Genomic DNA, 139683 nt, shown 5'->3' on the forward strand with positions numbered 1-139683 from the left:
ATTGAGGGAAAGGAAATAAAATTTATCTGGTATGAAAACAACAGTAAATAAAATGTCTTTACAGATGTAGTGTGTGTGTGTGTGTGTTTCTGTGTGTATGGTGGAACTATGTGGGCGACTCTGGGCACATTTACATAATGACAATTTCCTGAAAACACTCTGTTACATTTTACTGGTCCACATTTCATTACACTTTAGAAGTCCATACATTTTATACTGATATTTAGACAGAACAACATGTTATTCCAAATAGTAAAGCTTTTAAAAAGACTGAAACATAATGAAAATTGGTTAGTTAAGAACCAAATTGTCATGATTCCGCTATCATGTCATGTTTATTCTTGGTCTTGCAGCGGAGTCATGGCATAGCCTTAGGTTTTGTGTGAGAAAGACATGGCTTTGTTTTGATTCTGACTTGCCATGTGCTTTCTCGTGTCTCGTCAGTGTTTCCCGCCCTTTTGTCTCGTTAACCTTCCCTGAGTGTTTCAGTACCCGCACCTGCCCATTGTTAATTATCCTTTGTCTGTCTCCCTTTAAAGCATCCTCGTGTTCATTGTCCTGTGCTCGTTCATTGTATTTTGTACCTTGTACGTTAATGCTGGTTTCCTTGAAAGCAGGGTTAAGTCTTGCATCGTGTTTTTGGTGAGTTAGTTTAGTCTTGTCCTTAGTGTTTATGTTCCTAGGTTAGTTAGTCCGTGTCCTGTTTGTAACTATTGTTTATCCTGTCTTGTTTTACCCCCCTCGTGGGTTTTTGTTTTCTGGTTTATCATATAATAAATTATTGTTAACCCCGTCATCCCCGTGTCTGCCTGCACTTGGGTTCTTCCACCACGTCCACCCTCCACGTTCACGACACAAATTAAATAAATTTTGAAAAATGTCATCTAAAGCAAGTACAGTAACTGTATTCCAATAGAGCCCTCTCAAACAAGATCTTCAATGTCTCAATTCAACTGACTAAAATGTTAAAGTATAGAAAGTCAATGAAAATTCTTGATTTGCCATCTCAACTGTTCCACAGTAGGTTATGTACAGTACATGCTCATGACATATAAATGCTTAGTCTCACCACCACCCACTTCGTGTTTACACTCCACAATTACAAATGAAAGCAAATATCCCAGAAAAAATAAACACCTTTCATGGACCTAATGTGGAACGATGACAATTTACTCTTACAGAGGGCTGCTTTGTTCAAAGCTTTCTGTATGTTTCAGCCTGATGCTTCAAACACAACAGTTTTTTGTTTTCAAAACCTGGTCATAAATAATAATAAAATGAGGCCAATAATTCAGAAAAGCATGAATAACAACAACAGAATCTTCAGTTTGTAGAGCCAGGAAAATCACCTACGTCTCACCCACTCAACACTCACCCAGTCTATCTTTCCCTCTTCCTCAGATGCATGGGTGGCAAGGCAGATGGCTGTATTGAATGATGATGAAAGAAGGCTAAATTATGTAACTTACAGCCAAAGGTCTAAGAGTCAGATTTAGACATATTTTTCAAAGGTTTAGGATCAGAACACTTTACAGACCTGTGAAACTAGAACATGTTTTGTAGCATTTAATTTCCCTTTCTTGGACTGTTGACGTGTCTTAAAGGAATTGTTCACCCCCCCACATAATCTATGTCATTATACTCACCCTCAAGTTTTTTCCAGTCTATATGCCAAACAGTTTTGGACAAATATCCTTACCACTTGTTTTTTTATAATGAAAGTAAATTAGAACAAGGGCTATCAAGCTTAACGACAAAATATTACTTTAGAAGACTTAAAATATGGCCATATGGATCATTTTTAAACACACCTGTATGGTGCTTTTTCACTAGACAGCACCAGTCCCCATGAAAATACATGGCCAGGATTATCTTAAAAAAGTCACTGTGGTTTTCACAGGAAAAAAGTTAAACAGGTTTGGAAAGAAACGAGTGTGGGTAAATTATGACAGAATTTTTATTTATAGTCAAACAAATTCTTTAATAAATCACACCTCCACATCAAACACAATCTGTTAAAACCACACTTGGAATGCTTTGAAAGTCAAAGTGTGTTTATCGCTCTATATAAAGGAACAGACAAACCTGATGTCTGGTGAAGCATCATTGGAAAGAAATGCATCACATTTGTGTATGGCACAAGGTGTTGAGTCACAGAATCAATGTTTCAGGGGCTCACACAAGGTCTCTTACAGATAGCACTGTTTTCTGGCTGTAAAGGAAATAGATAACACACATTGGATTCAATCGTACAATGATTAAAACCTTAAAAAGCCGTGAATACATAGCAGGCAAATGTGTTTTGTGTGAGCGTCAGAAAATGGTTTACGAAGATTACTGAGACCATATTTACAGGGAAAGCACAGAAGCACATGTAATAAAGTACAGTCTATGGTATCATAGACAAGGCTTAGCCTAAGCCAGGACCATGCATTAGTTAATTTAGGTCATCCAAGTTGCCTTAGAACAAACAATGATGTGCATTTTGAGACAAAACAATGGCACTGACATATTTTAAAGGGGTCATATGACACGGCTAAAACAAATATTATCGTTTGTTTTAGATGTAATGCAATGTGTATACACGATAAAGGTTAAATGCTGTATTTTACAAGTTTGTATCTCTTCATTGCCCCGCCTCTCTGAAACACGCAGATTTTTTACAAATCTCCTCGCTCTGAAAAGCGAGGTGTGCTATGATTGGCCAGTTAAGCTGTGTGTAGTGATTGGTCGAATACTGCAAGCATGTGACGGAAATGTAATGCCCTGTACTGACTGGTACGCCCACCTTCCTTGCATATAAAATTGGGCGACCTTAGTCAAATCATACCACGAACTGATGTAGATTTGTGGGGGTGTTTACACAAGGCGTTTCAGCCAGGTCTGGGTGAGCATTCGCTTTTAGATAGAATGCATCTTTTGTTCTGACACTTAAATTTTTGCAATTTTACGTGTCTAATACATACATGAGCAACTTATAACCCACCTTAAGACTCATAAAAATGCGTATTCTCGCCATATGTCAGGGCAAGTTATTTTCAGTTAAGTATACTGTAGCTAAAAACTCATTTTTAGTCTGGGACTGAGTCTTCTGTGAAACCGGGGCTTTATTTTCTGCTGAAATGGGATTTCAATTTTTCAGAATTGAAAAACTGAATCTTCCACTGAATCTTCTTCTGTAATTCCACAGAGGATGAAAAATTAATCAGCAAATATGATGCAAGTGTTTGAAAGTGACTGACGGAAAGAAAAAGGGGTTGAGCAGATCATAATGCAGGAGTCTGGAGCAAATTTGATTTCGTTGGAGCCAAAGTTCTCATTTAGGTTATTCAACAGCGTATAGCACAAGTGGAATGGTATCATAGCAACAAGAATCGAAAATATAAAAAATAAGACAAGGATTTTAGGGGATCTTACAGGTTCATCAAATCACACATATTAACAAACACACGTCAAGCGTTACGCAGTGAGGAGACTCTCCTCTAATGACATCTTTATATGTGCAGCCATGAGAAAGCTTTGAATTGTTCAATGCATTTTTAATGACGTCTGCATTTTTTATATGAAAGACACGTTGAGATTGTTTCTTGTCTTCTGTGCCCATTACAACTCAGGGCAGATTCACAGTCATTATAGACCTCTTCACCGCAACAGCATTCAATCCCCTCTGTTACTAAGGAAATGGTTTTAGTGCGCCCCTGCATTCAAACTCAAATTTATATGAGTTTCTGTGTCGCAGATATGTTTTAATAGGAACCTGAATCACCAGCTCATTACGTAAGGAAACTGCAACAAATGAGAGCGCTTTAGTCACAAACTACTCATATGACGGATAAAATATAATCAAATTCATCAGGATTTTTCTTGGGAAAAACGTAGGAGAAAAAAAAGCTTTGTTTGATGTATTCCTCATCAGATCGGCAGGTTGATATAGTGATGTATTTTTTGGTCCAACATCTAAATATGAATTTTATTCACATTGACAACTTTTGCTAACACGTAACTTTAATAACCGCATTAACTCATCCACTGCACTGTTACTTCAACAACTGCATTAACTAAATTGCAACTTTAATAGCTAATGTCAATAATCTATGCACACTTTAATCACTTGCACTATTGTTTAGTCTAAATTATTATCTGCTCATATCCACCTGTACATTAATGTTCATAGTGTTTATGTTCATAGTATATAGTCATCTCTATATATTGTTCATAGTACATACCTACTGTCATATTTTCATAGAACATACCTACTGTAAAATATTTTCATAACTGTATAATATTTTATCAATATTGTATTCTGTATTTATTCTAACTGTATATCCTGCACTTGCTAATTGCACTTCTGGTTAGACCTAAACTACATTTCGTTACACTGTACTTGTATATGTGTAATGACAATAAAGTTGAATCTAATCTAATCTAATCTAAAAAAAAAATTGCAATTTTTTTACTATTATTTTTTTTACCGATTTTTAGGTATAATGTCCAAAAACCTGTAATATTTTTTAATATGGTCAAAGCCATCAAAAATGTAGATGAAAAACACCTGAAAGACACCCCTTTTTACAGGGAAAAACTGTTATTTGTACCGTTTATGTCTGGGGCCACGTACCATACTGTAGCTGCCGGAAATGTTCTGTTTTTTTACAGGACTTTTATACGGTATATATGTTCGAAATAGGTTTAAAAACCTTAAAATTACAGAAAGATACTTGCAATTTGTTACAGTGTGGACATACTGTAACAGGATAAAGATTATACTGGATTGCTCTGATGAAGAGCATTATAATCTGTCCAACTATGATTTAATCTTTAGACTCAAAATTCAGCCAAGGTCAATTCCCCAGAAAACCCAGTGGTTTTTCAGTTATGAGAGCTTATTTACAAACGTATTTACTGTGGAAACTGTAATAAATGAAGAACATCTAACATTGGCCACTATGTTTGCAGATGGAAGTTGTAAAACTTCTAAGCAACAGGATAAATTAACGTCACGTGTCACGAAGGTCAATATTTCTCAAACAATGACAGTGGGCTCTATTAAACATAATCTCTATAGATGTCTAAAAATCTCCGATCTAAAATAGACAAAATCTGCTTTCCAGAGGTGAGGCGTGATAAAGTAGGCCAAGGACTCCCACAGAAAATAGACCGAACATTGAAACTGGCCTGGATCAAATCAGGTCTTTGAGAAAAAATTAAAAAAGGAGGTTAACTAATCTTCGAAGTCACAGGCCTCCCAGGGGGTGAATGTGTGGAAGCGGATCCACTCAGTGTGGGGACGACCGACCTCATCATTATTTGTAACCGGTGGAGACAAAAGACAAATGTCAGTTTCCATAACAATACAGCTCCTTTAAAATAATACATTCTCTGGTGCAAACAGAACCAAAATGTTTAAGTAACTTAAAATGAAACCCTGAAAATCCCTTAACCATAAATATCACTTTCTATTGCAGAAATTATTTTCCTTTCTCCAGAGTTCCACAGTTTATCACTGTTTCAGCCCAAAACTAATTTCTGTATTTGGCAGATACTTTTATCTTAAGAGACTTACAGAGACGTACAATTTTCTGTTTGTTCCCTGGGATTTATATGACCTTACCTTTGCTTTACCACATCAGCTACAGGAACACCAAAACACATCTGCTAAATGATCATGGGAAGGTTTCTCAGGCAGGGCTTAAGCACAGTCTGTGACTAAAATGCATGTTTAAGGTGACTTCATTGAAAACAATTAGCTCTGATATATCAAAATAAACCACTGCTATTGTTTTCTCAAAACAAACAGCAGTAAAGTTTTTTGTAAGGCATGTGCTATGTAAAAACTGTCTACATGTCCTATTTTATCTGGTTTAATCTAAGCCCTGTCTAGGATCTGCCACTAAATGTAATGTAACACTTTTGAAACAGGTCTGATCCTTTGAGATTTGACGCTCATGCATGGCATGAACATTAATCTATTTTTAGGAATCCACAGTTAAGTTGCAAACCAAATGATGGAAAACAGCTGAGATTAAAACATTACAATACCTGCGTAAAAAAATCATATTGAGTTTTAGTAGCATTGGTGTCAGCAGTATAAACAGTAATGCTACCCCCATGTGGCTGCTGAACAAAATACATGATAAATTTAGCCTATAAACCATTTATTTCTGCTGGACTCAGAAACATTGGCAGTTATTGCCTTGTTTAACATAAAAAGCAAATGCACAGTATACAAGTATCTGATTAAAAAAAATCCACAAACTGCAGGATTGAACAAGTGTGCAGCTCTCACTATAGATGAAACCCAGCAGTCATGGTCTGGCATCTGGCAGGTACTGAAACATGTCACCATATTCAGTGCATACACTTTATATTACAGCTCTAATTGCCAATTAGCTTTGATGAAATATTATTTTAGGAACATAATAATATATGTACTGTTAATTGTCTATTAAACAGTCTCAGGAAATAAACCTAGCTATGTCTTTAAATTCGATTGTGAAGTTATCGACAAGTATCTTCTTTTCTTAGAGTATTGTAGGCTCTGAAAAAAAGAATCTGACACTACTGCAACTAATAATTATGTAATGTACATGTCGGACACATTGAAAAGCTGCAAGCATGAGAAATGACCAAAATGTGAAACACATTTTTAAAAAAGGTTGTGTTTGGTACCACGTGAGGGTTGATAGCACGCAGGCAGCATATGCACTTAAACAGCTTCTCGTTACACTTAGCAAAACAAAAAACGCACTCATCATTATGCAAAATATGAGGGGTCCTCAAATGCAACATCACACATGCTATTTCAGAAACATTTACAATGTGGTGGACACGCAAAACACCCAAAGAGTTTTCTTTTTTCACACACCTCCTGAAGATAAACCACCTTATGAATACAAACATATTTTACACAATTCTCTTAACCACACCAGTCTTGTCGTAAAATACCCACTTCAAAAGTCCATAAGAAGAGAGGGAACATCACAAAGCACTAATTACAAGAGAATGTGCACATGCGCACGCACGCACACCCCCTTTGAATAGAAGAATGTCCTTGCTTGTTTATTTCCTAAATGGAGACAGATGTAGCTGCATGTATTGCAGCATCAGATCGCTCATCAAAAACAGCTTCAAGTATTACAGGGTTGTATGAGGGAAAGTGTAAGGCAAGATATACAATTCTGTCATCTCCAAACCAAAGATTGACAAACTAAAAACTGGGCTCTTCCAGGAACCTCCTGTGGTTTGATGGCTTGAATAATATATTGGAAAAAATGGGAACTTTCTAAGCAGATGTTACCTTAAATGTGAATGAAACAGGAAGTAGATTTCGAAATTTTTACCGTAACAATAAAGGGAACCGTGATCACCGATCTGCTGAGTAAAAAGACCACCCATATGGACCCTTATGTATACACAAACACAGGCATTACAAAAGCATGTACACGGCCCATTTGACAGCTTGGTGCCATCTGGAGTGTCTGTGTATGTGTGTTGATGAAAGCTGCTCCTCTGTCTTTCAGCCATGTCACAGCAGTACAGCATTGTGGGAGCACTAAGGAGCGCAGCAGATCTCCATTTGAAATATTCAGATTATGGGGTTTCCATGGCAACCGTCCACAGGCCTATCAAGCCAGCAAAAGAAAAAGTAGTTAAAATTCCACACCCATGTTTTATTCACTAGATTTTTGTCTCTAGTTCAAACTTTGGACCGAAGAGAAACATGACGATTTCAGCCTTACATTGAGAGTGTGCGGAGATGACATTATTTCCTGACGCTAATATCATCGTCCTTCAGAACGAATTTCTTCCTCAAGGCTTCAGATATAAGAGAGGTGGAGTCTTCCTCCCTCAATGAGGTGCAACCACGGTTGTATCTAAATAAAACACAAATACCCACAATTGTTTTTTGCAATATTTATGAGCATTATCAACAGCTGTGCTCTCAAAACCATTATTGCTGTTGATTTGTCATATTGTTAATATGTCATACTTTTAGCCCTTCACACTTTCGGACGCAAATACTATTAGATGAATAAATCAACCAATTCATGACCCAAGCCAAATTTAAAAGGTCTATGTCGGCACCTCACCACATTTTTTCATTTATTCTGTTCCAGGAATAATTAGTACTCACCTCTCCTTGCTCATCTTCATGCGGTTCATGTCTTTCAGAATGTCCATGACATCAGCAAAGCTTGTTGACTTTGACAGAGACACCGTGTCTTCCTCTGGCTCTCGGAAGTCCATAGTTGGGTGATCAAGCTCAAAAGTTGCCGATGCCGTCATGGAGACTGGTGGCATGGGATCCGGCACCAGCTCTGAAACGTCTTCCTCCTCATCCTCCTCTTCTACTTCCTCTTCCTCTGTGACATCACTGATGACAAAGGAGGCTGCTGTTGCAGGCTGGTAAGCGGCAGTCTCAAACGGAGCCAGGGAGAAGCCCATACTAGTGTCATCAGGGGACAGCAGGTCAGGAGTGATGGGATTCGAATCTGAGCCGGATGAAGATTTAGAGAAGGATATATAACATAAATTTGAGTAAGTTATTTAAAGGAAGTTAATAAGTTAATCAAAATACTTTTAAGGCTAATAAAGCTTAGCTCAGATCAGAACTTGTTACTATACCCCCAAAAATCAAAAAAATTCAAAGAACAAAACAGAAACCTCAAATTTAAGACTATTCAACCTGAATCCGAAGCAACTATCTTGGCAATTTGGGCTCGGAGTCGACTCAGCTCATCCTGTAAAGCTGTTGTGCGGTTCAGAGCAGTTACACCTGGTTTCTTCAGACCCTCGACCCGTCTGCCTTCTCGTCTAAAGTTGGGTACAGAAGAGTTTCTGTGCATAACCAGCAGGGGTGTCGGCCTCCACTCATGCCTTAGCGGACGTGTGTCACTCCTAAAAAACAGCATAAAACCACTGGTTAAAGACAAATGTTTTCAATTGCTGTCACTCAACTGTTCATCGGAGGGAATGTACTGTAATAAATTAAAACAGTCAGCATTGACATTGTTATATATTTAGGTTTGAACCCAAATCAGCAGCATAGTAGTAAAGGGCCCCATGATGAGAAAAATAACAAAAATCTATTATAGTGTATAGTTAAGTATCACACATTGAATACCTTATTGGCATGATCATGTTGGCACATGTTAAACACCCTCAAGGATCAACAAAACGTATCTATATATTTATAGGTTGTGACTGTTTTTCTAAGTTCAGACAGCTTTCTCAGTGTAAGCCACCAAAATGTAGATTCTAATCTATACCTTGCAAAACAGCTTAAAGGGATACTTCACCCAAAAATAAAAAGTTCTGTCATCATTCTCACCTCGGAGTTGTTATAAATCTATATAAATGTCGTTGTTCTGATGAACAGAGAGAAAGATATTTGGAAGAATGCTAATAACCAGACAGATTTTCCCCACATTGACTACCATAGTAGTCCATATTTTTGGATGATTTATCCCTTTAAACACAAAATGTAAGTTCCAAACTTATGTTGTAACCCTAAGCAGTATACTACAGGAAGTTAAATGTACATGGGGGTGGATTTACCTGACTCTGGCATATGTTTCCTCTTCATCATCTGCAATCCAGGCAATATCTGCCAGCGTAGGCACCAGTGGACCATCCTTGGAGTGCACTGAAGGAAGGCCTGGGAGCTCCTGTGGAAAAAAAGAAGCAAACAACCATTTCTTAAGCTTTAACTTACAACACAAACAGCATCACTCAGCATACAGATCCTGACATTCTAAAACGAATTAACTATACTACTTCAGTTGTTAAGGTTTTGAAACCTGAAATCTAAAAACAGGCAAGTCCCGCCGTATATTTATGACAGCGTATGTGTGTTTATGATCAGTGTATATAAAGCATTTTCCATCCCATACCTGGAAACTTGCCCTGGGACAGGGTTTAAGAGGTAGCGTAGAGCCGATTCGTCTCACCACACTACGAGTTGAGCCATGTGGTTTATTTTGCCAAATAGGGATTACCTCCTGAAGAACAAGTACACAAAACCCTTGGTACAACATAAACTACACAATGACTTTACATAAATACACAGAGCATAAATACAAGTTGCATTAGATGTTTAATACTTACTGCCTCTGTTTCCATTTTGCTGGGATGGTGGAATGAAGTCAGTGCCGCCTTGGATTGTATGCTGATGATTTGTGATTACAGCACACTGAACATATTTGACTGTGTTTCTTTGCCTATAAAGAAAGAAAAAAAACAGGTTATGTGCTATGCTTAGTCAAGAGAAAAGCGTATCATGATTTATTGTTTAAGAACAAGCACATGATGATATTTATATCAGGCGAGTCTTCAGGTTGTGTACATAAAGTAAATAAATCAAACGAAAGCACACCTGCGCTTATCTGCACTATTCAATTAAGGGAGCAAACAGATCATTCATTTATTGAAGTAATTACTGGATACACAAATTACCATAGAAATAAACAAACTTGCGATAAACGTCAATGTAATGCATGAATAAAAGAAATAGTAAAAACGTGAACGCTGGAAGTCTGGAAACACACAAAGACAATAAATCAAAGTGTTAAAGTAAATAAACCAAATGCGTCCTGTGACCCTTCTATATTTAGCATCTTAGCTAACAAACGACCTCACTGATATGCAGCTTCGAATCATGCATTTCGAAGAAATGTAGCACACAATGTGTGTCATAAAATTATACCGGTTTCTTTGTGCAGATTAGTTTGTTTTCCTGTGTGTTGTGAATTGTACAATGATCTTTTCTCTGCGTTTCTTTAGCTGTTTAGCCGTTTCTGCTAAGCGCGTCCCCGGCTACTTTACATAGAGTAAATGAGTCGGAAGTACGTCTAGTCACAGCGCCCTGTGATTGGTTTAAATTCTGCATATGTTACCTTACAGACCAATCGAGTTGGACATTCCAAAGACAACAACACGCGCCCCCGAGATACAAAATAAAAGTCACCGAATATCAAAATTTATAATGAATATGCCCGCAGTTCCATACTGCAGCGAAACAAATCTGTAAATTAAAAATCTAAACATGTCGATTTATATTTAAGATAGGGGCGCCTGCTGATGATTTTGAATTAAATAGAAAGTATCAGTTGTGGATTCTGTGCTCTTATCTACTGACTGTTGACTGACAGATTCACTGCAGTAGCATCAAAACACATGACAGCGCATCATGCGGAACGGCCCTATCATCTGGTCATTACACGGGATTATTAAAGACCGAGGTAAGTTATATGATGCTGGGAATATTGTGATGTAAGGTTGTCATATCTCTCATGTATAGATGCCCATACAACACCACCAGCCACCATGGGTGATCCATTTTCAGAGAAACTGCAGAAGATTGCTAATGTGGGAAGATAGTAATGATCCGTCGCAGTTTCCGCAGATACAACATTGATTTGACATAAGATATCAAAGCGTTTTTCTTTTTATTAACATATACATTCGTTAAGTGTGGCTGCCTGGCACAGATGTGCGACATTGTGATTCATTTCGGGCCTGGAAGGAATCATCTGTTATTAGCAGAACATGAGGCACTATCAACCATCACATGCTGTGTTTTGGGTTTGGTTTAACTTTAAAAGACTGTATTCTTAAAGCAGCTATGAGCACAAGAATTTGTCATTTTAAGCTTATCTTGAGTTTGTGGTTGTAAAGTAAAGCAATTACTGAATTGGACATTTGGGCACAAGTAGGCGTATTTGCATGTCTGTTTGTATTTCTGTACATGATGTATATTTGTAATCTCTATCCTCTTCCTCCATTTCTCTCTCCTCACTGATATTGCAGTTGTTGTGTAGAGTTCTGGGTACACTGATGAGGATGGTGAGGAGAAAGAGGAAGATTTCCAGGTGGGGACACTGATTTATGCACTCGTAAGGTGAAGATCTCTGGCCAGTTCTCAGTCTCAGCAGAGAAACCCCATGGACCACACAGCTCAGAGAGATAAGAGCAGATCCAGATACTTTGGCAATGTTCAAAACAGGTAAGATTTGGAGACAATATAGACATATATGGGTCATGCTTTGATTAAAAAACAGATCAGAAATTGGAATGTGTACACCAAGCCAATAGACAGTCCTGTCATATTTTTCTTTAGACTGGGATCAAAGCTACCGGCTGGAATTTCGCAGCCCCCTGGCTTCGTTACTGCTCCATGTTCCATTGGTGCTCAGGGTGTGTTGGGGAAGAGTGTTGGGCAGGAGCATGTCAAAGGACATCACCAAATCCGAAACCACAAACTGAGACAGTACTATCTAAAGGGTATGGCATCAGAATTTTATTTTGTATAAGCTGCGCTGTTGAGTTTACTGCTTGCCAGATGAGTTCAGTGTTGTTTACACAGCTGTGTCGCAAAAGCCTAATCATCCTCTGAGTCTATAAATGCACTTTTTGTTTATTAACAGAAAGCAAACAGATCTGCTTTGTCTGTAGTGTTTTGTGACAGCAAGACTACAAATAACTTGCCTTCTGTGCTTATAGAGGCAGCATTTCCTCCTGAAGTTCCGACAACTAAGACTTTGGAGTCATGCGCAAACAATAAACATGGGGTGGGTAAAGTTTCATATTCACAGGCTGCCACCATCATAAAGAACTGCAGCCCAGGGGTGTGACTAAGCCATGACTATTAGGCTCGAAGACTGACTGTTTAAGCTTTGGTTAACATTTTATGCCTTTTTAAACAAAATAGCAAATTTATTGTTGAGTTTCTATTCTTAATGTTTACTTAAAGATGAAGGATTTTTTCATGAGCATCTTTCCTGACAATATTAGTACACATTTACGTGTTTAAGGTGTATCAGGGTAATAATTCTTATTATTTACATTTTAAGAATTAGCAGACACTTAATATAACGGCATATTGTGTTTAACAAACTGAACAAAGCAAAAAATATGCAGAATTAATTTGGCATGATGTAGATGGGTGTTTCTCTGTGTAGAATAAACCATGGGCTCAGCCACTGGTGTCACCAGGGTGTAGTCAAACCCCTGCTGCGGTCTCCATAAATATGCTACAACATTATTTACTGTAATCATGATAAGTTTGGAACAAAGGTTATTGAAACACCCCTTTCTGTCAAGTCAAGTTTTTAGACTTTTGTAATGATACAGCTGGATCCTCATATGAATGGATATTTGAAGAAGAATACAGAAACTTTACAGCAAATATAAGGGGAGAATATTGACTGCCAAGGTTTGGGTAACTAATATTTCATTAATATGTAAATAAGATTAAAAGTTGTAAACTCTCACTGTCGACTTTTACACAATGGGGTTTGTCCATACAACACAACCAGAATGAATTTCTTTGTAAATATGTAGATTCATGCTTGTGTAAATTGTCCCATTCATTTGAATGTGACATAAATGCAGTTATTTGTCTCTTAACAAACATACTGAGCTGATTTGATAAGTTATGCTAGTTTAATGAGCCAGCTAAATAATATTTACTCCGTATGCATCTTTTAAAGGGTTGTCAAAAAGCTAGATTGGAGATTTACTAATGTGATATAATAGGAATAAGAAATATCCCAAAGCTGGTAAATTTCTCAGCCTCATTTTGTTCTTGTCTAGGGCTCATCTTTTTCTCGCCCACACACACAGGCATGGTGTTTATATCTGCAGTTAAAGTACAATTTAGGTCACTGGATGTATCTGTCTATGTCTCAGTACTGTTTCTCTTAAATAAGGTGTAACTCAGGGTCTGTCACAAAGTGTAAAACAATCCTCAGCTCTGGAGATTCTCAATTTGACTTGTCTTTTAAACTGACTTCTATTTGTGTGTTGTGCTAAGCATGCTGAGGTTGAACCATTTCAGGTCTAGAAACGAATAGTTTTTTCTCTTTTACTTTCTATTTACAGCTAAATGTCTGTGGTATAGGTTTATGGTGTAACTTTAAAGATTATAGGCTAAATAAATGCAAATCATTTGACTGAACAAAAGATTTGCATTACTAACCAATATTTGCATGTGCAAGGAAATGAAAAATTCATTTAGAAGGACAGATATTACAATTTGTGCAGTGTGCATTGTGTAATATTTATGACACAAAAAGGAATTTGACCTTTCAGCTTATGGAAAGAAAAATTAGATCACAAAGGTGTTTGTATGTAAAGTATATAAAAGATGTATATAAAATTAATAGTAAGGAATTAAAAAAAAAAAGTGACAGATTTTATTTCTTAAAAAGATTAATCCAGATGCAGCAGTGAATAGTGAGTCTCCTATCCTCAACCTCACAGGCCCAAAGGTAAATATTACTGTACCACGAATATACAGCATCTATTTTCTAGTAAAGATCTGTTAAATCCACGTTCATTGGTCCACATATAAAATATCACAGCCAATAATCGATTTAGCTAGTTCTTCAACTTACTCCGTACTATGATTCCATTTGCCTGAATTAGGTATCCGTTTCATTTGTTCTGTTTGTGGCGGCTCTTGCTTCATCCAATCAGCGGATGTCACGGGGCTATAAATAAGGAAATGAGGGGCTGTACAGCAGTGTGGGTGGAAGAGAAGTGAAACAATTTGTGACTATGTCTCTCCTTATGAACCTTTTCACACAGTTCCCCAAGAACAAGGCTTCACCGCCAACTGCAAGTCAAGAACAAAGCCTTGATCCTGAAGTTGACAGCATCGGGGTAACCTCGGCACTCGTGTCCCCGTCAACAGATGCGGAATATGACAAGCTGATGGTGAGAGAGTGTGTCAGAGGGGATGTCTGTTTACAAACCATTGTTGCTAATGCATGGGTGTGTAACAGTAGTGAACAGGCTGACAAAAGCTCAGTTAAGATGAAGCATAGCATCAATTGACAAGCTTTTGTGGTTAAGGAAATTGAACTGATATGTATTATGTAGTAGAGAGCATTGTGAAACATAATTCTGCTGCTTTGTGTAACTTTTATCCGTCTCTCAAAGGATGTGGAGGCGGTGCCTTTACCTGATGGGAAGGTGTGTCTTTTGGCTCTGCCTTCTGAATGTTCTCAAGGGCAGGGGCCAGCAGGCATGTCTTGCCTCAAACTGTTCTCTCGGTATATTACAGATAGAAAGGTGAGAATAACTGTATATGTCTTATGTCTGAAGCATTCATTTGGAGGATATTTTACTAGCTTTTGTTTCTTTCTCAATAGGGTGTGGTGTCTGGAATATTGCTTGTGACGTCCAGTAAGATCTTCTTCGACCCTCAGAAAAGTCACCCGCTCGTGCAGGAAAATGGCTGTGAAGATTATGTGTTCTCCTGCTCTGTGGATGATCTCGCCTCTGTGTCTTTCTACACAGACATCTCTCACATTCACTTCAACAAGACCACACACAAGTGCTTCCTGTTTTACTCATCATCTAAACATATTACATTGGCAGAGCAATGAAACAGACACAGATCTCTTCACTCCATTAATGATGTCTTAACCCTTCTTCCAGATGTAACAGTTGTAAGACATCCACCCAAAACCAAGCCAAGTGCAGCTTCTGTCTGCCTGCGATAAATGACGTTCCCACTCCCGAGCCCTCCACTTCACACAATCTGCCTGTGACTCTGGGTATGAAGGCAGAGAAAGAGGATGAGGAAGGTATGGAGACTGGCGACATGGCTGAAGTTGAGAGACAGCTTACTTTGGAGTCTGGAAGAATTCTGACGGCTGCTGCCACCTTTTGTTGTGGAGGACCTGACAGTGAATATGAACACAGAAGCAGGATGGAACAGAAGTCGTGTTTGGATAAAAAGCTGTTAGGTAATCTGTTACTTGTTGTCAGGAATTTGGAGTGAAAGTAATCTGAATTATTTGTTGTTGTTGAGGAAATACGCCTTCTTTTTCTCTGACTGAATTTCTCTCTTGGCTGATCAGGTTCCTGTACTGCTACTTCAAGTACCTGTACAGTTGGATCTCTAATGTTTGTGAGAATTCGACAAAAACAGCAGCAGGGGAAGAGAAAGGCTTTGTTTAAACCTAAAATCACCTCCAGAGACTCCTGGTTCACAATGCAGCAGGAAAGGTCCTGTGCCTCACCTTTTAGACTTGTTTAATGTGCTGATAATGTGGTTGTATAACTTTGACACATTGTAACCCGCAGCCATAAAATACTAAAACCATACTGACAGTCACAGAGTGAAAACTGTAATAATCTTTTTTTAATAGCCTCCCCCTCTTTCCATCACTTGTACCATATTTTCATATGGTACAAGTGCTGTCAAGTGTCATTCTGTGCTGTAGTTCAGACAAGCTGTACGCGTACCTGAGCCAGCATCGGCCAGACCTGTGCATCCTGGAGGGAGGTGAGGAGGAAGCAGATAAAGATGATGAAGATTTTGTGCTCCTGGATGAGGAGGGACAGGAGGAAGAATCGCCAAGAGAAGGACGGGCAGGGGAGGACTGGGAGGTCAGTCATTTAATTAAATTATATATACTAAACTACAATTTGTCCCTTGCACTCTTATCAGAAAATTGTGTATAGGTGTATACCTTACTTTTCTGGACCCTTATTTTTCTGGGCAGATAGTGACAGTGGAGGAAAGTGCACCGAAAGCCTCTTTTTCCACTGAACCAGAAGGTCTAAGTCACATATTGAAGCAGAGTGTCATACTGGATCCTCAGCAAGTTAGAGAGGTCTGCACACACTCAATTATATAAGCTAACTAAATAAGTAACTAAACTCTGGACTTTATAGGAAATATGGTATGTCCAAAGTGTTTAGCCTGTGTCTTTTCTTAGATCTCGAAAGAACTGCCTCCACGTACAATTGGACACACGTGGCATCTGTCTTATAGCACAGACAAACACGGAGCCAGTCTGAAGACTCTCTACAGAAAACTTAGCACCACAGACTCACCTGTGCTTATTCTCATCAAAGACCGCAACCACCAGGTCATACATTATTACGTATTATTTTTATCTAGAGCACTAGTCAGGAAAGTATAAAGGTTGAGGTTCATGAATGCATGTAAATGCTGGCACTACATGTAAACACAATATTCATGTAATAACCCGGACTTAAGTCAGATTTTGCATATGTTTAAAAATGTGTTTTTTCAGGTTTTTGGGAGCTTCCTCTCACATCCACTGCATCCCAGTGACACTTTTTATGGCACCGGAGAGACTTTCCTGTTTCTGTCACATCCTCGCTTTAAGGTACATTTGAAAAAAGTGGAACTTTTTCCTAGTTGTGAAATCATGACAATAGAGTTCTTCATGGGATTTCTGGTCTGTTTCTTTTAAGTGTTTCCGCTGGACTGGAGAGAACTCTTTCTTCATCAAAGGAGATTTGGACTCTTTTGCCATTGGTGGAGGAAGGTACAAGAAGGGTTTGCATGTTCAGATACAGTATTGATCTGGAGTTTTATATTTAGTTAAATATAGTTTTTTTGAAAGCTTTATTTTTCTCATTCTCTTTGTCCCAGCGGTCACTTTGGTCTGTGGGTGGATGAGAGGTTGTATTTTGGCAGAAGCAGCCCCTGTTTCACCTTTAATAACTGCAGTCTCTCTGAGACCAACGACTTTACCATTCTCGAGCTGGAGGCCTGGACATTTGGCTGATTTAACATGCTGTACAAACCCACAGTGTCACGATTTAATGGAAAATATGGCCATTAAGAAAAAAGACAACTCTTTAAAACTTGTAAATGAAGACACAGAAACAGGAACTTCAGGTTACAGACTACGTGAAGAGGGAATATTCTGCCTGAAGGTTTATCAAAGAGAGATGGATGAATGCTCAATGTACTTATCATCTCACCGCCATAATACAGAAGAAAACCTATTTCATCTTGTGATTAAGATGCGGTGGGTTTTAGTCCAGTGTTTTAGGCAACATTCACAATCAACAGCTGTATGAATTCACCTTTCATCACTGTACTAGAAATAATATCTAAATTCTAGGACAGCTTGCCGAATGAGCTGTCGAAATTCATGGTACTAGTGAGGTTGTCCGTGGCACCGAAGTGCCATCTGCTGGTAGGCATTGTTACTAAAAATAGGTTTACAGTATGAACATCATTATGAGGTCCATCCTTGAATAGAACATAGGACTTGAAAATAAGTGACACCCTGTAACTAGTGTTGATGAAAGCCTCTTTGCTGTTTACAAGCAAACGATAGGCTATATTTGTTGTCATAAACAATGTTTTTGCATAATTCTGGGCCAACGGCAGCACTTTTACACATGGAAAAGGTTTCTCATGAGTTAAACCACAACTGAAATTACTCTGGATGGAAAACAACACAAAAACTCGCAAACACACAATCCCAGAATCGCATGTTTCATGTCTGACAAACTTATTTGGCATCATCTTAGAAATATACAATCCTTTGTGGATGAGTCCCTGTAGAATAACATACATTCTGTAAATAACTTTATACATTAGTGATAACATTACACAGTTTATCAAAATAATGGTTCTAAAACCTCAAAAGTTCAAATTATAGTCATACAAGACTAATGCAATATTTTGTGCTGTCACTGTAAAATCTTTCTTAACTCCTAAAAGTGTTTACTCTTGTTGCCTATTCAAATATCAGATGAATAAAAACAATTAATAATTACAAAAGCGTCCTTTATTTACTTTAAACAAGTACAGAATGAATTTGTCACAAATAGGATGTTATTTCATACATACTGCAACAAATTTTAGATTTCAGTCACAAACCTATTGCACCATTACAACAGAGTGTAATACTACAGCCACTTATTTCAACAAATGTGGTGTTCCTGTTTCTAATATTTTGAGAGCGTAAATAGAATGTATCAGACAAAAAGTATGACTCTGCCCTTACACAAAAGTGGATTTTAATAATGATGAGTTGCCCATGGCAACTTCGCTGCAGTCAAAATCCATTATTATGTTTATTTTAGCATGGTGCCAGTATTCTGTTAAGAGACAGAAAAGGCGGCATTGCTTTCTAGACTTAAACAATAACATCAGGTCTGGCCTCACCCATGCTGGGCTTTAAGATCAGACCATCACAAACTGCCAAAACCAGGAAACCATAGCCAGCACAGTTCCATCTCCCACAGAACCATACAGAAAATAAAGCTGGGAGTGTATGAAATCAAAAATATGAAGTGATCAAAATAACAATAGTTGAAATGATCTGGATGACAAATTATAAACAACCTTTGTTTATGAATCTTAAATTTACACAAATGACATTTCTTCCACTACAAAATATAGGACTGCATTTAAATTGTGTATAGATTACACAGAGTCTTCAGAGGAATGACAAGCAGCACTATTAAATGTCCCTAATGATAAAATATTATAATAATTTGTGCAAAGTGTTGTATATTGGGAGGGTACCAAAGGCTTTAAACAGGTGAAATGTCACACTAAGGAACAAAAAATGCAGTCACAAGCTGCCTTTTAAATGAAGAAAAATCTGTCATTTGTGGTGTGTACCGACTCTCTTAAATGCCTCCTCCACATAATGTTTCTCAAAGCACTTGAAGATCGAGTTTGTCATTTCCTCTTTCATATAATCCCCCACATTTCCCCCTGATGTGCACTGATTGTCTGGAGAAACTTTTTTTTATTCCAAATAAGGTTTGGCCTTTTCGAGTCCTTCCTGCAGAAAGTGGATATATGTGGAGGTTGAGGGATCCTCAAAGCCAGCTGAGAAACTGAGACCTGGTCCATCTTCTTCTGGTTTCATGGATGTCTGGTCGAGAAAGTTGTTAGCGTTGATGTGATGGACCTGCAGAAAATGTAAAAAATTGTAAAGTGATAGACACGTATTTCCAGTTTACTTGTGTGTTTATTAGTAAAATTAAAAGTCAGCCTTACCACAGTGCCATTGGGCAGTGCCACCATCATCTGCACTGGAAAGGTGTACTTTTCCAAATGTAAACGAGCCTTTTCGCTCAAATCCGGATTCTTTTCATTAGTCTAATTTAAAAAAAGTAAAACATTAAGTATTTAAATAGGTCTAAATAGTTACTAAAAGCAGTTCTTTAAAACTCTTGAGGTCACATTGTACAGTACATGTACCATCACAGTGTTTATGCAAATTTTTTAAGTATTGCTTCAGAAACACAAAGTTTAGAAAATAATCCTTTAATTCACAAACGCTATTAAGATTGCCAAAGACAGTCTAAATCTGACATAACGTGACTAATCGGACGTTTCAGCGAATTACGTCTTTCTGGTTTCCGGGTCTTGTTTTATTTACTGTTGATTACTAGGTTACAAAGAACTCCACCATCCGCTTAAACACACAGATTTCGCATTTGTTGTTTGGATAGAAACCCAGCCATTCAAAAGAGATGCATGATCAGATTTGTGCCTGAAACATTAACATTATTTTGATGTTGCTTGTTTCAGTAAAGCTTAACAATCGAACACAAAATAACCCAAACCTGTAGATCTTCTAGTTCTTTGACTAGAGACCAGCTGCTGATGAAGCTCTGGTTGAGCAAGGCCAAAACGGGCGAACTCTCGAGAACCGTCTCCCGAAGAGTCCGCCCCGAACCTGCAGGAGATAAGAGTGCAGGACACAAATCAATAATATTCTTATTTGACATAGCTCTATATTTGATACAGCTCTAAGAAATGTATTGATATGAATTATCCGGAAATATCTGAACCACATACACAGTTACATATGATAACCCTTTGTGGGTGACTGACCTCAGCATGACTGGTCATCCAAGGCTCCCCAGAGAAGGATGGAGTGAACCAGCTTCTTCTCTGCATCAGCCCTGCTAAAGGCCTCACTGAATGGCAGGTATGGCACCTACCAAAGAGAAATAAACTCTGATGAGACCAATGACATTCAAAAACACTTCAATCTGCACTCAGATCTAAACAACAGAACAACAGGATTGAGCCTTATTCACCACAATCACAGATTAGCTCCATCACCTTCCTCTCAGTATGTAATCTAAGAGATGCTCATAGTAACTTTATTATACATTGGACAGTTAATTCACAATAACAGGTGAAGAATTGCAGTAAGTGACAAACCTTTGTAAACGGGTACATTGTGACCTCCAATCGTCTGGCTGCTTCTTCTCTGCTGATCTCTGCACTCCAGACAATCTCCTCGAACACAAACTGAATGGGTTCTCCTCCCTCCCCTCGGCTGTCAATCACGTTCCCCTGCTCATCATAGATTACAGAGGGAGTGGAAGGCCCAGCCGCTCTGAGCTCCATCTGTTAACATGCAGCACAGATTTATTTATCTTGTTTTAGCCCAAAACAAGTCCATTGTGACGGAGCAGGATGTCAGTGGAAACAAAAACCAACCTGGGGCAGGTATCCGATATCCACCTCCATGTTACTGGTCTCACTGGCTCCATACAGCCACTCCATGTCCACGTTTAAAGATCTGACATGTAAAAACACACATTTCGGAAAATGACTGAAAATGAAATATCATCCTTTAACACACGGTTCTCAACCTATGGAAATCGACATTACTTGAAAATCATTGAAGAGAGCCCACTTACTTGTCATTTGGCACGTATAGGTGAAAGCTTCTGACGTGAGAAGCATCTTTGGACAGGATGATGTTACCTGCAAACTGACCAGGAGTGAACCAGAATGGAAAATCCGGCACATCATTTAGCTGGAACTCAGCGTGAACTCTGGAACACAAGACCATCCTACTTAATAGATCATGTCTGGTTTGGAAGCATAGTTACAACACAAATCCTAAACAATTGTTGAAAATTATGTGAAAATCAGGTAGAGATTGAGATTTACAGTATTTTTATACTGTTAAAAAATAACTGTAGTCTGTTCAATATCCAATATGCTGTTTTCTATCCCACATGTACCACCCTAAGCCAGTATCCAACCCTGAAACTGGACATTTACAATGATATTATCTCACCTAAAAATAATGTCGTAATAAAAGTCACTTGTAGCCCGTACACAGGCCGAAACTCCCTGTGGAGCAAAGCGGGATTTCACAAAGGGCCTCGCGTGGAACATACTCAGTAGAGAGTGGATAAGCACCTGGCAAGACAAACGAAATTAAATCATCATCAAATAAATCAGGGATCAAATCTATAGACTTGAAGAAAAAAAAAATCCTTCAACTGAAAGTGAGAACATTCTAAGTAACAGTTAAACCTCTTTTCCACGTGGTGTGGGAGGATGGTAACGGTTATTGGGAAGGTAGCCAGTAAAGATGTTGAGTTCGCTGGGAACGACCCACCAGGTGTCGCCCAGGGCAGATTTACCGCTGGGTGGCAGGAAGACCTTGAACTGACTGGCATAATATGTGAAAGAAGGAACAGCCGGGCGCTTCCATGACCGCAAGCCACTAAGAGAACTATGAGACACCTAATAGGACAAAGATAGAACATGATCCCATCTGCCTGTATTTTATATTTTGTTAATTGTAAATTAAGTGTAGATTACCCCTAGGAAGCCATCTTTGCTCTTAGTCATGCTTTCCAACCGTAATGGCTGCATGGTAGCACGTAGGGTCAACGTCTCTCCATTTGGATCAGGTGGTATCTCCTCCTCAAACTCTGAGGGAGGTGCCACACCTTCAGGCAACAGAGATGGATCATAAGAACTTTTGGGTGGTATTCTGTCTTTCGACAATACTGGTGACTGTGGCTTTTAAACAATCCAAACGTCAACGTCTACCAAGTAAAGGTTTATAACTGTTACCTGTGAGTTTTTCTGCAATAGGCTTAAATTCTTCTGGGCTAAGATAGTGGTCATGATCAGTGTCCAAAGATGAGAAGAAAAAGAGCCCGTCTGCTCCCAACGCCTTCAGTCCGGCCTCCTACAACACATCTGCCCTCAGTTGAAAAAGAAGTACAGCACACTTGCCCCAGGGGCAACACACAATAATAACAGAGTGCAGTCTACTAATTCCTGAAGCCAGACAGAGATGACAGCCTGATGTGACTAAAAAGTAACACTGAGATGAAGGGGGGGATGGTGTCCAAAGAATCTTGCCCCAGCTGTGGCAATTATCACACCCTTATAAAAACAACATAGGTCTGGGACAACAAATGAAGCATTACGTGGCAAAAACCGGAGTGTAATCCAGTGAATTTACTATTTAACTGTTGAATAGATAAATGAAAACAAAATAAACAAACTATTCAATACACAACAGACAAGACAATAGCTAGCTTGACATTATTGTACAGGCTAATAACCGTACATTTCTTCCCTGATAACACAAAGTATGAGAAGAAAATCACTCTCTTTGACTGCTTTAAGAAGCATCCACTCCTTACGCCTTCGACTGCAATAAAAGACTCTAGTTAACTTACATGTCGTTTGAGCAGCTGGGTATCCTGGTAGTATTTTATGCAAAAGCCAATAAAAGGAACAGCAGCGATCATGAATAGAGCGGAAAGAGTCTGCTTGAGACGTGATCGGGAGACCCTGTTGGATGGAGACGCGCGCGCCTCATGGTCATCCTTCGGATCTCCAGCAGTAGTTTGATCCACATCAGCGGCCATAATCTAAGATTCTCGGTATCAATACAGAGACACAAAAATAGACCACGGTGGTTTAAAACTCCCGTTTAGTCAAACTACAGCCATGAGTGCGTTGCCAGCGTACGTGCAATGAGCAGTTACATTGTAGCGGGTCAGAGAGGAAATGCTCCCGACTCTCCTTCTGCGAATGGATGAGTTTTCGCTTTCTTAAAGGGCCAGTACACACTTATTATTTAACCTCCGGCTGCGTCTGCAGACCCAGTGAGATGCCGATGATGCAGAAAGCTGTCGAGTTTTATTAGATTAAAAACACGGCCTATTATGTGTGACCATAATTACACTATTTAAGGCCAAAGAATGTAATGCTTCTGTGTATTTTGGATTGGCGTTCTTCGTGGTAGAAGTCAAACATGCAAACAGTTATTCTTGACATAAAATACAATGAACACAGAAAATCTTGTATTACATGTAAACAGTAATATTTAGAGGAATATAACTATAATATCAAACACATGCGTAACCTCAAGGTAAAATCGTCGGTTTGCTGTTGTACCAGATTTATGAAGCTGATTACCAAATAAATCAACTAAAATAAAATAACTGTTGACCTGTTGCAGTCCTCTATTATACATTAGAGGTTTGCTTTTAAATCTGTTCATGGTCAAGCCCCAGCTTACATAGATGATCTACTGAAGACGCATACTCCCCTGAGGTCATTAAGGTCTGCTGACCAACTATTCTTATTTTTCCCTAGAACACGACTTAAAAATAGGGGAGATCGAGCATTTTCAATCGTTGGAGCAGCTCCCAGCCTTCACATTTTTAAATCACGACTCAAAACTCACTTTTATTCAATGGTTTTTAAACCAGCCTGAGTTTATATTCTGCATTTTAATCTTGTAACTTGTCACTTCTTTAACTTGTGTTTTGTACTCATGTCACGTTATAATTTGTCTTAAATTATGTCAGTGTCCAGCACTTTGGCTAACCTCTTTGGTTGTTTTAAATGTGCTTTACAAATAAAATTGTATTGTATTGTAATGTAATTATTATAACATAAGAATGTAAAACATGGAAAGGTTTTCAGTTACACGTGATTGTTCTCCATTTTTATTATGTCATAATTTCAAATCAGTTAACAGCTTTGCATGTACATGACAGCGGGAGCAGGTGTTCTATGACATAGACATTATGTCTACTTTTTGTTTACATAGAAAATCCCCAAAACTGGTCTAAATTTGGGATTTTGCACATCATTTCATGGATTCATTTTAACAGTGAAACAGGTTAAATCGTTAGTCTGAAACCAGACCAAATGTAAAAAGTAAACAAGAGCCCACAGAAAGTCAGAGCCAAATACTCTTTCAGTCCATATTCTCCTCGACTTGCTGTGTGTGAACCTCTGCGGTTTTGTGTGGGATGTAGGAGCCCATTCCTGCTGCCCGTTCTGCTTCTGCCTGTGTGTACGGCTCTTCTCTCAGCTGCTTCAAACTAAAATATAAAAAAACATATTTCAGAAATCCTGGACAACCAGAGATGTTACTGGCCTTTAAACAACTTCATGAAAATCATGGGTTTTTTCATGGGAAAATTGGGTTCTCAAAAAAATCAATTTAATTTCACTTTGGAGATACATTTCTTAATTTAAAATCCAAGGAATGGACATCAATTATTATTGAGCAATGAATGAGAGATAATAATGGTTTACCGTTTTTTATGATTTTTAGTTCTAAAATGGTCCTTCAGGGTTTTCAAATCAACAAAGTGTCTCCTGGAGAAAAAATATGATAAAGTTAAAACTAATGACAAGTAAATAGAGAAACATTAGCTGGCCCGGAGTTGTTGTAAGAAGTGACTTACGCGCAGTGGAGGCAGTAATTTTGGGCACAGCCTGTGACATCATAGTCAACCTCTTGCTTTAGTAACTTGACAGCATTGGTGGGGATCATATCAACGTGTATCTGGTCAATGTCCTTTGTCCTGCGCTTAGTTTTCCATTGCTTGGCAATGTTCTTCTTACTACCGTTTTTGTGGTTTCCCACCTGTTTGGATTTACCCATGGTCTCTCTTTCCTAAAGTGCCAGACAGAAAATAATTATGTTTTCAAATGTCCGCGTGACACACTGTAACATTGAAAACATAAGCTACATCTAAATATATTATCAGGAAGTGAATTGAGAATCTCGTTTTCATAGTTACCAAAAGTGCTTATAAATATACTCACGTTAACAAGCAGCTGCCTCGCCAAAAACACGCTGAAATGCCCCACTAGAACAACTTCCGGGTCGCGCATGTAATTCGTTCACCTCTAGGTGGTAGTAATGCGACATATCGCTCAAAGCCCATCAGACGAAGCAGAGTTGATGCGTCGTTGTCATGGAGATTCAAAGCTACGTTACATAAGTCAGCAAGTAGGCCTACAGCATCATGTCTGGTAAATATAAAACAATATAAATAAATACAAATTGTACTGTGCTCTAATGTTGAATATCCGATAAAGAGAAAATATGGTTTCATAGCTTAATCTACTTGCCAATATTTGACTCTTAAGAAATGTTATAATATGTATCTTGACGGATCTATACATTATACCCGGTTTTTGTTACAGAGAAAATGTGTTACATTTTCCCAAATGGTGACAAATATGGTAAGTAAGCAGTCACTTTTTGGCATGTCCGTGAATGTTCATGACGTATGCACTTGTGTACAGTCTCATGTGTTTGTTTGTGTTTAGAAGGAGAGTGCTATCGCACGTCAAATGGCGTGGTGATGAGAAAAGGGTTTGGCACACAAACCTCAGTCTCTGGAGTGACATACACAGGGGAATGGGACAATGATACGGTCTGTTTTATGGGAGATCATCCTTTGATATAAAAAAATAATCACATCTGGACCAAAGCACTGTGCTGACCTGAGGGTCAATAGTTTACCAATGTAGCCTTTTTTTTGTGTTTTATTCATATGTTACAAGTAAATATTTACATTTAATATTTATTTATTTACCTTGTGCAGATGAATGGCAGTGGAACTCTTACGCATCCATCAGGAACAATTTACACTGGCCTGTTTAGAGATAACAAGTATCATGGAAAAGGCATTTACACATTTCCAGATGGGACAGAATACAACGGAACCTTTAACAATAATAGGTGTTGTGTTTTTAAATGTGTCTATGGTCTCAGATTTGTGTGTTAACGAATACTAATACTGAATAAATGTCAACATCTTTTTTAATGTGATTTCAGATTAGAGGGGGATGGAGAGTTCACAGATTTACAAGGACTTGTATGGACTGGAACGTTCCACAATAAAGCAGCACTGGGACTGAAACTTAAAGTCAACATATAATATGCACTGATATACACAAACACACAGTATTTCAATGACTAGAGTAAATTGCTGCATTCTGAAATGGATTCCATATGTACATCATGTCCTATCATTTTTGCAAAAGGACAAACTGCAAATTAAAAACAGATTAATACTCTGTTCTACATAATACACATTCAATCTTTTTACAAACAAAATCATTAAAGCACCTACTCAATGGGGTGACTGTTTGCATCAATTTAAGAATTACAGGCAATATAACCATGGATAGTGATCTAGTCATGAACATAATGTTACACTAACACACCCAGCAGTCCCGCGGCATTGACGTGATCTCTAACAGGGATGAGAAGTCTAAGCTCCACACACTAAACAACAAGAACACATGTTCATGCACACAACACCTCAGAAAGAATCAGGACTTTGTTTTGTGGCTGTAGTGGAGAGGAATGTGATCTTCTGTGACCTGCACATTTCCCCTTCATTCATTGCTGGGGTGTATCTCCAAAATACACGAACATGTGCAAGCGGCTTAGCTCATGACCGCAGTGAGAAGTCAGGAGTTGGGACCGTGAAGATCTATTTGAGGTGAGAACGTGTTTTATGTGGATCAGCCCTGCTCGTGAAGATCTGCCGCCTAAAAGTTTGGTTATAACAACTTCAGGACAAAGGTTGAGCAAAAGTTCTGCGGTTATGCTCTACTTTTATTAAAACTTTGTAAATTCAATAAAACCTCTTGTTTGTGTTTTAATTGTTTCATAAATTGTCACCTCAATAACAGTTTGAATGACTCAATGTCCTCTCTATGACAATCATTTGTGGGAGTTTTTGTTCATATGTCAAAATTGGTCTTGTAAAGGTTAAAGAGGAAATTTTATCGTCTGATTAAATCAGACAGATGGCTCTGTCTTATTCTCCCCCCCCCCTTTATCCATCCACTTATTGTAAAACAAGGCATCTTTTTGTCCTCCACTTCATCAGACTCACATGTTTGAAAGAGGAGGGGAAAAAGAGACGAGAATGAGAGAAAAAGAGATGAGAAGCTGAAGAAAAGTGAAGTGATAGAAAGAAAGATTTCATCTGCCAAGAAACTTTACTATAAAGGATTTAAACCTGCAATCGTGGATTTTATACCGGAAGACAATCGGATCATGGAGAATGGAGAAAAAGAGGGTAAACAACAACATTGATAACCAGTAAACTACACATATCAGTCTTTAGAAATTAATTTACTGATGGATATTTCATTTTCCATTTTTATTACAATAATTTCATTTGTATTACAGTCTAATTAATTATAATGTTCCTTCTTGGTTATTGTTTTTGTGTTACTATATTTTCTGTACAAATATTGTACAAAATACTGTACAAAAATCTTTTATTTCTAGATAAAGTGTATGTTTGTTTGTTCTTGCAGACTCAGGTGATGACATGGATGCAATAGACCTCCTTCAGGTACAACACAGAAACACACACACATGAATGAAAAAAGGGCTGTATCACACTGCTCTTTGTCTTTCTTTCTGTCTCATTCCTTCCCTGTGATAGCTTTCACATGATTTTGTACGCTCTGGTGTGTGGTGAAATAAGTACATCGCTTCATAAAGTGAATCTATTTTTAACACACATAAACACACACAGTACTGTTGTTAATAAAATGCTGTACTCATGTAGACAAAATTACTAATAAAAACCTAGGACTGAGCTCTGGCCATTTTGACTCTCCCCTAATGTTCCTGAGGGACTAATCTGAAGTTGCTTTTCTCTCTTTATGTGAGATGAATCTTTATCTTTATCATCCTCATTTTCCTTTTCCTTTTCTTTTTTCCGGGTTTTGTCTCTCATTGAGCCTTGAACTCTTAACACTTGAATTAGTTTCAGGCATTGTGGCTGGAGCTGAAGTCAGGATTTGGTATCATGGCTGAAGATGTTGCCACCCAACGGCAAAGCTGCAGCCAACTGGAGGAGACAGTCTCCACCCATCAACAAGAAACCAGCGACAAGATCCTGTCTCTCAGAAACACCCTCAACACGTTACAGGTCTTGAAAGTGTGAAGTGTATGAATGTATAACAGAGAAAAATGAAGAATGTATCACCAATATCATAAAAAATTTAAGCATATAATTTATTACGTAGTATTATGCAGCCACATTAGAAGTCTCACACATTATAATAATGACATTTAACTTGTAGATATTGATCATTGTTGTATTGTTTGTTTTGAAATATAAAATGTTTTTATTACAAGATTAGTTACATTAAGCCATGGCAATCATTCAGTTTTTTCTGTGCAGGAGGACATAAGCACTGCTTTTGCACAACTGGCTGAGGTCAAAAGCAACCAGAAAGACCTACAGAGAGACCTCGACCGCATACAGGTTACATATCACAGGTACACTGAAGCATTTTAAATCACTGCCTTTGCATATTTGTCACAACACAAATATCTGCTTTGGTTTTTAAACTGCAATTGTACTACTTAAATGTTTTGTTTTAAATATATTAACATATGTTGTATCATTGACAGAAAAGGATCAAGAGGGGAGGGATCAGTGGATGGCCACGCCTCTCTGTCTAGCCAAACAGACCTTGGACGCATTCAACATTACATCAGCAGCCTTTCAGCCAATCAGAGTGAGTGTTACATTTGAGCGATGTACATTTTGGAAATAAATATGTTTGTACTATAAACACACTAGTGTCTAATAATAACTAAAGATTATGTTTGTATGGTTAGACTCTTATCTTGAGCATGACAGTGTTGACCAAAAGAAGTCTCCCGTGTGGAGCGAAAGAAAAAACAGCAGAGATTTGACCGAGCAGAACAACTCAAGTTTAAGTATGTGACAGTTGGATCCAAATGTCTTGAAATGATTATTGAAAACACTTATGTTTAGCATATTCTTTATTAAATACCATTTACATACTATGTTGTCATTCAAACAATTGAAAAACATTGTAAAAAATGTAGCTCATGGTGCTAGCATCCCCAAAGTCATGGGTTCAATTAATTGCACATACTCAGATATGTATAGTATAATGCAACGTAATTTCCTTTGGATAAAAGCGTCTGCCAAACGCATCAATGTTTTTAGCTTTGCTGTAATATATATTGCTAAAAGTACTGAACATTTCTGTTTATTAACTGGTTAAATTAGATATTTGTTATCAAATATTCAAAATGTATATAAATATATATATATATATATATATATATATATAAAATGTAAAACAGTTTACATTATCAGTTTAAAGTTGCCTTTCTCTCAGCTCAAAGGCAGGCAGCAGCCCTGGAGCTGTTAGAGTCTGAGAGACTCTATGTGTCCTATCTATCACTCCTCTTAAAGGCCAACATCACTTTTAATGGCTCCGAGGGCATCAACCTGAAGGACAAACGGTAACTACAGACCTCTCACACATACACAGGTCAAACTAAGGTAAATTGGGCCTCAAAGTGAAAAAGTCGCCTAATTCACCTCGATTTACCCTAACAAACAGTGGGCAGATAATCTGATCATGCAATTACACAAAAGACTTAAATAACACAAATTGAATTTCCCCCAATTCTACACATTTAAGTTAATTGAGTCCAGTGCTAAACAAGAATGAATCTGTTTTAAAACAGGTATCATATTATATACTATTTACTCATCGACACAGACGTGGACAAACTTTCTGTTTGGTTATCGAAGCATTTACATATTTTTTTTCATGCAAAGCAGTGTTTTAAGATGTATGTGTGTTCTCTCCTCTCAGGTCTTTCCCCTCCTCTCTGCGTTTCCTAATTCAGCAGCACCTGGAACTCCTGCACATCCTCCAGGAGAGAGTTCTTAAGAGCCACTGGCAAGGCATCATGGGAGATGTATTCCTAAGGCTGACCAGCAAAGAAGTAAAAATAACTACTTTGTGACTAAACTGTCTATTAAAATGTAAATCAAAGCTATGTAGTCAAAGGAAAACATCAGTTAGGATGAGATTCTTTCATTGTCATAGAATTGGTAATGATAGCCAGTATGTAATGATGCTTTGAATGCGTGTTTTCAGTGTGATTTTCTGGACCACTATGTATCATATTTGAGGGAACTGCCTGAGTGTTTGACCGTTATCAGTTTATTCTCCTCTTCAAAAGCGACCCTACTGGAGGTACAGATACACACATTCAACATTTACATTTAGCATATGTTTATTTCAAATTGTCTTTGTCTAATTCTCAATGGCTGCTTAAAGGTGAGGTTAATCTACTTCTAGCTTCTTTCTGATTCGCTGTTTGTTTTGCAATCCAGAGTGACATCGCCGGAGATGAGACACGACAGTCGCTGTACTCTCTGCTTCTACAGCCTGTTCAACGTATCCCAGATTACCATACACTCCTGCAAGTAGGCGAACTTATCTTTAGGTTCACATAAACAGCATATTTATTAACAGGCATGTTTATTTATAGTATTTAGGAATTCTGTGTAATCATTTTGGTCAAGTCTTGTTTGTGTTTACCTGTTCTGACAACAGTACCATTCAGAGGTTTAGGATCACTTCACTAAAATGTTTTGCATGATCCTAAAAACGTTTTGATCTAAAGGGACTAATCGAAATGTTTGGCATTATTTCTAAAGTGAAAAATGTAATTGTGTCAACATAATCTCCTTCAACACAAAATAAACGTTAGTTTTTTAACTGGGTGGTCTTTAACGAAGTAATAAGGGAAAATCAGCCAATAAGAGCCCAGGATAGATGGGAACTCCTTTAATATTGTTTAGGGTGAGACCTCAAAAGCAAAGAGTACATTTTTGTAAATTCAAGGTGAATGGTGACTACTTTAGAAACGTTAAAATCTAAAATATTATTATAAAATATTTTGCTGTGTTATACATAATTTATTATTCTATAGTTTCATATAATTCTAAACTGTATAGAAAAGAGTAAGTGACCCTATACAACGGTGTGTATATACTGTATGAGTGTACTGTATTTGCTATTTTAAAGTCCCGGTGAAATGAAAAATTATAATCCCTTTTTCCATGAAATATTGCAGCGTTTATTGTAAATAGTTTATCAATGTGTGTCATTATCTTATTAATCTTCAGTTAAAATCTGAAAATGCACCACCTTCCTGTAATGACTCTCCATCTTATATGATGAATATTAGACGGCTTGGGCGGGGATCTGTTTAAATACTCCCCTTTAACTGTCAGTCTGCTGCCAGTCCCATTTCAAATTGCAACAGCTGTTTTTAAACATCCAATTTAATCGCAGAGAAAGACGAAAGCCACGCCCACTACTTTACCCATTTGCTATTCCATTTTACTAGAAAATGCGTCAAAATACAGAAGTAAAAACGACTGCAACTTCCGTTTCACAGGGACTTTAAAACTGCCAACTGTGTGTGTTGCAGAGTTTGTTGCAACAGACAGAATCCGAGCATCCAGATTATTACCTGTTACTGGTGTGCGTACAACAACTCCGATCTTTCACAACACATTACAGCCACCTGCTCCAACACAACCAGGAGCTCCTCATGCACAATCATGCCCTGCGAGAACATACACACAACCTGTGTACACACCAGCAGGAGCGGCCCTTACAGAGCCGAAAAGAGCTCAGCAGGTTAGACAATGTTAAAACACTCACATACATGTTTTCAGTTAAGAATTACTCTACACAGAAGTCATAAAAATAGCATTTAGCTTGATTATTTTTGTAATAAAGAATAAAGCTGCTTTGAAGATTTTAAGTATTAAATATCTAAGAATTACATATATTAAAGTATTTATTATATTTTATACAATTTTATACAGTCCTTTTACAAAACTGTATCTACCATCACGTGCATGTTGTTAGGTCTACAGTAAGACAGCAGTATAAAGTGGACTATGAGAGCTCAAAAAACTACAGCATCACCAATGCGTGAGTTGATATTATCAGCACCAAGCAAAATATCCCCAAATAAGCTCTCTTTTAATAATATTCCTTCTGTTCTTCTTTGTAAGTGATCCTTCTCAAGGTGTGCGGCGTAACAAACGCTACCCTGACTACGAAGCAACGCCCTACCACTACAATCCAGAAATCCCATCATCTGTACCTCTCCTGCCCGAGTCTGATTCTCGCAACAAACCAGTATCAGTTCTTCTGCACAGCATTCCAGAAACCGAGGGAGCCGGATCAGCCCTCGCTGAAACTCTGGGTGCACTCCTTTCATATGGAGGTGGAGATCCTCGCTGCTCAAGTCCATCCCATTCCTCTGACTCCAGCATTGATATCGCCTTTGTGCGCTGTAGCCCTTCCCACAGCCCACCTCACCAGTCCCACAGCAGGGGGCGGAGCAGTGGGGGTGTGGCTTATAGGTCTAACAGAAGCTGTGTGTCACCTGACTCAGCAGACAGTTTGAGACCGCGCTCTCTACAGCCAGTACAGAGAAAAAGCAAGTCACTAAATGGCCTGCAGATGGACAGTATTGATAACCACACCCATCACATGAGAAATCCAGCCCATCCAAAGCTGGAGCGCCAGTCAAGTGGCAAAACAAGGCTGAGGCCCAGCAGTCCGAAACACAGATATGAGATACACACTGACTCAGAGGAGCAACCACGGTCGATGCATCAAAAGGTTCATTCATTTATCAGAAGTAAATGCTAGTGTTCTTAAAGGCCGGGATAGTTGTAATCTGTCATCATTTATTAGCCCTCATGTCTATCAAAACCTGACTCTTTCTTCTTTGGAACACAAATGAAGATATTTTGAGAAATGTCTCAGTGGTTTTGTGTCCATACAATGGAAGTCAATGGGAGCCAATGTAATTTGGTTACCAACCTTCTTTACAGTATCTTCTTTTGTGCAGAAAAGAGTCATACAGGTCTGGAAGGACACAAGGGTGATGAAAGATTTTTTACTTTTGAGTAAACCATCCCTTTAACACACGCATTACATGGTAGAGGCTGGCACATGTTATTAAACACAAACATATACAGTATGTATATATAACCTTGTGTTTTTACTCATTCATTTATTTCTAAGGATACCAGAAGCCTAGTGTGGGAGGACCTAAAATTGAAAGGCGTGTCTAATGACTATGACCACATCCCTCTGAGTGAACGTAGTAGGAAAGAAGCAAAAGGTTTTAGGAACTCCTTCAAGAAGCTCTTTAAGAAGAAGTGAGTTAGATTTAATGGCTGTACTAAACATCACTGCTTTACAAATTCAGAGCATCCTCATAATAATTATATATTGTTCGTGTGTCAGGTCTAGTGATGGAAAAGAGAAGACAACTGGGAAAGCCGAGTGTGCGAGCAGTGGAGAAGTGGAGTCAAACAGAGTCACTCACACTGGAGATATTGACAGAGGAACTGCCGTTTAAACAAACTCGTACAGAGGATACATATTAGAACATACACTGCCTTCAAGTCATACATCGACCTTAATCGCTCAAATTATTTTCTGACATAATACACAACATAAACTCATGCATAATTATCAATATGCATAACACATTTGTTTGGAGGGTAGGGGGGTGGCTGAGAGAAAAAAACATTGACTACACACAAACATTCATGCAAAACATGCCAAATCAGAGCTTGTGTTGTGGCATGAACATATTAACCATATAATTTTACGATTGTACTCAAAAGCAAGATATACAACTCTAAAAAAGCATGGGTCAAAAATGGACAAACCCAACTGGTAGGTTATTAATTAACCATGCCTGATTGTTTTAACCCATTGTTGGGTCAAATATAACCATATTGTGGGTTAATATAACCCAACAGGTGGTTTTGTCCATTTTTACCAAACAATGGGCTCAAATAAACGATAATTTTTTAGAGTGAAGCATTTAAAGGCTGTGTAGTAAATTAAATGCTTTTTAAAAAGGGGAGGAGCCACTCAAAGATGTCCCGCCCTAATTTCATATATCTCTTTAATCTCTTGTACAGCTGGACCACACTGATTCAGCATGATATCTTATAAAAACAACAATATTGATTACTTTTGATCAAAATACTTCAAAATATATAAATTATGTGCATGTGTTATTTTCCATATATGATAAATATATATTTTCAGTGTGTACATAAATTGCTGAAATTAGAAAAATAAAAAAATCCAAAAAATATTATTGCAAATATTTTTAAATGCGTTTCCAATAGCAATAATGACACCATTCAGATATTCACGTTTCATTTTTTTCACTGTAGTTTAATGTGTTAAATCTCATAAAAGAGCTTCACATTTGAAACAAAATATTGGTTTTATACAGTCTGTAAAACTCAAATTATTTTACACTATATACAAGACATGTGTATTACATCAAGAGAACTCTGCTGTAGTGGATTTGGAGTAATATTATAAGGGTTTACACGCTCTGAACTCAAAGCATTATTACATTTCAAACACAGAGTAAATGTTACTACGGTGGCCGCTAGGTGTCACAGCGCTGCAACGGAAGTAAACACATGCAAATAGAAAAAACACCAGCAAATGTAGAAAACATCTTCATAAGTTTGGCGACACATGCCCTGCAAATACTGGCAACAAATACTCTGTTGCGAGCATTTGCAACGCGTTTTCGTGTTTGTGTTGCAAGAATTTGCAGCGCATATCTGTGTTTGTTTTGCGAGAATTTGCAGGGCATGTGTCGCCAAACTAATGAAGATGCTTTCTGAATTTGCTGGTATTTTTAACCGTATGTTACTGTAGATGCGACATGGTTTTATCCGGGTCCGCCAAACGTCCGGAAATCAAAAGCTGTAACACAGACATTTAACAGTGACCAAGGTTTAAAAATGTCTAGTAGAGCATTATCCGATATAAGATTTATGAAGGCATGTTAGAGGTAGAGACGACATGCTTAAATGGCCCATTCAGTTAAACAAAACATGACTTTGTTACTTTGAATAAACATCTATTACATAGATACATCGTACAAACTGATGAAATGCTATGAATCTTAACGGACAGCTACATTCTAAAAACTCCTTCACTTTCATATTTACATATACTGCATTCATGTGACATTGTGTTCAGATTTACAGTATGCCTGATAAATAGCGTTTGTCTGCATTACAGATATCTGTCTGTGATACCCCATCATAAACAGAGCAGAAGTGTGCACTCACTGATCAACACACACACACAGCACACGTGTATCTGAGAAATCATTGTGCAAACCTTCAATAACAGTGCTTGGTAACATAAACTTGGCTCTTCTGCATAAATATTAAAATAAACAATCTTTCAGGTCTTTACAATTGTTCCATTTCCATTAAAGAGTAGGTCACAAGACAATAGACTAAACATAATGCTGTTTCACAGATTACAGTTTTAGAAAGGATTTGTTCCAACACTTACAAAAAGGGACAATCATATTATTATAATCCAATTAATTTCTGAATATACACCATGATAATTCCATTAATTTTAAAACATGCACCAAGGTCAAACAGCATGATTTGTTTGAGGTACTTTAAAGTACCTCATTAAGACCATGGTTAATGAATATGGTAATAACTCAGTACCAAGGTATAACCATCTGATACGATCACTGTGCCATGCAGGGTCGGAAATTACTTTCATTTTCATTACGCATTGACAAATCTGATCAATCTATTTGGTCTAGTTTCACAATAAAATAAAATAATGCAATATGCATTAAATAATAAAGGTTTGACTGATTGCTAAAACCAAGCATGGGACTTGAAATTACGAGACTATATTTATATTGGTTTGGAAAGCATGCAGCTGGAAATACCTCTCAAAATCGAATCCAAAGGACGGGCTTAATTGCCCATAATGTAAAAGTGAATTTCTGACATTGTTTCCATATTACCATAGTACTTGTTTTGTTACATGTTCTAATAGTTTTCGTTTCAAAGTTGAGATTTATGTTGCCTGCACTTAAAGGAACAGTTCCTTCAAATAAAAATTCTGTCATTTCTTACTCGCCCTCATGTTGTTTCCAAATATGTATAATTTCTTTGTTTTGGTGAACACAGAGAAAGAGATTTGAAAAAAAAATTGTAACCAAACAGTTCTTGGCCACTAATGACTGAAAATAATTATTTAGATAATTCTTTGTTCTCTTAACACAAAAGAAGATAATTTGAAGAATGTAGGAAAGCAAACAGTTCTGCTGCACTTTTGACTCCCATTGTTATTTTTCCTCAATGGTGGCCAAGAACTGTTTGGTTACACGCATTCTTCCAAATCTTTGTCACATTGTTCAGACTTGGAACAACTTGAGGGTGAGTAAACGATTACAGAATATGTATTTTTGGGTGAACTGTCCCTTTAAATTCATCAATGTGAAATGCTGCGGCAGATCAGTGCAACATTGTGAAGGTCAAAACAAACGTTCTGTGTTCCTCAGTTTGAATTACATGAGAGGCAGCAAAAAGACAGTATAAGATACCATGCTACCTAGTTTCTGGAGATTGTAGTCAAGCCATCACAGAAAATGACTCATATTAAACAACTCAAGTGTAAATAGCTCTATTAGCTGAACTGTAAGAGTTTCAAATAGAACTTCAAATTGATTTTTATTTGTTATTTATGGCTCTGTCCTAAATGGACTTCAAATGCACATCTATGTGATGACAATCACGTCTACCATTTAGGAAAGAGCCGATAAAAACAGCTGCCCGAAAGCACCACTTTCTGATCTTGTGCTGTTAAGAAAATGTGCAGCTGGTGGGAAAATAGGATAACTCACTTGGTTCAGGAGAAAGAGAGAGACCAAAAGAGAAAAGGGTGGTTAGATGATTCGATTTGGAGTTGACACAGAGAGAAGCTGTTTTTTACTGCAGTACTGACGGCTAGGAAGCTAACAAGATGGCCTTACATTTGCAAATCATGCCAGGTAAATAACAGGCTATATGTTTAGATTTTTAGATGACTGTTGTGCATGTGTGTATTACCGTTTTGGTGCACTAGTTCTGTGTATTAAATTGTTTCTATAGTGTATTAAAAAATATCTGGAAGCTTTTATGGAAAATGACAAAAGTACCAAACTGGTACAATACCAACATTTTGGTAATTTTGCAGCCTCCTGCTTAAAATGTGTGACCCTGCATGTGAAAATTATTACATATTACATATATCAAGCATCAACATTTGATATCAAATATTAATTTCACTATGATTTCAATCGTTGACATGGCCTCACTCAGTCAATATTAAAGTAATCAATGTTATATTTTCACAGAATGTACTTTACATTATTTGTAGGACGATTTAATGTAGAAAACAGTCAATCATAAAAAATGACTGGGTTTTCACAGGCAGGGACACATTTCATAAGTAAATGCTTTGCACGCTCTTGCAACATAACCAAGGCCGACAAAGAGCAAATTAGGTGTTCTTATATTAAGTTTGGCTTACAGTGCCATTCACATATATCTCTATCCATTGAGCAAATTAAGTTAAATGTGTTCTTCTAACAGTTCTATCTTCTATGTTGTTTATTTTATCATCCTGCTAGATTTTAAGATAGGATTTATTTGCCTATACATGACAGATTTCATGTACATCTAACTGATTAGCTTAGTAAATGCAGAATATCCAAATCCATCAAGCACATGGTATCGATTTAGTGTCAATACTGAGATACCAGGGGCTGGTACCAAAGCCAAAATTTTGGTGTGAAGCCAACCTTAATCCATAGTGTTTGAAATGTTTGTTCATTCAACAGTATCTGTAGTGTTTCGTCATATTGTCTTATGTTCAGTAGCTTTACAAATGAACGTGAGGTGTATGTCTCAGTAACATGAACTTTGTAGTGTGTATCATGTAGTGTTTGTTAATGTAGTGTGTTGTCAGTAGCTGTTCTCATGGCCCGCGAGGATGTACAGATTACTTTGGGCCGTCGGGTCATCTGTCGGTTTGCTTTCCAACACCACCACTCTGAGAAAGAGACAGAAATGATCAGAACAGCTTTGATAAGCACGGTATGGGTGTGTGTGCTGGTGATCTCTCACCTGTCTGAACCCAGCAGCCTGTAGTTTCGTGTATTATCAGAAATCTCCTGAGTAATCTACAACAGAGTATTGTTATTGATATTCTTATGCGGAGAGTATAAACGATACGCTAAGCTAACAATTCAATACGATACACAACACTGGGCTTCGGTTTATGATAGCATCACGATTTACAGCATGTAAAGACATTAAAGTATGAAACTGACACTCAAATGACAGATTTTTTTTATCGACAACAACCATTTTATGTAAACAAATAAAAACTGGATAGATCTGTCACTGAAAAATAAAACTGAATTTTAACATAAACATATATTTAATTAAAAAATATATTGCCACACGAAACATATCTTAATACATAGAATACGGTTTTCTTCATTTTGTTCACTGCGATATATTGTTACACCCCTAGTTAATAATAATACACACACCTCAGTTATCATAAACACACACATACTGTCATGAATCAGAAATGATGACATCACACACCTCACTGTTTTTAAAGCTTCGTCCCTGCATTCCGTGCTTCCAGAATGCCAAAACACTGTCCTGAAGACACACTTAAAAAAAACACAACGCTTGTTAAATATAGACAGGCAGACAGAAAGGTACTTTATTTATATCCCTTGACGGCAAATTGGTTTGCAGGAGCTAAAAATATCCATACAAAACAAAAATGCAAACATGTAGTACAATAAAGACTGCAGCATACAAATACGCAATATGTATACAAGAACAATAAAAAAGATATACCACAGAACATAAAACAAACTCAACAGAACCCTTATATAAAGCTGTGAGAGGTTTTTTGTATAATGCTTACCTATTGATTCAATCTGGAAGTTAAAAGTGAGTTCAGTCGACAACTTCCTGTTGGATTTTAGTCTGCCCTGCAAATTCACCAGTTTGATGCATCCTTCAAAAGAAATTATTACAAGTAATGACTTGCTTCAATTGAAACAGGAACACGAGTTAAATTATAATTACTGTAAATACATGTTTGAACAAAAGTCTGTGCTACAGGTTCAGCACTGATTTAGCAACCATGAGAGCTTTATTCAGAGTCATTAACAGAGTCAAATGTACTTCTGTACAGGAATAAGCCACAGGAAGCTAAAGAGATTTTACCACCATCCGACAACAATATAGCTCCTTACGGCAAGCTTTACATGGTGGCCAAGCAACATATCAACTTGAATTGCTGGGCTTACTGTATTTGGGTGTGTAACTGTACACAATCATATTTACTCACGATCTAGACACACAAGAACAGTGTCTCTCTCCAGCTGAGTCACATGAATCACACACGTCTGAGGTGTTTCTGGAAACACAAGAAAACCGGTATTCACTCAAAACCCCAGAGCAACATTCCAACAATTCCAAAAAAAACTTTTTAACACAGAGTAAATCAATCCATTGACAAAGTGAGCAGTTGATACTGACCCGGCTCTGTGAAAGTAGGGTTGGCAGCGTTGGGATCGACAGTGCCGAATGTCACCACCTGATCAGGGTGACTTCCTTTACTGACTGCCACACACAACAACGGGTAATGCTGCTCAGGAACCACTAACATCTCAAAGACTTCTAATGGACATGGCAGGGTGAGGTCTACACTCTGAGTAGACACAGATATACGTACATGATTGCACTCTTATGCATGGATGCACCTTTCTCTACATTTCTTAATGCATTTGTTGGGCTCACCTTTATTAACATAAACCGTTGCATGACCTCCACCCATTCAAAGAGCATTACGCTAGACTGGAAAGCTCCACATAAGTATTTATGACCCGTGTATGGGTTTCGCACTATACAAACACACACATACATAAGCATGTTACATTTTAAGAATGGATTTGTGCAATATTTTCTTATTCAACGCAAAGATATTTAGTTTTTGACGTTTGGTAACACTTAGTCAGTGAACGCATTAGCTAACATGAACTAACAAGTAATATCTTTTTTCAGCATTTATTCATGTTTGTTAATGTAAATTAATATAAATACAATCGTCCATGTTAGTTCACTGGGTCTTTTGTAAACTTTTGATATCAAAAATGTATTAGTGAATGCTAAAATTATCATGAAGTAAGATTAGTAAAGGGGGGGGGAGGAGTATTGTGCATTGTTAGATTATGTTTACAAATGCATAAACTAATTTTAACAAATAAAACCTTAATGTAAAGTGTATATACTGTATATAAACATATGGTTGGTACTGACCAACACAGCATTTCTGACATCCCCTTGTATCTGGTATTTTATTGGACACAGTAAACTTCCTGAAAAAAGGTATTCAAATGTATTAAAATGACAGCACTGTAATGCAAAATGAAAAACAGATTCAAGAAGAAGTACAAATCACATATTTTGTTCAATAATATGCTAAAAATAATCATTTCTTTTACCACCCTTGTTCAGAAAGCCTCTTTGCTCAAGCAGGCTAATAAGTAAAGTAAAATTAAATGTATGTAATGTATTATTAAGTTCATACCGAGGGATGATTTTGTCTGGGAGTTTATGCGTTGGGATGGCGACGGGTAACTTTTGCATCTGCCGAGCTTGTTCAAACAGACCCGTCAGGTTGTACGAGTATAGCTGGGATGCTTTACCTGTGGAGCATATGTTTACATTAGTCTAATCCTCAAACGTAATCCTTCTTTTCTATATTGCTTCCCCTCTCACCTGATATAGAGAGCAGCCAGTTGTTCATTACATAGACCCATGTGCACCTGCGTGAAATCAGCTGCAGGAGATTTTAACAAAACATTATTTATAATCCCACATCATTTTATTCACAAAATCCGCAGATGAAACTCAAAGGTAAAATGCAGACAAGATGGGGTCTTCAAGCAGGCCAAGGACCCTTTTATGGATAGAGATACGGAGCGTGCATACATTACCATATGAATGTACAGTATTTACCTGTTCCATGCTGCTCTCGTGGATTTCATTTAGATTTAGGGTATAAATTCCTTCCTCCCCTCCAAAAATCAGATACTGATCTGAAGCGCAGACAGAAAAGGAACTCATAAATACAAAAATAATGTTTTTTATGGATAAACCCTGCATATGCTGAATCTCACCCCTGGTGTTTGGGTTTATCCAGGAACAGGCACAGTGTATCTTCAGTGGACAGCCATTAAATACCTTAGAGAAACAAGCTCCCATCTGAAGAGCAGAGAGAAAGATCAACATCATGTCAGGAGAACCAGATCTACTGAGGTTGCTATGGCATTTGTGTCATTCCAGAATAGGAGAGAGATTGAGAAAGTGTGTAAAAGAAAGATGGATACAAAGATAGACGGAACATGAAGGCTGGATGACTCACATGTACTTTAGGGGTTGGAGGAAGACCATTACTGAGAGGTTTCTACAAAAAAATAGAAACATAAACCTTAATAAATACGTAAAAGTAATGTAATACCCGAAAACATTTTCAGAAATGTAAAGACCTGTAAACTGGATGCAGGAAGTGAAGCCAGCCGTTCTCTCTCTCCATTCTCAGGGACAGTCACTCCATTGCCTGCACACAAGAATATTTGAATAAAAGCATACTTGTCCTTTATTCAGAACAATCTAACTACTTCTTAAACCATGGGAAATTCTAACTACTTTATCACACAGGCCTATCTAAATCATGCTCTAAATCATGTTCAAGGAATTGTTCACCCAAAAATGGTGCCCATTGACTTGACCATAGTCATTTTTATTCCTACTATGGAAAGTCAATGGAGACCATTTTTGGGTGAACTATGAAAGCTACAAGCACATGGAACTCAGGAAGACTGTCACAGCTGTCTACCAATCACAGGAGAGGTTCTCTCAAGTGGGCAGTTCTCAGCTTACTTTGTTCATCCTGTGGTTCAACATGAAGCCACTCCCAGAATTTATATATCCCATCTTCCCCTGCTGGCTCTGTGCAAGCATACTCAGATGATTTGTTACCTAGACTACCACGTCTGTGTGGAGGCAGACGAGGAGGTGGTGGTCTGGGGGGCACACAGGAAGACGGGCGCGCAAGAGGGATGGAGCTCGCAGAAGGTGGACAACGCTTGATAGTTCCCTCTCCACTACTGTCCTCTGAAGCCGCACTGCTCTGAGTGGGAGATACACACTTCGGCTAGGATGTGAAATAAAAGAAGAGAGTGTGAGATTTTAATGCCATATATAAACATATGTACATTGTATAATAATATGTTGTGCTGCCGCTGTCAGATAATAAAAAATAACAAATCCTAATGATTGTCCCCTGATATTCATGAGATTTTGCCAAGGCAGAAATTAAGCATGTGTTGTATAGGAAAACCTTTACCTTGGGTGGTAGAGGGGGCGGTACTTTAGGCCTCATGGTTGATGTGGAGTTACAACTGTTGAAACACACAAATGCAGAAAAAAGCCTGTCACAATGATCTACAGAAATATCACCAATCAGGATATGGTAACACAGAATACGGATGCATGGAGGTTTTTTTTGGATAGTGTAAACACACACAGGAATATGATCAGGCGACAAACAGGCCTCATTCGCAATGCCAATAAACTGAAGGATTGGCAAGCCAGAACAGTAATGTGGAATCACAATTACTGGTTAATATGCTCACACACAAGTTTAATCTTGCCACTAAACAGAAGAAACACAAATTGAAATCTGGCATAGTTATGATGGTTTAGCTAATCACAAAATTACAAGCAGACCAAAACAGATGGTCAAATTAAACTGACGAAAAAATACAAATCCGAATCCACAACATACATATACAATTCTACAATCTACGGTTCCACAAGCTTTTCAAATATATCCTTAATGTGCATATCGGGATGGTTGTAATAACTAAATTAATTCAATACTTTCAAAAATTATTATAGTAAAAGATCTAGGTTGATATAGATAGAAGAGACGTGTAGAAAACGAGTAGAAGTTATATATTCTTTTTTTTTATTTAGAATTAATATATGAAGAGTTAATATGCAAAGCTATGTATAAATATTTGTTTTAATGTTCAAAATAAAAAATATTGTGCATTTCAAGTAATATCAATCAAACTGTAGTTGGGTAATTTTGATAAAATAATAATAACTACAAAAAAATTAAGTTACACTGTTCACAGTTACAACTAACAAAATAAAAAAACATTTAAAAACACGATAACACAACAAAAACATGATTTTTTAAAATCTGTTATCTGTTTTTCAGGTACATTATTCATATGTTATTTACAATAATAATTGATTATAATTATAATTCATAAAAATTATGCAATTTGCGTTTTTTTATTTTTTTACATTTACAAACGTTATTGTATTGCATATTGCATAACATAAGTTATCGCATTTAATATTGTGCAACCCTGAGAAATATCTCAAATCCATTCTGTAACGTAAGTCCATAGAATATGTTTCCAGGTAAAAAGTCTGCTTGCTTTGAAGAAGTATACGCACAAATCTTTTTACAAGAACAAGCATCGTTCATTCATATCCATAGCACAAATGATGCAGGACAAAATACGTTCCAAAGTTTAACACTTAGGATTAGGGATTTAAGCAAACCTCAAAAAACATATCAGCACTAATACCTTAGCAAGCGTAATTTATAATCTACAGGATATACGTGATTACATTCATTTGTCTAAGCAGCCAAGAAAGCAAAATAAAAACTAAACTCTGTTGGTTTCAATTGACATTCACACGAATCAATTCACAAACACATTTTACAAGGTTCATGCACATCTGAACCAGCAAGCACTAAAAACCAGAAACACGACACAAACCGAGCAAATCCTGCATCAATTTCACACTAACAAACAGTGAGACACTGATCACGGGTGTGTTTGGAACAAAACACATCTCACAACACATTCTCCTCTCACTTACTGCAAATCATCATCACCTTCATCCTCCTCCTCATCCTCTAAATGTGTCACATGACCCCTGAGAGAGATGAAGAGGGTGAGGCTAAAAGTGCATAGCAGCCACAAGAATGCAGTGACCCACATTCTCTCTTAATAACTGGGTGTAACTTCTTAGTGCAAAGCAGAGGACACGAATCTGCAAACGTGATCAGACCAATCAAAAGTGGCAGTACCTTTGATTAAGTTCCTCAGCAACAGATTTTAATAGACTCCTAAAAAGTAATAAATAAGAGAGAGAAATCATGTTACACATACACAATAAACAAGTGTATTTTATTCAGAAAACTAAGTTTTTTGCTAAGTTTAATAAGGCTTGTCATATACTGTAAGAAAAATAAACAAAATATATTATTGAGCAAGTACATCAAAAAAATCATTACACAAAACTTAGGTTAGCTTTTCCGCGCGCATTTTCGTTATTTAAAATGTAGACGGCAGGCACACGGAAATAGGGGGCGCCCTTTCTTTCAGCCGTGTCAGCGACGCATTGAGATGAAAGCCAATCACTTGTCATGTGACAAGAACCAATCAGCCAATATAGACAAGCTCAATGAAGATGGATACAGATGATCACAGCATAACTAAATCTAGTCGCAGATATATTGCAAGTTATTTTCAGTGCATATAATCCATACTATATCTCCTCGTCTCAACGGCTATCGTGCCCCATGGTTGCTTATCGACGACAGGAGACCGCAAAATCCAGGCCCTTTGGAAAAAATGGAGAACGCAGTGCGGCTCGCGTTTTCCGCGCGGATTTAGATGCGATATGTGAATCGGGCCTTAAACAATGATTTATACGATTTTTGGGAGAAATTTGTTATTTCCTTTTTACCACAAAAAGATAAGTGTAGAGGTAAAAGTTACAAACTGCAGCTTTAAGGAATCATTAGGGTCAGGTGAACCCTTAACCAGCCCAAATATTTATTTTGATGAATTAGTCTAATAAACACTCCTATTTGTCAAGAAAAAATATGTAGCATATATAGGACAAAGTTGACAAAGCAAAAAATAAACTCACTTGTTATTTCCCAAAATGCTCTGGGACTCTAACGGCAGATCCTACGTGAATCATAAAGAAAGGCAAGTCATACAAATAGAGCCAAACAACCAGGTCAAATAACAACAAAGCAACTTCCATGTCACAAACCATCTCAAGATGTGCTTCCGTCTCCTTCCTCAGAGGCGGGTCAAACGTCACCTTATCAACTAAAAGAGAGTCACACACACACATCAGATTAAGTCAGCTAAGAAGTCTTGTGCTCATTACAGTTCAGTAAGTCGAGAGGCTGTTCGATGAATGACTTACAGTTTATCTCAGACAGAGTCTTTCCGTCTCGTGAGCTCCTGCTGGTCGAGCGGATTCGATGCGGAACAGAGACAGGAGACTGCAAACACACAAACATAAAGTTTTAATGTCAAGCTAAAACATTTGTAATATTCACTCATTTCTGAATTCTGTTATTCAGATCATAACCTTTTTTACACATTTCCTCAAGACAGCACTGCAAATCACTGCCATTATTTGTTACACTCAAAACTCAAATCACATGCGTTCACAAACACACTGCAGTGTGAGTAAACCACACCGGTACCTGCCAGCTGGCAGAGCCAATAGCCTGCCCTCATTTAGGATATAAATCTAAAGAAACAACCAATCAGAAATCAGTGCCCTATCACAGTTCCCCAGTAGTTAAATTAAGAGTAGGATAATGTGTGACCTCTGGGTCAATGTCATCCTCTTCTGCATCACTGTGTGAGCTGTGGTCTGGGTTGCTGGCTTTGTCCAGAAGCTCAATGGCAAGAGTGCGACTAAGAGGTTGAGTAACAAATGGGTGCTGTGGACAAAGAAGGCGTGTTATGAAACATAACCGAACGATTTCGAAGTCAATTAGAAATGTTATCCGAAGAATTGGTGCAACTCACCTGCAGTAACCTGTCAGCGGTGGGTCTCTTCTTGGGATTTTTAATCAAAGCCATTTTCACAAAGTGATGGAAATTATTTGTCCTGCATTAGACAAATGAAAGGAGTTTGAATTTATCAACTTTTAAAACTGCTGTCATTCAATTACAAACTGTTCTTTTAAAACTTACACACAAAGAGACATAATCTTACCACTTGACTTTATCTTTCAGTTTGGGTGGCTGGAAGTTGCTCTTAGTCATTAAGAATAGTGCTCTGAGGGAGGGAATCACAAACATTTAAAGAAAACATTGTCCTGGACAAAAGAATTTGCAAAGTAGACCAGATTTAATACTTTTAGCAAGACAAAACTCTTGTAAACTAAAAACATGACACTAACCAAAATATGAATACATGAATTTAGCAAAAGCTAAAACCTATCGCCGCAGATATCTCCATGGTCATCTAATCAAAACAAGCTACGGGGCACACACCTCATTGGGTGTAAGTCGAACATTGGCGGCTCCAGTTCTGCTAGCTCAATAGCCGTGATGCCCACAGCCCAAATATCACAGAGCTGATTGTAGCCCCCTTTCCTCTCCACGGCTGCCACCTCAGGTGCCATCCTACAAACAGAGAATGACATGCTCCACTGTGAAATTAAAAGCTATAATAAGTCTATGATATGAATATTACAGTATGAGGAGACGACTGCCATACCAATATGGAGTTCCAATGAAGGACTTTCTTTTTGCTAAGGTGGCTGATATTTGAGCAGAAACCCCGAAATCCGCTGGAGGGAGACAGACAGAAGGTGTGAGAAAGGAATTAGTTTGTATTTTATAAATGTAAACTTGCTCATGTGAGGAGTTTCCTTACCTAGCTTAACATAGCCATTGTCTGTTAGCAGAATATTTGCTCCCTACAAACCAAAATGTGACATGTTAACCACAACCCTTGAACCGAGGAGACCCCTAATATGAGTCTCATTACTGACCCACTAAAGTTTTTTCTTTATTACCTCCACAAATCCTAGATGAGCGCATTTAGCAAAAATGTGAGTAATGTCTCCCTTAGGTGTTTTTGTGGACACCCAGTTTTTACCTTTATGTCTCTGTGGATCTTGCCCTTGTTATGGAGATAGTAAACACCCTGAAATGTACAGATAACAAAAGCCAAATTAGCACTAATCCTTTACAGTATTTTTCGGCAATAAATTTGACGTGCAGTGCATATACCTGCAGTGTTTCCCGGCACATATATGCAATCTGGGATTCTGACAAGGGCCCGGTAACTGTTAGATACAGATATAAACATACATGTATGTGAGAAATATTGCAGAATACAAAAGTTCAAGAAGAAAAATACATTGTACACTATTGTTTTGGATTATATTTGAGTGACAGTGGACAATGGTTACCATGGTAAATATCCTGGAGTGAACCGCCTCCACAGTATTCCATACTGATCCATAATTTATCTCTCCTGAAATAGACACATTAAAACATCCATTAATCAAGTCTATTAAACCCCTTTTAGTCATAACAACTTATGTCCTTTAACAGGTGGTAAATATACTATTTAAGAACTGAGATGAAGCAACAATGTGCTTTTCAGAATGCACTATTTGGGGACTTAACATATTATATATATCAAGCCATAAATAATGGATAAAATTACAGTTTAGTTAAAAAAATTTAAAAACATTTGGGTGAAAGTTAAAGGGATAGTACAACCCAAAAATGAAAATTCTGTCAGTTCCAAACCTGTTTAAATTGCTTTACGAACAGTTCTTGGACCCCATTGACTAACATAGTAGGAAAAATTACAATGATAGTCAAAAGTGCCCCAGAACGGTTTGCTGTCCTTCATTCTTCCAAATATCTTCTTTTGTTTCCAACAGTGTCCAATTTCTCCTACTATGGTATTCAATGGTGGACAAGAACTGTTTGGTTAGAAGCATTCTTCCAAATATCATGTATTCATCAGAACAAAGACATTTATTCTGATTTGGAAAAACTCAAAGGTGAGTAAATGAAGACAGAATTATCATTTCTGCGTTAACTATCACTGAGGTCTAGTCAGTAACATCTAGCGGTAAGGTTGCGAATTACAACCGACCGCTCACTCCATCCCTCCCTTTCGAAACACTACGATGGCTCACAGAAAATGGAGAATTACATACAAGGGGACCCACGGTGTACGTAGATAGAAATAACTCATTCTAAGGTAATAAAAACATAACTCTGCATTGTGTAAGCTCTTTAAGCCCCTCTGAATACAAAGCTATGTATATTATATTGCATTTCTATCAATAGATCATCCCAAAAATGACACACTGGACCTTTAATGCAGAAGATGATGCTTTAGATTACCTGGTGTGGAACGTAAATTGCTTATGGGGTTTCTGTGTGTATATGTACCTGAGGTAACTGCCAAAATATGCCACAATGTTTGAGTGTTTACAATCTTTCATCATAATAATCTCCTGCTGCACCACGTCAAAGTCCTCTCCTGTGAATCAATCAACATGGAAACAGTCATTCACTACTAAACCGTGAAAGATTCTGATGCCTCTAATTACAATATGCACGAACACACCACAGAAGTAATGTTTAACCTCATATGGAAATGGCCAGTGATTGGGAAGCTATCTACAGGTGGTTACAGCTTACCTGGTTCTAGCTTGATGACTTTGATAGCAGCCAGTTCTCCAGTGCTGACATTACGAGCCTGGAAACGGAAAGAAGAAAACTTAAAGCTCTTATGTGCTCAGTTGCTCGGGAATAGCACGTTCAAGCCATAGCATTAAATGCTAATTTGCTGGTTGTAGGAATGTTCCAGGCATATGAATGTGTCTAATGGTTCATAGGGACCTATATGGTCTAATCAATATTTTACATTATTTGTTTGAAGTTAAAGTGACTGTCACAGAAAATACTGTCTCGAGCATGAGCAAGTCCTAAACATCCTAAAACTGAGATATGAGAATCGTGTTGCCTGTCTCTAGATCTGGAATTATGATAAACTAATAAAGCTGTTTATTTAATATTTAATAATCAATCATTCATATTGTGAAAGCCCTGTTTAAGGATATATTTTAAAGGATTTAGTGAAACACACACACTTGATATTTTATATGCTCATACACACAGAGACACACAATGGCTTTGTCTGCAAGACTGAACTGAGAGACATCTGTCTGCCCAGCAGAAGTGGGGATGATGTCATCACAAACAGAGAGAGAGAGAGAGAATTTCCACCACTTTGTCTTTTAATGGCATTTCATTCAGCTTTCCAAACATTACTGGCAAAACAGAGGCTTCTAAAATATGTATATTTATTTACAATGCTATGATAGCTGACAAATAGAAGACAAGGGGAACACATCAGAGAACTTTCAGGATATACACACAAACACAGTCACAGGGCCTCTCCATGAGCAATGAGGCATTTCTCTCCCCTGTAATAAATAGCTTAGAGCTCCTTTACTTTATTAAAATATCTAGTTGACAACTCCAATAAGGCTATTCATACGCGAGTTAACAACATTTTAATAATCAACCATTTAAAAAAAATACGTCAGACTCAATTCTGATATTAGAGGTAAAAGTGGGTGAATAGTCTGGCTAAAGTCTCCTTTCTGTAGAGGTGGTCGAAAAACATTGTCTGTCTAGGCTGGTCTTAGATCTTATGCACATTAGATCAGCGGTCCCCAACCTTTTTGCAAGCGATGGCTAGTTGTTGATAAAAAACGTATAAACATGCGATGCCTTATATTTCAGTACAAAGGACCAAATTAAGTTTTCTTTGCACTTGAATATTTTAAAGCTTAAATCACATGCAAATAATAAAATTTTCTTGACGATATAGTCACATATTAGTCGACTGTCCTGGGCATTATTGTTGAGCCCTGTGTTTGGCGGACACCACGTTGGAGACCACTGCAATAGATGAACCCACTAAACTCTCAACCTATAATGCAATCAGACTAGTCTTGCAATCTCAGGAAAAGTTCTGTTTGAATGAACACGTGTGAATTACAAGGCAGAAGCCCAACACACACAAACACACACACATTCTCACCCACGCACCATGAAACCCCAGGAAGAGGGAACAATTATGAACAAACAGGATGGACATAGTTGTGGGCAAAACACATTTGCAATTTAAAGATCAGCTACTTCCTGTCAGCAAAGGAAGTTGGACATGTTTTTTATTTCTTAAGAACGCGGAGCTTGATTAGGCTCATTCCAATTTTTCAGCATTATCTTTAGCTTACACAAGAAAACACTTGCCCCAGGTCCCTGACAGCAGCCTTTGGTAGTGACCATCTGCTAGTGTGTAGTTCATTCTGGGGCTGTCTGCAGCAAATTGGTCTATTCTCTCCTTGTTTATGGCACATAATTCACAGCAGCATAAAGGATTTGGCTTTGACAGCCCTGCGCTGGCACTCTGTAGCAAAAGAGAGCTGCTGGGCCCTGTTTATTATAAAATAAACGATCTCCAGAGCCTATATTTCACAATATCGGAGATGCAACATTGCTTTAAACACAGATACCCTCACGTCCAATATAAACACGCATCTGTTGTCTTCTTATAAGCACTGGTTACATCGGCAAATTCAGTGGCTGTGTCAAACCCTAATCAAATTCCTAAGTGGGCAGTACATTTGGGCGTGTAACGAACATTTATAACGCGCACATGATGACTGGAAGTGCAGTCTAGGTAAGTATCCTGCTAGGCTCGGGGATAGGGCCAGTGTGTTGATAGATCAGTACCTTGTAGACATCTCCATACGTTCCGCTCCCGATCCTCTGGATCAGCTCAAAGTCCTCCTGGGGGTTCCTCCGCGACAGATCCAAACTTAAATTCATTGTGCGGTTCGCCGTTTGCTCCCACCTGTTTATTAACGAGGTTCCGATGTCATAAACCGGAGGGGGGCGACGATTGCTGAGACATACAGTAGCGGTGGGATACGAAGGTCTAGTCCCACTACCGAACTACAACAACATGGCCTCCTGTGCGCATGCGCAATGCGATCGCCCCGCAACAAACACGAAGGCAGTGAGCCCGAAGACACGACAGCGTGAGAAAGGCGTACGCACGCAAGACAAACTTTAAGGACGTTAATCTAATAGCGCTAGACCACAAAATACGCAACTACTCTATTTTTAGTATGAAGATGATATATAATTTAATATAATTTTGTGATTTATTAATGGTTAAATCGAAAAACTTTTTTATATTTAATTTGGCGCAGCATAGTTTACATTTAGCAGACGCTTTTTATGCAAAGCGACTTACAAAGATTGCTCACATTGCATAGTTGTAATTCAAATTATTTTTTAAAAGAAGGACAAGACCAAGGTTTCTCAAACATGTTTTATTAAGATCATTAATATTCTCAGATTATTTGCATATGTATCAGGGTTCGCTTGTGCTCAGTGTGAGCACATTTCAGGTTGTACTTTGGTGAATGTGTGTATAAATGCATCTGTGCTCCCCAAACTAACCTTGTGTGTCTTGTGTGCTTGTAATGATGTGATTAATATGGGTGTTTCGGAGCTTGATTTATAACGCATTAGGTTTTCTGGTGTGTCTGTGCATTCATTGTTTGCGTTTGTGGGGTCAGTGCGAACTCTCTGTGTGTCTGAAGAGTTTGCATGCTGGTTGTGTTTGCAAATGATCTTCTTTAACTGGGCAGAAAGTTGTAAACTCAGTAATAGAACGAGATGTCCACCAACACGAAGTACCCTAAGAAAGAAAAATAAAGTTTGCTGTAAGTTATCAACTCAAAGTGTTGTAAAATAAAGTACACGTATGCAAATGCGCACTATGGGGTGCACAGATGTCAATAAACATCACAAATAAACATGCTCCCTACCTCTCCATCTCTTTAAGTAAGAGTGGCAAGGCAGTGGCCATATCAGTGCTACAGCTGAACTTTCTGCCAAAAGGAACATCACACAGCACAGCATCAACCGCTCCATCGTTCAGTGGGATCTCTAAGGTTGATGGAAACATTGCAAATTATAGGTGATTTTAGAAAGTAGAAAAAAGTTGATAGCAAAAGACGATGGTAAAGTGTTCGTCCATACCCATAGCAGAACACTGAATTAGGTGAACTCTTCCTTCAATTCCAGCTGCTTTCACATTCTCTGCAGCTTTCTGCAACTGAGAAATTTCTATATCCATGCCTAGAAACACAGCACTCTGCAAACATACACATTTAGTTACATTATTTATGTATAACTTTTTATTATGTGGTGCATGTGGTCTTTGAGTGTCGGTACGTACAGAACAGTCTTGGGCTGCTTCCAACAACACAGCACCAACTCCACACATTGGGTCTAAAATTACACAATCAATCAGCTGGGTAGAGAGAGCGAGAGAACAAAAAACAATGAGATACAATAACGGTTTTGTCTGAAGTGAAACTAAAATGAAAGTATATTGGGCAGTTTGTGCTGTGACAAATAAATGGACAAATGTATATTCCAAGTAGCCTCTTAACATCACAATTATACAAATGAAAGGTGAAAATATAACATGACCAAAATTGTTTTAGATGACGTAGAGCATATCAAAGTGCATGAGACTCAAATCTTCCCTCCCCCCAAAGATAGACATGGTGTTTTAATGGTCATTCAATGATTCCACCTTGTTTATGCAGATGTACCTCTTCTTGTAATTCTAGACCTTACCTGTTTAGGGCAAAGAGAGGTCATGGCCCAGGCTATTGTAGAACGCAACCCGTTGTGTTTCATATAATGACGACTGGCCAGTGGATGCCTGAAGAATATACACACATGCAGCATTAGATCTAAACTGACATAATAACATAAGTGTGGTTCTATCACAAAGACACTTACTTCAAGAGAGGCATGCCTACAATGCAATGGTCATCACTTAAATACACATTCACCTATTTACACAGAGAGACAACACAAAAGCATTTTTAATTTATCTTATAGATTTATCATGCTACAGTCTGTGATGCTTGTGCAAGAATTCCCACACTGAGACCATTTCGTTTTCATAACTTTTTTCTACCCTTTCATTTGTGAAAAAATCCCTACGATTTGACAAATTAATAATTTAATCATTATAAAAAAAAGAAATCACAAACTATTAATCATACACAGGCCACATCACAATGCCATGTTTTCTTAAAATGTTAACAAATTTTCCATGTGGGAACTCTGCATAATTGACACATAAATGCATCACATTTTCATTAACATTTGTCCTTGACATTGTTTTGCGTGTCTGTATAAGTATAAAGGTGTGAGTCTGCGTATATTACATACAGTATTTACCTCAAGTTTAGGCTCTCTCAGATCTACCTTCCACCCAAGCTTTTCTTTGATGGCCATCCCAATAATACGACTCAGTCTCTAACCACACAAACAGAAAGGTCACTTACAAACAGTACAATATGCCATGATATTTTATACAATAAAATTAATTACATATAACAAGTATACTCATTTTCTATTTCAAAAATACAAAAAATGTCCAAACACACTTGAGATGTATAAGAGCGAGCAATGACTCCGCTGCAGCGGCAGCTGACTCTGAAAGATGGTGGGTCCTTCCCCAACTGTATATTAGAAGAGAGAGAGTTTGTGGCGGTTGCATCCAAATTTAAAATGTCTTCTTCCTCTCTCTTTCTCTTCTGTCCACGATGCTGTCTGTCGTGAAGCTCTCCCTGTAAGGTTGTCCATGTTAAAACGTTCTGTTTCCACATGTCCGCATGTCCCACAATGCTTTGCTGTACAACGACAGCTGCCTTTGCTATTATTGAAACAAAAACAGAGCAGACCTTCAAAATTGGTTTGCCTTCATGTTGATATATAGTTTTTGTCTAGATCATTTTTTTCTTCTCTTGAGTAGTTAAATTATACCACCGATGCCTTCTCAAAACCTGTCATGTAGGCAAAACCAAATAATTTCCAAAATGCAAATTAAACGTGGAAAATTAACAAATTAAATGTCAAATGTTGCTTTACAATAAACGATTATTATTAATTATCCCGGTTTTGTCACATTCTATGGCATTTCTGACCCTGGTTCCTGTTTGATGAAGGGTTTAGGGTCATCTTGCCGACCATTCAATTTAGCAACCAATCAGAACACTGTGATTTCCCCTTCTACGCACCTGGATTATTGGGAATCGAAATAGGTGCAGCTTTGCGCAAAAGCAGAAACAGTCTCTCTGCAGATTTGAGTTGTGTCACAGTGTGCAGATGTGCATTGCTGCAGAAGAACACTCTTCCTGGGATCTGCTCCACCTGATCCAAACAAACCAAATAAAAAATGTAAAACGTTGGCGTCTATACAGTTCTAAAAAAACTACTGTAAAATGTAACATCCAACTGTAGAGGTTCACCTGGTAATGTTACAATGTTAAATGGACAGTGGTGGTTGTGTGGTGACTGAAAAGTTCACTATTGAATAATTGCCATTAACTTTATAAGTTTATTTGTGAAATGCACAATATTGTAGGGACAGTCAATATGCTGGAATGCATGAAATAAGAACTGCGACTCTGGTGGGACTCGAACCCACAACCTTTGAATTGCCTCATTCTAATCTAGAAGTCCAATGCGCTATCCATTGCGCCACAGAGCCCGATACATCAAAGTCACTCACTTCAGTAGCAGCCAGCTTATGTTTCACCTCGTCGGCCAGCAAGTCCTCCATCCCTGCGCCTGCTGTACAGTAGAAGCGTCTCATCATCATTATCACAATTGCTCATGAAATACCTGCAGTGAGTGGAATAACAAAAGCGTGCAACAAGCAGCACTCAGTTAGTCTTCCGGGTTCAAACTGCTGTCAAAATTAAACCTTAAAATAAAACCGCAGACATACTTTTAAAATATGGATTCATACATTAAACGTATTCAAAAATGAATGCTTACTCGATTCCGACTGCTTCTTTTATCATAATATTAAAGTGGAAATTTCATGATTTCTTTTTAAGTGTTTCTAACAGGACTTTTATCTAGACAAAACCACGGACTGTCTATGTAAAGGTCTACAGCGCCTCTCGAGGTTATATATACAATTGCAACAATGTTAAAACGACATTTTAGGAGCAACTCCAAAGTAATTTGTGCGAGATACAGTATATACTTCATTTTCGCAAACACGGATTATGTTTTTACATATACTTTTTAATGCTCATGCCACTATAAATTGAGAAAGTTTTTGTAAAAGACAACTTGTATGACAATGTTTCTTTACATTAAACATATTATACATTGTATCAGATAACAATTCATTATTTATTAACTGCCATTTACATTTTCAACATTCTTTTGATGTTCAATCATTCTTTGTCTGAATGTCCATTAACTGGTGTCTGTGAGATTCTCCCCCAGCTCTATTTCCTTGCCACTGCTGTCAGCTGGTCTCTGATGCGACCCAAGCCATCTATCATAGTGTCCAGTGTCTCTTTGCTCAGCTCCACTGTAACCGTGGACTCATTTGGACTGCCAACATTGCACGGAGTGTCCTCGAGCTACAGCAAACACATAGAGAATGACTGTTAACAAGTTACATACTTACACAATCAATAGGGGATCAAATAATTATTTCCCTCACTGTAGGCAAGTTTGCCTGCTTACATAGAAATGAAGGGTCTATAATTTTTATGGTAGGTTTATTTGAACTGGTAGAGACAGAATATTTAAAAAAATCAGGGGACAAAATGATTCATAAAGGTTATAAATTGATTTGCATTTCCATCAGTGAAATAAGTATTTGATCCCAAAGCTGGAGAAACCTCTTGTTGGCAAGCACAGAGGTCAGACATTTCTGGTAGTTGGTCATCTGGTTTGCACAGGTATTGTCAGGATACATTTTAGTCCACTCCTCTGTGAATCTTTAAGGTTTCTTGGCTGTCGCTCTCCTTCAAAGATTTTCTTTAGGACTGGGGTCTAGAGACTGGCTAGGACATTTAAAGTGCTTCTCCTTAAGCCACCCTTTGGTTGTCTTGGCAATATGTTTTGGGTCTTTGTCATGTTAGAGGCACATCCACGACCCATCTTCAGTGATCTAGTTAAGGGGAGAAGGTTCTTGCCCAATATTCTACGGTACATGGACCCATCCCTCAGCCCCTAAATACGGTGGAGTCATCCTATACGAGAGCAGAGAAAAAGCCCTAAAGCATTATGTTTCCACCACTGTAGGGATTGGTGGTCTTGGGGTCATAGTTAGCATTTCTCTCCCTTTAGTCAATTTTCTTCCCATTTTGCCGCAACACTTTCTCCAAAACCTTTTCTGAATCATTTGATGTTCATTTTCAAAATTCAGACAAGCCAGGTGGGCCTTCTTGGGCAGGAGGACCTTGCAGGTGCATATATATATAAATATATATATAAAATATGCAAATCAATTTATAACCTTTATATACATTTTTTGGATGATATTTAGTTTCTATCAGTTAAAATAAACCTACCATAAATATTATAAACCCTTAATTTCTTTGTAACCAGGCAAACTTACAAAATCGACAGGGAATCAAATAATTATTTTCCCCAATGTATATACTTTTAACATTTCATTCATTTTGTCAAAATACTGTACAGTCTCGAAGACCAAGATACAATTTTAAGCAAACCACACATCACAGCATTGATTATGATTCTTACTTTCATTTGAAGAAGACAGGTTGGCACGGCCATACGACTTAAAGAGTCCGAGGCTGTCTTCATATCTACTCGCCACTGCATATCCACCAGCTTTGGCAGTGAAACTACAAAAACACACACTCATTAAACAGCAACATCTCCCGGTGATACAATGACAGCTGTATTACAATGTGCACTCACTTTGACTGGACAAAGCTTCATTTCTCCACGTGACGCTAAAAATATTCACAAATATTCACAATAAGTTAAACACTTGTCCATGGCTCAGACAAGACCATGTAATGCTCTAAAATAGAAATCAAACCACCTGTTCTCCAAGATAATTTTGGCTATCAGGTTCTTCAGGTTTGAGTGGAATGATTCTGGAAAAATAGGCAGGATCTGGTCTGGAGAAGTTAAATGATGGTACACAGCATGATGCGAAAGAGCGTGAAATGCTGTCAGGACCTGTTAATGAACAGAACAACACGGATAACATTCAGCATTTTTGTAACTTTATGGTAAAAACAAACGACAAAGTGGTTAGATTTGGTTGTAAGATTTACTGTAAACATTAAATCTCACTCGAATAGCTTCATCGTTGGACACGGACAAAACATTTGCTGTGTTTTCCACCAGAGACTGAGACTTGAGCTTTGCAGCTGTGTAACTCTCTGTGCAGATCTGCCGGACTGCATCTTTCGACGGAGCCTAAATGAACAATCTTTCAGCTTTAGAGGTAAGTCAACGACAGTGGATACGTGTTATTGTAATAACTAACGGACTATCTAAAACGTACCTTTAATAAAAGCTGCAAGGCACTGAACTGCTCCTCTGTAAGAAAAGCCATGATGAAGTAGCTGAAAGCTGCGGTCACGTGAATACGCGACACAAATTTCAAGTATCAAAATAAAAGACCCTTTGAAAAAAAATTGTATTCTAGAAAGACGTCTTCAAAAATTGATCTAGTTTAGATACATTTTAAGTGGAGGCAAGATACGAGTATGCCCTTGTATAAAAACTTTGTTAAACAATTGGAACACGTGTTTTGAATATGAAAAACATTTCCGAATCTCTAAATGCATCCCTCTCTGGAATATGAAAATCAATTATCATCGTCTGTTTTTTTGTGTGCTTTATAGGGCTGCCGCTCATTTATCAAACAAGATAATTATTTGTCCATATATACAAACAACCAGTACAAGACAGAGTATGGATTTAACCTGCAGGTACGGTAAACCTCTATTTCTCTGTGCAGAAATTTGAAAGGTATAATGACTCCCCGGGTCTTTATGTTGTTCTCTCCCTTATAGACACAGGGTTTCTTCCTGAGAGAACTGAAGTTTGCGGTGACAGTGTATTTTGCTGCTAGTGTCATCAGAACGCCTCTACATCAAGATCACTGGGAATTATCGAGTCATTGACATGAGTCAAACACTTACAAGAGTTCACAATAAACAACTAAACGAAGACAATAGTTTTTATAAACATTTATTTTGACCAGCTCAAACAAGGACACCACACGGTTTATGAACGTCAGTATATTTTGCAATCTTGTTTTCAACGTTCTTTTCTGCCTGCTTGGTCAGTTTGATCTCAAGCTTCTTGACGTAATGCAGCTTGGATTTTCCATCCTCTTCTCCAGTGTGGCGGTGATAGCCTGGTACTTCCAACCTCACGTGTCAGACAGCCAAGCAGGGCAAACTACAGTAAAAACACCAACATTTTATTATGCAATAAAATGATTAGATCAGAGATTAAAACCTTAGGGGCTTTTATAGACAAGGAACTGCTTTTTGTCTCAGTTGGTAGTGCATGTAAAGTAAACTCATTGTCAAACTCATACTTCTTGTGAAAAAACATCACTGACGAAAAGCACTTTAATAAATCGTAATACGAGTAATAAAATGCCACCACAGTTCAGTGGTTATTCTAAATGGGGACCAAGATCTTACCTTGCGTGTTGGCTATAGGACGCACAATCTTCAGAGCAGCTGGGACAACCATACGCTTCCTCTGCAGGACACATTCAATTTAGAAAACACAAACCAAGGACAATTTTCAACGACAAGAACAGAAATGTCTCAGATCATGTTGATAATATCAGCGTTTATTCAAACAAGGTAAGTAAGGGTTTTTTAGATGGCATCATTGACAATTTACCTGTGAAATAAAAATGACTGATAATTTACCTTGTCATAAGGAGGGGGGACTCCATCAAACACCTTCAGCCTATCCAGAGCAGCCTGACCCCGCTTAGTTTTGTGTGGAACCGTACCTGTTCAACAGAGATCATGTTTTTTTATGATCAAGCCTTCAATTGCCGTGCAATTTATGTGTGATTTTGCAGCAACTTTCAAACTCAGCAGTCAGATCCGTGGTTTCATCAAAATTAATCAGGATTGGCAAAATATGTTTTCATCATTGTTTGAAGTGTAGTCGCTGTGAACGACAAGGTGGTAGTGCCTCACCTCTTACGGGCCTTCAGAAGATTCAGCTGACGGCTATTAAGTGATAGGGTCCACAGGAAGGGTTGATGTTCATCCTCTTGCGCAGGAAAGCAAAGTACTTCAATGCACAAAAAAATTATCCTATTGTCATCAAACTTCAACATTCAGAGACAAAGGGTATGTAAAGATAATATTCTTAAGTGTCCAACAAACTTACCTTTGTTGTGGTAGAAATCTCAGGTGCCTCTAACATTTGCATGGATTTAACAAACAGGTACTGTATACATTTATAGAATGATCTTTACTTTGTGCAGAAACTATGAAATGTAGCAATGACTCTCCCACTTTGTTCTATCTCTTATAGACACTGGGTTTTTCCTGAAAGATGCTGTGACTCAGTGTATTCTGCTGCCAGGGACAATTACTCCTCTACATCAAGATCAGTGGCGATTACAGAGTCATTGACATGAATCAAATACAAGAGTTCACAATAAACAACTAAACAAAGACAATAGTTTCTATAAACATTTATTTTGACCAGCTCAACAGACAGCTTAAACAAGGACACCATACTGTTTAAGAACGTCAGTATATTTTGCAATCTTGTTTTCAACGTTCTTTTCTGCCTGCTTGGTCAGTTTGATCTCAAGCTTCTTCTTGACGTAATGTAGCTTGGCCTTTTCCTTCCTCTTCTCCTCCAGTGTGGCGGTGATAGCCTGGTACTTCCAACCAACCTCATGTGCGAGACGGCCAAGCAGCGCAAACTACAGTAAAAACACCAACATTTTATAATATAATAAAATGACTAGTTCAAAAATTAAAACCTGATGATAATTTTTTAGATAAGGAACTGCTTTTTGTCTCAGTTGGTAGTGCATGTAAAGTAAACTCATTGTCAAACTCATACTTCTTGTGAAAAAACATCACTGACGAAAAGCACTTTAATAAATCGTAATACGAGTAATAAAATGCCACCACAGTTCAGTGGTTATTCTAAATGGGGACCAAGATCTTACCTTGCGTGTTGGCTTCAGACGCACAATCTTCAGAGCAGCTGGGACAACCATACGCTTCCTCTGCAGAACACATTCAATTTAGAAAACACAAACCAAGGACAATTTTCAACGACAAGAACAGAAATGTCTCAGATCATGTTGATAATATCAGCGTTTATTCAAACAAGGTAAGTAAGGGTTTTTTAGATGGCATCATTGACAATTTACCTGTGAAATAAAATTGACTGATAATTTACCTTGTCATAAGGAGGGGGGACTCCATCAAACACCTTCAGCCTATCCAGAGCAGCCTGACCCCGCTTAGTTTTGTGTGGAACCATACCTGTTCAACAGAGATCATGTTTTTTATGATCAAGCCTTCAATTGCAGTTTATCAATGATTTTGAAGCAACTTTCAAACTCAGCAGTCAGATCCGTGGTTTCATCAAAAATACTCAGGATTGGCAAAATATGTTTTCATCCTTGTTTGAAGTCATTATTTGAACAGACAAGAAACTGGTAGTGCCTTACCTCTTACAGTCCTCCAGAAGATTCTGCTGGGGGCTCTGAAGTGATAGGGTCCACGGGAAGGGTTGGTGTTCATCCTCTTACGGAGGAAAGCCAAGTACTTCACTGCACAAAAAAAATTATCCTATTGGCACCAAACTTCAGCATTGAGACTCAGAGACAAAGGCTATGTAAAGATAACATACTTAAATGTGTTCAACAAACTTACGTTTGTTGCGGTAGAAGTTGCCAGAGATGTTGATACCCTCACACCTCACCACTACAATTTTGTGGCCTGTAATCCGAAAATAAAGTGTCTTACAGAGAAATGCATTCAGTTTGTTGATTAACGCGTACAAGATAAGGAAAATAAGGTTAGTGTGCGTATATTGCGCAGTAAAACAACGTTAACCGTAGCCTTACCGAGCAGAATCTGTTTGGCCACAATAGCGGCAAGACGACCGAGTAGATGACCTCGGCCATCAAGGATCAGAACCTTAAGAGAAAAAGCGAGTTTCCACAATTAGTTTCTCTTGTCACCTGCTACACATGTGCTTTTGCGAGGGTGCTACTTTTAGCCTCAGATGGTAGTGCACGTAAAGTATTCTCATGGTCGTGAAACTCGAACACTTAAGTGGATGAAAGCTCATCACCGACAAAAAGCTCATCTGACGTTAGTCATGCGTTGACTAGAAATTACTGCATTTCAAATACGATGCTGGCTACAATGCGCGAGTTATATACCAAAGTCAAATATTTTTCAAACAGACACAAAACCACTCCGACGACGAAATCATTTTTCATAACATTTCATATAAAAAGCCATTCAACTATGATTTGGCTGGGATTTTCGGCAACAAGAGTGTAACGATGGCTGTGGGCCTGTGAAGTCCGGGAAAGCATGCGTGATTAGACGAACGTTTAGCCCTTAAAATGTTAACTTTAACGATTATATTAGGACTATGCTAAGCCCAAACATACAACAGACGATGTTACTAATGTTTTTAACCCAAACCCCATATTCCCTTAATTTACTTAAAGCGAAATATTTGAAAGTAAATGCTGGCACTTAGACGCACCTTATTGAACCGGTCCGCCATGATGTGGGAAAAGAAAGACACGCGGGGCCGCCAGCCGTAAAAGACAGGGGCATGGGCGGAGTCTTTTGCATCATCGGAAATGACGCTCTTCAAAAGACGTGTTCATTTATTTCACTGCCATCATCCGGTCGGCAAATAGGCTGCAAGGTGTCTAAAATTACATATTTTAAAAGTACGAATGTTTTCGCTTGTTATTAGCAATACATTTTTGACGAACTTTTAAGGAAAAGTTTCACAACATTTATTCATTAAAGCGGCACATTTTACATTATTCTCTAAAACACAACACCTGTTTTATCAGCTCATTAGTTTGATTTTTCCTAAAATGGGTAAGTCAGATAAAGTAGACATAACATTTATTTTTTTATATCCATGTTATAAAATAAGGGTGGCAATAAATATTAAAAAAAGGAATTAAACTAAATTTAAATCCTTCAAAATAATTCGATCTTGTCTTAGTTTTGTGCTCATCAAAAGGATTAATTATCATTCACAAAAAGACACACTTTCATGTTTGAAACAATGTTTCTTGTTTGTGTTTATTGTCAGGAGCAAACATAGCACTGCATTAAGACATTACATCAGTTTGTCAATCATTGTAAATATTATATCACATAAAAAAGATATAATTTATCAGTGAGAAGAGAGATCACAAACAGTGAGTTTTTTATGATTTCACTGCTTTTATATCTAGATTTGTCAAACAATCTCAGTCATCATGTTTAAGCGTTTTGATTTTGCCCTGGTGACGGCTGATCTCCTGTTGTAGTCTTTCGATTTCCTTCTTGTGGTGTTCAATCTCGCCCTGGTGATGCTTTCTGAGGGCAGCCAACTGCTCTTGCTCTTTTCTCCTGTGAAAGTGAAAGAGAAATAGGCAGCTGCTTTCAAAAGCCTTTAACAAATGTATATTAAGAAGGCTGATTAAACTCATGCAGGTAGAAGAAATCTACAAGTAGGAGAGATGCTGTTTAAACAGAGATTATGCAAAGTCACTCACTTGAAGTACATCTCCTCCTCAGCAGCCTGCTTTTTACCAAACGCTCCTCCAGCCTCTCTCACCGAACCTCCACCGCCTCCTCCTTTCCCAGCACCTTTACCTAGTTCTCCAAGCTTTATCATAGGGATAGACAGCCATATATTGCACAAGACAGATATGTTTATTACACCACAATGTTTGTTAATGGTATTGTGTGACAAACAACATACACATGATACACTTACAGGGTTAGTAAACATTAATATAGTACTATTCTAAAAGTGTGTTCAAATGGTTTTGAGTAGGCTAAAGATGGTTACATGATCAGGTAGAGAAGATACTTTGTAGTCAGGTTCATTTATTACCATTAACATGCATAACACACATAATTGTTGGTCTTGCGGGTTATGCAAAAAGTGTGGAAAGAATTATCTTTACGTTAGAGTGTAAACAAAAGGGTCATGATACAAGGGCACCCTGAAAGCTTTCCCACTGCTTACGGCACAAAAACAAGCATCGACTAAATACATTACAAACATGTAACTTATAACGTATTTACTCAGCAAACACAGATGACGAAATAAATGCCAACATACTGATATAAACTTTTTAGCGTGACTAAAATTAAGTGGAAACAATGTTAGGCCTAAGCCTCGGAGAAAATCTCATTCAACTTTTTCACACAATGTCTACCTGATCAGATGACATCCTGATCTGTGTTGTCAAATACTTCCTTATATTCGGATATAAAAACCTCGCCATTTTCCTATGAGATTGTCAAACATAAACTGAGGTGTGCGTACGCTACGTAGCACGCTCCAATATAAAGACGTAAAACAGGAGGGTACCATTCCAACGGGTGAAAAGGTAAAACACTGAATTCACTTTAACTCCTCGTAAGTAAATTATACAGGTTTTACACGTTATATGTCAAATAATGGTATACTGAACTGGATTTTGATCACATTCTTACTTCTAATATGTGAACTACAAACAAAACGGCTTGGTATGTTTTCCACTCATGGTACAGTCGACAATTGTGGTCTAAATTGCCCTCTGTTTATATCCCGTTGCCATCAAGAGGCAAGTTACGTTAATGTCATTTTCGTTACAGAACGTTATAGCAATTATATTTTCGTTTTTTCTTCTTCTTAAAGAACAACAAATGACCACGTAACTGAAAATTATTATGAAATAATCCCCACTCATGACCATTAAAACACGCTTAACAAAAGCTGTTGCGATAGGTTTTATTGATTGTGATGCAAATCCGTTCAGATGTCACATAATAACTGTCCTTTGAGACTAATTTTCAATAGGTGGGCACATCTTAAAGTCATTAGATCTAAGCTTTTGGATAATTAAATATTGGTTATAGTACAAGCCAAAAACCAAGATTTTGACAGGATTGCATGCCAAATTTAACATTTCGTTTGTGTGTGAAACGAAATGTGAAAATTCACACCAAAAGTCCTAAAGAGGGTTACATGCCTTCAGCAAAACTTTTATTATCTATTCGAGGTTTAGACCTAAAGAGTAAAAGAAAAAGTTATCCAAAAACACACTCATTGCAACACTCCAGCACACCACACACACTCAGGCACAGAGAGAACATTACCTAAATAATACAACATAATTCATTAAATACTGTGTCACTTTTGCCTGATATCGCTCATATGTCTCATATTTACACAAATGTTCAAACTAATTTTGGTTTCAAAAGTAAAACAAAGAAACATTTGTATATTTTAGAATGTATTATCAAAACAACTAAAACTGAATAGGCATTTTATTTGTCGTATAGATTAATAAAATAAGTCAAATAAGAAATTCTCTTCTTGGTGAAGTCCTGGTAGTCTGAATGTCAAAACAGTGGTCTCATTTGGTTTATAAAATGTTTCATCTGCAACATGTGTTCTACTGGAAATCATATTTCGTGAGGTAATGAGGGCATCTGTGAGATGTTTTAACCTCCTTTCTCACTCATGGTTTAAAGTGGATCAAACATTGGATGATGCTAAATTAAAGTATAAACGTATGGCTCTACAACACAGCAGAGGATAGGATTTAGAATTAAAATGCATTTTGGAATTTAAAAAAATCAAGAATAAAGAAACCTGATCAAGATCGTACAGCCTCAGTTAAATCATGTTAATAATATGACCAGTTTTCTAAAGCTATCAGCAAACTACTTAGATAATCTTTCACGCTGATGAAAAACAAATGACAAAACCAAACACATACGAAGAGAAAGGAAAATAGAGAGAGAAGCAAAGAGAGAGAAACAGGCATCGATTTCAGAGTGCCAACAATGGCCGGCGGAGACCCTTTCTCAGGGGAGCGAGTAGTGAACATGGCTCCCCCTTGCAAAGCCGTCAGTCCTGCTTGGGTCCAGTGAGGGCTCTAAGTCGCTCAAGCAGTGGAGGATGAGAGTAATGCCATGTAGAGAAGAGCCAATCTGCTACAGGGAAGCCTAGGTTATCCTTATTGAGCTTGATGAGTGCTGAATAAAGCTCAGATGATCTGCCCATGTTGCGTGCAAATGCATCTGCCTGAAACTCAAACCTTCGGCTTAATACTGTCAGACAGAACGACAGTAACTGGGGAAAAGAAAATGTGAACTGCATCAGAAATGCATAATTACGAGACAACTGTCTTCTAATACAAATGTACTGTAATTATAACACAAGAAAAGTTTCACGTTTGAAAAACAGGAGAATATGTATGTTTTAGAAAGAGAAGTGAAAAGAAGAGACACTACCTCATTGTAAGGCGAGAAGATAAACTGAAAGATGATCATCAATCCGATGAGGGTGGGTTGGCTGCCATGGAAACCAAATGCCATGAAGAGTTCTTTTCGACCAATCAGGACAGCAAAAAGGAAGAAGCAGAGGAACGAGTTCATCTGTGAAGAAACAGAGAAACGTTCAAATCATAAATTACAGACCTGTGTTCAGGTACACCTAAGATGCCAGGACAATGTATTATCGGAGCCAATCTATTAAGGGGTGTTAATAATGGATACTGATTCATTTATCATTAATTTGCTTATTGATTAATCACACACAAATGCATTCAGTAATCATGTTAGACAGTAACTTACCTGACTGATAACAATATTCTTGACGGTGTGGCCCAGTTTCCAATGACCCAGTTCATGTCCAAGAACTGCCAAAACCTCAGGGTTACTACAGCCCTGTTTCTTATTCTGAATAAAAACAAGAATGCAAGACAAAAAACAAGATGCCATAAATGACAGTATAGGCACATGCTTAATCCACATTGTGGTGCATTTAAAAGTAAAACAAAGACAACTTTGTTGAGAGATAATATTTTAAAACTTCTAATTTCACTATTGTGAAATTAAGTTCAAACAAAAAACAAAATAGCAGCAGAAAACAGCACATATTTTGTCTAATATACCATTAAATGATATTACAATCATCAGCAACAACACTGTGCATAGTTCTATTCTGGCATTAACTGCTTTGTCATAGAACCGTGAAAATTGTCATCTTAAAATGATGGTAAATCCCCAAAAGTTTGTTGTGAACATGGCCCTGGCCTCTGACCTTTGGTTTGGACTTGCTCTCATTTCCTGCCACCTCGTTCTCCTCTCCTGTTGCTGACTCTGCGCCTCCTGTGTTGTTTAAAGGGGAATAATCTTCCAAAAGCGTGTCAAACAGCACAATGCGCTTGTTTTTGAAAAATCCATAGAAGTAGGCATTACTGTGGGAAGATCGCTTGGAGCCTACAAAATAGAAAATGGACAAGATAAACATTGGATAATTTTTAATAATAAGCAGAAAACAAAAGCTATAGCTCAAGTACTACTGATAAATTTCTAAAATCATTGACACTACTGCTACTGTACCTTCCACCACATAGACCTTGGTGAGGGGAAAGTTGATGGACTTTGACATGCTCTCAATCTCACTCTTCAACTCTCCATCTGGCAGTGGCGTGAACTTATCAAACAATGGGGCAATGTAGTCTGCGTAGATAGTCACCAGGATCTGAGAGCCAAAAATGTTAACATCAGAATTCAATATAATTGTATCTAATTTTTTTTTAAAATCTATATTTCTGTCAAAAATTATGATTTTAGTTTAGCATTTACTTTAGTCCAAACCAAAATGATAAATGACAATGAATAGGGACAGGATTCCTTTAATATTCCACAGCAGTAAGAAACTCATACAAGTTTGGAACAACATAATGTTAAGTAAATTACTTAAGATGAACTGTCCCTTTAAGCTTGTGATACATAATATTCGAGTGATCACGTGAGAACGACCCTGGAAACCAGTACTTGGTAAACTTCACCAAGTGACTTTTGTGTTGATATTTTCCCAGACAACATATTTAACAGAAATTAGGAAAACTGACCAGAGAGACACCAAGAGTGAAGAGCCAGGCGTAAATGAAGAAATATTCGCCACCGATCTTGATGATGTAGAGGAGTAATGATGTTACTGGCAGCAAAATACACTGAGTCACACCAAACTTCTTCACAGCGTCTTTCAGGAAGAAACCCAGTGTCTATGAGATGGAAAAACATAAAGAAAGAGCAGGAGAGATACATTTCATCAAGTTTCTGCAAAGAGAAAAGATAATGATATGGAGGTATAAAGTACCTGCTGGTTAAATCCATGCTTTTCCTCAATAACAAATGTGTTATAGATGCTCCAGGGAAGTCCAGTAAAAGCACTGAAGAGTGTTGCTAACATCAGAAACGCCAAAGACTGGGAGATCTGGAAGAAAGGAGACCATGTTCATTATATATCTCTTCGGTTATTTCAATGTACAGAATAGCATACCAACATTGTACTGCATTTCTGCAGTACATTAGAGTGCAACAGTGCACTTGCAATAGGGTTGTATTTCCATTTCATTTCACCCAGAATCAATAACATCTCTCATTCAATTGGACCTATTTTTCAACTGGACTGAAAACACCAGACGGTGGTCACACACATACTCCGCTCACCTCATACTCGGGACCAAAACCAAAATAAGCTGTGAGATTTCCTGACATTTTCCAAAGGAATGGGATTCCTCCCAGGAGCAATATCAGCTGTGGACCAAAAGAACAAAGGATTAAACCACATGCTCAAAGTAAAACTGGAAACACTGTTCTTTAAAGAAAATCTGCAGTGCGGGCTGCATTATAAAAAATACAATGCAAATAGTTGCTTTTTCCTCCAGAGGACACATAGGAAACTTGCAGATGTGAGGTCGAAATATAACACAATGCAGACAGCATTAATGCTGCGCAAGACAAATCCAGCATCAATAAAAATGTATATTAAGTTAATTCAACACCGTTGCTAGTAGAAGAGCATATTTATGTAAAAATATTTTTTGTCATGTCGTTAAACTCACCGTGCCCTCTGTCTCAGAGTACAGTCCAGACCAGAAGCCGAAGTTGCTTTTATCCAGCTGATAGAGACGAGACTTTTCAAAGGTCTCGGAGTCCATAATCTTACCCAACTCAGTGGGAACATGCATTGTATTGCTGTAGACCTTCCTCTATAATAAAAAGTAAGATTTGGTAAGTGTTATACATAGTTAAGACAAAAGAAGTCATATATTTACTTTCTTATTAAGTGGTTTCCAAGAATCACCTGTCTATAAGCGAGGTAGGCCTCCCAAATATACACCGTCCATGAGAAGACCAGGACAGCGTAAAAGATCTTATCCTCAACTGGTAATGCAAGAATTTTCTGCAACATTATTGAGGTCTGGTGGCTTTTTGTTATACCGTTAACTAGTCCGGAACAATCCAATGGTCTGAAAGAATTATCTGTTCGCAAACTTCGTAAATCCGAACTAATACAATTCTTGAATCTTTAAGACATGTATGTACTGTGTTCATGTACAAAAGAAATGTAAATATTGAAATACTATTTGCAGAGATGCACTACAAGTGACCATTCATGCTCAATCACTTCCCTTTTCCATTCATGCAAGATGAATGTTACCAGAAACGGTGTCCCACCTGACACAAGGGCTAAACGACAAAGGTTCCTAGACACTGTTTTTCATTTATAAATCAACTCTACTTTGTCTCTGATCAGTTGTACGTTAAGACATTTTGAGTTAAATGTATTCTTGGATACACTAGGTGTATTCGTCTCTACAGAAACGCAGTTCAATTTGCTGAATCATCCGTGAAACAATCTGTGAATTCGCAAATAATAGTTGGCTAACGTTATTCCACTAAATAAAATATCACGAGTCAGCTAGATTCAGTCGTCTGACAATGTACGTATTTTTATTACTATAAAAATATTACAAATAACCATATACATAATTATCGCTTCTGTCCCTTACAAAGTAAACCTTGGTTACTTCCAGCAGAAATACTATCTAAAATTAGGCTAGTGTAACGTTAAAATAATACGTGAATTTTTTAATATATCCATATTGGTGAAGCTATTTTGATTTAATGGCAACATTAACAGTGGTGAATGTTTTTTAAACGATAGTCATTTAGGATTTATAAACGAAGTGTCTTGTAAAACAGAACAAACAAGGTAAAGATAAAAATCTCCAGGGAGCTTCGGCTGTGATTTGTATACGGGGAGCGTGCCCGTCGGTCTCCATAGAAACAACAAAATCAACTTTGCTTAAAGTCGCGCAATGGACGAGTTTCAATCTGCTGAGGAGGTATAACACACATAAAATCGAATACTTAAGTTTACTTGTACTTTCATGTCTATTGTTAAATAACTGTGAATTATTCAAACTTTTGTTTCTATATATTTTACATTCCCTGCGTACGTCAAATATGATCCTATGCATTACTTGTATACAGAATACATTTGTGGTGGACGAGATAACAACAATTATCAAAGAGGTATGTAATGACAACATTTGCATACACTAGCATCTTTAACAATTAACTAAGTACATATATGTTATGCTCTGATAAACCCAAAGTTTTTTTTTATTAGACTGTAGAAAGCACAATAGGAAACAGCCCTTTCCAACACAATCACACCAACAGGTGGATATCAGGCATTGTGGAGTCCAGCCTTAACCAGCTATCTAAATTGGGAAAGCCCTTTAAGTACATAGGTATGGTATCAGCCCACACAAATTTCTCACTGGTATTTCTATATTTCTATACATTTTGTATATACACTATAAACACACTTTTATTGCAAATGTGTTGCCACAAATTCCATTCTGTTTTTTCAACCAGTGACATGTATCATAATGCAGAGAAATGGGGCAGGTTTGCACACTGCCAACTCATGTTTCTGGGACAACGCTATAGATGGTAAGACTAAAAAGGACTGAAAGAAACCCAGCCTAATATGTAACTTTTTACTGACAAGATTGGAGAATCTGAAGAACAAGTATGATCATGAAAATGCCTGACACTTTGTTTGTTTTCTACAGGGAGCTGCACAGTACGTTGGGAGAACAACACTGTGTACTGCATAGTTAATGTTTTTGGTCTTGCCATTTGAGGATGAATATTTTTGTTGACCCCCTTTAATTTGTGATTAATAAATTTATTTGCTATTCTAAATGTGATTTTCTTTCTAGATGCTCATACATGCAGACTGTCAAGTACAAAACCACAAAATATACAGAATAGATAGAAAAAACATTTTCAAAAGCTCATTTTTTTAATTAACATTTATATACATTTATAAACATTTACAACGTTATCAAGGTACCTAACCCTGTGAGCAAAGGAAAACAAATCGTATCAACAATATAAAAAAATACTATGAAAGTCTCTCAAATAAAAAAAGGTGGGCTAGAGTTTTAACTGCTTTAGCGCCAAGCAGCAGCTTATACTTCAGTTTCAGACGGTAGGAGATCAAGAATAGAAGCAGAGGACTTGGGTCTTTCTAGAACCACCACAGGCTTCAAAAACTGAAGCTGTTTAATAGCTTGGTCTCCACAGCCCCTTAAAGCCCTCTCCAATATGAGGCGGAGATTCTGAATGGATGTACAATCTCCTTTAGAGATCAAATGTCTGAGAGGTGACGACCGAAACCTGCGGCTCCGCGAGATCACAGCTCCGCTTCGATTGTTCTCCTTAACAGAGCAGCTCCGCCGGAAACAATCTCTTCGACGTGGTGGATCAGGTTTGAGGCACGGAGTAGTAACAACTGCAGTCCACTGCCTGTCAAATTTGATCTCCTCTTCCTTCTCCTTAATAAACTTTAAGAACGACGACTCAAAGCCCATCGGTTTGTAAGTCGCAATGTCAAAAGCTCGTGGAACTAAACTGTGAGTTAAGGGATCCTTAGAGATTGGCGAATGAGGGGCCACGGGTGGTGGTTCGGAAAGTTCATTTTTCCATCTGAGGGGCTGTCGAGTTGGGTTGGGAACTGATATGGAAACAGCGGAGGGAATGTTAACAGTTTTATTACAATTGTCTTTACCAGAGGGTTCTATTGAATTGTCATCAACAGCTATTCTGAGGGTAGAGGGTGGAGATAGGTCAAGCGGTGGAGGGCGTATAAGGGGAGGCGCCGTTAACTCTGACTTTTTATTGTGGCTTCCACCTTCCTCCGAAATGAGCTCTTCAGGATGCCCACTTGATTCTCCATAGAGCAAGTCATCCGCAGCAATGAGCAAACCATGGTCAGGACATGGCTCTCCTGAAATCCCGATCACATCCTGACCCGTCGATTCGGTTTTAATCGAATGGAGGCTCATAGGTAGTGACGGGCCACCTGGAGTCGGTGGCTCCGATTGATACTCCATTTTGAGGACACCGCTTGGAATCCTTGTTAAGTCGGGTATGGCAGATACTGCAGATTTCTTCTGTATAATCTCCTCCAGCTTCTCAGTAGTGTAACACAACTTGTCCTTACTGTCCATCAACTGTTTGCGTGACAATTTGTGACACCTGATGTAATGTCGATGCAGACTAGTCATCCTCGTCACCACAGAGTCACAGTTCTGTACCATGCAAGGAAAGGCCGCAGGCAGGCAGCGATCTTGGCACATCTGCAATGCCTCCTCATGTGCTCGACAGACAATTTGATCAAATGCCCTTTTTCTTGTGGATTTCAGTTGTACAGGTACTCCATCCGTCTCGTCTGCCGATTCTTTAGAGGGTTCGAAGTTCTCAGAATCCGCAATTGTTGGATCCTCTTGGCAGAACCTCAAAGACTGCCTGGGAGGTGAGTCTTTTGACTGTTGTGAGGGGGGTGAGATGATCAGCTTTGTTTGGCATCCACTATTCGACTCATCCTTTTTAGGGTTACTTTGAAGTCGCACCACAAGGGAATCAGTTGGATCACAATGTCGATAAAACACACGTTTGTTATAGCTTGGCTTAAATTTAGAGTCAGGAGATTGGTTCTGGTGAAACTGACTTGTGTGACGCAAGAGGCTGCTGTTGAGATGGTAGGATTGGTTGCAGTTAGCATAGGTACACTTAAACATTGGTATGGGCTCCTCTGACGTAGCCGTCTGTTTTTTTGAAGAATACAATTTCTGGCTGAGGTTGTGCTCTTTGCGGTAGTGACGAGTAAGACTAGAGTAGTGGTTGAACTGCTTATCGCATCCTTTGTGTTTGCACGGGAAGGGGTTGCAGTGATGTACAAACTGAAGGTGTCTTGCAAGACTTTTTTGAGCAGAGAAGACAGCGGTGCAGTTTTTTTGAACGCAGTGAAATGATTTGTTGTATTTATTGAGGATGTAGCTCAGATTTCCCTTTGTCACCGGGCGGCGACTTCCCCCAACATCAAATGTTGCGTCACCTTCCGAAGTGACCTGTGTTGATGAACTGTCACTGCTCTCCGGCTGTGTCTTCTCAGTCTTAACTTGGCCGTTTTTCCTACCTATTTGGCGCTCTCTTTTTTGGCACCTCTGTTGCCAAATGTTATTGTCACTTCTTCGGGCTTTAACTTCAACCATCTTTAAAGTCTGTGAGGAAGACTTCTTTTTTCTCGATGAGGACAACACGGGTGCTTTTCCACCCAGATTCCCTTTAAACGTGCAGCTCATCTGTGCAACAATAGCTTTTTTAATGTGATGGATATTTATATAGTGAATTTTAAGTTGTTTCTTGTTTTTGTAGTTCTTGGAGCAGAGATGGCACTTGAAAGGCCTGAATGTCTGTGACTTAAACACTTCCATCTGTTTAACAACTTCCTCAGAATAGCCATGAATCTTAATATAGTGGTGCCTTAAAGAATGACTTGCAACACACTGGTATTGGCATGATTTAGCCTCACAGGTGTAAGGTTTTGTTGTAGCCTGCACAAGAAACTCGCTCTGCGATTGATCCTGTTGCGACACTTTATCTTGACTTTTATCAGGGGTTTCAGAAGGTTTGAATGTTTCTGACTGAAACACCTTCATCTGTTTAACATCCTCCTTCGAGTAATGATGAACCTTAATATAGTGCTGCATTAGTGTGCGAATGGAAACACTTTGAAAGGAGCAGCTTTCAGCTTCACACGAGTATGGCTTGGTTGCGGGCTGATCATGTTGTTCCTCCTGCATCTCCTTAACAGAATCTTTTTTATCATCAAGCTTTTCTGGATTCTCCTTGTTTGGGATTCTCTTTGAATCTATAGCTGGTAAGTGAGATCTCACCTCAGTTTTGTCACTTGGTGGTGCTTTGGCAGGTGACTTTCCATTCAAGGTAGGGGGGCATACGACCACTGGCAAATTAGAAGCTGAAACAGATCTCTGTGAATTACGTCCAACATGTTGTGCACTGGAAGAGGTAAGGCTTAGCTGACTAAAACCTTGAATGATCTCAGACAATGTTGCACCGAGTTCCATGTTTGATGGGGTTTTGTCACAATCTACAGATTCATCAACAGGTGAGACAGCCTTTTCTTGATTCGATTCCTCTGTAGATGAACCGCTTAGAATGTCATTATGGTTATTTTTATGCAATTTATTGTCTTGAGACTGAGACTCCTTTGGTTGTACGTTCTTCTTGCATAAGTTATCTTCTTTATTAAATTCGTCTTTATGGGCATTTTTCAAGTGCCTCTGAAGTTCTCTGGCGGTAGTGAAGTTCCTTCCACACCTTTTTAAGCCACAAGTAAATTTTTTGCCATCGAAGCAAACAGCAACACAAGTCAACGAGGCCTTAGATTCACTGCATTCCAAGTGTTGTGAAGATAAACTTTTCTGGGCACCGCTCTCCAATTCGGATACAGTATTATCTCCAACAAATGGTAGCAAAACTTTTCTTTTCACCTTCCTCTGCATCTCAAAGTCTTTCTCATTGAAAGTGATGCCATGGGTGGCCAAGTGATTTACAAATTCTTTGCAAGAGTAAAAAAACAGCTTGCACCCTGGACCGGTGCAAGTGTAAGCAGCATCGCGAAAGTGTTGCGCCTCATGGTGATAGAGCTGCCCGAGGTCACAGTAAGAGAAACTACAGCCTTTCAGATCGCAGCTATAGGACAAACGAAATCCATGACTTTGTTTATGCAAGACAAGTTCAGTTGTGGTGTCAAAACGAGCACCGCATCCAGTCACCACACACATATAAGGATGCTCTCCATAATGAACCCGCCGGTGCTTGCGATGGTGGTAGGGAGTCATGAAGGTCTTCCTGCAAAAAGTGCACTTCTCCCGACGATCTTTCATCTGCAGGTAATGTTTTACATTGGGGTCTTCACTATCGTGCTCATTTTTAAGGTGCACACCCAAGTACTTGAAGAGTTTGAAGTTCTTTGAGCAGGCAGTAGCTGGACACTGATAAACATCACGGTCCTGTATCTTGAAGTATGTTCTGATGTAGTCAAATGTGATATAGTCATCTTCTACTTGTTTTTTAGGCACACTGGCTGCTTGTTCTAATATATGTTCTAATACAACAGGATCATGGGTGGACTGATAGTACATGGCCAGGGAAGGATCTAAAGGAATCTGACCAGGCTCTAGGTCATCCAGGCCATCTTCCTTGAAATCGTTTTTCAGGCTAACCACCTTCTTCTTCACTTTTTTCTTTTTGAAGTGTCGCACCCTTGAGGGCATCTGAATATGTTTTTTTGAGTGTTGCACAAACTCCTGTCTACTTTTGAACTTTTGTAGACAAACAGGGCATGTCCACACATCTTTCTCCACATGTTTTTTAGCGTGGTGACAGATTCGTACTTCAACAATTTCTTTATGGCATATCTTGCAGAAAACTTTATACTGCTGCCACTTCATAGACCGCTGAGAGAGAGGTAGTCCAATCTTTTTGTTGAAGCTTAACTGCTTTTTTTCCGTATCAACGTTTTCTGCTGTTTGTTCTTGTTCAGTGGTGCTGAGTCCATTAATTTCACCCTTATCGTCCTCCCCGGTTCCAACCTTTTCATTTAAAACTGCTTCTAGATTACATTGCTCCTCATGCACTGCTTCATCCTCCACCTCTTCCTCAGGTTCCTGCCCCAGTAATCCTACGCAATGCCGCTTCAATGTTTTCCAGTCCCAAAATTCAGGGTCAAAGGGCCAGTGTGCTTTCAGAGAGAGTAGCAACTCACATCGCAAGAAATTTGGAATAATGCCATTCTCCTCATACTTTTGATCGGGTTGTGCGTAAAGCTCCTCAAGGATGTCAAAGGCTTCCTGACAGGGACTTAAAAGGAATTCTGTGAGCTGGCAAGCACGTCTCACTTCCAGATCCTCAGAGAGAAGACATGCTACTGTTTTGCAAACCGTTGTTCTAGCATCTATATCTTCTTGCTGTGGAAGCCGAAAAGCCTTTACACACAGTTCAACTGATATTGCTAGGCCAAGTTGCATTGCCTGAAAAATACAAAAGAGAAAGACTGAGAAACAGTCAGGCCTACAACAGGAGCAAGCTTGTGGTACATACTGTGTTTACACCATAAAGTGACCTATAACAGCTATAAAAAAAATATTATGTATTTACCTCTGTCTGAATTACACGAATCAGGAATAGGAGATGGTAGATAGTCTTTGCGATAGCTCCAAACTGAAGGCAGCGTTCAAAAAACGATTCAAGGGACACATCAATTCTTCTCTGAAGTTTGCTCCAAAGAAGGGTTAACTCCCTGAGAAATTGCACAGAAAACAACAGTTAAGACAGACATCAATGGTGATACGCCCATGCGGGACTAAACTTTCTGTTATCAGACTTGAAACCACCCCATGTAGTAAAATCATAGAGAAAACAATGTCATTTCTAAAAGCAGGAAAACATCTAATAGGTCTCTCACCATGCGCAATACACGCTCTCTTGCTGTAGCTGTTGTGTGAAATAGGTGGTGCACAGAATGAAGGCTGTGTTCTCATCCCCCTCAGTTTCCATGTTGCAAATAAGATCCAGAACATCCTTACCATCTATTCTAGAAATCTGAAATACACAGGGATTTTATAACAACAAAATTTAATAACAACTACAATAACATTATTCTAAAAGTTCTTTCTAAATATATTGTTTACATTTCCCTGACTCTTCTTCTATTGGTCTTTAATACTGAAACTTCTTCATTAGCAGATTAAATTACCAGATGTTATCATATTTATGGGAATTCAATAAATTCTAACCTATCAAAAATATCTGTTAACATTACTGTAAACTAGTTGAAAAGTATTACTGATTCAACAGATGTTGTTCTGGTAATACCCTCTAAAGAAACAGGGTACCTTACCTCTATAATTGCTTCCTCGCTAGGCAACATCTGGCACAGTTGGGTGACAAAGGTTTGGCGAAAGGTGGCCTGGTTGGGCAGGAGGGTACAGTTAGCACAGGCTTTGTTGAGAATTAGGGCCTTCTCCACCTCCCCTACTTTCTCGAGATGTTTTATCCGCATTTCCATGAAACCCTCTCCCTCCAGAGCAAGATAGTCATTCACTGGTTCAGAAGACAGCAATGAGAAGCAAATTACCAATTGCATTTAAGTGTTCAAATGTCTGTCTAGAACTCAAGGTAGTCTTTTTTATTAAAGGCCATGCTAACAGTAAAGTATTATGAGCATAATTAATGATATGGGAGCAATATGGTGTTACTCACCATCATCTGGGTCTGTGGGCTGGCCCGTAAGAAGTGAGACCAGGACAGGGTTATTCCATGCACCACCCTCCCCTGTTATGTTTAGCAAGGCTTGTAGATCTGTACTGCCATACTGCAACATGGCCTCATGAGCTGCCTGTAAATACAAACAAACAGAACACAGATCTTTTTATTCTTAGGCCTTAAGGTTATGGTTGATTGCATTATACGTGCACTCTCCCACAATGAAGCTTCAATGAATCATGAAACCACATTATTTGGTCTTACCTGAACTGAGCCATGGAATTGCAGCCAAGCTTCCAAAGGTATTTCATTATGAGGCACTGACAACAACAATTCAAGGCAACTCCTGCAGACCATAACAGAATTGGGAAAGACCTCAAAATTATTGATTCAGAAAGAAGGATAGGATTCCCTATTGCCATATTCAGCGATGTGTTAGGTGTTTAAAAAGAAACATAAATAATTGTAACAACAAAGTTATAACATTATACATATTATCTTCCCAAAATGATCACTCACAATGCAAGTCTTTTTAGCACAAGGGTAACACTAGGAGAATCAGCTGTGAGGTGAGGCCTAGCCGCAGCAAAACAGTTGATTGACAGACAGTAGACCTCCAACAGAGCCAATCCATGTTCCACTGAATTCCTGCTCCCAGCAAAGTGCATAAGAGCCTACATAGACAAGAAAAAAAGAAAGATAAAAATAGATTAAAGAGCAGGGTTGCCCGTAATGAAAATTCTTGGTCGAAGCCGAATAAAAATGAAACACTTGGTCAAGGGCCGAACATGGCTTTTAGTATTAATTAAGCCAATTTTTTTTTTACTTTTGCAAAAACTGATGGTCAACATTATTTTAATATGTTGTCAAAACAAGTAGGCTAAAATAAAATAAAATAGAGCCCTCTCCCTTCTTGAATAGTCTCTCTCTCTCGCTCTCTCACTCGCTCTTAAAAGAGTTAATCATTTGTGATTTTTTTTGACGTACATTCATGGTATAAAAACACTTTCATTATTTAATTATAGGCAGCTATTACCTTACTTCTAGACTGACCCTCAAATGATTTGTTTATGGTCTAATCCCCTCCCTCTATTAGCATACTATGATCTGATTGATCAGATGGTCTAGTCTGCTGTGATTGGTTTACCGCATGCAGTCCCGCAAATGGAACGTAGGCAGGCATTACACAGAGTGATGCAAATCCGACCTGTAACTGAAATTAGAAAGACAGACGACTCGTTCCCGTGACTCAAGAGTCTACTCCTCTTTTCCCAAGCCAATAATTATGTTATTCTTTCACTTTCGGCTTTACAACTTGGCAGGCTGCTTAGATTCACTCACAACAACATTACACACTGCAAGATGTGTAATTTTAAGGATATACTTACTCTTTATAAAAAGATAATGTAATAACATCCAAACATTAAGCCATATTCTAAAAATCGGGCTCTGACAAATTAACGTGCAGTTTCTACTGCAAGCTAACAGGTGCCCTTAAGGGACCTTTGGAGAAACCCCTGATATCGGAGGAGAAACCCCTAACACAACACTTCCAGAGAACTCCATCTGCACTGGGGCACTTTGATTGGACCTAAGGGACAAAAGCAGATGCATCTAGAGCCCAGAGCAACCCAAGACAACCTCGTCTTCACTCATGTACACATGCAAATACATTCAAACAGCTCTCCTTTCACTAGCACAAATCACGAGAACGTTAAATCTCTACGGATGTGTTATTATAGGGAACAAGAGAGGAAATGTCAGGCCATATTTAACCTCTCAGACTAAGATTAGGAGAGTTCCCCTCTGGGTTACTGGGTATAAACGTCTACCTGATTCAGCTCAAACAGCTGGGGTACTTCCTTCTGAGACTTTCACAGTCTTGAGTGGAGAGAAACTCCTAATGGTAATTTAGTTGTGTAACAGAGTAACTGCTAATGATACAATCATAGTCTAAAAAGTAAAGCACAACGTATGGCTGTTAAACAACTCATTACAAAGACAAAATGCAATTTGCAGTTTTTGACCAAAGGAAAAAGGTAAGCTCTGGCCTGTTCAAGTAAAATGTTACAAACTAGGCAATATTGCAAAGTTTGTAGATGCAAAAGTATTTCAACCACTAAACAAAGATATATCAGTGATTTAGAATAGCTCACGATTTTTATAAGAGGGCAAACTTTTTAAAAATTTTTTTAGTAAAATCTGAGCGCTATGGTGAAAGCCAAGACAAGATTCCTTCATACCACACAAGCATCATCACATGTGTTTCATGCTTCATTCAAAATGATTCAGGAGCGAAAAATCTGTGTTTCACATAATTGGTCATTTGGCTTATTTATATTTTTGTCTCAATAGTTCCATTTGAAGGCGGGTGTCCGATTTCCGATTTCCGCTTGTTTAGACAAAGTCGGGCCGAGTACCAAAACAACCTTGTAGCCAATCAGCAGTAAGGTGCACAGTGCACAGGACGGACATCAGGCAGGCCGAGCGCAGACGAAAGATAGGGGTAGGGGTGTGTTTGTTTTGGGGATTTGAACATCAACAACGGCTAAGAGAAATCGGACACCCCTCTTTTAAGTGTACACTTGAAGCATGCATGATACGTGCAAATCTATTTATTGATATTATTTATCAAATTAACAAAGAAACTTAAGGCAGCCAGGGTGTGGCATGTTGCACATGTATCAGGAACAACCCCTGACACTCAAAACCATCTGGAGAGGTTGCCATAGGGACAATAAACTTATAAAGTGTTTATATTGTCAGTTACAGCTAAACAGACCCTTGCAATGGGATACAATTATTTGTGCATTACCAAATATAACTGCAACACAAATATTAAAAAGACAACTCTTTAAATCAAAAATATGGTATACAACTAAAGACCAATGGTTTCAATAAATGAAAAAACATTACCATACATGTATGCAATGCACGCACATTACAAAATGGTGGAATCACAATCACGTTTTAGATTAAAAGCACAAACTCTATTCAAACTATTGGTCCTTGAAGCTGAACTCTTTAAGTTGCTACAAAGTTACCAGCACGTATCAAGTCAAACTCACTCACCCAATAGAAATGTTGGGATTAAAAGTGACACTTGGCAGAGTGGCATCAAAGTTATTACCAAGTAACACTACATGCACAAGATAAACAGAACCGAGCCCCACCCCATACTAGCATACTGTACCCCCAAATCTACAACCTGCACCCGATATACCTGTTAAAATGATATTGCGAAACATAATACATACAAAGGCCGTTTTGAGAGGGCCGTCGCGTTCGATTCTACACAAAATGAAGACTATTAGAGCTACCAGTCGCCTGCACCGGGGGCCAAGGGAGATGTGTACAGCCTGGCACGTATTACACGCTAACAAACTCAACCACATGCAGCATGCAATTTAAAATTGCCAACGTGAATATTGCGACGTCTCTATTTATGGTGGTAACTGGTCGCGCGTGCCACCACGATTCGCCAACAATAGTTGTTTTTTCGCTTGCATGGCTCTCCTAAGCGGCCCACACGTTGAGATAACAAGCATGCTGGTTCTTCAACCACAACTTGCTCATGGTCAGCTAACGCGAGCCAACACAGTCTGAATCGATGCATATAAACACATTTCACGCGCATGCAACGTTTTTAAACGGCACGTAAGTTACCTGACAGAAGTTATCGCAATACTCGGTAGACGACAGTTCAGAAATGTCTTCCTGCCGAAGGTCGGCCTCGAGTTGCTGAAGGGTTGCTTGGAGACCCTCCATGGCGAAAAATGTGTCCTCGTCGAGCAGGCTTAGTTGTCCGCTCCAGTCGAGCTCCGCTTCTGCGTTCTCATCCGCCATGTTCACTGGCAGCCACGGCGCGTACGCACACATACAGTCATGTGATGCTAGTGGCGAGGGCCTCTTGATACTGAGCTTGCTCAGAAGGGACTCCCCCTACACGAGACATACACAACTGACCTGTTTTGTTAATGTTCAATGCATTGTGATAATGCAACAATTCTATTTGATAAATTTGTTATTACTATTATTTATAAATTGTTACCATAAGAACATTTGCTGTTTTTTATTTTGTTTAGTTAAATATTTTGGCCCTTTAATGACGATTTACTAGCTTCCGTCTGGGAACAATAAGGAACCAGGCAATGAACAATTAAGTCTTGTGCCTGTGTTTCTATTCTCTTCTATCCCTATTTTTTCTAAGGCAGTGTTGTTGGTTAGATGTGTCCCTTTATAACGTTAGTTTCTTATTTCTGTTATCGTCTTTTTTATAAATTCTCTGTTACTGTTGTTATTATGTTTTGTATCTAATCTTTCATTGTTGTGTGAATTGGTACGTTTATCTTATCGAGGTATAAACTGTGTGCTATAAAAAACTATCTATAGGAACCATTTTATTGAGGGTACGCAATATTGTGATTATACACTTGTGAATACAATCTATGATTGTTAAATTATTATTGTTATTATTATGTTTTGTATACAATGTAATCTTCTTTTTAGGTTTTATGGAGGTTGGCATTAACAAACCAGATATAAATTTCAGCATCGCAAATCATAACCCACTAGTCAAAACCAGTTCCGTTTCTCAATATGCGTTCTTCGGCGTTCTTTTTATTGACAGTATAGTAGTATCAAAACATAGACATAAACAAACACTAGGGGGAGTTTACAAAATATATCTAAGGAATTACAAAGTTTTCAGTGCCTTTTATGCTTTTGTGTCTTTTGTCCATGTGTTCTCGCTCTACGTCATCCGTCATATAATAAGTAATATATATAATAAGTCCGTTCCAAAACTCAAGAACAGGGAACGCATGAAAGTTCCCCGATCTGTTCTCGATATCAAGGATACATCAAATGCAGCCTTGCGCCCCTACGGAACCCGCTTGAAGTCCCAGAAGTCACTGCGGCGCATCCATCCAAGTTCCTTCTTCCGAGATTGCCCAACTAAACGAGAACACAATTCCGTGCTTTGCGTTTTTGTAATGGGGAAACGGCCCAGGTCAAGACCGTGCTGATTAACGCTACCCCGTGCCGACAGGGGGCGGTAAAGCACTTTTTGTGATCTGGTAGAGCGATAAAGGTTTCCGCCTGGTCTCCGGTTCCATTGGATACGGAACTCTGGATGAAAGCAGCAACACTAACCAAGAGCCGGTGTCAACATAGCACAAGGAGAAGGGGAAACGTTTTGCTAAGCTGATTTAGTGCCTGTCATGGTCATCCATAGTGGATAGGTTAAGGTAAGACGTATATACATTGTGTGCGTATACAGTACAGTCGTTTTGTTGTTAAACCGCTAGAATAAAACGCTAAATTAACTGTTTAGAAGAGGGACGTCTGGTGCCGATTTTTAACAATAAAAGACTAACGTAATGCCTTGGTTAAAAACCACGCATAGTCCAGTCCTGAGGATTTTAAGGCTAAGAATAACCTTGACAGCTCGCATGCAAATACTTCATCTAGGTTTCTCGTTTATATTATTCCCTATGCAGTGTGGTTAGCTAAAATCTTGTCTTATTCTGTTGTGCCCATTCAACATGTCTGTCTAAGGCTGTGACTCGTTTCGCAAGGCTCCGTCCTTGTGTCCTCATGAGGTCTCATCCTCTAAAGGATACGGTATACGGAGCATCCTCAATTTGGAATTAAAGTAGACGTCCTTCGTAGGTCACACAGGCAGAAAAGGAAACAGGAAGTACTACGTTGCTATGACAAAACGTTGCACTCGCAAACCTGTCAAATTAATTAAATGTATTCTACATTTTTTAAGAGGTATTAAGTTGGTTACTTTCTACCCTAAACAATGCCAAAACAGTTACAAATATATAATATTTTGCCGTACTGTTTTCAAACGTTTCAAAATCACTAAACGCTTGTAAACCTATTAACTACATATGCCTGCTAAGATAAAAAAAAACGTGACACAAATTGTTAACACCACATATTTGATTGAATGTGCAGCTGCTGCTGTTTATTCAAATAGAAGACATTGGCCGACAAAAAAAATAATGGGTTGTCTCTAGCAACAAAGGATACACCTCATGTGTCCTCCAAATTTTAGTGAAAGTAGGTCGCATTAGAAAGGTGCATAGTAACCTGCTTTTATGAAACGGGACAGCCTCGATGACGTAGCAGGCTTCAAATGAGACCTCCGGAGGACGCTCATATGTCTTGTTGTTGCTTGTCTCTGTTTAGAGAGAGGGAGAATTGTGATTTGCATTAATAAACATGTTGACAGTTGTCTGTTTTGTGACATTACGCAGACTTTTCATTGTAAGCATCACCTGCCCATGCTCACAGCATGGTGTCATTTGCATTTTCCACATTCATATTTCAGTAAAATACTCATCGGTTCACTTCACTGTGACAGGAAAGGTGTCATAGGTCTTTTCTTGTTTGATTAAGTTTCCGCTTATCAAGGAGCTGAGAATTTAATAGTTTGATATTGCTTGGAACGTTTTATGCAACATCCTTGTTTTTGCATAAACATATTAAAGTTTCTGTTTAAAAAAACACACTGCTTAGCTTCAGCTTTGGCCACCTCAGCAGTCCTTCCAGTTGTATCATAGGGGAGGATATAGTCTTGCCAGCCACTTGTCTGGTTTAACATTTCATTACATATAGATTTTACAAAGCGGCCAACAGTGCATTTAAGTTATATCAAGGAAAACTTGGGAATCCAGCTTGTTACCTTGTGAGTCTATCATCCAGAACCCTTTAACCAATTATTATATTACATCAAAATACCTTTGAAGTCACCATGAAACGGAAATTGCGATTTACTTCTTTTCCGTATCGTGTATCCGAGTGAAACGGCTTCTGAAATTAGAAACAAATGTAGGGAAGGGCTTCATTTAGCCCTTTTTGATTGGTTTGTTGTAAGTTGGGCCTGCAGGGGAGGGCTAAAAATATCTGGCAATTGGACTGTCAGTATAATCCTACCTCTTCCTCGTCCAAATGTTTTTTCTTAAATAATGGTGTGCACGGATAAATCATTTAGAATAATCACTGCCTAAAACACTTTCCTGTTTGATTGCATTGTGACTTTAAATGAAGAATTCGACTTGAAAGAATCATAATATATGTTAATAATAAGTCTTAGATGTTTTTAAATAGCCATTAGATGCATGGAGTTGTTGTCCCTCTGAAACCGTGTTTGGGCTTATGGCTCACAGTCTGTTCTGTTTGTCTGAGAGTACAAAGGGAGTGGATTGGGTTTCTTCATCAGTTTACATGCCCTCAAAGAGCACATATCTATGTTTACACGGTGTGCGTGTCTGTTTGCCAGAGGAAAATGAAATTCTCCAGGATGTTTCCCCATAGGCAAAATATTTAAAATATTTAAAAAAGTCACATCGTTGCACCGGTGTGCTTTTGTACAGTATACCGTAAAGCCGTATTCTGTAAGCGACTAATGGAAAAATTTAGTCACATGGTCAGATTACCAAAAGCCCATTAGATCATCATTCTTCATTCATGGAATGCTGACTTAAAGGGATACTTCACCCAGAAATGGAAATTCTGTCATCATTCACTCACCTTTGAGTGGTTTCAAATGTTTATACATTTCTTTGTTCTGATGTACACAGAGAAATATATTTAGAATAATGCTTATAACCAAACAGATCTCAAAAGACATTGACTACCATAGTAGGAAAAGAATGGTTGTCAAAAGTGCCCCTGAACTGATTGTAATAATAATTATTTTGTGTTCAACAGAACGAAAATATGATAAAATAAATTTTTCCTACTATGGGAGTTGGGGGTGTTAAGGTCTGTTTGGTTATGTGTTCATCAGAACAGAGAAATCTTTACAGATTGTGAACAACTCGAAGGTGAGTAAATGATGACAGAATATCATTTTTGGGTGAAGTATCACTTTAACATTAGTAAGGGATAAGGAGAGCAGGAGAACCTTTTATGATAAGTTGTTTCTTTTCTTATTTAAAAAGGGCTTATGGGATGTTTAAAGGGATAGTTCATCCAAAAATGAAAAATCTTTCATAATTTACTTGCCCTCAGATTGTTTCAAACCTGTATAAATGTATTCGTTACACTGAACACAGAGAAAGATATTTGGAAGAATGTTAGCAATTTTCAGTTCTGTGACATCATCCACTACCACAGTAGGAAATGAATATTATATATGTTGGTTCAGTTAAACACAATGAGATATTTAAAGAATTTAGGAAAATAAAAAGTTTGTGTGCACCTTTGACCACCATTTAATTCTTCCTACTATGGTGGTCAATGATGTCCCGGAACTGAAAATGACTAACATTCTTCCAAATATCTTTCTTTGTGTTCATTAGCTTGAGTAGATGATGACAGAATGTTCATTTGGGGATTTTGGATTCATTTCTCTTTATATATGTATTCATATACGAACAGCATTATATACTTGCAGTAGGACAAGGTGTTCTGGATGATACCATACTGCTATACTCACTCATGCATAGAGAAATACTGTCAACAAACATACTGCTTGTTTTTAATAAACTTAGTTGTACACTAGGAAATTAGAATAAAAGCCATTTTGTTTCATTTAGAGCATTGGCCTGTAGTGACATGTTGAGGTCACATGACCAGAATACTACTCTCCTTGCCTTAGTGACCCCTTACATACTGATAAAATGTGTACTTTGAGTTGCTTTGCACAAAATTGCCACATGACTCAATCGGTGTAAAAAATTGCATTTGCATACAAACTGTTTTTAACACACCTTCCCCTAAATATTAGTAGCTGTTGTTACATAAACCATTTCAAGACCCGAAACATCCATTGACTTGTGGATTGGTCAATAATTTTTGGTTATTTTATTGCCCAGCACAAACTAATGTGTTTTGCTACCCTCTAAAGCTTTCTGTCCTTGATTTAGCTGCTGCAAGAGGTTATGTCTAAAGCACAGGTGAATAATGAATGAGGCTTCTACAAGTTTACCCTCAAGCATGTCACATGTTTTTGTACTTATTGTTTTATCGCTGTTTTAGTGCAAAGTTAGAACATACTAAATGCCTAGATCTAAATGCAAAGTCAGTGCAAGCAATGTTATTAATTAATAAATGTAATCAACAGGGCATAAATATTTATAATTTTTGTTCCTCAGCAGCACAGTGAAAGGCACTGTAGTAAACAAAAAGTACACTTTTTAAAGCATTGGAGTTTAGGCAAAATATTTCACAAAAAACTGAACAATTATACTTTGTGGCTGTCCTATCATTATTTAATGAACTACACCTTTGTTTAGTCTTGTAGCAACTTCATGTCTCATAAACATTACCTTGGACCTAGTGGATTGAAAAAGTGGTACAAAACCCAGAAAAGATGTTGTTCAGTTTTAATAATGCATTGAATTAAATAATACTGATAGTATTAGTCAAGTTGATAGTAATAGCAGATTGATTTTGTCACCTCTAACCTTGCTAAAGTTTCCTAATCTGTCACTCCTTCTCTCTAGGTGCATGTGGCCCCCAGGTGGCGCTAAACGACCATGGAGCCCGATGTTATCCATCTGTACTCTTCCTCTCCACCTCCATTGGACGAGGCTGGAGAGGAAGAAGAGCAGGATGAGTTCGGTGAGTTTGGCAGTTTCAGTTGTGGAGCAGGGTCATCCAGCTTCAGTTTCTCAGAGATCGACACACCCACAACATTCAACCAATCACATGCATTAGAGGACTTGCCGCCTGACCTTTCTGTGCAGGATGTCACTGTTTCAGGAAAGAGTGTATGGGGTGATGAAAAGAAACTGGTAGGGGAATCACAACAGCCTTGCGTCATATCAAACCAAGAAACCATACAGAATAGAAATAAGACAGAGTACAGTGGTGTTGATAATAAGGAGAAGGATTCTTCAGAGATTGCTATGAATGGTGTTGCATCCTCCGACCTCCAGAGGGAGCTCATTATTTCTAGCAGTGATCAGCACTGTCTCCCATTACCTACTGATATTAGAGACAACCGCACAAGTGAGGATATAGACAACACAAGTGATGGACATTCAGCTCTCAGTAATGGCTACAGTAAGTATTTAGAGCATGACATAGAACCTAGTGTAAGCTCTGAACTAAATGTCAGAATATCAGAAGAACAGAGTCTGCCTGTATCTAACACATACGATGAAGATGCATCAGATCCTGAAGACACAGAAGCGAGGGTAGAGGTATGCGATGTCTTCCAGTCATTTACTTCCTGTGGAGATCCAGAGGATGCCGAGGGAACAGAAGAGACGGGAAGTATCTCAGACTCCTCTAGCCATGCTTATGGTGATGGGTCAACAAACTGTATTGAAACAGCCAAAGCAGCAATATCCCCCTCAACAGATATGGATCTTAACGCTGATACACAGCTGACTGGAGATACGAGTGAAATGCATGAATCTTCAGTGAACATAGAGACGGGGGTAAAAGCAGACAATAGGGCTTTTAATGAGACCTCCGATGAGGACTTTGGAGATTTCAGAGATGCAACTCAGGGTTTCACAGACATCAGCCGGACTGAATCTGTAACCCAGGAGGGATTTGCTGATTTTATCACAGCAATGTCCAGGTGCTCCACAGATGATGAGTTTGGTGACACGGACACGCTGAAGGACTTTCAGGAGGAAGATGAGCTAGCCCAAGAAGGCTGTGCAAGAGATGAGGGAGCTTTTTGTTCAGAATTGCCACCTAGTGACAGTTTTGCAGACTTTAGTTCAGCTCCGTTTGGTGGTTTGCCGGGGGATGAGGGCGAGAACTGGGCTTCGTTTGGACAGCAGGAAACTGTAAAAGAGGGTCAGGATTCATGGGCAACCTTTGGGGAGGAGCAGAGTTCTTTACAATATGAAGAAGAACAAGTTTGTGTAACTTCAGCACCCTGTAGTGACAACCTAGAGAACACCAGAACAGTGAGTCGTTCTTTTTGTTTGTTTGTCCATATTTGCTCAATTTGGGAAACCGTATTAAAATCAAGATCTCAAATTTAACTAATTGAACAAATGGGTGTCTGTGTTGTCCATTTCTTATAGGCTGAATTCTGCTGCAAAATACAGCATCTCTTTAGAACTGCCTTTCCTTTAGATGTCAATCCTGAGATCAGTGATGTCACAGATGTCTCACTCCTCCAGAACATCCTGCAGGAACAGGATCCCCAGGACCAAAGGGATGCGAGAATCTCCCTTTCTCAGGGGTAAAATTCATAGATCTCAGCCCCCTTACTCAGCATTTACATGCGTCCATGACTCAGTGTCACTGATTCCGTTTGCAAAATAATAGAATAGAAGGAAATGATACTGCTTTTCTCAGCTTTGGTAAAGTTTGTGCCATTGCTTCTGGTGAAACAGAGTGGAGGGCATTGATTTAATTGGCATCGAGTCACTGATGCATAACACACGAGTTGGATAGCAGTGTACACCAATGACTGTGTTCTAAACAAGCTGGCAGTCAGTGGAACATGCGATGGTCGGTTCTGCTTTGGCTTGTAGAAAAAAGCAAAAATATGTAGGGCTGTCAAACGATTAATCTCATCCTTGTTTACATAATACATGTCTGTGTACTGTGCATATCAATTAACATTAACTACAAAAAAATATGATATATAATTTAAATTATTGGTAAATAAATAAATGCATTTAAATATTTCCTATGTGTTAATACAAAATTAATATGCACAGACATAAACAGTATATACAGTTTAATTCTGGATGCGATTAATCGCGATTAATCCTTTGACAGCCCTAGAAAATAGACAAAAGATGTCTTGTAAAACTGCAGCCTTGTGCTTACAACCCAATCAGAGTGCTGATAATATTTAGTACTACAACACAATGTTTTATCTTTTGTGAGGTCTTTTCAGTTCTCTGCTGATATTGCCAAAAAACCTCCATAAACAGTGTTTTAATATACCGTCAGTGCTCTAGATTTTCAGCAACAAAACTTGAACTACAAGGTCTAATTCTTTTCTACCCCGCAGGCATGATCTGGCCATGTGGCGTCACCTTCAGGACATCCACGGTGCGCATGGCCTCAAGTTCAAGTGGGCAGGTTCCCATGGCAACAGAATCTTGCTGAATTGCCTAGGAATCAGAAATATTGTGAGTTATTAGAAAGTAAGATGGATATCTCTTGCGTGGGGGTGTACACTAAGTCTCTGAATAAAAGAGTTTGCAATTGCCTGCCGTAATACAAAATTTTAATGTAAGCTTAAAATGCAAGGATAGGAGTTAGTTGTGTTCGTGTTTATTGGTGTCTATTTATTGTTTTGTAGTTGTTCACTGGGGAGAAGAAGCAGCCACTTATTGTGCCTATGTTTGCTGCCGGACTGGTGAGTAAAGTCCCCAACCAATGATACAGCAGCCATTTCCCCTACCCACCAAATGAGGACGCCTGAGTTTTGATTTTGTTTACTAGGACACCTGTTTGTCAGTTGACCTATTTTGTTAAACAGTTGTTGCAAAATCTTAATCATCTACAATTGATTCTGGATTATGTTTTGTTTGATCATTTCCTGTTTCTGTGGTTTTACTAAAAGTCTTGATTTTTGTTTTAGGGAATGCTGGAACCCACCAAAGAGTCTCAAAAATCTCTATCCTCACCTGCACTTTCCCCACCCGTTCCTGTGGAGAGTGGAAGTATTTTATGCACTCAGGTGTGGTTTTACCTACAAACAGAGCTTATTCCCGAGGTTTTAGGAATAGTTCACTGCAAACAAAACATGTCGTTCCAAACCCGCATTACTTTTTTTCCTACATGGTACAAAGTAAATTATTCAACAAATATAGACAGGGTGCTGTTCCTTTCAAGCTCCGTAAAATATCCTGTATTTTATTTTCCAAATGTTATTAAAATCTGATTGTGGAAAAAATGTGTGCTTCCTAAACTGTTTTCCCTATGTGTGTCCTGCAGGTGGCGCCATCTTTGACCATTCACGTTGACGGTACGTCTTTTCGTCGTGCCTCTTTCTCTAGAGCTCAAGATAAAATCACTCGCCACTCACGGCAGAAATCCTACTCCTGACACTTGCTCGTATCACCCCTCTTGGAGCTCTTCCTCTTCACAACGCTTGTTTCCTCTCTCCATTTCTCTGGCTTCCTGTTCCACTTAGAGCACAAGAAGTTTTCTCTCCCAGGTGCATTTTTTTATCTGTAAAGATTTAATAAAACTCATAGAAGGACAAGTAGCCATTTAATTACAATTCATTGTAGGGATTTAAAATGTGGACATTTTGTGGTCTTCATTTCAGTGTTTCCTCTTTTGCCCTTCGTAAATTGCTACTCAATCAGGAGACAAATATGTTAATCTTTGTTTCCCTTTTATATCTTTGTATTCTGCTCTTTGGTGCCTCTCTCTCAGAAGATGAGTATGCAGCATCACCTGTGACTAATTGTCAGCATATGCAAATACTACTATAACCATTAACATATTCTATTGGAATAGTCCCTATTCACCAGCTACTGTCTCAGGTTTGACTGAAAAAGAAAATCTTTTTTGGAATAGTTGACCTTACTGCTGGTGCTTACTCTAAGCCATTGTATAGCTTGTTTTAAGGAGAATCGCAACCATAGTTTCAAGTTTTAAATAGACTTGTTAAAACAACTGAGATTTGGAACAAAGAGTTTGGGTTTGGGGGAAATTTGTGTTACAGTCTATGTAAATGTATTTTCCATTCTACTATTTCCTTTCCCATTCTGTTTTTCCTCTGTGGTGAAAACAAAAATGTTCTCCTTATAAGAAACTACTGTGATTAACAGTGAGTTTCAGTAATGCACTTTTGACTTTATTGTATACTGTAATCTACCTACTGTTATTGATTCATTCTAAAAAAAAGTATCCTGCTTCCATATACAGTAAGCGGTATAATATCCATCAAGCTTTTATGATAAAATTTCAGAGGAAATAATGTCCCATTTTTTAAAAGTAAAAATCATGCAAACAGTCACACATAGGAGTCAGCTGGGCCAGTGTTACAAAAAGTGTACAAGGTTAAATATAAATGTGATATATATAAAGCATGTGCAGTTGGGAATATTATTAAATGTGGTTAAACATCTGGTTTTGCTTTTGCACTCTAACGTATGTTTCACACCGCACGAGCAAGCAGTGCATGCTCGGGGATCGGAAGTGGCACATAAGCAGCAGTGCAATGATAATTTTTGCGCAGTCTCTTTTCCCAAGACGCTGCTCCTGCCCAGTCTACGCATTGCTTACGGTGTGAAACGGGGGTAATTCGTAGGGTAGAGTTTGCATCATGCAGACAGAATGTTGTATTTTCATTCTTGTCCATACTAGTATCTTGTACATTTGCATTTGGCAGACGCATTTATCCAAAGCGACTTGCATTGCATTATACTATACATTTGTTTCTAAGTATGTTCGATCCCTGGTATTGAACCCATGACCTTGGCGTTGCTAAAACCACGCTCTAACCACTAAGCACTGACACCATGCTCTAACCACTAGTTTAAGACTTAATGTTCTCATGACAATATTGGAAAAGTTGAAAAACTGAATGTAGCATAAAAAAATCTCACTAGTCTTATGCCAAAAAGTAATATTTTAGGTGTACACTTACAGTGGATCAGGAAAATTAGTCACAGTGCTTAACTTTTTCCACATTTTGTCATGTTACAGACTTATTCCAAAATGGATTCAATTCATTATTTTCCTCAATTCAACGAACAATAGCCCATAATGCCAATGTGAAAGTTTGTTTGAAATCTTTGCAAATTTATAAAAGAAAAATCACATGTACATAAGTATTCACAGCCTTTGTTCAATACTTTGTTGAAGCACCTTTGACAACAATTACAGCCTCAAGTCTTTGAGTATGATTCTACAAGCTTGTCACACCTATTTTTGGGCAGTTTCTCCCATTCGTCTTTGCAAGATCTCTCAAGCTCCATCAGGTTGCATAGGGAGCATCGGTGCACAGCCATTTTCAGATCTCTCCAGAGATGTTCAATCGGGTTCAATTGTGGGGTCTGGCTGAACCACTCAAGGACATTCACAGAGTTGTCCTGTAGCCACTACTTTATCTTGGCTGTGTGCTTAGGGTCATTGTCCAGTCTGAGGTCTAGAGCAGGTTTTCATCAAGGATGTCTCTGTACATTGCTGCATTCATCTTTCCCTCGATCTTGACTAGTCTCCCAGTTCCTGCCGCTGAAAAACATCCCCACAGCATGATGCTGCCACCACGCTTCACTGTAGGGATGTTATTGGCCAGGTGATGAGCAGTGCCTGGTTTCCTCCAGACATGATGCTTGCCATTCAGGCCAAAGAGTTCAATCTTTGTTTCATCAGACCAGAGAGTTTTGTATCTCATGGTCTGAGAGTCCTCCAGGTGCCTTTTGACAAACTCCAGGTGGGCTGTCATGTGCCTTTTACTGAGGAGTGGCTTCCCTCTGGCCACTCTGCCATACAGGCCTGATTGGTGAAGTGCTGCAGAGATGGTTTTTCTTCTGGAAGGTTCTCCTCTCTCCACAGAGACATGCTGGAGCTCTGTCAGAGTGACCATTGGGTTCTTGGTCACCTCCCTGACTAAGGCCTTTCTGAGCGACTAAGGATCGCTCAGTTTGGCCAGGTGGCCAGCTCTAGGAAGAGTCCTGATGGTTCCAAACTTCTTCCATTAACGGATGATGGAGGCCACTGTGCTCATTGGGACCTTCAATGCTGCAGAAATGTTTCTGTACGCTTCCCCAGATCTGTGCCTGGATACAATCCTGTCTCAGCAGTCTGCAGACAATTCCTTGGACTTCATAGCTTGGTTTGTGCTCTGACGTGCACTGTTAATTGTTGGACCTTATATAGACAGGTGTGTGCCTTTCCCATTCATGTCCAATCAACTGAATTTACCACAGGTGGACTCCAATCAAGTTGTAGGAAGATCAGTGGAAACAGGAGGCACTGAGCTCAATTTTGAGTGTCATTGCAAAGGCTGTACTTAGGGGGAATACTTATGTACATAGTGAAAACTCATAATCATTTACTCACCCTCTTGTCATTTTAAACCTGTATCACTTACTTTCTTTTAAAGAATCTAAAAGATATTTCATGGAATGTTGGTAACAAACAACAGTGTGTCCGTACAATAGAAGCCAATGAGTACCGCCGTTGTTTGGTTACCAATATTCTTTAAAATATATTTTGTGTTCTGCGGAAGAAAGAACGCCATGCAGGTTTCAGAGGACAAGAGAATGAGTGAATGTTGAAAGAATTTTCATTGGAACTATCCATTTAAATAGACTTACAAAGTTTATTTTGATGTTTACAGCCTGGCCCAATGTACTTCTATTGTAAGTGCCTTACTGTGAACATGAGTTTTGCTTGCTTATAAAAAGGAGAGAAAATTATCTGAAATCAGTTACAAAATGCTATTGAAACCCAAGCATTATTTTACCCAAAGTTGTTACATGAAATTCCTTTCCTGCATAGCGTTTGATTTTCTGTTGTGTTTGAACCACATTATCTATAGTATCTGTAAATATCATGTAATTGAATTGCATAATTTAGTTTCTGTTTAAAATAATGGGTTTAATAAATGACAGTATGACTAATAGTTCTGTTACTGTTCATCTGTGGCTTTAGTTCTACTGTTCTATTTACCTGCTCTATAATTTATGCTAAAAGTTACATGGTACTGATCTGCAGTCTGTTTTTGTTTACACTTTTCAAATCAAAACAACCGGATTTTCCTTTACATATAATTTTATGTGTGTGTAATAATGTTTATATATTGTGGGTATGTAATACTTCCTAAGCTACAGTAATTATATTGAACTAACCCTACCTTTTCTGGTATTACTGCAATGACTCGAGATGGTGGAATCTCAGAACTAAACTTGGACTATTTTGGGCCTGTGGATGAATGTAGCTCAGATAGTGAAAATGACACTCCACTACCAGGTTAGACGCTCTGGTTAGACAGTTTTGCATTGAAGTGGTTAGTTTATCGTGAAACTGTCCTTTCCTGTCTCTTCTGTGTGTGATTTCAAAATCAGTGCTTGAGAATTGAACATCTTAGTCTTTGACTTCTGTCCTCTCTCTGGGTTTGCTTACAGTATCTGCCTGTGTGAGTATCTCTGTTTTTCTTCTATTATTCTATAATGTGCAATCAAAACTAATTTTGATTGTTTGTTTTTTCAGACTTCTCCAAAAAGATTCTGAATAAAGTTGCAGTGGTGTTTAAAAATGAAAGCATTTTGTGCATGTTTGCATGTCTTTAAAATGTGTTTTTACATTTCCTTTGGTGTTTGTAGGCATTGATCCAGAGTTGTATGAGCTGACTACAGCTAAAGTAGAGACTAAAAGTGCTGGTCACAGCATTGCAGATGCCTTCACCAAACTAATAGAATCTATGGAGAAAACCACAACAGCCAGGTTAGATACTGTATCCACATGCATGAATGAATTTACATTTTGCTGTGCAAAAATCTTTAGTCCACTGGATAGAGTGTACATATGGTTCTCTTGGGTCATGTGATTTTGGGGGAAAAGTAACTTATTTAAGTGCCATATATTTTCTTATTGCAAACTTTTATTACACAGTATTTGTAACTGGAGACATAGTATACAGTTTCATCTGTGGTACGCATCTGACCCGAAGTTCTCTTCCAGTTTGTGTTTATTGATTGGTCTGGCAAATGGCTAATAAAATAACTATTTATATTTTAATTTATATTAATATTCATTTATATTGCTATTTTATTGTATATTAATTTAATTAAATAAGCAATTTGTTGAATGGGATCCTTTAACTTTGTCCAGGTAACAGTTCTTCTGGTAACCCAAAATAATACTGGCTAGACATACTTTTAACTTGCTAGCTAATTTAATTTACTTGTTATTAGAAATAATCTACAGGGACTCTATTCTTTGTGGATGTCTACCGGAAGTTAAGTTTGGGCCACAAAAGCACGCATATGTTTGTTTATGTTGTTGCTTTGAAACCGTGCCAAGTTATTATCAAAATTGAGTTTCTGGATCAAGTTTGCAACTTTGCAGTATAGTCGCCAGATGCAATACATGCAATTAAAGTGTGTTTATTTAAGCGTGCTGTTATGTGTTTCTCTGTTTTGAAGAGGTTTGCGTAGAGTGTACACTCATTATTTTGTGTTTTTGTGTATGACAGGAAGCCAGAACAAAATGAAAAAATAAGTGAAGAAGCAGCAAAGATCATCTCACTTCTCCCTGATCTGTCCTTTATGCGGGCCAGGGTTCTAATGTTTCCTTCTATCCTAACTCCAGCATCCAAACAACTTTAAGCTATACTGTTCTGTCAGTCATCATCATTTATTCGGTTTACATACAGCAGCAATAAACCCCTTCAAAAAAAGTTCACATTTAAAATTAAATTTAAAAAATTAATTGCTTTTTTTGAACGTGATATTTAAAACAGTATATCACTTCGTGTATATGATACATAAACGTGCTACGATTTAACTTTTGAGTGCTGTTTGTAAAAATGAAGTACTTAAATGGCACTTTTAACTCAAAGAGATGAAATGCATAATTGCACAATTTACTACTTGAAACCACAGCCTGTAAATACTGATCCTTGTTTGCTATATATAGTATATTAATATGTGCATTTCATTTATTTTTTATTTTTAATATCATTTAGTTCATAGGCTTATCTAATTGGTCTGTAACGTACCATTTTACACCTCACTTAGTATAGTACTATATAAGCACCCTTTCTTTTAGCTATGTGTTATTTTTAATTTATTTTGTTTTCACAAACTGACAAGCACAAAGATTAAAGAAGATATTTTTATGTGATTCTCATAACTTTACTAAGGGAACTGTGTTTTGCGTTTTTGCTTGTTTGCTTGTGTTGCGATTGTGTTTTTAATGTCATGTCACTGTATTTTTTAAGCAGTATCTGTTTGCACAATCAAATGATATATGTACAGTATAATGTGAATCTGACAGCAGTGCTATGACCCGCACTGTGTTAAAGAGGGCTATGGTTTGTATTGTTCCTGTGGAAAAGAGATTGTGAATGTGTTTGCCTGTGTGCTCATATCATTTTCTTCCCTTGTAAATTATTAAAAATTGTAACAATAAAAGAGGCAGATCAATGTTAAATAATGTTTTATTGTTTAATTGTCTCTTGACAATGCTTTAACCGACTGTAGCTGGTCTGTTCTGTGGCTCTGGTGTTCCCATAGCACCTAAACTGTTGCTATAAACATTCTCACATTATAAACAGTGTATATATATGTTTTACTTTCAGCATTTTTGCACACAACATATATTTTGTACAAACTCAGTTTCTGAATGTCTTTCATTCGTGCCACATACTTTTTGTGTTGTAGAAATATGTTTAATATCTGGCAACAATCAAACATGTTTTTACTTCGGAGTCATTGTGCCCCAGAGGGCAGGACCTAGATTGTGCCACAGCTAAACACACCTGTCTCCAGAAGCCATTCTAAAATATTGTACATCGTAATATTTTCTATGCGTTTTAACCTGAATCTTAAACATCAGGAGAGAGCAGTTACAGTCTGATCTGGAGCACAATGAGTAATCCATTCATCTGCGCGCACCGAAAAAAACGCATCTTCTCGTAATCTCCCCGGTCCGATTATTATGGCCGGTAACGAGAGAGCCCCTAAAGAAAGCACCGAGATGGAAGAGCAGGTACGTTATAAATTTTTCATGCTTACTGTACATACAACCCTAGCAGAGCATCCATTAGTAAACAAGAGACGTGCCCTGTATAAATTTGGCATTGATGGGGGACTGTGCAAAACGCATGACTGACAACAATGACTGCTCATTTAAGATGCACGAAAGCCAGAGAACAGTCATCGACAGATTTTAAACAAGCTTTCGTGCTTAATTGTCACGTTATAGACGTAGAAGATGAATTGGTCTGCCACTGCGGCGTCTCTCACTGACGCATACATGGAACGGTGAAGACACTATCAGCAGCCAGTGTATTGCTATATGAGTGACGTCCCGCTGCCCAATCACAGATCCCGTCAGTATTGCTGTGCTTATTCGGATTGGCTATCAGAAGGAGGCCGGCGTTCAAGGGGTGGGATTGTCGGGTGGAGGGACCAAATCACACGGGCAGTTTCTCCGAGGCTGCGGCCAGGGTTTGTGACCGCTGCGCATCGTTGTACCTGTCGCGCTCCGGCGAGAACGTATTTCCCAAAAGAAAAGCTGGACTGTTCATCTTATACACGTGTTTTATCATAAAGGATCGTGACGCCTGGTAACATTTTCATTATAAATTCTGCGTATTTGTATTACATTAAACGACTGTGTAATGTAGGCGACTCATTTGATCTTTCATCACAATTAAGTGTAGCTAATGTTGGCCGCCGCTTTGTAATCTATTGTATTTGTCTGCAATAATGTTGGTGATTTATGATTAAATTGACCATTAAGCAGTGATGGTTAGGATACATGCTTTGAAAGAATAATAAGTCATGCAATTGTTGAACTGAGGAACCCAAACAACTCTGAACGTTTTCCAGGTGCTGTCACAAAGGGAGCCCCTTAGGCTAACGCAATAATGAAATTGAAAACAAAATCAGTTTAGCTGCTCAAAATTGCTGTGGTGACGAAACTGTCAGATGAATTTCGAATACTGTCTTCATGCTTCTGTTATTGGTGTTAATATAACCGGTCTGACGCCAATCGGTCCGTTGTCATTTTACATGCCTAAGTAGGAAACAAATTGCCATCTCTAAAAAAGATTGTCGTTTGCACATGCACTAGCAAACCTCCGTTATACTTAGAACGATCCACATGTTTTTAAATGATGAAGTAAAGTTGACGCCAATGTTACTGTTTATTGGTAATAGCCAAAGTTTATGAATACACGTGCATTGAGAGGGGGACCTACCAATCACAACAGCCTGAGAAGCAGAAGCTCGCTGATATGGTATGGGTGGGACATCTTCAGACACGCTCTAAGCGGGGAACCAATTTCGACAGATTGGGTCAGCTTTAGCAATCAGAGTGCTTCGGAAGGAGTGACTTTCTGGAAATTGGAAAAAATCCTATGGTTTTGTGAGAAGAGGGACAGCGGTGATCGATAGACTTAAAATATGTGAAATATAAAAAAAATCACGCCAAAGAACAGCCACTTTAAATACACTCACAACTGTCTGAACGTCTAATCCTACATTATCCAGCACCACATTCAAATCAAATATTATACATTATATATATTAGTTCTTTGTGAGTGTGTTTAAAATAAACCATTTGGGATTAAGTGCGTTGAGATTAATTGAGAGAGAGTCCTTGACGAGAAATAGAAGATGTGGAGATTATGGTTATGATGAGCCATTTTCAGGTCATATGTTGTGATTATGCCATTTAATTTTATACTTTTGGCAGTTTTTGTTGTACCAGTCCAGACATGAAAAGTGAAAAATACTTTATCTATTTATTTTTACAGATTGATGTTCTTTTTAATATACTTAATAACTTTGAGCTAACTTGATTTTTTTCCCTTTCTATAGAATACAGAGAGTGGCACTATGAAGGCTGATTTGGAAACAGGAAACTGCAGTTCTGCAATCCACTGTCATAATGTGTGTCGGTCATATGGGAAACTTAAAGTCCTAAACAATCTGAACCTCACAGTTCCACAGGGCCACATGTGAGTCTCTTTCTTACTCTCTCTCGGGATCCTTCCCCCGAAAATGAAAATTCTGTCACCATTTACTCACCTTCGAGATCTGTATAAAAGTCTTTGTTCTGATGAACACAGAGAAAGATATTTGGAAAAATGCTTATAACCAGACAGATTTTGCTCCCCATTGACTTCCATAATAGGAAAAAATACAATGGTAGTCAAAAGTGCCCCAGAACTCTTTGCTGTCCTACATTCTTCAAAATATCTTCTTTTATGTTCAGCAGAACAAACAAAATGATAAAAGTCATTTTTCCTACTATGGTAGTCAACTCTGTCTGGTTATATGCGTTCTTTAAAATATCTTTCTCTGTGTTCATCAGAACAAAGAAATGTATACAGATTTGAAATAACTGGAAGGTGAGTAAATGATGACAGAATGCTTAGAAATATGTCTTTAGTGACACCAATCTTTAATTTTCCCAATAAGAAAGAAAGCATGGCTAAAAGCAGACCTTGTTGTGACAACATTTGCATTTGAATATATGCATTTGAATCTCATTACCTCATTCCATCACATACTAAAAGCTTGACCTTTGACCTTTTGTCTGCACACACCATGTTAATGTGAAGTCTAAATGCTTTAAGCAGGTATTGTCATACAGATCTAGAAAGATTTAAGATTTAGGAAACATGACTTTTATAATTTTGTAAAACGTTATTCTCTCTTGTTGCTTTTGCTTCCCAACAATGTAATATATATTTACTAATTGTTTATATTAGTTTATCAAAGTCTCTTTATCTGACAGTCTTTTATTATCTGTTTATAATCAAGTTCAACCACTGTGTAGATAAAATGTTTCGGGGCATTGTTGAAAATACTGCACACAACTTCATAAAGTCTGGTTTGGTGCAATTGACCCATATTTAAGAGTCAGATGTGGATCAGATTATGTTTATAACACTGATGCTTTCCTGTAATTCCATTAAAAACATTGTAAGTAGACTAGCTAATTTTTTTGCATAGCAGTTGCATCATTTTGAGTCTACTGTCTACTGAAAGTCTACTGAAAAGCAAATATGAAAATTCACATCTGAAAATCTTCTGAAATGTCTATCCTGATTTGTTTATCCTTTTTGGCATCTCTGACTTCATCTTCTTTGTTCCTTTTCCAGTCATCTGAATCATACACTCTGATTTATGAGCATGGAAATCTATTTAAAACAATGACCGACAACTAGTTGTGCTCTTGTGATTTCAATTCGGTTCCAATGCTTTTGTGCTATTTTTGTTTCCTGTCTAGTTATGGGCTGCTGGGCCCAAGTGGCTGTGGGAAGACCACGCTGCTGAAGTGCATTGTGGGAACTCTGAAGATCTCCCATGGCCACATCACAGCATTAGGAAAACCGCCTGCTTTCCCAGGACATGAAGTGCCAGGAAGAATGGTGGGGTACATGCCACAGGTGAGGGAGAGATACTGGTATACCCATGATGCAGAGTTAGATTATTCTGAGATTAAATCTTCATCTCATTATTCTTTCTGCTTTTTTTCTTATTGTTAATATGTATAGGACATAGCTCTGTACAATGAGTTCACTATAAGCAACACACTGTGGTTTTTTGGTCGGATCCATGGTCTTTCATCCAAAGACACAGAGGCCAGAATAAATTTCCTCATCAACTTCTTGGACCTGCCACAGAAAAACAGTCTTGTCCGAAATCTCAGGTAGATAAACACACTTTAGCAGACGTAAAATTACGTTTTTGTCATTGGTAATGCCAACAGAATGTACATGTTATAGTTGTTGGAGTTTAAGAAGTTTTAGAATAGATTTATGAGTTTGAGTGTAAAATAAGAGATTGTACAGAAAACAAAGCAACATGTCCCAGTTTTCTCTGCGAAATGTTCTTACACCCGTATTCTCGTCCGAGATTACCATGTGACATCATGCTTGCAAAATAACCCTGTGTCCATTCAAAAAGTTCTCACGCTGCCTCTACAGTGGTCACTTTCCACCTATAAAAAGCTTTTTGTCATGTGAAGTGAGGAGAAGCGATTGTTCGTCAGTAAGACAGAGAAATGTGAAGCATGAGAACCTAGTGTAGTGCATGAAGGCAGCGCGTGTCCCGTCGGTCTGGTTTTGTCGTCACAGTGCTAAACTCACTGTTCATCCATTTGAACATGAGAAGGGCAAAACAAAGGCCCTAAAACCCTAGAAGATCAAAGTGGTTTTCATATTAATAATTTCTCTTCGACTGGTGGGGTTAGTTAAGGAGGAGCTACAGCAGGGCTTGTGATTGGATTATGATGGTTTATTTACACTTTTTTAAACTCTAATTATTGGCTTTTTTATGTTTCGTGTTTTTATGTTATGTTAAGAGTTTTTAGTGTTTGAGGATAAAAATATGTTTTTATAAAAATTGACATGACCAGGGCTTGACATTAAGCATTGTAATGTGGTTGTCCTTTGGACAAGTACATTTGTCATCCACTTCTCAAAAGTTACTTGTACAACGATAAAACAATTATATTTACTTTGAATAATAATATAATATAATCAATATAATTGTTTTGGATTTAGATTGGTCAAGTTTGCTTCTAAGCATTTTAACTAGTGTCCGCTTTCAGAATTTGACTGCTATAAATCAAAGCAAGCAGTCATTACATTATTAGTGTTTAGGCTGTAAGTTAACTTTTTTTAGAGAGGTTTAAAGTTTGATAGCACAGGCCAAACAGTAGTAGCACAAGTAAATCGTCTGTTGTCATCATTAAAAAAAGATATGCATGCGCAGGTCATCATGAATAGGCTGGTAACTGACAAAATACATTAATGTCTAATACAGATGTATTATTTGGGGCCATATCATTTTTAGACAACCTAAATTTGTTTACATTTTCATTTTGAAAGGTCTGTGTTTTTACTTTTTTACTATAGAATAGTGGTATATTTGTCTGCATAAATTCTTGTAGTATTCTATAGTATATATATATATATAGTAAACTGTTGTAAAAATCCTAGATTCAATTTTAGATGCTATAGTGTTTTTTAACTTTACTATAGTATACAGTGTATATCAATTTACAACAAGGGCACTACAATGTTCAATAGCTATAGTACACTAAATTATTTTTTTCTTTGTAAATTGAGTGTTCAATTTAACAGGACTTTTATTTTTACGGGTCTTCGGGAAGATGCTTTAGTTCTTGTGTGTTTGCAGATAGCTTCACTCAAACAGTAGAATGCTTGTAAAATGAACTCTCGGATCAACTCTGGAGATGAAGTTAATGTGTTTATATCATCATACAGTGTAGACGCAGACAAATCCTCGACCATCACTCGTGTCGTGCACATAATTCAATATGACGCAAAACTATGGAGCGATTTTAGTCTCATTAATTATTCATGCGTAAAACAAGACACACACATGCGTAAACAGTTTCGCATGCATAAAACCCTAATTTACGTGCACATAGTATATATTTACATTTACGAAAAGCAATTCACGTGCGTAAAACAAAACTATTTTCTCACAAATTACGTTTCGCAAACATACAACTGCGCACATAACTTTCGAAAAGTTAAAATGTACGCGTTTGTCTTATTTTACGAATGTGCAAATCGTCACACATGTGTGAATCGCCTTGGACGTGTGTGTGTTTTTTGAGACTCTCCTGGCGACGCAACCCCTTCCACTTGGGTTGTCGTACTCTTTAGCCAATCAGATTCAAGCTTACCATTCAACCAATTACAGGACTCAAGGAAAACGGCTCTGCGCAGCTTTGGTGCAGGCGGCACATATATGTTGTTTTGTAGGCTTGTCTGTTTTTATGTTTTTAAATGTTGCTTACGTTACCATTACGATGTGTTTATGTGGTTGCCATTCCAAAATAATAGAGTTGTTACATGAACATAGATGATTTTGGTTACATGTGGAATAAAGTTTTTTAATCCACTGCAAATCTTCAGTTTCCTCCCATTTTGCGATTCATTGCTGTATGGCATGTCTATTTACCTTACCTTTCTATCTGCGGTCAGTAGTATTGTCAAAGACGGTTTGTGTCGTTTTTTTAAATTAAAATCTGATAATACTAGTTAACTTTAAATTTAGTCATTTATTAGTATGGGTCTATATAGGCTAATATATCTATCCATTAGTAAAATAATCCCTTCAATGGCGTTTACAGAAGCCAATAAGGAACATAACACGTATGTCTAACTAGACTATATTAATTTACATGAAGAAAGAACTACAAAGTCAGGGGAAACATTACAGTATTTCAAACTGACTTGACAGAACGCATAGTGAAATGAGAACAGGTGGACAGCAGCGAAGTAAATTGAGTATTGTATTTTATTTAACAGTAAAAAATATAATAAATTGTACCCACAAAGCTGCACAAGCGTGGAAAAGATCGTAATGTGATTAACGTGCGGTGAGGGTGATGCATCATTTCCGTTCTATTTGAGCCAAACTGCACTAAAGTTGCGCAGAGCCGTTTTCCTTGAGTCCGGCGCCCTCAGCGGGTTGTGATTGGTTGAATGGTAAGCTTGAATCTGATTGGCTAAAGAGTACGACAACCCAAGTGGAAGGGGTTGCATCGCCAGGAGAGTCTCAAAAAACACACACACGTCCAAGGCGATTCACACGTGTGTGACGATTTGCACATTCGTAAAACAAGACAAACGCATACATTTTAACTTTTCGAAAGTTATGTGCGCAGTTGTATGTTTGCGAAACGTAATTTGTGAGAAAATAGTTTTGTTTTACGCACGTGAATTGCTTTTCGTAAATGTAAATATATACTATGTGCACGTAAATTAGGTTTTATGCATGCAAAACTGTTTACGCATGTGTGTATCTTGTTTTACGCATGAATAATTAATGAGACTAAAATCGCTCCATACAAAACAGCCAGATGACATTTAAATAGCAGGATTCCGTGTCTGCATCAAGTTACATGGAGCGCGGTGCGCCATTGATCATTGTCACACACAAAGAAGCAAAGCCACGACAAACGTAATTCACAAAAACATGCAGCTCTGTCTAATGCACATATTATACTACATGAGTCGCACTGTTGTTATTTTTCTTCAAGTTGCTTGTCCGGTCGGGCAAGTAAAATTATCTCTCTCTTGCCCATGCAAAACATTCGCTTGTCCCTGAAAAGCGCTAATGTCGAGCCCTGCGTGACTGAAATATTTTTGCACAGTATTTTTCTTAATTCACTCGACAGAAGACAAAACCTTGTATATTTTACATGTATGTTAAAAATAAACATATTCATCTATATTTTGCATTAAGCGGAGGCCAGCGGCGACGTGTTTCTCTTGGAGCTGCCCTACTTCAAAACCCACAACTTCTGATCCTAGATGAACCCACAGTAGGAGTGGACCCTGTTCTCCGTGCCAAGTACGCATTCCACCCTCAATCTTTACATTCTGCAAGCATGACACAGGATTTTACCCTTTACTACTCCGTCCCTATTTGCCATTTCAACCGAAATTGCAATTCAGTTCATAACTGTGTTGTTGTAACATTCCTCCTAACAGCTTGCATTTCCCTACAAACTGAAACTTGGATTTTAGTATGCAGAGCTTTCACCATGAATAATGAGCAAATCCCACTTTGGCATGCCTTTCCCATGCGATTGCATTCTGAGTATATGTGGCATGCTGAGGATTATTCTGATTCTATAGGCTCAAGATTCCAACAAAAACTCACTACAAATATTTTTTTAAATCTAATATTTTCCACAAAAAAGCTTACATTTTTAATAGCATGCCATATTGTTGCTACTTTTGATAAATTTGCTGATAAAAAAGACAATGAAAGCAGGTATTAAAGCAAATGATCACGATTTGTTTAATTAATGAATTGCAACATAGAATTGAAAAGCAGTTTTTATTCAATCAAAAAGTGCACAGAGTCAAATATTGTTTTTACAGAGCTTGGTCTTGGTGAGACCCTGTTGAACTCATCTTAAATCCTCTTGTATTAAAAGCTGTTACACATTCTGTGATTCAGGCCTGTCTAAGCCTACAACCATTTTTGTGGGGCTGTCTTTCCAAAGCAATTGAATTATTAACCTATGCACTGATATTAACCTTACAAATGATTTAATTTTTATTTTGATGGATGTGGACAGAATCCCTAATAAAGTTTAAGGGATAGTTAATCCAAAAAATTCTGTCATCATTCACTCACCCTCTTGTCATTTCAAACCTGTATGACTTTTCTCTTCTGCAGAACAAAACCAAAAAAATACTTAAAGAATGTAGACTGCGATACTCTTTGACTTTGGTTTTGTGTCTATACAATAATGAAATGGGTACCGCCATAGTTTGGTTACCAACATTCTTCACAATATCATCTTTTGTTTTCTGTGGAGGAAAGAAAGTAAATTAAGACAGATTTAAAAATTTATTTTAATTTTGGGATGAAAATATAAGATTTTTTTGCATAGTGTAATAGACCTTTTTACAGACAGAACCAGACATGTCCACTAACCTCTCCATGTTTGCAGGATATGGCAGCATCTTGTAGAAATTGTGAGAGAAGGACAAGTGTCTGTTATCATTACAACCCATTACATCGAGGAGGCCAGACAAGCCAACACGGTAAGGCACCATCTTGAACTGACCACTGTCAAATCTAGATTCAATTCAATTCAGTTTTATTTATATAGCGCTTTTCACAATTTGAATTGTTCCAAAGCAGCTTTACAGGGGAAAAACGAAAAACCCAAGAAAGGGTAAAACACACTACATGGTGTTTTATATAATAAATCCAATTATTCTAGTAAATAATATCTAATGTCAGCATCTCCTGGTGGTTTATTTAGCATATTTTGCATTAACTGAATGCTTGGCTGAAAAGATGCGTTTTTAATCTAGATTTAAATTGGGCGAGTGTGTCTGATCCTCGAATAATATCAGGAAGGCTATTCCAGAGTTTAGGTGCTACGTATGAGAAAGCTCAACCCCCTTTGGTGGATTTAGTTATTCTAGGTATTATCAAAAGTCGTGCGTTTTGAGATCTTAGAGAGCGTATTGTTTTGTAAATGATCATGAATCATTTCGTATACTTTAAGTATGCATTGTCTTTTGTGGCTTAGGCCTATATTATACATACTTTTTGGTGAAAAATCTGTGTACAACATATTCACATTATGTGGCATAAAAATAAGCCTCCATTGCTGTTGTTCGCTAACACACATAATTGCTTCATAAACGGACATCGATTACTTCAAACATGCAGTAGGTTCTAGAAGACAAGACAGCAAACATTTCAAGGCACCTGACTATTGTTTCATTTTACTTCACAGAACGTATTTAAGGTGCACCCAAGACACACATGTACACTCTGCATGCACATGAAAGCAAACACATTCATTTAAACTTGTAGACCCGGATCCGTGACGTCAACTATTTGACAACTATTCCAAAAACATGATTCATAACACCCTTGGTCTTTTCTCTTTTTTGATCTGTTTTTGTTTCTTTCTACCTTTCAAAAAGAAAATATCTTTAATATGTTTAAGCTGATTCTCCAAAACACCATTGCAATGAAACAAAGTCTCCAAAATCACGATGGCTCTGATAATGTGATGTGCCCTCTCTAGTTTCAAAAAAACATTTTCAACGTTTTCAACAGAAAACCCAACAACAATGAAAACAAATGTTTATCTATGTTTATATGGGTTCCATAGCCTTTAAAAGACCTCTGTGGATTACCTGTAAAAAATTAAATGATCAACTAATCATGGCAACATGTTTTTATGTTACCTTAATTTATTTATTAATTTACAGCACATTTAAATGGCATTTTCTGAATATTTTGCTTCATGATTTAATGTTTACAGACATGTGTCACTGTGGCATTTTAAGATGAGAAATAATTTTGTATTTATATGATGCGTTAAACATGTGTATATTTAACAGTTAATGAAAGACGTGTTTCATACGCCACAATTTGGTCCATGGTTGATTTTTCGCTGTGTAGTTTGTATTAGATTTATATAAACCCTGTACAGATTATTTTAGTGTAGCGAAGGCATTTGGCGCAGAGCGGTTTTAATATTCATTATCTTCTTAACTTTAACTTTCTATAACTTTGAATGCGCAGCTAAGGGCTGAAATATACTACAAGACAAGATTTTCAGTCTCGACTTGCTGCCTTAAATCTGTGCCCGTCTGCATATTTTATCAGTTAGTGTGTTTCTATCTGAAACATTAAAAAGTCTGCAAGTGTGTGAAGTGGTTGAAAAAAAATTTAGTCTGTTCAGATTTTAAAAGTCTTGTAGCGTATTCCAGCCATTAGGGACAGAACAGAAAAATTGTGGGAAAAAAATTTGTTACTCACATACTGATACGAATCAAAGCAACCTCTTCGGGGGTGATTGTTGGATGATCTTTCTCTCCAACATCTCTGCTGGAAAGTATCTCCATAGATATATATAAGTATATCTCTTAAAGCCTAAGTACCGCGAGTCCTAACGCATCTCTGCTGGAAGGTCTTTATAATATTAACGCGGGTCCTGACCTTTATCCTTCTTTTTATACTTAAAAACCACAGACCCTTTATTTTAATTAAATATAAAGGACGTCGCTCTTTCTACAGTCTTTCTAATGACCACATCGCTGTCACAGCCGACAACATCTTTTTGTACAGTGGTCTTGTTAAGAAAGGGAGGGTTATGCGGAGGACTGAGAGATTGGTTGCAATTATCAAACTCCCCGCTAATGGCCGCTATAAAGACCCCTCAAGACCTTTAAGTTGTTGAGTTATTGAGTTATAAAAGGATCCTATGGGACCCAGAGTCTGGGTATCTCAAAGGTGCTGTGTGTAATTTTTTAGAAGATCTATTGACAGAAATGCAATATAATATACATAACTAGAGGTGTATAAAGACCCTACGTAATGAAGCGTTATGTTTTTCTTACTCTCGAATGAGCTATTTCTACATACCATGCGGGTCCTCTTACATGGAATTCGCCATGTTGTTTCTACAGTAGGCCTAAACGGACAAACTCTTTCGTAAATACATTATCTCCTTCGGCAAAGAAGCGAAAAAATGACAACAGAGTCCTGTGAGAGCCTCCGTAGTGCTTCGAAAGGGAGGAGTGAAGTGAGCCGTTTGTTGCAATTCGCAACCACACCACCATATGCTGCTAAAATCTCCACATTGCTGCTTTAAATGTCTAACTCTCTGCTTTTAGGTGGGTTTGATGAGGAATGGTCGATTGTTAGCTGAGGGTCCCCCAGATGCTGTTATGAAGCAACACAATGCATTGGTGAGTCCGCACATGCACGCACGCACACACACACATTTTATCAATTTATTCAGGTCTACTTAAAGGAAATAATTTACAAACTAGTATAGATGCAGTTAAATACATGTACAAAAAAATCATGGGCCAGTGGCATACAACTTCACAGTCTTCACAAACACACAAGCACACGCACATAATCAAAAGCATTTCCTTTTCAAGTACAAATAAACATTGGATTAACCTGTATTTCTCCGTGTTCGTATGTATGTGTGTGCATTTAGACACTAGAGAGTGCTTTTTTACAACTTTGTGAGGACTCCGATCAGTTGGGGTCCAAACAGAGTCCTCATGACCGCGTGCTGGAAAGCGGACCGTCTCCAGACAATATGAGCGATGAAAGTAGAGAGCCCATACTGAGAAAGAGTTTAACAGAGAAAATGCCCAAATTTAAAGGTACTGAGAACTTCACACCTTAATCTAGAAACTAGATCAGAAACCCCTTGACACTCGCATCTGGATTAAATGTGTGTGTCTTTGTGTCTCCTCAGCTGACTGGAAGGTGCAAGCCAGACAAATCATACCAAAATGGCGCAACATCGCAGCCCTCATGATCAAGACGATGGTTCGAATGAAAAGAATGCCAGGGTATTTATTTCTGTACAGTCACTATGAGAAAAAGACAATGATCAGATTATTTAACTTTGTTATCTGGTCAAGTAAAGAGAATGAAGATGGATGGCCAGCTTGCCAGCCTTCGTCACCCAGTCATTATCGCAGAATAACTATTGACTCAACATTATCACTTATGTAATTTGTCTAAGCCTGTGTTCTCCCGGTTTGTGCTCAGGTCATTGTGTTTCCAGTTCCTGTTGCCTGTAATTCAGATTTGTCTGATGTGTCTGTGCATTGGCGGAGACCCCAAAGGCATCGACGTGGCTGTGGTCAATAATGAAAGCGGCTCCAGCAGCTACAGCAGATTACTGCTGTCGTTTCTTGACAACACTAGTATCAACCAGGTAGTGGACTCACAAAAATAATAACATACATTTGTTTCAAACACTAAGACTAGAAATGAATTAGAATTTTTGTTAGTTGAGTTTTAAGGGATAATGTATGTAGTCATTGCCAAAGAAACCTTTTCAGGGTGATACTAGATCCTGATCTGTGACCATTTTCAACAACACTATTGGGGGCAGGGAAACGTCTTCAAATAGCAATGATACAGACTTGCACCATTTCACTACCTCTTTTCTTGATTTCACTTCAACAAGTTAATGGGGAACAAAAACAATCTTATAATAAGTAAAAAGAAAAGCTGTTTATTTTCAGATCCTCACCGACTGAACAGATGCAGCTTTTGTTAAAGAAGTAGTTTTACACTTATCTTGCTGGTTATCTAATAAAACTGATGTTAGAGAACTCATTCCTATTATATTATATGTCACAGGGTTTTGCAAATATCTAACCAATAAAACGTGTTAAGGCGCTTTTCAACTTCGCAACACAGTTTTTAATAATTTAAAATGTACAGTTTTTAATAATTTCCTGAAAAACAGCGAATTTGAACATCCGAGTTTCCTTTAATTTAGAAACTTTTTTTCATACTAGAAATGCACAACTATTTTGCCAATTTGATGTGAGGTACTGTTTTGTTTTCCTCTACGCAGGTGGGCTTGTCACATTCTGAGGCGTTTGCTGGTATCCATAATGGGGAATATTGGGCCGTCATAGAATTTGGGGAGAATTTCACCAGCTATCTAACCAAAAGGTGAGCTCCAGTGTTTCAGATGTATGATGACTTGGAGGGTTTCACAGTTTGTAATGTTAAATAAGAAGGCTGTGCCGTGTTTTGTTTTGGATTTTGTGACTATACAACGGCATCAATATGACTTACAATCACAGCGGTGACGTAAAACAAGTAGGTGTCAATCTAATCAACAAGTAGATCCAGTTGTTATTGTTTATTTAAAGAACAATTTCATATGATGACATCATTTTAATGACATACTGTATCACCTGAAGGCGTCACCAAATGCAAAATGACACCATCCCTCGCCCAGCTGATCATACACATCCTCATCTATCTCGCCCGCTCACTCATACTCTTCTCAGTTCTCACAAAGACACACACTTATGTCAGCCACACACACACACACACACACACACACACACACTGACCCCACCTGTTCATATACACAAACACAAGTCTGGCCTATTATTAAAAAAACTAATCACAGCACTTTTTTGCCTCTGGAGCTCTGTGTCATATGAATGACTGATTATGAGCTTTTTTTTGTCTGACATGAAACATCAATTCAGAGTTATTACCTCATCTTTAACATATGAAAGCATTAAGTAAACAAGGTCACATGTCTGGTGACAATGGCTGGAGCAATCAGACAGATGGTTAGAGTATTGGGAGGGGCTGCAGATGTGAATCAAGTGTTTTTAATAGGAGGAGAACAAGTCTGTCCTGTCATTCTGTATGTTTCATGTTTTGGGTGTCAGTCCCATATGGACAACCAGACAGACAGATATACTTAATACTTTGTTGATCCTATAACATAAATTAATATGCAAAATTAAGGTGTGAGCCAAAACTTTAATGCGGTAAATGTGTGGAATGGTGTTTAACACTTTATCATATCTGTATGTGTGCAGAATGTTGCAGCCCAGAGTTTCTAGAAATGTGGTTGAAGGAGGATCTGTGCATGTTTGGCTTGACCTGACAAGTGAGTTTTATTTTTTTATTTATTGCATTGAAAATGATTGAGGAATAATGTGATTCTGTATTGCTACCACAAGAGGGCGTCCAGACCTATACCAATGTGTACGATGTGTCAACCTTTTCTTCACAAACACTAAATTTCACAATATTCTTCTTATACAGAAAGCTAGTATAGTGTCACTGTCAATGTATGATGACTTTTGCCCCATTACTTATTTCATTATAGCTTTCGTCTATGGACTCCAAATGGACACACCTAATATTTCTTTCTTTCTTTTTAACTTTTCAGATCGACAGATTGCCGTAATGCTACAGAAGAAGCTCCATGAGGCCTTTGAGGTGAAGGGTCATTTACGCATTTTAACATTATGCTGAAACTTTACTCACTGTATCTAGATTGTTTAAACTTTGTTTGTCCTTTCTTATTTTCTTCTCTCAAAAGGCTTTTATCGAGACTAAACTGGGGAGTTTGTCATACATGGTGGCCGTCCCTATAAAAGTGAGAGCGCTTTCTATGATCCGAGATTTTAACTGGCATTTTACAATTTGAGATGACCCATCTATCCTTACAATTGTCTTTTATCACTTTCTTAATCATTTCATTTTCTTTATTCTTTACTCTTTATTTTCTTCCTTTCATAGTTTGAAGAACCTATATATGGCAGTAAGAACACAGATTTCTCAACATTTGTGACTCCAGGAGCCGTTTTGAGGTAAATAACTAACACACATAGTTGCACGTATATACAAGGAAAACACGTAAATGTATTTTCTTTGTCTTTATTCTTTACAGCATCACATTTTACCTGGCAGTAGGTTTGACTGCTCTGTCCTTTGTGTTAGAGAGGAAGGAGGGGCTGCTGGACAGGTGCTGGGTGGCAGGTGAGACTTCACATCCACCAGATAGATGACTGTCCTTAAACACTTAAAATATTTGTCTATGGCTCCTCAATAAGCAGTCTGGAGATTTGTCACTAGTGGGGGCCTATCACTCGTGAGGAGATTGGAAATGTTTCTGGTCTGAATTTGTATGCATTTCATTATTGTGTGTGTTTTTCTGTAGGTGTAAGTTCTTTTGAGACCATGCTGGCCCACCTTTTCTCACAGCTCTTTGTCATCAGTGTTCAGATTATCCTTTTGCTGATATTCATCCTGCTGGTCTTTAAAGTGAGTGTGTGCATGTCAGCTGAATATTGTATCTCTCATTAATACTTTACATATTTGTATCAAGTGGAAGACTTGTTGTGGCCTTGTTTTGATATCCCGGTGGGGACTTAAACCTGAATGCACACCACTCAATGGGGACACGTGATTATGAGACATGATTATGTCTGGTTTGATTATGAATAAATACTAAAACGTACATATCAACGGCCCTGCCCTGAATGCTGATCTCAGTCCTTCCATGCAATACTCTGCGTGCGCACTTCTGAATCATTAAATGACAAATCGGACACCCTAAGGCCTTGTGGACTTTACAGACACAGGGAGGGAAGACTGCAGACAGCAAATCCACATCAAGTGTAATATTTAAAGACAAGGCCAATGTCACTTCACAGCGTTGTTTGTGTTATCTTTATTTTGATTGGTTAGAAATCAGGGAGGAGTAATCTTGTTTTTTATTTGGATATACATTCGTAGTATCAACCTGAGCTAACCGTACTGAAATGAAACTGAGACACAATATTGATTCTCTGCATGCATTTGCACTAAGGCCAAATAAAATCTAAAGGGTGGTGTCCAAGTCCAAGTGAAGTTAATAAATTCAGTTGAATTAAATTGAACCTGAATTAACAAGAATCATAAACGTGTCTCTTTCTGTCTCAATTATATAACTTGCTTATTGGAACCTGGAAAGAATTTAAGCAATGACCCTGGGAGTGAGACAAAAATCTATTTATTCTTATCTTTCTCCTTACTGGGATTTGTGCTTAACCACCGTGGCAACAAAGGGACTGCTTTGGTAACAGAACTGTAAATGATTTGTGGTATTTTGAACAGTAAAGACACTGCCTTGACTGGCGTGTGCTGTTTTTAACAGCCAGCAAAAGCTGTGACTGATGACATTCTTCACACTTGTGTAAGAATTATGGGATTGTGTCATGCCAGTACGTTCAAAACACAAGACCTATTTAAAATCACACGTTAAGAAGAGATGCGATAGGTATTTTAACAACGTATTGTTGAATGCAACACATGCGTATTGTTTTTAGCAACACAGTGTTTCAATTACATTAGGTTTATCCATTCGTGTCAACATCCTCTTTGTTTCTCTTGTGCAGATTCCCAATGAAGGATCTTTGGCTCTGGTGATTTCATTGATTGTGCTGCAGGGTGTGACTGGAATCTCATTTGGCCTGGTCATCTCCTCTGCTATCGATGACGAGCAGTCGGCCAATCAGGCAGCTCTTGGCATCTTCTATCCTAATCTCATCATTAGTGGTATGCCTCTGGATATTACATTATAACAGACATCTATATTAGAATACAAAGAGCTAGCCTGTAACTAAATATTTATATGTATTATTTTGATTTATTTCCTTTATTAGAATATATATATAATACTAGTACTGACACAGCTCTCAGTGTCAAGACTGCCCCTAATTTCTTCCCGACCCTGAAAATGGTTCGGTCCAGGATATGTAATAAGGGCTGTATGAGGGCTATACGATATGGGTGTGCCCACTGAATTAATGGATGTGATTCTGCAGGAGTGTTTGAAATGATAGAATGATAGTGGAAACATGCTCAGAAAATGATTAATAGACAAGATAAAAATGGAATGGAAATATATGGATTGATTGTGAAGAAATGGAGTAGGAAATGGGACCCACATGTGAATTTTAACTCCTGCTGGTTATAATGAGCACATTCAAAGAGAAGCTTTTACACAATCATTCATGACCTTTCTTAACACAAATACACTACTAAAAATATAAACACACAGACATGCACTATTTGCACGATGTTACAGAAGCATGTGTTAACTTGATGAAATCTGTGATCTCTCTCCTGCAGGCGTCATCTGGCCGGTCGAATGTATCCCGTATCCTCTGCGTTATTTGAGTCTGGTTCTACCCCAGACTTATGCGTCTGAGGCACTGCGCTGTATCATGTACAGAGGTAGACTATGTGCATTCACACACAGCCGCAACCCAGAGGTTTAACGGAAAGGAAACCTTCACCCAAAAATGTAAATGTTGTCATCATTTACTCCCTCCGAGCTGTTCCAAATGTGTATAACTGTATTTGTTCCAATGAACACAGAGAAAGATATTTGGAATAATGCTTATAACCAAACAGATCTCAACACCCATTGACTACCATAGTTAGAAAAAAACAATGGTAGTCAAAGGTGCCCCAGAACTGTTTGCTGTCCTACGTTCTTTAAAAATTCTTCTTTTGTGTTCAACAGCACAATAAAAAGTAATTTTTCCTACTATGGTAGTCAATAGGTTTTGAGATCTGTTTGGTTATAAGCATTATTCTAAAAATCTTTCTCTGTGTTCTTCAGAACAAATACATTTATACACATTTGGAACAACTCAAAGGTGAGTAAATGATGACAGAATTTTCTTTTTGGGGTAAAGTAACACTTGAAAACATCATAATTTCAAAACTTTTATGATTCTCATGACCAATTTTGATACCATAGGAACGAATATGCTACTTATATAATAATACAACAATTAAATGAAATTCAAACAATGGCACAGGGCCAAATACTTCTCTGTTAAGTCAGCATTTTTATAGTAATACGTTTAGTAAACAGTGATATTATTAGTATAGATTAAAGAGATTGTTCACCCCCAGAAAAATCTATTCATAATTTTGTCACCCTCGTGTCATTCAAAACTTTAATAACTTGTATATGACGCTCACAAAAGAAGATATTTTGATAAATGTCTAAGAGGTTTTGTGTCTATACAATTGAAGTCAATGAAGGCCAATGTCATTCGTTCAACATTATTCAGAATTTCTTCTGTTGCGTTCTGCAGAAGAAAAAGGTTTGAAATGACAAGAGGATGAGTAAATAATGAAAAAAAGAATGGTTGAAATATCCCTTTAAAGGTGTTGTGTGTAATTTTTTGGAGCTTCTATTGACAAAAATGCAATATAATATACATAACGACTGTATGTTTTCAGACCTTGCATAATGAAGCGTTATGTTTTTATTACCTCTGATTGAGCTATTTCTATCTACATACATCACAGGTCCTGTTACATGTAATTCGCCATGTTGTTTCTACAGTAGCCCTAAACAGACAAACTTCTCTACAGAGCATGATTCCCTAATACGCTATCTAATTCGGCAAAGAAGTGAAAAGACGACGACATCTTAGTTATGTGTCAACCTCCATAGTGCTTTGAAAGGGAGAGGCGACTGGTGGAGTGAGCCATTGGTTGCAATTCGCAACCTCACTGCTAAATGGTGGTTCATTTCATACACTGGACCTTTAATATCAACCCCAAGATAGACAGTGGAGCAATTCATTTTTGATTGTCTATACTCTGTGCTTACACATGATGTGATATTTTTATCCAACTGTGTTTACATAAACACCTTGCCAGGATGGGAGTTTACCAAAAAGTGCTTTTGACCACTGAAAAGCTCAGAGTGCAGATGCGCATGCATCCATGTTACTGTGACAAAGCAGCTGCATGTCAGATAACCGTTGTTAACTCAATTCTGTTCTCTCCACTCCAAATTCTATATAAAATTATTTAACCTGGTGTTAAACTACTGGTACTTTGTGATTCTTATACAAATCTGTGTAAGGAAACTACTCCACACACATCATCATGTACATATGAAATCCACATGACGAATGGTCCATAACAAACACATTAGTTGTCGAGTTGCATGGACAGGACTGAGGTGGAGTCTTCTCACCTTGAACATTGTTTAACTGACAGCATTAATACGGGCGTGAACAAGGGAGGAACTTGACAGTATAAACCGAGAATTACATTTGATAAAAGTTTGCCCATAAAGTATTATGTGGACTGCTAATACAGTTCTCGGCTCGCTAGATAGATTCGAGGCGAGGCTCTTTGATGTTACCGAAACAATACAGATTGTACGTAGACCTTTATGACATCAGAGTGGGATTAGTCTGGGAGTCACAGTGTATTTATTGTCTAGTGTATAGTCTTCTCAATCTGTTATCAACTTATATTAATTCTCTGATGTCACATTTAGGTTGGGGTTTGTCCCGCATGATGGTTTGGCGAGGCTTTGCAGTCACTCTGGGATGGAACACGTTCTTCCTCATGCTGGCAACAATCATTCTCAAGCTGAGAACATGAGGGGCTCTGCCAAGCAAAGGTGCTTCAGACTGGTGACAGCGGCGTCATGCGAGAGCCAGGCTTCATCAGCACAGACCTCTCTTTGCGTATTGAGGATAAAAGATGGTTGACACATGGATCTGAGCCTCTCTCTTTTTTAAAGATGCCACTTATTTAAGAGTGGCCAATTAGGTCTCTCCTCCTGAGGACCATGAGTATGAAACTCAGGGCTTCTCTGAGCCATTTAAGAGATCAGACAATGCCAGCACAACTTTTGTCCAACTTTACAAATGTCTTTTATCTGTTTATCTGGAGTGTGACACGTATCAGTTCTTTTGGGTTTTTCTTTTGAGTTTTTCAAAGAAGAAAAAGCAGTCAAACATCAGAAGTGGAGACCATGCTCAACACGGTTGCTGCAGGCTTTTTGAAGCCTGACTTTCCATATCCTTTTCAAAACTGTTTTTCTTTGCGATATGTAATGTTTACTGAATGTACAGACTAGAGTTTTTTAGTTGGTTCAGCTTGCTTTGTGTGTGCCGTACACCTTAGATCATGTAACTTGAGTACACCCGTGTTGCCTTGAGGAGGCTTTAGTGTTCCCACCCGTACGCCTAGTTTAAAAAAATGCTGATAAACAAATATTATTTGCTGGGCAGTACAGTGCTCAATTAATCCTTTCCACAGTTATTTTTTTATGTTTCAAATCGCTTTTCTTTGTTTTATGTAAGCAAATATTTTTACAAGTTACCAGTTAGCGTGTTAGTCATCCATCAAGTGCCATAAAGGAAAATGAAGAAAGAACGGCAATGTTTACATTTGAGAACAAAGCAGTCCAAAGGTGAACCTGCAGTCAATGTTCGGAAGTCTTTGTTTTAGTCTTGTTAACTATATTTGATAGCCAGCACTAGCTAATACAGACCCATGAGTTTGGATAATATAGCGTGCAATATTTTACGGGAAAATGCAAAGTAATATTTTATAAAGTGTGGTAAAAATGTATTGGTTTTGGATAAATATATTAAATGAAGTAGGAATGCATCGATATGTTTTTTTTTTTTGTCCGATACCGATTTTAACAAACAACTATCATGCGATACCGATATTGGTCAAGTGCATACAGTACTATACAATACTAGCTAGCTTTTCTGCATTAAATTAAATTACTGAACATGGATCCTTTTAACATTTGCAAGGCACAATTTAAGATAAAATTACAATAAGACAACATGAGGATCTTCAATGATGATTTTAGAACCATCTAAAACCATTTCAAACTCTATTAATCCAATATCGGCTGATTAATATCGGCGGCTGATACATTGGTGCATCCCTAAAATGTAGGTATCACTGTCCTTCTAGAGCTTAAGTCGATTGTTTTGTTTCATATTTATTCTTTGGAGCTTGAAGTTCAACATTATTTGTTTTATACCTTTTTTTGTAAGTCTCTGAACAAGCCAGACTGAACAAATCTACACTACACTTAAAGCTGAAGTGCATCATTTGTAGGTTGCATTTTATCTTTTTTTTAACTAAAATGGAGATGAGAATGAGACAACTATAAATAAACCATTTTATGCTGATTTGTGGCCTAAAGACTGTGGCTATATAACATAATAAGAATAATGCACAAGCTTTTCTATCGCATCAATGTGCTGGTAAATGTGCTGAATAACGAAAGGCTGCATTATTTTTGACTAGAGCTTGTTTTAGATTTTCTCTGTCTGGCTCCAGTTCAGGCTCAGAGACAAACGTTTGGCAAAGGTTTGTGGTGTACTGTGCCATTTTTTAAAGGTCATACTGTCACCTATACACACATACAGACCTTTATTTGCTACCTCTTGAATTGTTGAGTAAAAAATCCATGTTCTCGCCATGCTCTTGATGTAAAATTATATTTAAGGTAATCTGTATACGTTTCAACAATAAACCTTTTCATACACTCTTTATATTTGTACAATATCATTAACATATTTACCTAATGTTCCTGTAACTGTCACCTCTCTTCTGCACTCATAAAGCAGGGATGATTATTAATGATGTCATCAGTGTCTGTTGCAGGGAGCTCTAAATTGATTTACAACATTTTAGATCAGTTTTTTTAATCTTTTACTACTTCACATTTTTCTGAACATGAATTACTGGGTTTCAAAGACTGTCTGAGAGATATTATCACAAGCTTGTTTGTTTGAAAATATGAAAGTAACAATTCATCTAACTAAAGGCACGCTGAGAGGCAAGTCAAAGGTTAAGTACCTCCAGCATGCTAGTATGCAAATTAACAAAGAAGTCAATTGAATCTTGGCTGGTATTAATCTTGTCTGATGTTTAGCGATTGATTTCAAGGGTTAATTTCTATCAGCATGCTGTGTGAATGTGTCAGTGATGCGGGCCATGCATCAATGAGACAGAAGATGAAAGCGAGGTCAGTCTGATCCATTACGTCAGTCATTTTAAATAATAATGTCAATTATATTTGTCTGTAGAGTTGAACATATTGCACTGTTTGTTATTATCATCTACCATAACCTGTTTTGAATGGGAGTTATGTTGGCGTTGTCTTATTCCACCGCCACTATTTTTTCCAAAAACCTGATGCTTCTAAGAAACAGCTAAACCTCTGTGTTTTTCATTTCTAGAAACTGCTGGAAAAATATGAAACAGAAAATCGAATACCACACCCAAGTTGAATGCAAATTTTTTTCATTCTTATTTAGTCATGAAATGTATCTATTTCTGGAAGTCAGCCTGAAATAAATTGCCCCAATTCTTCAATACAAATATTTCCATTTTCTAAGACCATCTCTCTCCACTCGAACTTATTAGAATCAATATATAATATAGAGTGAATGAATGTAAACTACATAGAGATGTAGTGTTAAGTGACTTGACGTCACCCATATTACAGCTCACCCTGGTGATATCAATGTCTAAAAATAGATTCCCTGTTAGTATCACACAGCTATGTTAGGTTAGGGCAGATTCGAGTGTAAGTGGTTAAAAGAAAAGAACATATGTCTGAAATGTGACTGCTTATTTGCATTGTTTTAAATATTTGAGCTCTTACACTAAATACCAAATGTAGAGAAATTAGTTGATTCATTCTTTTGAAAATCTTTTGCTCTCATTATGAAATATGATTTCTCACATGCAGTGATTTTGAACATTTCAACTTTTTCTCATATGCAAAGTTTCATATGTATACAATATATACTATTTCTCATCTAAATCTACCTCTTTACCCTTGTAAACTATTGTTGTTTTTATAGTCTTATCAGAACAACAATAAAAACAGGTTTTCTCACATCACGACCTTTGAAATAATTTGTGATGTGAGGACACAGGGACTTTCATCACGTTCATAAAGCTCAGCTTGATCAGTAAAACAGCACGAAGCCATGAAACATGTGCAGGAAAATCAAAGGTCAGAGTGGTGCTGTGGGACACAAACCTTTAAGTGAACCCAAGTGTATGATTAATCAAACTTACACAAGTGTGTTTGTGTGTGTGTGAGAGAGAGAAAGGTTGTCAGACAGGTGAGAACTGTAGAAATGTCAGGATGAGGTGTCAGTGTCGTTGCCATGGCAGCATAAACACAGACAACAGATTTAGGCAGATTAACATCTGATGTAACCAAAGGTCTGTTTGCTCTGGCTACCCACTATGTCAACCTCCAAAATTTTCTGCAAATGCATGTGAAATGTTTGCTTGTTTTTGATGATGCATTAACATTGTTAACAGAATTCTGTAAATTTTGTAAGAATTTCATAATATGACATGTGCCAACAAATGCACTGTTTACACAACACAGCTTTACAGGCATGGACTAGAGTTGAAGGTGGATGTAGGATATTACCAGTTCATGTCTGAACAAATCGACCTGGAAACTCCACTGGGATCCCGTTCTTAAACACATTTTAAACCATGTTCTTTTTGTTGCGTTGCATTAATAAATTGTTAAATACTTAAAGTAAAAATACTGTTAAAGTAAAAATACTTCTTATCTAGACCTGGATAAGTCATAATATGTTTGCTTTTTAAGTGCAAGGAAAGTCCCACATCAGAAAAGAGTGGGTGGCTGAAACACATGATCTGATTTGTACAGATACTGTATGTGCTGTGAGGTTTATGTGGGACAATTAATGTGACATGTTTTTCCCTGACAGCAAATACAAATATGCTTTTTTTGTTGTGACAAATACATTTTTGATGCAAAGCTCAAAGATATGCATGTTCAGAAAATAAAAGCAGAGACAATGTCTGATTCAGAACATCTAATCTTGTTCTTGTTCTCTGTTCTGTTACCTCGTGGTTGACATCCCTGCTGAACTTGACCTGGCTGGTCTGATAAATAAGTGTAACATGACAAGAAGTTGACTAATGCCATTCCATACATCCTTCCCACAACCCATGTAAGAATAACCCATTTATTTTAAACGTATTTCCTTATTCACAACAAATAGGCGTAACTTGTTTCATAAGGTGTCAAGGCTGAGTGACATATGCCTATTGTTTTTTTATTTTTGTCAGTCAATGCTACATGAATGCGAAACTTAAAAGGATACTTTTCACCCTAAAAATGAAAATTATGTCATAATTTACTCACTTTCGAGTTTTATAAATCTGTATAAATGTCTTTGTTCTGATGAACACAGAGAAAGATATTTGGAAGACTACTTATAACCAAACTGATATTCTGGTACAACAAAATCTCTCTGGTTATAAGCATTCTTTTAAATATCTTTCTCTGATTTCATCAGAATAAAGTCATTTGTACATATTTGAAACCACTCGAAGGTGAGTGTAAATAATGACAGAATCTTTATTTTTAGGTGAAGTATCCCTTTAACAAGCCGACAAGTCTACCCGTTTCACGGGGTAATTAAGATCATTTAATAAAAATAATAAAAAACTGTATGAAATGCTAAAATAAAATAATAACATTGTGCTGTAAATATCAATCATACATTTTTTGCCGGAAACCCTCACTCTTGAAAACGACATTTCCCATAGTCCTCTTCGACGCAAATCAGTGACGCGGCAGGTTTTTCCTCCGCTCATCTAGTCTCGAGCTACTACAACATTGAACACCTCAGTGTGTTTACGGTCTCTGCGAATCAGCCGGCAGCACCTTTTCACAGGCATTATTTTTTATTTCAGTCCCCTGTTTTCTTTATTTAATTCCTGCGCTTTAAGGTCACATTTACATGTAATAGCGGAGAGAGTGTTGTGCTGAACATTTTGAGGTGAAATCTCAACACCTGTCTTTGTTAGCAAGTTAGCCTCGCTAAACTCCTCTGCCGTTGAGGAGCCCTCGTCTTTTATGGTATTCTGTTTGTTATTCTTTAAATTCTTATCATAATATCTTAAGTCGGACAGCAGTTATAGCTAAACGTGTATAAACGGAGGAGCTCTTTGTTCGTGGCTCAGGAACAGACCCACATCAGCACCGCCGTGAGTACCTCAATCCATCAGCAAAATAAACAACTGTACTAGTGTTTTTAATACATTTACACTTATTTAGGCGTCATTGTGTCTGGTTTTAAACAGTGTTGTATTTTATTAGTTGTGTAGATCGTCGGGTTATCATGAGCACTTTGAAGAACCGCTTTCTGTTATATTTATTGTCAGTCTCTAAGTCAGTATGTCAATGGTCTATTTAGTTTTTAAGACAATATATGAGACTGTAATGGAGATTTGTTATTTTCTGAACATCTAGTTGTAGGGTAGTTTAATAAGTCATGGTTGTGATGTAGTTCTCTTAATGGTTTGTCTGACACGCTTTGTGAATGTTTTAGTTGCTAACTTCACGACTGTGAAGCGTTCTTGCTGATAACCAATTATAACTAGTACAAATATTATATTAAAATCCAAACTCTTATGAGCATTTCCAAGAGTCTGGAGCTTTATTAGATTTGTGTTGTTATTTCTGTTTTGGCACTGAGATTTGTTTCAGTCTTGGTTTGACTGCCTTGCGACACTGACGATTCATACAAAAACGTGTTTAACGAAAGCACTTCTTATTTTTTATGGCCAGAATTTGCATTGACTTTTGTGAGCTCGTTACAGACGTTTCATTGTTCTTAGCTGATGTATTTAAACGCTTAGGGTCATTTGCATAGGCAGACTCAGCATCTGGTCCGACCCAAATGTGGCCTTTGTCCCGTTCCCATGCTGACGTCAGGATGTCAATCATGCTCCCTCGTCGGTACCAGCCGGTGCTACTACATCTGAATTATTTATTGGGACAAAACATGGTTTAATTCGCATTCATACACAATTTACTGCCATTCTATGGTGTATACTCTCATCCGCTGCTGAGTTATAAAGGGTCTAGAAGTGTTTTTAAGTGATCTTGATTTTGTGCTTCTTGTGGTTGTCAGCTAGATTTGTTTGTTAGATAAACCCCCCAGGACATAAAGTCATATAAACTCAACTTCCTGAACTGATGGTGAAAAAATCGTGTCAGGACAGAGGCGCGCAAAGTACCTACTTTAAAGAATAATGTTTCTTCTGAATTTCTTTTCAACTGAATATTTTTGTCTGTCACTTAGATTTTCTTCACCCGATGTAATGTTTTCTTTAAAACAGCTTGTAGTACTCACACTAGGCGTTGTGTTTTTGATGTACGTGTAAGTGTTTGTTGCCTTATGTAACACGTACTACTGTATTCACACAAGTGTGGTAGCCTACAGACTGACTGACTCTGCCGTATTGTAAAGTTATCTCCCTCTGTATCTCTTTCTGAGACTGATGGTCTAGGATCTGTTTTTAGTCTTGTAAAATAAGTGAAGTGAATTTGGAAGAGCTGTTCCTAGACCAGCAGTTTTACACTGAGACACTTGATACACATGATCCCTGATATGTTTGCAGCACCGCTAGGCGGAGGGATCAGATATCTGTGAAACTGTCTAACGTCTTTGTCAATAAACCTGAATTGATTCCGGGGCTCAGAGCTCATCTGAATCATGTCATCACTCTCTATTAAAGATCGAAGCATCTAGTTTGCATTCATGCTTGCAAACAGCTTGTTTTTCTCAATGTTGATCATCATATAATTTTCTGTTTATTACTTGTATGATGAAAGTAGAGCTTGTAAGCAATTTTAGCGGTTCAGAGCTTCTATCCGCTTGTCACACTGATCTTAATAGATGATAGCAATGCAAACCTTACTAGTGTGTGCAGGTTATTTGGGCCGTTGCTGATGATGAACGTGAGGTTTTGCAAATGCGACTTTTTGACTGAACTGCTGTGCCAAACCTCCAGTTCTCTAAATGAATTGTGTTGCTGACTCATGTGCAAAACTGCATCACCTGGATCAGCATAACTGTGATGTGTATTTTAACTTATTTTATATATAGATGTAATGATCTATAGATATAAGGTATGTAAGGTATAAAGGTATGTTCATGTTCACAGATTGTGCTGTTGTTTGGCCAGTTTTGTTGAGTGTGTACAGTAAAGTTTTGAGGATGACGTGTGTTGTGGAAACTAGGTCAGACATTGGGCACCTCAGAGGAATAGGAAGGAGGAAAAACTCTCTTAACATACACACATGCTCGGTTGTGCTGATGGGCTACTTGAGCTTTGTGAAGTTTGGTGTTTCTGCACCTCAAAACAAATTGAGCTATTTTAGGATTGGTTCAAGTTGTTTTTTATTAAAAGTAAACAAATCCTTTCCTGGTATTTTGATTGCATAGTGTTTCTTTTTCTAGTGAGGAAGTCAAATCGCCCATAACACAAATGCATATATTTCAAAGTGAGGTCCCTCACTAGTGACCCTGGTTTGTATTCATCAAGTTCTGCAATAAATTTGACATTTACAGTAAGATGAGTTGAAAGGCTTCTATCCGTCTCATTATTTTGTTTCTACCTGAGCAGATGGTGTTTTTGTGCGTTTCATTAGATAATGTATCCTGCTGACTCTAGCTTGCTGTGCGTTTTTGCTCAGAACGGCTAAATTCCGAGTAGTGTGTGAAAGATGAGACTGATCATGTGACCTGAAGGACGCATCATCCCCCATCACAGGCCTCTGTTCCCCCCAACTTCCTTTGGCGAGAGCCAGAGCTGATCACTGTGGGTTGTAAATGAGTTATTGTCATGAAGACTGTGGGGTCAGTCTCTGCCAGTCAGAGCTGAAACCAACGTAAGGATGAGCTCTGGAATACAGAATATTGGGTACTCAAATCATCAATGGGGTCCTCTCTGAATGTGTTAAACCGCTATAAATAAAACTAGCAGACTAATGTTTCTAAAGGAACTTTGCTGCAGTTTTATTGTTTTATCTGTTCCTTTTGACACATATACACTTCCCAAAAATTACTTATTTCCTGTTTGGGTGACTGTATCTAGGAGTATCCCCCTCTAGTATGCCCTTACCGGAACGCTTGACAGCTTCTTACATTGTGTTCTCCCGGACAGGAAATGGTTCCTCCGATGTGTGTTTGGGCCTCCAGTCTTTGTCTCACACACGTCGACACATTGCACGGAGACACCATCTCTGCGGTTGCATGTACATGCCGTGCTTGTGTGTGTCAGTTAATTCATTGTCACAGTCAGGTCTGTTTGTTTCTCTCTGGTTTCTGCTCAGCGCCCATATCATTGAATAATTAAAAAGCTCCTGAAACTGAAGCCCAGCCCCTCCCCACTTCTTCCTCCATATGTCCGTTCCACACTCATTTAAAAGAGCGAACCGTTTCACTTGCATGGGTGCTGTTTGTAACAGTTTTTTGTTGCTAGATAGTGATCTTCGGTGGTATAATGTTGCTTCCCTTGTCTCTGTTTTACACCACATGGATAAGTCTGATAATACTGATATTCAAATTTTTATTTAGTCTTTTGTTCATTGTAGTCTGCAATGCTTGTTTAAAGTAATGAATGCATATTGTATATGTTCAGATGTCCCATGTTTAGTTTTGGGTCATTTCAATGTTATGGATGTGACGTTTCAAAACTTGAAATAAAACTTATTTTTTATTTACTTTTTTAAAACTGTCAGTTGTGGTCCTTGATTCCGATTGGCTAAATGGAGTTCTAAACCATTATAAAATTCCCCGATTTATAACGGCTGTCTGCACCACATAGTCTAAATCATTTTATTTACTTCTTTTTTAATAAAACCTTGCTATGCATATGAAATAACTGTTTTATAAAAGCAATAAGCCCCGCAAAGCAGTGGGTTACAGTACAACATCTATGGGTTTTTTTAGCTAACGCTCTTAGCTGTTATAAAATGGACTGTAACCCACTGGTTCTTGGGGCTTATTGCTTTAATATATTGAACCATCTGCCTATATTTTCCTAAACCCCTGCCCTGTTTATATTATTTTATTTTATCCTTTGTTGATAATCTAGCCTTGTATATTTCATTGATTTAATATGATGCTACTTGATAATGACAGAAACTTTTAGGAACTCTGTTGTTTGCGAGCCTTCAACCACATAGTTTAGGCTAACGTTAAATGTATGGGCGGGTTCCAAAACCCGGCGACGAGCCCAGCGGGTAAATTATTACAGTTGTCCGCATTGTATAGCTAGATAAACTTCGACGTTATGTATAGTGTTTCTGTTCCGGAGAATATCTCTCCCTCTGAGGCTCTGAGGCTGTTTTGGTCGACCTTTCGATCAAATGGTCAAAATAAGTGCAAACAATTTACAAATGAACGCAACCGGGCCAGAGAATTTTTTTCTTATTCTTCTGTGAGACACGCTCAACACTGTAAGTGTGTGTTAGAAATCTGAAACGAAGAGAAAACATTATGCTTGCTTGGTACGTTTTTCGTCATTAAACCAAACTTTTAAGTCTTCAGCCAAAGTTTAAATTCTTCTTTGATGTTTCCTCCTGTTTATGCATTATGTCCGTAGGCGGTCTTTTGTGGTTGTTTAAACGCATTCGACTACAAGAGCGTCTACTTTCCTGTCAGGCTTTCTACTGTCCTATAAAATAGAAAAAGGCTAAAAGCTAAATATAACTAAAACGCAGTTATTAGCAGCAGGTTTTGTAATATTTTTGTGTGGAATTTTTTTTGACCGTTTGACTAATAGCAGTGTCTGCCAACAAACATAAACCAAAAGCATGCTTCAGAACAGTTTGAGAAGGTGCTTAAAAGTTTTGAGCGATGTATTATTACTATGAATTAGACTGCTATCTTGTACCCTGCACTAAACATTTACTCAATCTTTCTCAATCAAGTTCATTGATTTGAAGAGACATGTCTTCAATAAATGTTTAATTTAAGCAATATTCTGTATCACTTCTTATCACTACATTTTATTTTATGAGATAAGTGGAAAAAAAAACAACCACAAAAATCGGCCTCATATATTTGCCATCGGCTGGCCTGATTGCTAAAAATCTGCACCGGCCAGAGAAAAACCCATATCTGTCGACCTCTAGTCCAGACATCAGAGAAATATCAGTATACATGTTATTATTTAAGATAAGGGAAGTATACATGCATTGTTTATTTCTGTTAATTAAAACCCACAAATCAGAAGTAATACCCAACTAATAGAGAAGGGATGACCCTTCATAGAACATAAAATGTCCAATATATTTAAATTTTCATGTGCCCATTTACAAGAAGTGTGGTGTGTTTTGCATGTGGCAGTTCTGAACAGCTCTCACATGACGATGGAAGTGATGCTATAAAAAAAGGTTGACATTTGCATATAATTATATACCTGCAAGTCAACATTCTCAGTCTTAAACATCATCAAAATAGTTCTGGGCCTTCCATTGATTGTATTTTCTATATCGGATCATGAAACGACAACATTTAAACTTGTGTTTTGTTTAGTATCAGTTGTTGCCATATTTTGACCATGACAGAGTTTTACACATTTAAATCGATAAATGTAAATATTTGCACAATGTCTTGAATGTAAAAATACATGATGTCTCTCAATAAGATCAGTAAGTGAGATTCTTTGCAACCTCTCTAAATTATTTTAGTACCAAAGAATAGCCCAGTTTTGGACTGGGTTATATAGCCTGCAACGTGTTGTATGTTCCTGTGTGGATGAGAGGGTGGGGCATTGCAGAGGTCTTTTCCTTTGTGTTGTAATCTCTAACAGATGCAGGTCCACCCTTTTTGCCTTAACAAATTGAATTGAAAATGCACATTAAAATAATTCTTGAAGAGCTGCTGAGTTTGTTTCTGAAACAGAGGGTGTATTAACAGTCAGAGCATTTTCATGTATAAAAAAAAATAATAAAAAAATTTTTTTTTGGTGTCAATTTTATCTTGACCATGCAGGAACACTCCCAGAGCGCTTTTTCCACCACTGGGTCGAAACGTTCTAAGCACAGTCTGAAACGGTTACTGTTATACTTCCACGTGTGACTGGTTCGACACGCCATGATTTCAAACTGTTCTAGGCTTGGAATTTTCGGCATGGTTGTCTAATTAAACTATTTACGTACAGGCTGGCATGGATTGGCACGGAGTGGAACAATTAAGCAACGAGAACGATTCCGCGCAATGGTGGAAAAGCGCTCACTGTAGCTCAATAATAACATGTAAACACAATGAGTGACACATGCCTAAACCTAAACACTGAAGGTTGTGTATTTTGTTAAAACAGATCCATTTTAGGCTTTCAGTTTGTTTATTCTTATTCTTAAGCTTTAGCTGAGCACTTGTTTTCTTTTGATCTTAACATAAAAAAACACACTGGTCTGAATTGAGACTATATAAATGGGCCTTAACTCAGATTGCATGCCGTCTTTGTTACTCAAAGAAAGGTTTAAGCCAATTAGCTTGCAAGCTCAGTGTTGTGTGAATGGTCATAGTGAGGTGTGTGTGTTTTTCCTAAGTGATCCGAATAGCATAGCACGCTGGAGATTAACAAACCTCATTGAGGGTATCGAAAGGGTGTGTTAGTATATGAATATGGCTTTGTGCATGGATGCCACTGTGTTTTCAAAAGTAGTTGGAAAAATTGTTGTTGTGATGAAATACATATATTAATAAAGTTATTGACCTAAACCCATTCCTATAAATGTATAATAAATATTTCTAACATTTGGTTTTGTGGCAAATGATAATTGCCACAATGAGAACTCAACAAAAAATAAGTTGCAGCACTGTAGTTGCAGATTTTCTGTTAAACATCCAAGTGAGACCTGAACATCATTGTCACATGGCTACTGTTTGACTTAGTTTTTTTTATAAAAGCTTTGGACTAGCTGATCATGTCAGTTTCATAGCAACAAAAAGGTTCTTGTTTGGATTAGCCACAGGCTAGACATCTTTCCCATGAATCTAAATCTGAAAAGATTTTTCTTTTTATCTGCTCATCCCTTGTTTTAAAATTTTTCTTCATTATGGCAAAGTTGCAAAGTCTTTTGATATTTTTTGCTGACTTGCAAGAGTGTGTATGTTTGGTTTGAATTCTTAGATTTACAGAAAGCTTTTGACTTCAGCGCTACCTAATCTGCAAGCAAACCACATTAAAAAAGGCGTCATCTTGTTTTTTTTCTGTCTGTATGGGTCAACAGTTGACACTGCCCTAGAAAAACATTTTTTAGAGCTTCATGTAGGAAGCGTTTGATCTGTCTCTCACTGCTTCAAAGGTCTCTTGTTTTAGTTTTTTTAATCAGGCTTTGATTTAGTTTTTTTGAGTGTCAAGTTCAGGCCATTTGTTGAAGACGTCTTAGTTGCATGGTATTTTTAACACAACTGGTGCAAAATAATAAAAGTAGTGTGCATGTGTGAAGGCTTCTTAATATCTGATTCATCTTACCATATCTCCTCATCATCTTGCTTTTCATCTTGAGCTGAAAATGATGGTTCTTGTGTTATGACTGGTGATGCCTCATCTTTGCTGTTCCACAAGTGTCTTGGTCGATAACGTTTTATTGAATCATATATTTTCCGATGCAGAGTAGAGGGAAGGTAGAGAGTGTTAGCGACGCATGTAATCCTTTTCTTCCTCTTCAGGTGCAGATCACCTGCTTTCGCTCAGAGGTTTTACTGTGGTCTACCACATGTGCACTCCAGTTTCTCATTAATTGTGGAAAGTTTTTGTAATGTGTTCATTCAAACCTCGTAGTTATTCTGTCAGTCTGCCTAGTTGCCTGTATATGGTAAAACACAGACCCCGTGATTAATGGATTTTATGTTTGGTGTGTTATTGTTCTGAGAGCAATGGCCTGTTAAAACATGCGTCGCATGTATCATTTTGCAGAGAAGCCAATCCCAGAATTCACTGTGTCAAAGAAGAAGAAAGTATCAAATATCTGGCAAGAGTATAGACTGTTTCAAAGCAACAACATAAACTATTGTTTCTACACATGTGCACGTTCGTTGACTGCCCTTAACATTGGGTACACATTCGAAAATAACAGAGTCCTTGTAGATTATTTCTGATAACAAGCAAAAGAAAAACAAGAACAACCGTTACTTGGCTAAACTTGTCTCTCCGATATATTTAATTTAGACAGCGATACCAAGCTCAACCACTAGATGTCCCATACGGTTTCTTTAAATGTGACAAAACTACAGGACCTATTTAACAAATTGTTTAACATATAACAAATTCCACCAAATCGTTTATTTAATACAATTATTATACAATAGAATATGTACATGAACATAAATGAAATTAAATATGAATAGTTATATTTAGGGTTCAAAATATCGATATGGCATTACATTGTTATGAGCTCCTGACCCCTGCCTCTGTATCGATTCTGCAGCACTTTTGTAAAACGCATGCATACATATGTTGCAGCCTAGAAACCCTATTTTAGAAACAAGGGTCTTTATAAGGACTTGATCATTTGCAAATGTATATTCATTCTCAAGACTACTTTATACATGGATTTGTCAGATTAACTGATAAGAAGTTAAAGTAAAGTATATTTTGCCCTAAATCGTCATACTTCGAAATGTAATACAAAATTGACCCGTATCGGAATGCATATCGTATCGGGATCTGTAACGTGAAGATGTTGGTGACACGCAGCCCTAGTAATATTATTAGACACTAGCCAGACCGTCAAACAAACACAAACCGGAAGTTAACTGCAGTCCAGACACGCTTGTCTGATGAAACGGTCTATAGTTGGTTAGCGTGTAATTGCATTTTTTTTGTAGCATGCTAACATCAAATATTCAAATCAATGTTGGAAGCTCTAACACTTATCATTTCATTCACGTTTAGGAAAGCTTATTTTACAGGTCTCAAACTACATGGCTGTTCTTGAAATACGTTTTAAACAAATTTAAAATGAGGTTTTAGCACCGGAGTTTTTTTTTTTATATGGTTGTGTGCAAATCCTCACAGCTCTAAATAGTCTGTGGTCAGCCGTGCGAACACACGTGTGAACTGCGGATGCATATCGCTCGTCTTCCACCGCTGTGAAGCAGCTGTGCATGCCCAACTTCAAGCTCCCATCGCCCGCATGTGGCACTCATGTATCCCATAAACCAGATGCCATACTGCGGACAGATGTGTGATCATAACTTCTCAATTCCACCCCATCTTGGCTCTATTTTAGACCACAGATACGTCTCCCTTTTCTCTTGATGGTAACCTAAAGCTTCCGTCTACCTACTCATTCTTGAAAGGAGTTTTCCCTGCTGTTTCAGACCTGTTCAGACCTCATTTGACAGGGAAGTCAGTCTTATCATATCATATGAGGTGGTTTCTTTTCTTTGAATGTGCTTTTTGTGGGTTTTGTGCATGGGGAAATTCCATTTTCACACTTAAGTCTATGCAAGTGTCTTTGATTGTTATGGTTTCAATAAAGATTATTTATCATTAAGTGCATTTGAGTAGGAGTCAAATGTAGACACCCATGAGCTTTTCTGGCTTTCTGTGTTGTCAGATATTATAGTTGTATTGTGATTGGAGTTGTCCTGACCTGTTAACCTCAAGTGACTTCAGGCTCCACAAACACGTCTTTGAAACATCAAGTTTTGCCTGCCTTTAGAATGGTAGATAATTGCACGCTAGTTTTCTTACTGTGTAGAGCAGGAGAAACGGCTCATCTCATCTCTTATTTATAGGACAAACCAGTTTATGTCCTGGGATCCTCTCATGTGTTAAACATGGGTCCTGAGCAGTCTGCACTGTTATGAATCAGATACTATGGCTGTGTCCTGTCGCCCACTATACCCACTTTCACTATTCCCTACATTAGTTCACTAATATAGTCCAAAACGCAGTTTTCGCATTGTAGTGTGGATGGTATATTTTATTACTCCCAGTTATTGTTTGGCAGTGAGTTAAGTTTCACTTTCTCTTCTGCAGCTTTATGGTCTTGTTACCCGCAGTACCTCACTGTCCGTCTATTTAAAAAAGAAATATGTATTTGGTCCACATTACAGCAACATAATAAGGCAGAAAGTAAATTAACGCCTGACAGCAATGACACATGCTGACTTGTCTTAGGTTTTACTCATGTGCAGTACATGGATGTTGGCGTTTTGTTGCTGCTATCACAGCTAAATGTTCAGACAGCGTACACAACAAACCACTTATTCTTCGGCTCTTGTCTTGGTAAAACAAGCAACAGGCCTGTGGACACTGACGCCTCTTGACCATTGCTTGTCGATGTGGACAACAACGCACAAGTATAAACAAAAACCAGCGTGTTGCCTAAAGCGTAGGTCTGACGCAGAAATAAAAACCCACCTTAAGGGTGATTACATGATGGCAGGATTTTGGGTGAACTATCCATTTAAGCTCAGCATACAGTAAAGCTTTATTTTTTGTACCGGCGGTCACTAGCATTCTGAATCTGGTGGAGAATACAGCAAACAAAAGCTAAACTATATTCAGTGTTTTGGTTTTGAGAGAGCTGTGGTCTGAGCTTTAACCTCTATGAGTGTAAAGAGTCATTGACATCTCTGAACAGCCCCAGTTTTGTTGGTGAGGTCTGTTTATTACTGCTTTGTCGGACAGAAGTTTGTGTGTTTCTGGAATGCTGTTCCTCTGTGCGTTTAGATGTTTGTTAATGGTTTTCTTCAGGCTTAATGCTGACCTGGACTGTCCTGATGGGATGGGGTTGTTTTGGAGGTCATCATGCAGACAGCAAGAGAGCGCGAGACTCTCTTAAAAATCAGGACAAAACAGCAGGGGGGAGCCTGAGCAGCCCTGTCCAAATATCAGCTGCTGATTGTGTTTGTGTGTAAAGCAGGGTGAGCATCTGTCAATTGTGAAAACTGGTACTGTACTGGTACAGTGGCTGGGTGTAATGATGGCTTTGTGTTTTAAAAAGAATGTAAACGTCCTTATAGTAAAAGGCATGTTTTTGCTTATCGAGTGAAAAGTCCTTTATAAAACCCAAGCGATACATTGTTAATTACATAAAGTAAAAATGCACTCCATCATGTGGAGGTATATGAAAATAAAATGAGATATTTTGCTGTGTGTGCTGGTGGTTTTGTGTGTGTGAAACCAAGGATATATTTATCTACATTTACATTTAGTCATTAAGCAGAGGCTTTTATCCAAAGCGACTTACAAAGAATTCAGGTAGCAATAAGTTATATGTCATAAAAGAGCAATAGTACGATAGGTACTAATAAAATGTTACTAGTTTCAACAAAAGCTAGACCACTACCTGTTGAGAGAATAGAGAGGGTTAGTGGTGTTTTTGTATTTATTTTTTTATGTATATTTTTATTTGTCTGTCAAGTATTCACAGACAATTCACATTTATATGGTATTTTTATAAGTTTAAAGAAAAAACCAGCAACCACACAAAACGGCAAAAACACTATGCTATAAAGCGCTGTCAAAAGCATGCCAAACCAACAGGTAGTGAAAGCTTTGTTGGCCAATCAGAAGCCTGGAATCTGATGTCAAACAAAGGAGATAGCGGCACGCATTCCAGCGTCATATGCCAATTATCCGGTTTCACCATCCACACGACAACACTGTAACTGGCGTCTAAAAAAAATCTTCACCCTGGTGGGAATTTTCCAAAAAGTTTGGAACATTTTGGAAAGTGACCGTGTATTGCGTTTGCGTGTGGACGAACGGCCAAACCACAAAATCTGGGGTTTTGAAAATACTTGTGTTTGTGGACAGGGCCTAAGAAGTGTGTTTCAGTTCTGATGGAGAATCTGATGACCTTAAACATGAAAGCTAATTTTCACCTCCAGTTTTAATCTCTTTCTCTCCCTTTCTGTGTTCTGTCTGTTTTTCCTGATTGTTATTGTTTTTCTCACTCTTTCCCATGCATTTCTGTATACTATGTTCTGTTATAAAGGTTAAGAGGCACTACGATTGTATGCATGGCTTACATCATCACATTATTTTATGGTAAATTATATGGTATATATCTGTCAGGGGACCCACTACAGGACCTTCATTGGACCACTGATTGAAAATCCTAGATTTAGAAAGTGGATAACTCCCTTGTGGCTACAAACCTGTATAAATGTTTGAACGCAGAGAAATATATTTAGACGAGTGCTTGCAACCAGACAGTTCTTTGGTTATAAACATTCTTCCAAATGTATTTCTCTATGTTCATCAGAACAAAGATATTTATACAGATTTGGAACATTGTGAAGGTAAATTTTTGTTTTTGGGCGAACTGTCCCCTGTTTCGCTTGAAAGAGGGTTGTTAAGAAGAAATGTAAATGTTATAGTTGTAAGCAGGTTTGTACTGTAAATAATTTTTTTTGGTCTAACTGGAGCACTGAGGGACAATTGAAGCATTGATACAGGTTCAAAAATACTCTTTTCAGCAGTTATTGTTATGCTATGGTCCTTTCTCACTTTCTAATCCTTGTCTTCTGCTATTTCTCTCTGACTGTTTGGTTTTAGAAACCACGCAATATTACTGTAGTATTTCAATGGAATTAGTCTGCAGGGAAGGAAAAGCTATAATGTTTTCACAACAGAACAGCTTTACTTTCTCCACAATTAAACCTGCCCCGTCATCAGCACCTGTTGTTAGCGAGAGACACTGGAAGCACTCTGCCACCTTGTTTCTCTCTCACAAGAATGTCCTCCCGCTTTTTAAAATAAGGTTCTAATAAAGTTATTCCTTTTATGTAGCGAGTGCCTTTTACACAGGACACAGTCTTGCATAGGATGTGTTGGATGGACGTTTGACACTTGCGATGCAACAGATCTCTATGTTTTATATGTAAATATATAGAAGCACATCTTGATATTAGGTGTGTTCGATCACAAAGGTGGTTTCAAGAGAAGAGCTATGTAAGCTCAGTCTGAAGTTGATCATACCTAATGTTGTCTCTGCATCCTCTCTGACATAACTTCCTGTGTGTCAGGCATTCCAGGAACAGTCTGATTTGTGGTTGTTAAAGTTGTAGGCGATGATGACTTTGTGGTAGGCGGATTTTGCCCTGTTATGTTTAAGGTTAGCTGTTAGCACTTCACACGCAATGTATTTTATTCAACATGTATGCGTTGATTGTGTTCATAGTCAGGATTGTTTATTTTGGGCTGGTTTTGGTTTTTGTCAAGCAGATAAAAATGACAGCACTAATACACACATAATGTCTAAGCCCATAACCATGTGCGGCACAGTAATTTCTGTTAATTACAAAGGTTTAGTAATAGATTGTTCTCTCTCTCTCTCTCTCTCTCTCTCTCTCTCTCTCTCTCTCTCTCTCTCTCTCTCTCTCTCTCTCTCTCTCTCTTTGATTCATGCAGTTGCAGTGATGACGAGGATGATGATGGTGCTGAAGAGGAGACAGAGCTGAGAGTCAAGTGTGTGTGGTTGTGTTGCGTTCGCATCGGGAGCGGGCAGAACCCCCCTCCCCCACACACACTGCATCCATGTTCTCCCCCGACCAGGAAAACATCTCCACATCCTCAACCAAAGTGCCAGTCAAATACGGAGAACTCATTGTGCTCGGGTAAGAATGCATTTTGACCTTTGACCTTGGATCAGCAGGGAATAACATCTGTCATTAAGACCGACTCTGTTTCTAAATCCGTAATAGTGAGAGACTTGTATATGTGTTTCTGAAAATAGTCTGCTGCTATAAAGTTTGTCATCTGTCTGTTGTTGTTAATTATGCGGGGTAAGATGTGATGGCGGGAACAATGGGGCATCAGTTAGGAAAGTGTGGGTCTTAACGCGATGTTGGAATATTACCCGGCACCAGACCACAATGCACTTCATTGACTTTGGTTTGCAGAACAGACTACCATTTTTTCTGGTTGGCTTCATGCCTGTTCTGTAACATATTTCATGCTTTAATCACATGACCTGCTGGCGTCTAAAAGAGCTTTTTATATTAACTTTTTCGATTAGATGTTCTCAGGGGTCACAAATTGTATTACATTCAGCCGTTTAAAGTGTGTCGAGATCACACCTCCATTATGGCCTGTGTTGGTTTACAGTGATATAAGTGTTGTGTTACTAATCCTGTGCGATCTGTGCTGCGTTATGGCTACCGTGTGTTAATGGTTATTTCTCTTTTTATCTGTGTGGAGACGGATATTAATTTTGTTAAATGTTTCATGTAAGTTTAGTTACAAAATTTTCAGCTGACAGACCAAACATATTTAAAACTTTTTTTGAACATTCTGTTCCATGAGTCAATCTCCTGTTGAAAAGTCTCTCAGGAAAGACATTTTCCTCCACCTCGTTCTTTTCCAGAATACCTCCCTCTCTTTCTCTCATCATTCCGCTTTCCCTTCTGTCCACCCAATAACAGCTGACACCAGAAATCTTGCCTCATCTCCACCACTTTAGCATTCCCCCCCATCCTTGGGTCTTGGAGTTTCCCCCCATCCTTGGGTCTTGCAGTATATTCAGAAGTAGTGCACTCATCGATGAGTTCACAATCCCGGTAATACCCTACCCAATTCCTTATTCACACTTCCATAAACATTCTCAATTCATGCTCAATGTGTTCATCATTATTCCCAATACATCCTTGAAATCATTGTGGAAAGTCTCAGCGTTAGTGACGTACAGTTCGTCACGTATGACTTAATCCATCTGAAGTCATAACCTTGTGAAAAATCCCTGTTGTCAGTGTTGCGTTTCTTTAAAACACTTTGGTGGAGAGAATCATATTTCAGCCCCGGATCATGGATTCCAGAAGGCAGCCTCGAGGGAATTAAGAACAATCTCTCAGCTTGTTTGGCTTGTTTATGGAGCACATTGGGATAATGTGGGTTTCCCAAAATATGTTGGGAATGTAGCCAACGGCGTCAACAAGTGTTTTGAAAGTCCCTTTTGCGAGCTCATGTTAAGTCAATCAGGGGGGCCTAATGAAGTCCATTGATGTGCATGTAAAGCCTAGACCCACACACAACATTCAAACTACATCATCACATACGACATTGTTTCTGTGTTCTGATCCTGAGGACACTTAGCAAGTCATAAGCGGGTGGGTAATGGAGACAAGTTTATCTCCTGTTACATTCTTTCAGCTAACATGTTGCATTCTTCCGTCAGTGCTCTGCGATGGAAGCAGGGAAACCTGCCCGAGTGTCATCTGACATGAGCCAAACGATTATGAGATTGTTACGTTATTACATAACCTGCCAACATGTGAATGAGTCTTTATTGACAAGTGTTTTGGGAATAGTTTAAAATAGCTAGTAATTTTATTCAGCTGCTTTTGATGCTGTGTTCAGAAGTTATAAAACAATAAAAATATATATATGTTCTTTGTGATTCTAAATGTTTGTGTGTCTTGTTTTCCTTAGAAGAGCTGGAATTCCCTAGATTGGGCTGAATATTTTCTACACATCTGATTGACAGATATCTTGTGTTTTTTATTTATCGTTTGTCAGTCCGCTCTGTTCTCCACCTGTTGCCTATGGCAGAGGTCATGATGGAATATTGTGTACAGTTGTTTTCATAGGAATCTGTCTGTCTTTACAGTTATAATGGCTCGCTACCCAACGGGGACAGAGGGAGAAGGAAGAGCAGGTTTGCTCTCTTCAAAAGACCCAAATCCAATGGCGTCAGACCAAGCACTGTACACGTATCCTGCACCCCACTGGCGGCCAAGGTACACAAACGCACACCCCTCCATCCACTCAAGGTAGTGCACAGTACTGTCTAAAGAAAATCTGTGTACATCTGGATTCTGTTAAGCTTATTGAATGACACATCTGTGGTTCCCCCACACACACACACTTGCATCTTTCTCAGTACAGGGTTTAATTCCATTGTTAGATTATATTTTTCCACTTCCTTGTTGTGTCAAAATCAGTATACATCCAATACATGTCATGCAATAAATACATCTCTGGCGTTTAATTTATAGGCACTGATTTTTGTGTTTAATGTCAGCATTAAAATTAATTACATTATTAACTTTCAAATAAATCTCTACCCCTTCCTCTGTAGGCCATAAGTAACAAGGAACAGCACAGCATTTCCTACACACTGTCCAGAGTACAGACTGTAGTGGTGGAGTACACTCAAGACAGCAATACAGACATGTTTCAGGTATTGACTCATTACTAAGATCTCCAAGTGTCTGACTGAATGAATTTGATCATCTGTCAAACAAGAGAATGTGTTTTTCCGAAGGTCAATTGTGTTTATCTGAGTGTGATGTTTGTGTTGCATCTCAGATCGGCCGCTCAACCGAGAGTCCTATAGATTATGTGGTGACCGACACTGTTCCCGGGAGTCAGAGCAATTCGGACACGCAGTCGGTTCAGAGCACCATCTCTCGCTTCGCATGCCGGATCATGTGCCAGAGGACGCCCCCTTACACCGCCCGCATTTTTGCTGCTGGGTTCGACTCTTCCAAAAACATTTTTCTGGGGGTAAGAGAGTGGAAAATACACTGATCAAGTTTGACTTTGTGTCAAAAAACTGCTGAAAATTGTGAAAATAAATATGTGGTTAGAAACCATGTTGCCTTATTCATCAATAGAACAGATATTTTGCCTAGAATATTTGAGTAACAATTCACTGGAAGTGTTAAATGGTAATGTTTATTGTGTAAATATAATACAATAACTTTTGTCTTTCTCAGGAGAAGGCGGCAAAGTGGAAGACGTCAGAAGGACAGATGGATGGTCTGACTACTAACGGCGTGTTGGTGATGCATCCTCGGCTCGGGTTCACAGAAGACTCCAAACCCGGTGTGTGGAGAGAGATTTCAGTGTGCGGAAATGTGTTCACCCTGAGAGAGACCCGCTCGGCTCAGCAGAGAGGAAAAATGGTCAGTGTTGTTCTTGTGACGATAGAAAATATTTCCACATTTCTCTTTTAGAACTTTATTTTGGCAAACCAAATGATAAGTGCATTTATCGATAAAAGAATAAGTCTGGCAACTGGGCATTGTGTCTCACTGTGATCAAGGTTTTATGTTGTAGCAGTTTAAGACCCAGTCTTAAGTTGAAACATCCTTTTTAACAGGCTCATAAATTCTGTGTTCCTTAGTCTAGGAGTTTTTCAACACAAAAGTGTCTTGTGTGCAAATGTACTTGCCGCTTTAAAATTTTAGTTTTTAGTGCCTGAATGGTTTTCATGGTTGGAAAATACAATACAGACCAGAAGGCGTTTAAAATGACTTTGAATTAATGCATTCACTTGACAGCCTTACTTTTTTTAAGTTTACAATTTGTTGTTAGTTATTTAAAAATATATTTGTATAATAAAGTGCAAGTTATATTGCACAATCGCTGCAAGTTGCCGCATAAATATCAGCCCATGTTTGTAAAGCAAGCTGTAATGTGGTCAGATGGGGTTATGAAATTCAAGCTGTGGTAACAGTCAGACGGTTCCCTGCAAGACGGGACATTAGGGCGCTCTGGTGCCATTGACCGGGTTGCTCTGGGACGCAGTTGCCCCAGTAACGGCTCAGCCGAGATGTTTTTTCCCCTGCTGGATGTAACACTAAGCTGTAAGATGATATCGAGCTGATCTGTTAAAGACGTTAGACAGGAGGTCCAATGAGAATGACCTCTTTCTCTCAAAACTTTCTTCCTGCAGTCTTATGTCATTATCAACTGATCAAACTCAGAAGTGAATGGACTGATATGTGACTGGCCACATTGAGGAATATAAATCGAACCGCTTTGTTCTTAACAGACTCTTCCACGCATGCACAGCAGCACAAGTCCAGAGGCGCCTTGTTAATCTGGCTTGTCACGGACAGAACATACACGCTCGTGATTGCCGTTCCTGATGAGTTCAGCCACTGGCATAAGACCCATCTACTGCTGCCTCAGTGCTGGCCAAACACTAACGGCTCTGTAGAGCTAATCAGCGCTAATTCACTACATAAAAAATGTATAATTATACCTACACACAGTCACCTTCACACCATACTGCACTATTACTTGTCGTGTCCATACAGCTGTATGTAAGGGGTGTGGCTAATGCAGTATGATGAAGGTCAAACTAAAGGCTGATCAAGGACGATTCTCTGCAGCCTGTGAAGTCACTAACACAAGAACGAGTTACAGCATGTGACTCATGAATTAGGAGTGCAGTCTGCATCTTTGTTAAGTGCCTGCGTGCATCACATGCTGAAGGACTCGCCCTAAGGATTAAACAAGTCTATTTTTAGTAGTATTAGTATTTTTAGTAGTGTTTAGTGTATTTTTGGCACAGATCTTGGATGTAAGGAGGGAAATATCACTGCAGTTTGGGTATACTGCCCCCTGCAGGCACAAAGATAAATAGTGACTTCTTGGGTGACATCCCGTGGTTGTGGAGCA

At 38.1% G+C, this 139683-nt stretch overlaps 17 protein-coding genes and 1 long non-coding RNA gene across 22 annotated transcripts in view; 7 read left to right on the forward strand and 11 right to left on the reverse strand.

Annotated features, from left to right (window-relative positions):
• Positions 1-6032: 6032 nt before the first annotated feature.
• Positions 6033-10861, reverse strand: mtfr1l (mitochondrial fission regulator 1-like). Its single transcript, XM_079458349.1, has 8 exons — positions 10706-10861; positions 10108-10220; positions 9894-10001; positions 9559-9668; positions 8687-8898; positions 8135-8492; positions 7740-7874; positions 6033-7622 (listed from the first exon to the last, which is right to left on the reverse strand). Exons 2-7 carry the CDS (start codon positions 10120-10122, stop codon positions 7763-7765), a joined length of 915 nt encoding a protein of 304 aa, XP_079314475.1. The 5' UTR covers positions 10123-10220; positions 10706-10861; the 3' UTR covers positions 6033-7622; positions 7740-7762.
• A 106-nt stretch (positions 10862-10967) lies between these two features.
• Positions 10968-18561, forward strand: LOC306895233 (oxidation resistance protein 1). 3 transcript variants are annotated; one of them, XM_079458326.1, is made up of 16 exons: positions 11111-11240; positions 11809-12004; positions 12119-12282; positions 12502-12569; positions 14211-14270; positions 14590-14718; positions 14944-15075; positions 15156-15340; positions 15445-15755; positions 15870-16017; positions 16236-16401; positions 16518-16628; positions 16734-16886; positions 17055-17150; positions 17239-17312; positions 17420-18561. In XM_079458326.1, exons 2-16 carry the CDS (start codon positions 11943-11945, stop codon positions 17553-17555), a joined length of 1995 nt encoding a protein of 664 aa, XP_079314452.1. In that variant the 5' UTR covers positions 11111-11240; positions 11809-11942; the 3' UTR covers positions 17556-18561. The 3 variants fall into 3 exon arrangements, with proteins under 3 accessions (XP_079314453.1, XP_079314452.1, XP_079314454.1); XM_079458327.1 differs by lacking the exon at positions 14211-14270 and having other exon boundaries at positions 10968-11240; XM_079458328.1 differs by lacking the exon at positions 14211-14270 and having other exon boundaries at positions 11153-11240; positions 11820-12004.
• On the reverse strand, positions 18536-23745 carry selenon (selenoprotein N). Its single transcript, XM_079458330.1, has 12 exons — positions 23257-23745; positions 22640-22757; positions 22382-22512; positions 22091-22303; positions 21849-21973; positions 21463-21600; positions 21260-21341; positions 20978-21166; positions 20642-20747; positions 20371-20483; positions 19799-19900; positions 18536-19709 (listed from the first exon to the last, which is right to left on the reverse strand). The coding sequence occupies exons 1-12, from the start codon at positions 23446-23448 to the stop codon at positions 19545-19547; spliced, it is 1674 nt and encodes a 557-aa protein (XP_079314456.1). The 5' UTR covers positions 23449-23745; the 3' UTR covers positions 18536-19544.
• A 788-nt stretch (positions 23746-24533) lies between these two features.
• znf593 (zinc finger protein 593) lies at positions 24534-25725 on the reverse strand. The gene is made up of 4 exons (XM_079458356.1): positions 25652-25725; positions 25288-25499; positions 25136-25198; positions 24534-24918 (listed from the first exon to the last, which is right to left on the reverse strand). Exons 1-4 carry the CDS (start codon positions 25718-25720, stop codon positions 24792-24794), a joined length of 471 nt encoding a protein of 156 aa, XP_079314482.1. The 5' UTR covers positions 25721-25725; the 3' UTR covers positions 24534-24791.
• A 315-nt stretch (positions 25726-26040) lies between these two features.
• On the forward strand, positions 26041-26775 carry morn2 (MORN repeat containing 2; the record flags this gene model as incomplete). Its single annotated transcript, XM_079458643.1, has 4 exons — positions 26041-26074; positions 26162-26268; positions 26440-26576; positions 26673-26775. 4 exons carry the CDS (start codon positions 26041-26043, stop codon positions 26773-26775), a joined length of 381 nt encoding a protein of 126 aa, XP_079314769.1.
• A 1012-nt stretch (positions 26776-27787) lies between these two features.
• On the forward strand, positions 27788-34835 carry arhgef33 (Rho guanine nucleotide exchange factor (GEF) 33). Its single transcript, XM_079458325.1, has 15 exons — positions 27788-27930; positions 28175-28212; positions 28633-28797; positions 29053-29150; positions 29286-29392; positions 29496-29597; positions 30029-30155; positions 30515-30647; positions 30803-30901; positions 31042-31134; positions 32148-32359; positions 32594-32659; positions 32743-33358; positions 33767-33903; positions 33992-34835. The coding sequence occupies exons 1-15, from the start codon at positions 27909-27911 to the stop codon at positions 34104-34106; spliced, it is 2130 nt and encodes a 709-aa protein (XP_079314451.1). The 5' UTR covers positions 27788-27908; the 3' UTR covers positions 34107-34835.
• Positions 34836-36613: 1778 nt separating this feature from the next.
• map4k3b (mitogen-activated protein kinase kinase kinase kinase 3b) lies at positions 36614-51584 on the reverse strand. Its single transcript, XM_079458324.1, has 32 exons — positions 51315-51584; positions 49209-49266; positions 48957-49047; positions 47954-48018; positions 47772-47827; positions 47638-47685; positions 47413-47455; positions 47254-47326; positions 47028-47159; positions 46747-46809; positions 46557-46638; positions 46352-46468; positions 45940-46018; positions 45781-45839; positions 45652-45692; positions 44804-44842; positions 43034-43088; positions 42667-42841; positions 42174-42244; positions 42050-42091; positions 41805-41889; positions 41644-41723; positions 41404-41464; positions 41213-41330; positions 40942-41000; positions 40423-40526; positions 40162-40333; positions 39971-40039; positions 39542-39634; positions 39208-39278; positions 38719-38774; positions 36614-38644 (listed from the first exon to the last, which is right to left on the reverse strand). The coding sequence occupies exons 1-32, from the start codon at positions 51408-51410 to the stop codon at positions 38557-38559; spliced, it is 2541 nt and encodes an 846-aa protein (XP_079314450.1). The 5' UTR covers positions 51411-51584; the 3' UTR covers positions 36614-38556.
• A 323-nt stretch (positions 51585-51907) lies between these two features.
• Positions 51908-55523, reverse strand: thumpd2 (THUMP domain containing 2). 3 transcript variants are annotated; one of them, XM_079459283.1, is made up of 11 exons: positions 55461-55523; positions 55192-55304; positions 54698-54830; positions 54065-54333; positions 53856-53933; positions 53409-53461; positions 53241-53328; positions 52834-52908; positions 52635-52749; positions 52421-52541; positions 51908-52290 (listed from the first exon to the last, which is right to left on the reverse strand). In XM_079459283.1, exons 2-11 carry the CDS (start codon positions 55279-55281, stop codon positions 51978-51980), a joined length of 1335 nt encoding a protein of 444 aa, XP_079315409.1. In that variant the 5' UTR covers positions 55282-55304; positions 55461-55523; the 3' UTR covers positions 51908-51977. The 3 variants fall into 3 exon arrangements, with proteins under 3 accessions (XP_079315409.1, XP_079315408.1, XP_079315407.1); XM_079459282.1 differs by lacking the exon at positions 55461-55523 and having other exon boundaries at positions 55192-55365; XM_079459281.1 differs by lacking the exon at positions 55461-55523 and having other exon boundaries at positions 52635-52908; positions 55192-55365.
• Positions 55461-58046, reverse strand: commd9 (COMM domain containing 9). Its single transcript, XM_079459284.1, has 6 exons — positions 57973-58046; positions 57759-57884; positions 57502-57641; positions 57375-57409; positions 57195-57298; positions 55461-56062 (listed from the first exon to the last, which is right to left on the reverse strand). The coding sequence occupies exons 1-6, from the start codon at positions 58021-58023 to the stop codon at positions 55925-55927; spliced, it is 594 nt and encodes a 197-aa protein (XP_079315410.1). The 5' UTR covers positions 58024-58046; the 3' UTR covers positions 55461-55924.
• Positions 58047-58656: 610 nt separating this feature from the next.
• LOC306895356 lies at positions 58657-59504 on the reverse strand. Its single transcript, XR_013786789.1, has 3 exons — positions 59366-59504; positions 59129-59189; positions 58657-58877 (listed from the first exon to the last, which is right to left on the reverse strand). It is a non-coding gene; the product is annotated as an uncharacterized lncRNA (long non-coding RNA).
• Positions 59505-60135: 631 nt separating this feature from the next.
• Positions 60136-62440, reverse strand: rpl13a (ribosomal protein L13a). The gene is made up of 7 exons (XM_079458564.1): positions 62205-62440; positions 61549-61621; positions 61355-61420; positions 61150-61251; positions 60876-60961; positions 60640-60699; positions 60136-60387 (listed from the first exon to the last, which is right to left on the reverse strand). Exons 1-7 carry the CDS (start codon positions 62223-62225, stop codon positions 60178-60180), a joined length of 618 nt encoding a protein of 205 aa, XP_079314690.1. The 5' UTR covers positions 62226-62440; the 3' UTR covers positions 60136-60177.
• A 6-nt stretch (positions 62441-62446) lies between these two features.
• Positions 62447-64039, reverse strand: atp5if1b (ATP synthase inhibitory factor subunit 1b). The gene is made up of 3 exons (XM_079458566.1): positions 63895-64039; positions 63223-63335; positions 62447-63076 (listed from the first exon to the last, which is right to left on the reverse strand). Exons 1-3 carry the CDS (start codon positions 63961-63963, stop codon positions 62935-62937), a joined length of 324 nt encoding a protein of 107 aa, XP_079314692.1. The 5' UTR covers positions 63964-64039; the 3' UTR covers positions 62447-62934.
• Positions 64040-64421: 382 nt separating this feature from the next.
• zmpste24 (zinc metallopeptidase, STE24 homolog) lies at positions 64422-69239 on the reverse strand. The gene is made up of 10 exons (XM_079458565.1): positions 68829-69239; positions 68587-68733; positions 68192-68278; positions 67839-67955; positions 67591-67743; positions 67076-67217; positions 66774-66952; positions 66305-66409; positions 65963-66106; positions 64422-65801 (listed from the first exon to the last, which is right to left on the reverse strand). Exons 1-10 carry the CDS (start codon positions 68934-68936, stop codon positions 65577-65579), a joined length of 1407 nt encoding a protein of 468 aa, XP_079314691.1. The 5' UTR covers positions 68937-69239; the 3' UTR covers positions 64422-65576.
• A 607-nt stretch (positions 69240-69846) lies between these two features.
• dynlt1a (dynein light chain Tctex-type 1a) lies at positions 69847-70682 on the forward strand (the record flags this gene model as incomplete). The annotated part of the gene is made up of 5 exons (XM_079458644.1): positions 69847-69873; positions 70022-70063; positions 70161-70284; positions 70412-70489; positions 70612-70682. The coding sequence occupies 5 exons, from the start codon at positions 69847-69849 to the stop codon at positions 70680-70682; spliced, it is 342 nt and encodes a 113-aa protein (XP_079314770.1).
• rlf (RLF zinc finger) lies at positions 70133-81388 on the reverse strand. The gene is made up of 8 exons (XM_079458427.1): positions 80843-81388; positions 77696-77850; positions 77441-77522; positions 77174-77309; positions 76812-77014; positions 76377-76513; positions 76070-76211; positions 70133-75942 (listed from the first exon to the last, which is right to left on the reverse strand). Exons 1-8 carry the CDS (start codon positions 81053-81055, stop codon positions 71014-71016), a joined length of 5997 nt encoding a protein of 1998 aa, XP_079314553.1. The 5' UTR covers positions 81056-81388; the 3' UTR covers positions 70133-71013.
• Positions 81389-82060: 672 nt separating this feature from the next.
• Positions 82061-96239, forward strand: aftphb (aftiphilin b). Its single transcript, XM_079457896.1, has 9 exons — positions 82061-82425; positions 86641-88065; positions 88186-88346; positions 89130-89250; positions 89424-89480; positions 89706-89804; positions 90062-90092; positions 94411-94531; positions 95283-96239. The coding sequence occupies exons 2-9, from the start codon at positions 86674-86676 to the stop codon at positions 95413-95415; spliced, it is 2115 nt and encodes a 704-aa protein (XP_079314022.1). The 5' UTR covers positions 82061-82425; positions 86641-86673; the 3' UTR covers positions 95416-96239.
• A 1012-nt stretch (positions 96240-97251) lies between these two features.
• Positions 97252-117987, forward strand: abch1 (ATP-binding cassette, sub-family H, member 1). Its single transcript, XM_079457958.1, has 20 exons — positions 97252-97379; positions 98638-98777; positions 100055-100214; positions 100323-100477; positions 104056-104163; positions 105278-105371; positions 107973-108047; positions 108308-108479; positions 108575-108671; positions 108874-109042; positions 109694-109794; positions 110688-110758; positions 111044-111093; positions 111197-111253; positions 111397-111467; positions 111548-111636; positions 111818-111921; positions 113037-113196; positions 113773-113877; positions 115958-117987. Exons 2-20 carry the CDS (start codon positions 98656-98658, stop codon positions 116062-116064), a joined length of 2067 nt encoding a protein of 688 aa, XP_079314084.1. The 5' UTR covers positions 97252-97379; positions 98638-98655; the 3' UTR covers positions 116065-117987.
• A 3074-nt stretch (positions 117988-121061) lies between these two features.
• Positions 121062-139683, forward strand: part of peli1b (pellino E3 ubiquitin protein ligase 1b) — a 21823-nt gene continuing 3201 nt past the window's right edge. Inside the window, exons 1-6 of the mRNA XM_079458653.1 lie at positions 121062-121494; positions 134686-134891; positions 136880-137009; positions 137351-137452; positions 137581-137778; positions 137991-138179. Of these exons, the coding sequence (XP_079314779.1) occupies positions 134812-134891; positions 136880-137009; positions 137351-137452; positions 137581-137778; positions 137991-138179 (699 nt within the window). The 5' untranslated portion in view covers positions 121062-121494; positions 134686-134811. The remainder of the gene's footprint in view (positions 121495-134685; positions 134892-136879; positions 137010-137350; positions 137453-137580; positions 137779-137990; positions 138180-139683) is intronic.

This window comes from Barbatula barbatula (genome assembly GCF_947034865.1).
Source record: "Barbatula barbatula genome assembly, chromosome: 6".
NCBI lineage: Eukaryota > Metazoa > Chordata > Actinopteri > Cypriniformes > Nemacheilidae > Barbatula > Barbatula barbatula.

Bases quoted from the DNA above. Each gene is read 5' to 3' on its own strand.
- zmpste24 (XM_079458565.1), bottom strand. From the start codon at position 68,936: ATGTTGCAGAAAATTCTTGCATTACCAGTTGAGGATAAGATCTTTTAC. The intron at 66,410-66,773 runs GTCAGAGGCCAG...GTTTTTATTCAG, and splicing joins AGAGCAAGTCCAAACCAAAG to AATAAGAAACAGGGCTGTAG. The intron at 65,802-65,962 runs GTAGTGTCTCTT...TCTTTTCCCCAG, and splicing joins TCTTCTCGCCTTACAATGAG to TTACTGTCGTTCTGTCTGAC.
- arhgef33 (XM_079458325.1), top strand. From the start codon at position 27,909: ATGGAGAATGGAGAAAAAGAGG. The intron at 29,598-30,028 runs GTATGTGACAGT...CCTTTCTCTCAG, and splicing joins GCAGAACAACTCAAGTTTAA to CTCAAAGGCAGGCAGCAGCC. The intron at 30,902-31,041 runs GTACAGATACAC...TTTGCAATCCAG, and splicing joins CAAAAGCGACCCTACTGGAG to AGTGACATCGCCGGAGATGA.
- thumpd2 (XM_079459281.1), bottom strand. From the start codon at position 55,281: ATGATGATGAGACGCTTCTACTGTACAGCAGGCGCAGGGATGGAGGAC. The intron at 52,909-53,240 runs GTAAGGTCTAGA...CTCTCTACCCAG, and splicing joins CCTCTCTTTGCCCTAAACAG to CTGATTGATTGTGTAATTTT. The intron at 52,542-52,634 runs GTATGGACGAAC...CATCAACCTTAG, and splicing joins AATTCAGTGTTCTGCTATGG to AGATCCCACTGAACGATGGA.
- znf593 (XM_079458356.1), bottom strand. From the start codon at position 25,720: ATGCGCGACCCGGAAGTTGTTCTAGTGGGGCATTTCAGCGTGTTTTTG. The intron at 25,500-25,651 runs GTGAGTATATTT...CTGGCACTTTAG, and splicing joins CGAGGCAGCTGCTTGTTAAC to GAAAGAGAGACCATGGGTAA. The intron at 25,199-25,287 runs GTAAGTCACTTC...TTTTTTCTCCAG, and splicing joins AATTACTGCCTCCACTGCGC to GAGACACTTTGTTGATTTGA.
- atp5if1b (XM_079458566.1), bottom strand. From the start codon at position 63,963: ATGGCGAGGTTTTTATATCCGAATATAAGGAAGTATTTGACAACACAG. The intron at 63,336-63,894 runs GTAGACATTGTG...CCTATGATAAAG, and splicing joins TCAGGATGTCATCTGATCAG to CTTGGAGAACTAGGTAAAGG. The intron at 63,077-63,222 runs GTGAGTGACTTT...TCACTTTCACAG, and splicing joins GAGGAGGAGATGTACTTCAA to GAGAAAAGAGCAAGAGCAGT.
- rlf (XM_079458427.1), bottom strand. From the start codon at position 81,055: ATGTGTGCGTACGCGCCGTGGCTGCCAGTGAACATGGCGGATGAGAAC. The intron at 77,015-77,173 runs GTGAGTAACACC...CTTCTGAACCAG, and splicing joins GCCCACAGACCCAGATGATG to TGAATGACTATCTTGCTCTG. The intron at 75,943-76,069 runs GTAAATACATAA...TGTATTTTTCAG, and splicing joins TTCGTGTAATTCAGACAGAG to GCAATGCAACTTGGCCTAGC.
- commd9 (XM_079459284.1), bottom strand. From the start codon at position 58,023: ATGGCTTTTCTTACAGAGGAGCAGTTCAGTGCCTTGCAGCTTTTATTA. The intron at 57,410-57,501 runs GTGGTTTGATTT...GAATATTTTTAG, and splicing joins AAAATTATCTTGGAGAACAG to CGTCACGTGGAGAAATGAAG. The intron at 57,299-57,374 runs GTGAGTGCACAT...GTGTTTTTGTAG, and splicing joins TGAAGCTTTGTCCAGTCAAA to TTTCACTGCCAAAGCTGGTG.
- abch1 (XM_079457958.1), top strand. From the start codon at position 98,656: ATGAAGGCTGATTTGGAAACAGGAAACTGCAGTTCTGCAATCCACTGT. The intron at 100,478-104,055 runs GTAGATAAACAC...TTTTGCATTAAG, and splicing joins AGTCTTGTCCGAAATCTCAG to CGGAGGCCAGCGGCGACGTG. The intron at 111,468-111,547 runs GTAAATAACTAA...TATTCTTTACAG, and splicing joins ACTCCAGGAGCCGTTTTGAG to CATCACATTTTACCTGGCAG.
- mtfr1l (XM_079458349.1), bottom strand. The intron at 9,669-9,893 runs GTATGGGATGGA...TTTTTTCCACAG, and splicing joins GTCCCAGGGCAAGTTTCCAG to GAGCTCCCAGGCCTTCCTTC. The intron at 7,875-8,134 runs GTGAGTACTAAT...TGTTTTATTTAG, and splicing joins ATGAAGATGAGCAAGGAGAG to ATACAACCGTGGTTGCACCT.
- LOC306895233 (XM_079458326.1), top strand. From the start codon at position 11,943: ATGGACCACACAGCTCAGAGAGATAAGAGCAGATCCAGATACTTTGGC. The intron at 16,629-16,733 runs GTCTGCACACAC...GTCTTTTCTTAG, and splicing joins ATCCTCAGCAAGTTAGAGAG to ATCTCGAAAGAACTGCCTCC. The intron at 17,313-17,419 runs GTACAAGAAGGG...TCTTTGTCCCAG, and splicing joins TTTGCCATTGGTGGAGGAAG to CGGTCACTTTGGTCTGTGGG.
- rpl13a (XM_079458564.1), bottom strand. From the start codon at position 62,225: ATGGCGGACCGGTTCAATAAG. The intron at 61,622-62,204 runs GTGCGTCTAAGT...TTTTCTCTTAAG, and splicing joins TGGCGGACCGGTTCAATAAG to GTTCTGATCCTTGATGGCCG. The intron at 61,252-61,354 runs GTAAGTTTGTTG...TTTTTTGTGCAG, and splicing joins CAACTTCTACCGCAACAAAC to TGAAGTACTTGGCTTTCCTC.
- map4k3b (XM_079458324.1), bottom strand. From the start codon at position 51,410: ATGAATTTAAGTTTGGATCTGTCGCGGAGGAACCCCCAGGAGGACTTT. The intron at 49,048-49,208 runs GTAAGCTGTAAC...ATTGATTCACAG, and splicing joins AGTCATCAAGCTAGAACCAG to GAGAGGACTTTGACGTGGTG. The intron at 46,019-46,351 runs GTCACACATTAT...GTGTGTTTGCAG, and splicing joins AGGATGACATTGACCCAGAG to TCTCCTGTCTCTGTTCCGCA.
- aftphb (XM_079457896.1), top strand. From the start codon at position 86,674: ATGGAGCCCGATGTTATCCATCTGTACTCTTCCTCTCCACCTCCATTG. The intron at 88,347-89,129 runs GTAAAATTCATA...TCTACCCCGCAG, and splicing joins AGAATCTCCCTTTCTCAGGG to GCATGATCTGGCCATGTGGC. The intron at 89,251-89,423 runs GTGAGTTATTAG...ATTGTTTTGTAG, and splicing joins GCCTAGGAATCAGAAATATT to TTGTTCACTGGGGAGAAGAA.